This window comes from Sorex araneus, chromosome 3 (genome assembly GCF_027595985.1).
Source record: "Sorex araneus isolate mSorAra2 chromosome 3, mSorAra2.pri, whole genome shotgun sequence".
NCBI classification, from domain to species: domain Eukaryota; kingdom Metazoa; phylum Chordata; class Mammalia; order Eulipotyphla; family Soricidae; genus Sorex; species Sorex araneus.
Window position 1 is genome coordinate 106,850,176 of NC_073304.1, and position 144,179 is coordinate 106,994,354.

At 38.1% G+C, this 144,179-nt stretch overlaps 1 pseudogene; it reads right to left on the minus strand.

Moving 5' to 3' along the window:
• Nucleotides 1-10,660: 10,660 nt before the first annotated feature.
• LOC129403479 (uncharacterized) lies at nt 10,661-114,034 on the minus strand (annotated as a pseudogene).
• Between the last annotated feature and the right edge of the window lie 30,145 nt (nt 114,035-144,179).

Sequence of the window (144,179 nt, forward strand, 5' to 3'; positions counted from 1 at the left end):
TTCCTTCCTTCCTTCCTTCCTCCCTCCCTTCTTCCCTCTCTTCCTTCCTTCCTTCCTTCCTTCCTTCCTTCCTTCCTTCCTTCCTTCCTTCCTTCTTTCTTCCCTCCCTTCCTTCCTTCCTTCCTTCCTTCCTTCCTTCCTTCCTTCCTTCCTTCCTTCCTTCCTTCCTTCCTTCTGTCCTTCCTTCCTTCCTTTCTTCCTTCCTCCCTCCTTCCCTCCTTCCCTCCCTCTCTTCCTTCCTTCCTTCCTTCCTCCCTCCTTTCCTCCCTCTCTTCCTTCCTTCCTTCCTTCCTTCCTTCCTTCCTTCCTTCTTTCCTCCCTTCCTCCCTCCCTTCCTTCCTTCCTTCCTTCCTTCCTTCCTTCCCTCCCTCCCTCCCTCCCTCCTTCCTTCTCTTTCTCCCTCCCTTCTTCCCTCCCTTCCTCCCTTCCTTCCTTCCTTCCTTTCTTCCTCCCTTCCTCCCTTCCTTCCTTCCTTCCTCCCTTCCTTCCTTCCTCCCTCCCTTCCTTCCTCCCTCCCTCCCTCCCTCCCTCCCTTCCTTCCTTCCTTCCTTCCTTCCTCCCTTCCTTCCTTCCTCCCTCCCTTCCTTCCTCCCTCCCTCCCTCCCTTCCTTCCTTCCTTCCTTCCTTCCTTCCTTCCTTCCTTCCTTCCTTCCTTCCTTCCTTCCTTCCTTCCTTCCTTCTTTCTTCCCTTCCTTCCTTCCTTCCTTCCTTCCTTCCTTCCTTCCTTCCTTCCCTTCCTTCCTTCCTTCCTTCCTTCCTTCCTTCCTTCCTTCCTTCCTTCCTTCCTTCCTTCCTTCCTTCCTTCCCTCCCTCCCTCTCTCCCTCCCTCCCTCCCTCCCTCCCTCCCTCCCTCCCTCCCTTCCTTCCTTCCTTCCTTCCTTCCTTCCTTCCTTCCTTCCTTCCTTCCTTCCTTCCTTCCTTCCTTCCTTCCTTCTTTCCTCCCTTCTTTCCTTCCTGCTTCACTCTCTCTCTCCCTTCTTCTTTCTCTCTCACCTCTCTCTCTTTATTTCATTTTTTAAGTGAAGGGAAAATGCCATAATAAAAAATAGTATTTTTACCTAAAGCACATAGAATTGTCTTATGTTCTGAAACATCAATCACAGATAATAGAAAATACTTGAGAAATGTAAATGTGATGCAAGTTGCATCTATGTGATGCACAGTTTGTTCTGATGAAGATTCCAGTTACATCACTGATTTGGGGAAGATGCTAGAGCACATTAAAAGCTATCATGAGTTTTCTGCAAGGGAGTGAATTATCACTTGTAATGAGGATTATTTTTATAATGCATTTTTTCCACTGTTTCTAAAATTTTCACTTACTGATCAGGTTTCATAATATTGGTTAAAATAATGTTTATTTCTCTGGGCACGGCTTTAAATGACCTCTAGTCTGACACTATGAGAATTTCAATGGAGTCAACACCATTAGTCGAAGGTTATTTCTTGCTAGCTGAGTTCTAGCATCACTATACTTTGTGATTCTTATAGCTGAGAACACATTGTAGGATGATACAGCAGCATTGCTGATGCTCTAGCCAGAGCTCTAATTACATAGAAGGGAAAAAACCTTTGACTATTGTCACATGTGCACTCTCCATGTTCTTTCTTCCAATCGGAATTTCAAAATGAACGTTTATTTTTCCAATTAGGAAAACTGTTGAATGTTTATGTGTTCATGCCCTGTATTAATTTTTCAATAATTCATTTAAATTACTTATCATTTCAAATTGAAGTATTGAAATCATATTTGCCAATAACAAATTATTGATGATACAATATTCTCCCTAGAATATTATTTTTAAATGTCTTAATAGAATCTATATAGAAATATCAGTTCACAAAATTGCAACCAAAGTAATTCACAAACTATAATCAGATTTTAATATATGAATTACATAGTATATTTCCTAGTATGCTGTGCTATACTTATAGTTAATATTTTATGTGAATATAAGATTATTCAAAATATTAATTGCTACAGAATTTAATTACAAAAGAAATTTGACTGCAAAAATTCTGCCATCATCAGTAGGAATGTTCCCTTTCAATTCATTAGTGATGTTGCCATGTGTGTCATAATAAAATCATACTGCTTTATGTTTCTGTTGCATATTTTTCTATGAATATCAAAAAGCCATTATTCTATACAAATAAGAAGTAGTATGTGAATAAAATCAACTTGGTTTTAAAATATTACGTTCATCAGCTACTTCTTTAGCAAACTATGAATTTATTTAAATCATTGTAAGTCAAAAATGGCACTTAATATCTTTAAGAGCAAATAAAATCACTTAGAACTTTTAGATGCTGACAGCTGATTTTGTAGTGACAAACTAATATATTTATTTCATTTGTTATCTTGATGTCAAAACTTTGTTAAATTGTTGGGTGAAAATATTATTTAAGCGAAAGCATTAATATTTGTCCCAGAAAGCTGAGAGCTGAATGTTAACTATTTTGATCAAGTATTTGAAATCAGTGTGGAGTTGTTTTTGTTTTTGCAAAAACTATCTGGAACAATTTATTTGCATACTTTGAATAGAAATCAGTGTTTATTTAATCAGTGTTATTATTATATATCTGTTACTAAAAAAATAATAGTACACAAAGTTAAGGAAAGAATTTATTTTAAGTTAGTATACATGAACATTTCAGATTTATTTATAATAATTCTTGAAGCAACATCTAATTAGACAATAGATGTCAAATTGTATAAAGATAGTAATGATAATGATTATCGCTGGAGCGATAGCACAGCGGGTAGGGCATCTGCCTTGCACGAGGCAGACCTGGGTTCGATTCCTGTATCCCTCTCGGAGAGCCCAGCAAGCTACTGAGAGTATCCAACCCAAACAGCAGAGCCTGGCAAGCTACCTGGCATACTTGTTATACCAAAAATAGTAACAAGTCTCACAATGGTGAAGTTACTGGGGCCTACTCGAGCAAATTCATGAACGACAGTGCTACAGATGATAATTTTATTACTTATTTTAGGTTTGGGGCCAGACCCGGCAGGGATAAGAGCTTACTTCTGACTCTGTGCTCGAGGATCACTCCTGGGAGTTCTCAGGAGACCATATGAGGTGCCATTTAAAAGCGAAAACAATTAGTTTTATGTGGAAATAAATTGATGCTTTATAGTAAGATAAATAGTGAAGATGAGAAAAATCAGTGAAACATCTAGGCTTCAATCATTTATCAATCTCAAAAACACATTGCTATATGTTAATATTTGTTAAAATATGTTAAAATTTGTTAATATGGAAAATGCATCAATCTTTCAATTTATTAGTGGTCTCTCTTTTTTGTAATAACACATAGTTGAGTTTCTTGTTTTTTCATTTCTACTTTTATTGATATTTTCGGAATTTGGGGGTTTTTGCTTGTTTGTCCTTCTCCTTCAGACTTATTTATTTTTATTTTATTTTATTTTAAATTTTATTGAATCACCGTGAGATAATTAAAAGTTTTCATGTTTGGGTTACAATCACAAAATGATCAAACACCCATCCCTCCACTAGTGCTCATTCCCCACCACTAATATCCCCGGTATACCCTCTCTTTCCCACCCTCCCCCTGCCTCCATGGCAGACAATATTCCCCATACTCTCTCTCTACTTTTGGGCATTATGGCTTGCAACACAGACACTGAGAGGTCATCATGTTTGGTCCGTTATCTACTTTTGGCACACATCTCCCATCCCAATTGGTTCCTCCAGCCATCATTTTCGTAGTGATCCCAAAAGCAAACAAACAGCATGAATCTATAATATACATAGAGGAAAATACTGTTTGTTTATTTTTGGCTTACATTTGACAATGCTTAGGGGTTATTCCTGGCTCTACACTCAGCAGTTACTCCTGGTGGTGCTCAGGGAACCGTATGGAAGCACAATCAAGGTAAGCTCCTTATCCACTATGCTATATCTCTGGTTCTTGTTTATTAATTATTCCCTCACTGTTGTAATTTATTTACTTTTACTTTTAACAATGGAATCAATATTGTTTTATATGTGCAGTGTTGCTACACTGTACCCAACAACCTCGCTCCTGCATTTGTTTAACCATTATTTTAGACTCCTTCCTCATCATAAACCCCACCTTCTCTCTGTGTTCAAACATAAGGTAAGGATATTCACTCTCTCTGATACTGTCCCATATAGTATAGGAGGTCCTAGCAGCAGCAATTAGACAAGAAAAAAAAAACAACAACAAAGGGATCTGAATCAGAAAAATCAAATTGTCACTATTTGCAGATGATCTGATTTGCAGATGATGATCTTCTGTAGAAGACCCTTACAATTTCACTAAACAACTTTTAGGAACAATAAACAAATCCAGAGGGCTAGAAAATATGTGCAAAATACATTGTATGTTGATAAGCAAGTAGTGAACAAGAACTAAAAGATATAGAAAATTACTACATTCAAAATTGTGTTAAAAACATAAAATACCTATAATAAATTTTAAAGAAAATAGGTGAAAATTTTTTACCTGGGGACAACTACAAGTCTCTGAAAAAAAATCAAGATATTTGGAAATGAAATATATTCCATTTTCATGCATTGGTCAGCATTTCAAGTCACCTTTCTACCTAAATTATCGTAAAACTTCAATGTAATTCCCATAAAAACTCCAGCAATTCTTCAAGTATTTGGTACATTCATTGATAAAATAGGTATGAAATTATAAAATGCCCCAAATAGCAAAAGTCAGTCTTAGAAAAAAGAAATTCCCTGACTTGAAGCTATACTCTCATGTTATCATAGTCAGTATGGTGTGATACTGGTGTAAGGACAGACTGCTGGGCCAAACGTTAGAATAATGGACCTGATCCCCAGAAAATAATTTACAACAAAGTATCTGGGTCCAAGAAGTGGAATTTAGATGACCTCTTCAGTAAATGGTGCTGAGAAAACTGGGTATCTCCATGAAACAGCAGCAGTAACAAGAAACTGGATAAATATCTCAAACCTTACAGGAAAAATGACTTCAAGTGGATCAAAACTTTTGAGATTATATCTGATTCCATGAAATACACTGAGTAAAGTATAGATGAAATCTCTAGTATTTGGACCTCAAGGATATTTTCAACAATGTGATAACGCTGACAAAGGCAACAGAAGCAAAATTGTACAGACACTACACTTAATTAAAAAGTTTCTGCATAATGAAAGAATCCACAGCTAAAATCAAAATACCCTACAAAAGGAAAGAAAAAACATACTGTATGTCCGATTAAGGGTTAATATTAAAAAAATACATATAGGGCAGAGACTCGAACACATCTGGAACACATCTGTGGTGCAGAGGTGTGGTACATTTATGTATCTGAACTGAAAGCATGGGTTATAAATAACAAAAATCAAATTAAAAAATGTAAAAATGTTCCGGGCAAAGAAGCAGGCTGGGGAGTTAGGGGGAAAACTGAGCACATTGTGAAGTTAAGTTGGTACTGGAGATGGGATTGGTTTTGGAAAATTGTATGCCCAAAACTAAACTGTGATTAAATTCATAAATGACTTCACTTCAATAAATTTTTGTTCTTAATACAAGATATATAAAAGCACTTAGAAAGACTCAGCATTAATAAATCCAATAGCAACATTGTAACCTGAGGGGAGATGGAGAGATGTAGATAGTAGGTAGGGCATGTGCCTTACACACAGCTGACCTGATCCTATCCCCAGCACCCCAACCACCTCCAGACTGACAGAGCCAGTAGTAAGCCCTGAGCATAGCTAGGTGTTACTCAAAATTTAATAAAGTAAAACAAGTAAAAGTAAGTCTCCCAAGTAAGTCATTTTTGCTGTTGTTGCCACATTAACCTTCATGTATCAATCATCAGTTTAGTTTAAATGTAGTAATATTGTGAAATTTAATACTTAAGAACACAGAAATACATACATTACAGTAAGTCAGATGTTTATTATTCAAAAGTACTCATTTTATAATTTGTATCCTGCTAAGAATTTTTAAATTTAAGGCTCTAAATCAGAGTTCCTAAAAATTACAAGCAACTACAAAGATTAAACTTAATAAGGCAAAATGGAATCAAAACCTATTAAAACAACTCTGATTTTGTGGATATAAGCACATCACTAATCAGAATATTCAATACCGTCACAGAAGTAAAAAGTCATAAGATAAAACAAACATATTTATTAATAAAGTTAAAATAGCATTTATATAAAAATATTAATATGACATAATTATGATGGGAAATGAAACAGAATATGTAAAGAATTCTTAAAACTTACCAAGATCATCATCATTATCATCATCATCATCCTGTTGATCGTCAAATTTCTCGAGTGGTTTCAGTAATGAGACCTAGCCCTGAGATTCATCCTAGCCCTGAGATTTTAGAAGCCTCTCTCTACTCATCCTTCCCACATTGGAGGCTCTTTCAGGGTCAGGGGAGTGAGATCCATCAAGATAACAACCTATTTTTTTAACAGTCAGCAGTGTGAATAAACACTTTACCGAAGAACATGAAAATAAGCATCTTAAAATTAAATGTGGTAATATTGTGAAAATTATTTCACAATAATTTATTTATTTAGGGTTGTTTTAAGAGGTTTTGATTCTTGCAAACAACTGAACCCAGTTCGATCCCTGGCACCATATCTGGTCTGTTGAATCCTGCCAGGAGTAATCCCTGAGCACAGAGCCAGAAAGCACAGAGCCAGGAATAAGTGTTGCTCAGGGTGTGGCCCAAAGGGGAAAAAAAGACAGACAAGAGTTTATGTTTTCTCATAACTGTGCAATTCTTATAACTACACACATGCATGCACGCACATATGCACACATACACTCACACATACATATACAATCTCAGTCATTCTTTATTCACTTATCTCTTCTTGAATGCTTTGGATTTTCCTTATCTTCACTACTGAACTAGTGCTAAAATGAATATGTTTATATATCTTATCAAATTTGTGTTTTTGTGTTCCTTGGATAAATGCCTAATAGTGAAATTTCTGGATCATATAGTAAACATTTTTTTAAAAATATCTTTTGCAATGTGCATGCTATTTTTTCATAGAGGCTCAGTCAGTTTACATTCCCAACAATAATAAATGATGATTACTTTGTTTGCAACATTCTCACCAGGATTTTTTACTGTCCTTCATTATATAGGCCACTCATACTCGCATCTAATCATCATTTTTATTAGCCTTTTCTTAATAATCATGGATAATAAATTTTTTTAGTTGCCTCTTAACCATCTTTATGCTTTTTTTTTCTGAAAACTAGTCATCTTGTCTCTTCACATTTTATGGGGTTGTTCTTTCTTATGTCAAATTTATGTCTAGAATTTTAAAATTCTTTTTATGTCTTGGATATTAGCACTTCATAAAATATTTGATTTGAAATTATTTCACCTATGCATTAGGAAATATTTTTCTTTTACTGATAGCTTCCTTTGCAGTGCAGGGGTTAGATGTACTCCAATTTAATAATTTTAACAATGCAGTTGAATCACAAAGTACACCACGGAATCCAGGAACATGAAATGTTTTACCTGTTTTCCTCAATTAAGTTTATGAACTTGGATCTATTATCTAAATATTTTATTAATTCTGAATTAATTGTCTGTGGTGTGAAATATTTTTTTGTTTTTATCTGGTTACTCAGTTTTCCCAACAATATTTGCTATAGATAATTTTCTTTCTTTAGTGTTTTGGCTACTTTGTTATAAATTAGCTTCAATTGATGTATCATAATTTATTCCTTGGTTTTCAGTTCTATTCTGCTACTCTGAGTGAATTTTATTCTAATAACACACTTTCATTGCAGTATTATAATATAACTTAAATTTTAGGAACAGGATTTCCCCTATCTTCTTTTTCCCTCAGGATTTTTTTGGCTTTTCAGGTGGTTTGAGGTTTTATACATATCTCAGTTAATGTGTTTCTTTTACCTGAAGCATTTCATTGAAATTTTGGTAGAAATCGCACTAAATATATACAGTGATTCGGGTAGAGTATCTTTTTTTAATAATATTAATTCTTTCAGTTCTTAAGCATGAATTCATATTTTAATTTCTGATATAAAAATTGCTGTCAATGAATATTGAAACTTCCCTTGTTAAGTTGATACTTAATTATTTTTAAGCAATTTAATGTGGTTTTATTTTAGATTTATTTCTCTTCTAGTTTACAGATATTTATATATTGATTTTACAGTCTGACACTCCTGTTGAGTTCTTTTTTCATAAGCAGCTGTTAAATCTTGTCAAATTCTTTCTCCGTTCTATTTATATAGTCATATAAATTTTACCTTCACTTTTATTGATACGGTTTATTATAGTAATTAATTTGAATGTGTTGAAGCAAACTTTCAAATAAATTAATATAGTGTATTATATCAACAAAAAGGAACATAGATATTACATAATCATTTCAATAGTTGTAGGGAAGACATTAAATAAGATTCAACATCCATTTATGGATTTCTTGGCATAGTCTTTTTATTTAAAAACAAATAATGGTACCATGTTGTTATTCCAATGATGAGCAGGTACAAACTAAGAAAAATCAGGACAGGGAAGTAGCAAAAATGCTGTTGTAAATGTTAAGAAAATTCTTTAGTTAACCACTTAATCTTGCGTTAAGTATACTGAGGCAAGCTCACATACATGCAGATACTGTTCTTGCTTTTCTACAGACCCAATGCTCTCACAACTACTATGTCCCAAAGTCTGCAATTATTCAGAGTTCTTATTGCTGTCATTTCTGTGGCATTGTTTTAATGTTAAACTTCCTCTACCATGCACACTGTCTAGGTGACATGTCACCATAAACAGAGCCAAAAACTGCAACAGAAAAAAGAGGTACAAATATGTTTAATTAAACGAAGTTTCAGTTTCCAACATTCTGGATTGAAATTAGAGGTAACGTATTATAGGTAAAGAAGAAATGGCCTTAAGCTAATTTTTAAATCTAAAGTAGACTTTTAATCCCCATAAACAAATGCAAATTATAAGCTTAAAAAGTTTTTGGCAATAATATGCCAAGATAATATATATGGGTTTTTCATGACCAGCATTACATGACCAGCCCATCTGATTTTTGATGCCTTGGCAAACGAGACAGCATCCCTGATTTTTGACCGTCGATGGAGGTCAGAACTCCGGATTCCTTCTCTCACTTGAGTGAGACGTGATACTCCTAGCATAGCTCTTTCGATTCCTCTTTGGGATACCCTAATAGCATTCTCATCCTGTTCGCATAAGGCCTAGGTCTCTGAGGCATATGTTAGTGCAGGAAGAATGGTGGAATCAAAAAGATGTGCCCAGAGTCGGAGATTCTTCGTTCTCTTAACCACTTCTCCAACGCTCTTAAAGGCATTCCACACTGCTCTCTTCCTCCTGCGCAGTTCTGGCACTAAGTTGTTCCTCATGCTGACTTCTCGACCCAGGCACACATAGCTGCTGCATTTGGAGATGTTCATTCCATTGAAAGCAAATGGAGCTTCAGGGACTAGTTCGTTTTTCGTGAACATCCTCTTGTTGAGATTCCAGCTGCAATCTGACCTTTCCACACTTGTAGTCAAAGTCGGCCAGCATTTATGCCACTTCGCTAATGTTTGGTGTTATGAGAACGATGTCATCAGCAAAGTGGAGGTGGTGTAATTGCTGACCGTCTATCTTCACTCCCATTCCTTCCCATTCCAGTCATGGCATGATGTTCTTGAGGGCAGCACTGAAGAGTTTCAGTGAAATGGTATCACCCTGCTGCACCCCTCTCTTTACATCAATGATCACTTCCTTGTAGAATGGTGAAATTCTGGTGGTGAAACCACAATATAGCTTGTAGAGGATTTTGATATACTGAATTTGGACGCCCTCTTTGGCCAGGGCTTCGATGACTGCCTCAGTCTCAACAGAATTGAAGGCCTTCTTTAAGTCGATTAACGTTAGACAGAGAGGCATCGAAGTCATTGAAGTCTCAAGAAACTTCAATGAGTTTGGTCACTGTGTGGATATGGTCTATTGTGCTGAATTCCCTTTGGAAGCTGGCTTGCTTACATGGTTGTCCTTCGTCTAGTGTTTTGCCTATTCTATTCAGGATGACACGAGTAAACAACTTATAGTAACAGACAGCAGGCAAATTGGGCGATAGTTGCCGATGTCGTGGATGTCTCCCTTCTTGTACAACAGAACGGTCCTACTGGTTTTCCACTGAGATGGAACCTTGCATTCAGACAGGTAGCATGTATAGAGTTGAGCCAGTGTATTGATGAGTACTGATGGCAGAATCTTCAGGTGTTCGTGTCTAACCTTGTCCGAACCAGGTGCTGTTCGCATCTTTACCAACAAAATATCGTGTTTGATTTCAGAAGGGTGAACATTAGGAACGACATATTCATCCTGCAGAATTTGGTATGTGGGCAGATGGACATGGCTTTCAAAGATATCTGAGTAGAAGTCATGAATAGTCCTCTCCATTGCCTTTCTGGAAGATGTGAAGGTCGTAGGGCAGTCATCTTGTTCTTGTAGTTATCGAAGGACAGGTGAGCGTTGTGAATACTTTTCCAGGCTTCTGCTGCACTGGCCAACACTGCTGTTCTTCTCTATTTGAGGGGAATGATGCTTTCTTTTTTTCTGTAAAATGATTAACAAATGACATTTTAACTTTTATGTCTCTTAGAACACATTTACAAAAGGATACCGCATTTCCAGATACCATTTTGCAGTTGATGATGGTTTATTTAAGTCTATTAAACTAAGAATCATCTCAGTAAACTGTTTTTCCCCAAATTGCACCATGAAGATCTGAGTAACAATTCATAAAGCACAATTTTTACATAGAAACAATTCAACCCATAATTTGAGATACAATTGAAGAAAGACAATTATTGTTTTAAGTTCTGCTTCACAACATGAAATGTTACTTTGGGGAAAATGTGCACACTTTAAAAATAAAAATAAATGTTTATAAAAGCTATTAGCATGAAGCCTAGAGAAATTTTGATGGTTTACTGAAGATGTGATTAATTAAAATGTTATAACACCTGTGAAGTACAAAAATATTGCCACTATGTTTGTCATACATGGTCTTTTATTGTCAATTTTATTAACACTAGTTTTTTTAAGTACTGAGGTAGTATAAAAGTAAAGTGAATCATTATACAGTAAAAGACAATATTCCCATTGTGGAATTACAATAATACTAATTCATCCTGATAAACTTTTTATACTAAAACAGATATCTGGTTTTATCTCCAAATTTAAAAAGCTAAGAGGATGCCACCCCTATACTTTTAAATACAACAACAACAAAATCAACAATTTTCTTTCCTATCATGAAGCTGACATTGAGAAAAAATCAACACTCAAAAATCAGGAGGTAGAGTAAATTCAGAGTTTCACTGTTGAGGCACATTCATTTCCAGAAACACAAAAATAATAATTTTTGAAGAATTTCCAATGACTATATATGAACTAGTGTGAGTGAGAAAGTAATTATGGTCAAATGTTGAATAGAGACCACTTCAAAGAAGACATACAGATCACCAAAAGGTATGTGTAAAAAATGCTCTATATCACATATCATCAGGAAAATGAGATATCATATCATTTCTGAACAATAAGATATCTCACTCTAGTAAACCTGGCACATGTCAAAAAGAACAAATACAAACAATGTTGCTGAAGTTGTGGAGAAATGGAAGCCCCATCTGCAGCTGGGAATGTTGACTGGTCCAATCCGTTTGGAGGACACAGACACATCTCTATAAACTAGTGGCTATAGTGATGGTACAGCAGGTACGGTGGCTACCTCACATGTGGCTGACCCAGATCCCATCCTCTGTGTTTCATATGATTCCCAGCACTGCCAGAAGTAATTCTTGGGTGCAGAGCAAGGAGTAACACCTTCAAACCAGTGGCGGTAAAACAAAACTGAAATATCAAACTTGTAAAAGTTGTATTGTGTTTTGATTGCTCTTCAACTCAGATTCCACTGATAGCTTCTTGCTTGATTACTATGGCAAAAACTACTAAGACTATATTTAACAAAGTGGTGAACATGGATGTCTTTGCACTGGGCCTGGTCTAAGAGGAAGAGTTTCAGGGCTTTATCACAAAGTATGATGTTAACTTTGGGTTTTTTGCAAAACACCATTACTTGCTTGAGGAAAGTTTCTGTTATTCCTATTTTGCTGAGGATTTTAATCATGAATGCGCGTTCAATTTTATCAAATAGTTTCTCTGCTTTGATGTATATGATAATGTGATTTCCATCTTATTATTATGGTGCATATATTACACTAAATAATTTGAATATGCCAAATCATCCTATATCCCCAAAATGACCCTTCTTGATTATGATGCATACATAACCCTTTTGTTACGTTTTTGGATTTGGGGTTTTTTTGGTTTTGGTTTTTTGGTTTTTGGGTCACACCTGGCATTGCACAGGGGTTACTCATGGCTCATGCACTCAGGAATTATTCCTGGAGGTGCTTGGGGGACCATATCGGATGCTGGGAATCTAACCTGGTGGGTGCGTGCAAGGCAAACCCACTGTGCTATCACTCCAGCCCCTGGGTTTTTTGTTTGTTTGATTTGTTTTGGGGGGGTCACTCTTGGTTGTACTTAGGGCTTATTCCTGCTTCTTCACTTAGGGATCATACCTAAGTGGACCCTAAGGACCATATGAGGTGCCATAGACTATGTGAAAGGAAAGTGCCATACCTGGTGTACTATTGCTCCAGGCCCTATTATTTCATTTGATTTTCTAGGATTTGGGTTGAGGATATTTGCATTGGTGTTCATCAAGGTGTTTGTCTATATTTTTAGTAACATTTAACTGAGTGAATTAACTACATTTATTCATAAAAATAATCTGTATGCAGGTTGGTATTAAAATTTGACATCAACCCAATTTTCACTTAACCAAACAATGATGGAATTGTACTGCATAAATATGATTGAATAGTATAGAGTGGAATTTATAGAACAATAAAAAGTAACAAAATATAGATACACATAAGAAAACTGGATGAATTCCAATCAGAAGTAAAATAAGTCAGATTAAGAAAGTAACAAATATATCCAGTCATACTGGATGTTAAAGCAAAATTTTATTCTACATTTTTAAAACTTAGAACATGGGAGGTTTTAGAGTGTGATAAATTTACAACCTTAAAAAAATAGAAGTCATGCCCAATAATCTGCAGGTGCTACTTCAAGCACCGTTGCAGTTGTGGGGACCACAGTAGGCAGTGTCCAGTGCTCAGAGAACCTTGTTGTACTGGGCAAAGTATGAACTGGAAAAGTTAAGCTATCTCCCTGGCTCCATAAATCTATTCTATATCTTAATTATAATACTAGTTATATTACTATGAGTTTGTTAAATCTTGGGGAAGTTATTAAGTTCGTGGATAAAGCTGAATGATGAGGACCTGCCTTGCATATGAGAAGCTCTGTTTTTGTTTTTTTTTTTTTTGCTTTCTGGGTCACACCCGGCGATGCACAGGGGTTACTCCTGGCTCTTCACTCAGGAATTACCCCTGGCAGTGCTCAGGGGACCATATGGGATGCTGGGATTAGAACCCGGGTCGGCCGCGTGCAAGGCAAATGCCCCACCTGCTGTGCTATCACTCCAGCCCCAAGAGAAGCTCTGGGTTTAACCCCTAATTTTCAAAACAAATACAACCAATAATAAAATGAAGTAATCAACACCCATAAGATGTCTCTCAGTCTAGCTATATGCCGACTTACCTACTGGCCTCTCTAATATCACTATATATAAAAAAATGAATAAAGTCAACTTTGGGGAAATCTAGTAAAATAAGGAACATCTTGCTTTTCTTTCACCTTTTATAAAAACAACTCGAAGTTTTAAGTTAGATAGGTTCCTTCATAACATTTTGGATGCTTCCATATTCTGGCTATTGTTTCAAGAACTACAATGGACATAGGTGTGGAGGAAGGGTGTGGAAACAGGCCATACAAATAGATGTAAACATAGGTCTTATGGGAGCTCAATTCTAAAATTTTTGATAAATATTAATATTGTTTTTAATAGAGGCTAGACCAGAGGACAATTCTACAAAAAGTGCATAAAGGTTTATTTTGTCATATCCTCATTAACACTTGTTTTTTTCAGCTTTTTAAAAAATTATTTGTAATTTTTATTGTATTTGTAATTTGTATTGGCCCATCAGTACATCTTTGTGGAAGTGTATATTTATCTTTTTTACCAATTTTGATGAGATTATTATTTTGCTCATTACTGGTTTTTGCAAATGTTGTATAAATTTTGAATATCTGTCTTTTATCTTATGTATTATAAGAGAGTATCTTTGTCCAGTTGGTAGGGTTCCTTTTAATTTTTGTATAAGTTAAGTTTATCCTGGAAGCGATATGTTATAGCCTAATTCTCCCTCTAGGAGAACTGGCAAGCTACCGAAAATTTTCCTGCCCACAAAGGAGAACCTGCCAAGCTCCCTGTAGTGTATTCATGTGCCAAATACAGTAACAATGATGGGTCTCATTCTCCTGACCCTGACAGAGCCTCTAATACGGCACCTTTGGGAAGGACTAGTAAAGGGAGGCTGCTAAAATCTCAGGGCTATGATGAATGGAGATGTCACTGGGCTTGCTCCAGCAAATTGAGGATCAACAGGATGATAGTGATGGTTAACTTTATATAATCCCGCTTATTTAATTTGGTCTTTATTTTCTTTGCTTATGGAATCTGGTAATCAAAGAAACAAAGCCATCCTGGAAAAAGAAGATGCTATGAGGTATTGAATTTCCTGACTTTAAACTATAAAGTTAAAGAAAGAAAGCTATCACTATCACTATCATCGCATTGTTCATCGATTACTCGAGCGGGCACCAGTAACATCTTCGTTTGTCCGTGTTGCATGCCAGTGCAGCCCAATGGCATTTGCTCGCTCCAGGGATATGAAAAGAATATTGTTAATTCTGTTACTGTTTTTGGCATGTCAAATATGTCACAGTTAGCTTGCCAGGCTCTGCTGTGTGGGTGGAATACCCTCAGTACCCTGCCGAGCTCTCCAAGAGGGACAGAGGCTCTTGGGGCAGCCTCCAATCACCCTTACAGGTGCTCCCAGTTTTTGTTCTACTGACATATTTTAACAATCTGCATATTAACAAAGAAAATTATACTGTAACTAAAATAAGGATAGGCTATTAGACCAATGGATTGACATCTTATTGGCATCTAATTGATTAAGCCCTCAGAGTTATGTGAAGAGTTCATCTAAAGTAAATGATTTTTGAGCATTGTATAACTGAGATTTAAACCTGAAAACTTTGTAACTTTGTAACTTTCCACAATAAAAAATTAAAAATAAATAAATAAATAAAGTAAATGATTTGTATGCATGAAGTGGAGCAAGGAAAGCCTCATCAACAAATAGTGTTTGAGAAAATGGATAACCACTTATTTGAAAAAAATGGATCCATATCTCACACTATACACACAAATTAATTTAAAGTAGATCAATGTTTGGAAATTGGACAGGAAATCATAAAATTATAAAAGAAAAAACATAGAAAGTCTCAGAGATTTGGATCACTTTTTGGATCACATTGGGTTATTGGGTTACTCTCATCACAGTGCTCCCAGTCCTCTGTGTTTACCTGTAACTTCTTTCTTTGTGCTCTGCTTCCCCAATTGGTAAATCACCTTTATCTCCTAATCAAACTCTGTTAACTTGCAAATATTGCTTTTCTCTTCTCCTTAAATTCCTTTACATAGTTATTTCAGAGCAATGTCCTTTTTGTATAGACACAATGTTCTTTTTGTATTGCCTTTTTTGATGAATCTGATTTCTGTTTTTATTCATTTTGATTCAGAATAATAGTAGATATTTTCCCAATCTTCACTAATTTATCAGCACTGCTCAGCATTGTACCAACAGGCAGTCTGCCCCTGGGAATGTCTCGTGTGCATTAGGAAAACAATGTAGTAGAATTGGGGGTTAAAGTTTCCTGTTAATGTTCATTAAGTTTGTCAAAATCTTTTATTTAAGACTTTTGCCTCTTTGGGGCTTATCTGTTTGATTAATAGTCTTTGGTGGAAATTTGTTCTTAAAGTCTTTTGATACTGTGTTGTTGACAATGTCACTTGTTAATAGTTTATTTAAATATTTTGATGCTCTTTCATTTGACACGTACATGTTAATATCATTTTGATGAACTGATGCTTAATAATTAATGTCTAAATTTTTTTCTGTTACTTTCTATTTGAAACCTACATTTTCTGATATAGATAAGACTCTCATTGCCCTTTATTTAAGAATGAGTTCTGTTATTTCATAACAACTTGGTTTTTTATATTTAAAATTTAAGTGAGTCTCTTACAGATAATCAATATTTGGATTTTGCTTCCTGGACCATCTTACCCCTCTGTACATTTTGAATAAAAGAGCACAGACCACTGATATTTACTAAAATAATTTATATAAAATTATTTATGGCCAATTTTCTACATGTATTATGTCTTGGCATTGTTATGTGTTTGTCTATGTTCTTTTGTTAGTCTTATCTCTTTTTTAAAATTCTATCTTTTTATAGTGACCAGATTACATTTCCAACATTCAAGTATTGTTACTGCCTAATTAATTGCATCATTTATTTTTAGAAATCCATATCTTGTTTGAGGTTACCATGAGTTGAATAGTTAGGTTTCTAAATTTAGAGCATACTTTAAATTAAAACATGCAACTATTTCATTTGTTCTTATAGTCTGCACTGTCATTTTCCTTCTCTGACACATTTTATTTTATTTTATTTACATCATATTACTTTTAAGTTCTTTCATGTTTTCTATCAATATTTTTGAAATAGAAGTTTATTTAGTATTTCTTCAGTCTCAGAATCTAGAAATTATCACTGACAAAGTTTTCTATTCTTTCCTAATGTTGTCAGACACTTTTTCTTGTGGAGATTAATTTTTGAAATTTGAAGTCTATATTTTACTTTTTGTAATTGAAAACAAATTCACTTGTCTCTATTTTACGTTTTATCTCAGAAGTTGGCATTAAATTTAATATTCATGGGCTAGAGTAGAGTCAAGAAACTTAATTCACCACATTTATATGTTATATATAAACATATACATATAGTTATAGATACACAAACCATACACGTATTTGGAACAAAGTTTAAGAAAGTTTTAAACTTATGTTAATATTATGGGTAAGCTAATACAAATGAGATCTTCAAGTTGAAAACCTTAGATATTAATGACTCTTTATTTGTCCATTATCCCTTAATAAAGGTGGAGATAAATTTACCATATAATGTCAAGCATTTAAAATTTCTCCTTCTGATTAAGTTAAAATTTTCCATAATTAAGTAAAACATATAAAAAACACTTTTCAAAGAAAATAAATTCACCATAATGACTTTATACAGTATTAATTGTAATTAATATGCTTTTATATAAACTAAAATCCCCAAGCCATCTTAATTAGAGAAACCATATAATCATTCTAGTTGGCTTTAACAATATTTTAATTTTTCTTAACATATCTCCAAGATATGTTTCTTAACATATCTCTAAGAGAGTCTCTTGCCCGTGCCTGGCTGTCTTCCCTGGGGCCTCTTCAAAGGGGATGGGCTCCATCCAGCTTCCCTCCCTGCCCTGAGCAGAACTCCTGGAAGCCGAAGACCTCCAGAACCTAGCCACAGCCATGCTCAAGGCCCCTCTCCACACATTCGGACAAGCCTCACACATGAAGGAACCAGCAGAGGAACCCAGGTGTGTGGGACCAGGGGCTGAGACCTCCAAGGCTTTTCGGATTGGGACTGGGCCTCCTCTGCCCAGATTTCCCATTTCCCAGTAGCTAGACGGTCACATCCAGGGATCGCCCCAGGCACATGTAATCCTGTCAATGGCCAGCATCCAGAGACTTAAAAGCAAGCTCCCAGAAGTGCTCGGCCACCTCTCCCTCTGGGAGAACCTAGCAAACTATTGGGAGTTTCCTGCCCACATGGGAGAGCCTGGCAAGGTCCCCATGGTGTATTAATATGCCCAAACCAGTAGCAAGCTGGGTTTCATTCCCCTGACCCTGAAAGAGCCTCCAGTACAGCATTGTTGGAAGGACAAGTAGAGAGAGGCTTCTAAAATCTCAGGGTTTGGACGAATGGAGACGTTACTGAGACCTCTCAAGAAGTTCAAAGACCAACGGGATGATGACAATGATCTTTAAATAAATAATCTGTAAACTGGAAAATTTATTAAATTAAATTTTAAAAAATTAAAAAAAAAACTGACCTGGTGGCTGGAGTGATAACACAGTAGGCAGGGTGTTTGTCTTGCATGAAGCCGACCTGGGTTTGATTCCCAGCATCCCATTTGTTCCCCTGAGCACTCCAGGAGTAATTCCTGAGTGTAGAGAAAGAAGTAACCCCTGTGCATCGCTGTGTGTGACCCAAAAAGCAAAAAGCAAAACAAAACAAAACAACTCCTTACTGTTCCAGAGCACATATCTGTTGCTAGCATAACCTGAAAGGCCTCTGTGTGTGGAAAATTCATGATTATGACTAGAATTATGCAAAGTTTCTACCAGTCTACCTGTGTCTACCAATCTAGACACAGTCCACAAATGCTGTGTAAGAATTATCTATAAGTTTATGGAGCATTTGTTAGACATGAATGGACTAACATGATAGTAAATCTGGTAAATACAGTTGTGTGGTGTAGCTTAAGTTTTTTCCATGTTTGATTTAGTTTTGCTCATGTCCACTCTACACCTTGCTGTATTTAGTAGAATTCACCATCCTACAGTCCTGAAAACTTAATCTAGCAGGGGCAAATTATCCACATAGGACTCTTAGCTTCCATTACAAGCTCATTGCTCTAATTTACCTCTCAGAATTTTATAGATCCAAACTTCAATGCTCTCTACCTCCCCTTCTGTATATCACTTGAGTTCTAAAATTTATCATAATTTGTGTTAATGTTTCAGAAAATGGAATTCTTCTTTGATACCTAATGGACAAACTTTAAAAATATCAAATAAAATATGTCATATACAAAATAAAATACAAGCTCCGGTTTTTATTCTTTTATAATTTTTTTTAATTTTTCCTGTGTAAATCATCAGAGCCTCCCTGTCAAAGCTTTTGTCCCCTGGACAGGCATATAACAAATTTATGTCGTATTACCTGGTCTCAAAGAGCTTAAAAGAACAGCAAATAGAATTACCAAAAATAAATTAATAAAAATCAACTTGACATGGTTAATAGCTATATGCTTTAAACCTTTCTTTCTTAACCTGAGGAATGCCCTATACACCACCAATGAATGTCACACTCAATGACACAACAGAAAGATTGTCCTGCCCTTTATTTATCTATTCATTTATATGTAGATAGATTGTCTTTCTTTATTCTTTCTTTTATATTTCTTTCATATTTCTTTCTTTCTTTCTTTCTTTCTTTCTTTCTTTCTTTCTTTCTTTCTTTCTTTCTTTCTTTCTTTCTTTCTTTCTTTCTTTCTTTCTTTGAATCACCTTGTTGAATCACTGTGAGATACACAGTTACAATGCTGTTATGGTTCAGTTTCAGTCATACAATGTTCCAACCCCCATCCCTTCACACCAGTGAATGTTGCAGAATTGAAAATTACATGTAGTGAGATTCAAAAGGCTCACTTGCTCTCAGTGATTATATATCCAATTAGCAAAATTCCAAGAAATTTTACTCAAAATAACAAAATCCAACAATAAAGACAGAATATTGAAAACAGCAAGATCAAAAAAAGGAATTTACAAAGGAAAGCCATATGTATATATATATACATATATATATATATAGTAGGTCTGTCAAATGGGACTATACACCAGAGGAGTATGAAAGGATATAGTATAAAATCCCAATGCACTCTGAGTTACAGGCTTATTCATAATTGGTTTTATCATATACAATATTCCATTACTAACCCCACCACCTGTGGTAACTTCCCTCCACCAGTGCTTCCAGATTCCCTCTCCTGTCCCTTCCCCACCCCCCCCCAAGCTGCCATCTTGACATGCATCTTTTATGCTTGGTTATTAAAATTTGGGTCTTGTGACTTCAGTGATGTTGCTCTGTAGTTTGGATATTTAGCTCTATCATTTTTTAACACCACATTTGGGTTCTACTACCCTGACCTGACTGGTTGATTCTCACTTGTCTCTTCTCCCTATTTTCTTCATTCTTGCTCTCCTTTGCCTCCCTATATTCTGGGGCCAAGGTTGATCTGGGCATCGACCTTTAAACCATTTCCTCATACAGTTACTCTAAATATAACATGTAACTGGTATTCTGTATTTGTCCTTCCTCTGGCTTACTTTATTTAATATAATATCTTTCAGTTCAATCCATGTTGCAACATATTTCATGATTCCATCATTCCTTACAGCAATGTATGCCCATATATATATATATATATATATATATATACATACCCACATCTTTATGATCCACTAGTCTGTTGTTAAACATCTAGGTTGATTTGAAATCTTACTCTTGTACTGAGTGCTGCATTTAATAATGGTGTGAATATGCTCTTTGAAATGAATGGTTTTCTGTCCTGGGATTAGATACTCAAAAGTGTAATTTCTCCGTCATAGAGTAGCTTAACTTTAAGTTTACTGAGAATTGTTCAAACTGTTTTACATGAGGGTTGAACAAGACAACATTCTCACTAGAATTGGATGAGGGTTCATTTATCACAACATCCTCACCAACACAAATTGTTTCTATCATTTTTGATATGTGTTATTCTCACTAGTATGAGATGGTATTTCATTATTATCTTGATTTGGATTTCTCTAGTAAATAGGTGAGGATGAGCACATTTTTTGTGTGCCTGTTGGCCAGTTGTTGGTCTTTCTCAGACAACTTTCTATCCATTTCCTCTCCCAAGTTTTTGATGGGATTTTTGGATCTTTTTGTTGCTTATCTTTGTCAGTACTTTACAAATCCTAGATATCAACACTTCATATGACATGGTGCCTTCAAATATATTCTTCTCATTCAGTGAGCTCTGTTTGAAGGAGTCCCATTTGTTTATTTTTGATTCTGTCACCTTTGTCAATGGCAAAGTCACCTTTGATGTCCAGATCTTAGGGCATTCTGTCTAAATGTTCCTCAATACATTTTATAGATTTAGGTCTGATTCTCAAGGCCTTTGATCCATTTTGAGTTGAAAGTTGTGTAAGGTTGAGATATGGATGCAGTTTTAATTTTCTTACATGTGGTTATCCAATTTTTTCAAGTATCATTTAATGAAGAGGCTGTCTTTACTCAATTTCATACTCTCAGCATCTTTATCAAATATTAACTGACACCATGTGGGTGTTTGTTCTTGTATATTCTATTCTGAGAGTTCAGAGAGAATACCATGATTCCAACACATGTCTTTTGGATCACTACTGCTTTATTGTATAACTTCAAGTTAGGCAATGATATACAACTCAATTTCTTATTTTTCAGTATGATTTTCGCTATTTAGGGTATTTTATGATTCTGCAAACATTTTATTTTGAACTGTTCGAAGTCCTTGAGAATGCTATCTGAGTTTGGATAGGAATTACACTGAATATATGCAGTTGCTTAGGTAAGATGGTCATTTTGACAATGTTGATTCTTCCAATCCAAGTACATGGACTAGTTATCTATTTTCTAAGATTTTTTTTTAATCTGTCTTCTTTGGTTTTCCCCTTTCATTCAGCTGTTATTTGATAGAGTGTTACAGTTTCTCCACATCTTATTTTTATAATTATTTTCTATCTCTGTGGCACTATGGTCTTATAGAATAATTGGTCTGATTTTTGTCTGGGGAGTTATGTGCATTTATCTTATGAGCAAATAAGTAACCATGTAACCAGCCCTGTTAATTTCTTTGCCCCATTATTTGATGGGGTTGGATGTTTTCTTAATGTAGAGTTCAACCAGTGCTTTATATACCATTGATATCAACCCCTTGTCTGATGGGTATTGTGCAAATATCCTTTCCCATTCTGTAGATATTCTTTGTATTTTGGTCACTGTATCTTTTGCGGTGCAGAAGCTTTTTAGTTTAATGTAGTCCCATTTGTTGATCTCTGTTTCTACTAGATTGCTTAGTTCCGTGTCATCTTTGAAGATATCTTCAATATCATAGAGGGTTTTGCCAAACTTGTCTTCAATGTATCTGATGGTTTGTGGTCTGATGTTGATGTCTTTAATCCATTTTGATCTGACTTTTGTACATGGTGTCAGGTCGAGGTCTAAGCCCATTCTTTTGCACGTGGTTGTCCAGTTGTGCCAGCACCATTTGTTAAAGAGGCTTTCCTTGCTCCACTTCACATCTCTTGGTCGCTTATCAAAGATTAGATGATCGTACATTTGAGGTTGTGTGTAGAGATATTCTACCCTGTTCCATTGGTCTTCAGCTCTGCCTTTGTTCCAGTACCATGCTGTTTTAATTTTTACCGCTTTTTAGTAGAATTTAAGGTTGGGGAGGGTGATGCCTCCCATAATCTTTTTCCCAAGAATTGTTTTAGCTATCCGTGGGCGTTTATTATTCCATATAAAATTCAGGATTGCTTGATCCGTTTCTTTGAAGAATGACATGGGTATCCTTACAGTGATCGCGTTAAACCTGTATAATGCTTTGGGGTGTATTGCCATTTTGACAATGTTTATTCTCCCTATTCATGATCAGGGGATATGTTTCCATTTCCTCATGTCCTCTTTTATTTCATGGAGTAGCGTTTTATAGTTTTCTTTGTAGAGTTCCTTTACTTCTTTAGTTAAGCTGATTCCAAGGTATTTGATTTTCTGGGGCACGATTGTGAACGGGATTGCTTTTTTCATGTCCCTTTCCTCTGTCTCATTGTTTGCATATAGGAAGGCCAAGGATTTTTGGGTATTGATTTTATAGCCTGCGACTTTACTGCACAGGTCAATTGTTTCTAAGAGTTTCTTACTAGAGCTTTTAGGCTTCTCTAGGTATAGTATCATATCGTCTGCGAATAGTGAGAGCTTGATTTCTTCCTTTCCAATCTTAATCCCCTTAATATCTTTTTCTTGCCTGATGGCTATTGCTAATATTTCCAATAATATATTACAGAGAAGTGGTGAGAGTGGGCATCTTTGTCTTGCCCCTGATCTTAGAGGAAAGGCCCTTAGTTTTTATCCATTGATGATAATGCTTGCCATAGGTTCGTGGTAGATGGCTTTGACTATCTTGAGAAAAGTTCCTCCAAAACCCATTTCGGTGAGAGTTTTTATCATGAATGAGTGTTGGATCTTGTCAAATGCTTTCTCTGCATCTATTGATATGATCATATGGTATTTATCTTTACTTTTGTTGATATGATGGATTATGTTGATTGATTTCCGAATATTAAACCATCCTTGCATCCCCGGTATGAATCCCACTTGGTCATAGTGTATTATCTTTTTGATGAGTTGTTGGATTCTATTTGCTAGTATTTTGTTGAGGATCTTCGCATTGGTGTTCATCAAGGATATTGGTCTATAGTTTTATTTGTTAGTGGTGTCTTTGTTTGCTTTTGAAATTAGGAAGATATGTACCTCGTAGAAACTGTTCGGAAGGGTCCCTGTCTTTTCAAATACCTGGAAAAGTTTGAGGAGAACTGGCAACAAGTCTTCTTTAAATGTTTGGAAGAATTCGCCAGTGAATCCATCTGGACCTGGACTTTTGTTTTTGGGGAGACTTTTGATTACACTTTCGATTTCCTTCATATTTTTGGGCCTATTCAGGTATTTCACGTCTTCTTGGTTCAGTCTTGGGAGACTGTAGGAGTCAAGGAATTCGTCCATTTCTTTAGGTTCTCTTGTTTCGTGGCATACAAACTTTCAAAATAGTCTCTGATGATCCTTTGAATCTCCTTGGTTTCTGTTGTAATGTCCCCCTTTTCATTTCTGATTCGGTTTATTAGGGTTTTCTCTCTTTCTTTGTGAGTCTTGCTAGCGGTTTATCAATCTTATTTATTTTCTCGAAGAACCAGCTCTTTGTTTCATTGATCTTTCGATTGTTTTTCGGGTTTCCATATCGTTAATTTCTGCTCTAAGTTTTATTATTTCTTTCCTTTGATCTGGTTTGGGTTCCTTTTGCTGGTCCTCTTCTAAGATCTTGAGCTGCGAAGTCAAGCTATTTATATAGGCCCTTTCTTCCTTTTTGAGGAAGGCTTGCAGAGCTATAAATTTTCCCCTTAACAAGCTTTAGCTGCATCCCATTGGTTCTGGTAGCTTGTGTCTTCATTCTCATTTGTTTCGAGGTATCTCTTGATTTCTTCCTTGATTTTCTTCATGACCCACTCATTGTTCAATAGTGAGTTGTTTAATTTCCAAGTGTTTGATTTAGTTCTCTGCGTCTGTGTATGATTAACTTCTATCTTCAGTGCATCATGGTCTGAAAAGATAGTTGATACAATTTCTGTCTTCACGATACTATGAAGGTATAATTTGTAGCCCAAAACATGGTCTATTTTGGAAAACGTTTCGTGTGCGCTGGAAAAGAATGTGTATTCTTTCTTTTTGGGATGTATAGCCCTGTATAGGTCTATTAGCCCTGTCTCCTCCATTTCTTCCTTCAGAGCCATCGTTTCCTTGCTGAGTGTTGTTCTTGTCGATCTATCCAGAGGTGATAAGGCAGTGTTGAAATCTCCAACTTCTATCGTGGTGCTAGTTATGTCCTCCTTAAATTATGTTAGGAGTTCTTTTAAGTATTTAGCTGGTCGTTCATTAGGTGCGTATATGTTTACGAGTGTGATTTCTTCCTGTTGTACATATCCCTTGATGATTATAAAATGACCTTTGCTGTCCCTTCTGATCTTTTTCAGCCTGAAATCTATTCTATCGGATACTAGTATGGCCACCCTCGCTTTTTTTTTTTTGAGGGGGCGGTTTGCTTGCAGGATTGTTTTCCATTCTTTGATATTGAATCTGTGTTTGTTCTGACTATTCAGATGTGTTTCTTGTAGGCAACAGAAAGTTGGGTTTAGTTTCCGAATCCATGTTGCCACTCTGTGCTTCTTGTTTGGTGCATTTAGACCGTTAACATTAAGAGAAATTATTATCATGGGATTTTGTGTTATTTTTCTGTAGGGTTTGTTGTTCTTGTAGATTTTTCATTGTCTTATTGTAGCCCTTTGAGTCCTTCTTTTAAATTTGACCTTGAGTCTATGAAGTTCCTGAGCTGTTGCTTGTCTGTGAAATAGTTTATGGTTCCTTCAAGTTTAACTGAGAGTTTAGCCGGGTAGAGTATTCTTGGTGAGGCATTCATTTCATGAAGTTTTTTCACTATATCCCACCATTGTCTTTGGGCTTGGAGGGTTTCTTCTGATAGGTCTGCTGTGAATCTAAGGGGTGCGCCTTTGTATATGATCTCCTTCTTTGATCTTGCTGCTTGCAGTATTGTGTTTCTATCCACGGCATCCATCATTCTGACTATGATATGCCTTGGGGATTTTCTATTTGGGTCCCTTTTAGCTGGTATCCTTCGAACTCCTTGGATCTGGATGTCCGCATTCTCTAGCTCTGGGAATTTTTTAGCAATGATGTCTTTAATTGTGTTTTTTTCATTGGGATTTTTCCGTGTGGTTCTGGCACACCCATGATTCTTATGTTGTTTCTTCTGGAGTCATCCCTTAGGATTCTTATTCGCTCTAGAGCCATTTTGAGGTCTTTTGCCATTATTTGTTGTTCCCTATATGCTTTGTGCAGCTCATCTTCAAGCTCACTGATTCTGTCTTCAGCTGTAGTCATTCTACTATTGAGGGCTCCTACCGAGTTTTTTATTTCATCTACTGATTCTTTTAGTTGTGTGACTTCTGTTCATAGCTTTGAAATTCCTGCTCTCATTTCTTCCTGGATTATCTTGGTGGATCGTTCCAATGCTGCATCCATATCCTCCCTTAATTTATTAGAAGTTCGTTCCATAGTTGCTTTGAGTTCGTCAACCATCCTCACATTTTCCTCTCTGAATTTTTTATCCGAGAGGAGGTTATATTTCTGGGAAGTCGCTGCTGTGGTTAGTGAGATATTTTCTTGGATCTCTCCTGGTGGTGGGGATTTTTGCTGTTTCTTCATGTTGTTATGTGCTTTACTATCCGGTGCTCTCCTTAACTTGGGAGGGGCCTCAACTGAAAGAAGTGGGGCTATGCTCTTTTTACAAAGGACTTTTATGTGCAACTTGATGTGTTCACAGACAGTTTTCGTGAAGTTAGGATAGGCTAGGTTAGTGGACTATTAACATATAGTGACTAAGATGACCAGGGAATTCTTCAGAGGAGTGGGTTCTATCAATTGTAGCCAAAGGACAATTCATGGAATGGTAAAAAAACAACTGCGGCAGCTCTGGAAAGAGGCCATGCCCACTTTTGAGGCCATGCCCCCTAAGGTGAGGACACGCCCCTAACCAGCAGAGTGGGGAGTGGTCAGGACCCAATGGTGCGGTGGCCCAAAGGTGCCAGGCGGGAGTGGGGGAGTCAGGGCAAGACCCAAACCGCGGGCAGGGTGTGGGGAGAGGGCTTCTCTGCGCTGGGCAGGGTCTCCAAGGGATTTCCTATTTATCTGCAGAGTGGGGAGTGGTCAGGAACCGGCGGTGTGGCGGCCGAAAGGTGCCTGGCGGGGATGGGAGCATCAGGGCGAGCCCCTAACCACGGGCAGGTCTCACACTTTCTTGTGCTATGCTGACTACCATAACCATAGTTTCTTTCAACTCATTGAACATCCTCATCATAGTGTCACTAAAAACACTGCCTGAGAATTTACTAATGTTGTTTATGTCTTCAGTGATAGTTTTTTCTCATTAAATTTGGTGGCTTTCTGCATATTTTACTCATTGGTTTTCTAGGATGCTTGTTGTGCTGGGTGTGAGTCTTTGTCGTCAACTTCCCTAGAGGTGCTGAGGGATTAAGCTAGAGGTTACTCTGTCTGTCCACCCCTCTTCACAGAAGAATAACCAAGGAGAAGTAACTGAGCAGCATGTAATGTACTGAGCGGGTCTGTCACACAACCACTTATGCAGCAGTGGACATTAGGAGCTCTGTGTGGGCCCCCAATATGGTGCAAGTTGGGTGTGGAGGCTGCAGGGCCCTACCTGCGATTGAGGGTCTTCTTCCCATTCCAAAGAGGGCCAGTGATCTCAGCCAGATGAGGCCTTACCAGGAACAGTACACCAGCAAGCAGAAGGTTCTTCTTTCTAAATTATGTATCATTTATTTCCTGTTTTAATTATCTTCTTGCTACACAGTAACGTATAAATTTTTTTCTGAGATTTGTCAAAAGTCTGTCCCTCATTGGCCATTTCAGTCTGTGTTTGGAGCACCCCACTCACCGCACTCTTCGAGAGACCTTTTCAGTTTGCTGTGTATTTTGTCCTTGTTTTTGCTTCTGGTTGGGGTAGGGTCTACTTCTGGCAGCACTCAAGGATTTACTTTTGGTTTATTTGGTGCCAGGGATTGAGCCCAAGTCAGCTGCAAGCAAGCCAAAAGACTGACCTGTTGCTCTATAGCTTTAGCCCCCATGAGAGCTAGTTAGAGCAAAATCCAGAAGTCAATAAGTAATATACTTGACAAATGCACATTCTCTGCTTAAATCAGTGCCAGATCAGCGTCTGTATCCTTTATGGGGGATCAAGAGCCTTTGATGCTTTTTGGTTTATATTTTTATGTTTTATAAGTTGTATACTTTTTACTTAGTATGCTCTGTATAATTTTATAGGTTTACTAATTTTAATCACCAAAGACCTTTGATGCTATGCATCCTTGATTACTAAATCTATCTACTAATTTATGTTTTACTCAAAATTTTATTAATCTGTTGTTGACTCCATGTTACTCACTAATGAAGATACTAAATTAGTTCTAAATGGATCTATTCCTGTGAGAAGTTCTGTGTAGAACAGGACATAATGATTTGATAATAGCGTTTAATGTGTTCCCCCATTAAAATGTGCATATATATAGCAATTTAGTGTCAAAATATTCTATTAATATCTTAAGAATTAATGCACTAAATTTTATTTTAAATGCCTAAATATTACATTAATTGCTGTTGGAATATGTATTAATTTTATAATACCACTAGCAAATATCAACTTTCAAATATACAATGTCTCCTTCAGAATGGATAATTAGCATAATGACCAAGTTGTTCCTATTGGTTTTCAATACAATGTACATTCCAGACATTCTACTCAGTATAGTACAAGGCCTTATTGAAGGGCTAACAAGTAATTTTGTTTTTCTTTATCTTTGGGCCATTCCCAGCAATGCTCAGGGGCTACTCCTGGCTCTGTACTCAGGATCATACTCCTGGCATTTCCAGAGGAACCATATGGCATGCTTGTACAGAACCCAAGTGGCTGTATGCAAGGCTTGCGCCCTACCCACTGACCTACCATTTGGCTTTAAGAAGTAAATTTTTTTAAAATTAGTCGCTGTAAAATTTCAAAGTTATTTATGATTGGGTTTCAGGCATGCAATGTTTCAACAGTGATCTCTTCTCCAGTGTTCACTTCTTCACCAATGTCCCTCTCAGCCCTAATGCACTCCCTACCCACCAGTCTGCTTCTATGAGCAGCTCTGTTTAAAAAATATGGTTTTGGGCTTTGCACTCAAATCCAGTTACTTCTATACTCTAAACTTTTAAATCCAGTTCCCTTTATACAAATAAATGTTATGATACATGTTTTCTATGATTGTTTATATTATTATATTATATAAACAACATATAAAATATTGATTATATTATTATATAAAAATGAGAAGCCAAAAATCTGCAGGGTCAGTCAGAAATCTGAAGACTCAGGAAGGCCCAGGTTTCAGGTCAAGTTTGAAAGATAGTATTTATTTAAGCAGGATTTATTTATTTAAACAGGATTTATCTGTTAGTTTATTGATTATTTTTTTGCCCAGTTAGCCTGTCCAAACTATGGAGCATTCTTCTTTATACAAAATCCACAAACTTAAATGTTACTCTCCCCAGAAACAACCTTACAGAAATGTACAGGACAACAATCAAGTATTTATCTGGGTGACATGTGACAAGATGTTGATACAAAAAACTACCGTCACATCAACTATGCTGTTACTGAGAACCTTTAAATTTTTCTAACAATTTCTTGACTGTTAGTTGTGTTTTCTTCAGTCTCCTATTGTAACAAAATTCACTTAATGACATCAAAACCATCTTTAGGCAAGAAAGCAAGATGTATCTGATGTCAAGTGGACCACAACTAAGCAATCACCTAAAATTGGGACCCAGAGAACACTTTTATGAGTTTTTCTGGCAATTATATCATTGGTGAAACAAAGAGAAGATGGGCATACAAATGGAGATTTTTCATTGGTTACTTCACATATGGGCTGGAAGATAGCACAGTGGGTAGGGCCATTGCCTTGCATGCAGCCAACCTGGGTTTGATTCCTCCATCCTCTCGGAGAGCCCGACAAGCTACCAAGAATATCTTGCACACACAGCAGAGCCTGTCAAGCTACCTGTGGCATATTCAATATGCCAGAAACAGTAACAACAAGTCTAACAAGGGAGACGTTACTGGTGCCCTCTTGAGCAAATCAATGAGCAATGGGATGACAGTGATACAGTAATACAATGATTCTTCACATACACTGAGGTACATTGAAGCACGAGGGACACAACGCAGGACGTTGGGGAAGACTCTTGTTGCTAGAAACCTTTGTAGTGATTATTTTCTGTTTTAAGCCCTATAGAGACATTTATCAATTTACTAATTATTTTGGTGTCTTGCTTCCCATCCTGCCTAGGAAATAGGTAAGCATGGGTACTTCTGTTCTGAATCCTAACAGAATTTTTTGACCTATTTATCTCTGCCTGATTCCCAGAGTGACTGCTGAGAGCTCTTGCCTCTGGCTACTTCCCCGGTCACCTAGGCTTGGTCACCTGCTATGTTTCTAACTTTCACATCACTATCACATTACATCAATGTAAGGTATTTCTTAATTCCAAGGGTACAGGCAGAACAAAGTAGAAGCTGCAAATTTAATCTTTATATATCACATTATTAGCATTGTACCTAGAGCTTTTATTCCAAATTTCTTTTATTAGGTGTAAGTAAAATGTACTTTTACTGTCCTTGTTGAATGAGAAAGTCACATCAATCAACATTTGAAGAGTTTAATTGTGCTTGCTCACAGTATACTGTGCCACAGCTTTGGTTTTTTCTCTCTTTTTTTTTTTTGGAGTGGGGGAAACTTGGTACACATGTTTCATTTTGTTTGCAATATTTGTCCCTCTATTTTTATGCGTATAAATATTAATGGCAGTTTTAAACTAGCTTAAGTGTCACTTCTTTGTGAAAACTCTCTAAACCACTTAGGTCGGATTTTGCCCCAAGTGTTTTCACAGCATCTTGATTATTCTCTTAAGCCATCAATTATCTTTCCATACAATTTATGATTTCCATTTCCTGTTCTCCTATGGTTATTAAGATTCAGGCAGGCAGCTTGTTCTCTAATGTGTTGTAACCATTGATTATTACTGAGCTGGGGCAGCAATTTGAACTACTTTGTAAGATTTATTTTCATAGACTGGAGTGGGTCTAAAATAAGTCAGAGGCTTGCCCTGTATACAGCCCACCAGGGTTTGATCCCCGGCACCTCATTTGTGTACTAAGCTGTACCAGGAGTGATTCCTGATTCCTGAGCGCAGAGCCAGGAGTAAGTTCTGAAGCACTGCAGAGTGTATACCTATACCCACAATTATTTTACTATAAGTGAATGTATTATGGGTGAATGACCCCTAATGATGAATAGTGAAATTAGGTCTTAACTGACACACACCTAATTTTAAGATCAGCGATGTTTATAAATGGAACTTTTTTATCTGTATAGAAAAAAGGAAACAGCAGCGGCATAATACATTTTTGAGAGGAAATATTATTTTGGCGAGCGCATGTTCAAATGGATAAACCTATGTGAAATAATTAATTACACCTGTCAGAAGAAGCCTCTGTTACATTATTTAAAAGAAAATAAGTATCAAAAATAATCATTAAAACATTGATATGAAAATGATTAACTATTTTTCTATTGTTATATTGTACTATCTTTAATCCTAGTCCATGTCATACATGAAATAAGATCTTACTTCTGTTTCCCTCACCCAGTGATTTCATATTTCAGCTCATGTCATTAATCAATTTACTCCCCATGTCCTTTCTGCACTCACACACGCAATTAGCCATGTATGTATTTAGTGTGGTAAAAAAATTAAGTCTCTCATTTTAGGCAATTGTCAGCTCTGCTGGCCCATGACACTCAACTCATTCTACCTGGTGTTGGCCAGTAGCCTATGTGTCCACTTTAGCCACTAAGATGTTTTCAGGGTTATGGTTGTCTCTGTCCAGATCATGATTCATTCACCTATGCTCTCCGTATTTTTTTCCATTACCACTGGTTCCTTATGGTCCATGAGCTTTCAATTAATTCTAAAATATGTCTAACTCTATACAAAAAGTAAGGATCTTAATATTTTGTGAGATCAGGTAAACCATGCACAAAATTTAATTATACTAAAACTTAGTGTTTGTCTTCATGAATATTTTTTTCTTGATTGTTAGTGTGCAATGATGACATGTGACAGAAGCTATAAGATTGCAAATTGATATATTTCTTTTGACTAATCTAAGAAACATAACTAACTCCTGAATTATACAGATTTAATAATTCTCCAGAACCTGAAAAACATTGTGAAAATTTAAATGCACAGGGAAATAGTGACATATTTGAAATTGATCACTGTATTACTGTATCACTGTCATCCCATTGTTCATCGATTTACTCGAGTGGGCACTGGTAACGTCTCTATTACACTCAGCCCTGAGATTTTAGCAGCCTCTCCCTACTCGTCTTTCTGAATGATTGGAGGCTCTTTCAGGATCAGGGGAATGAGATTTGTTGTTACTGTTTTTGGCATATCGAATATGCCACGGGTAGCTCACCATAAAAGTATAGATTTAAATATAAATTTGAAATACATAAATAAATAAATTTAAAATAAATAAATAAATTTGAAATTTATATTTTTATAAATTATCACACAAGAGGTGATAAAATGCAATTATTTTTGGAAACAATCACATGTAACTTTTACTCATATGTGTTTGATAATAACAAAGAAATTGTACATATCAGGGAGAAGAAAAGTAAACAGGAGTGAGAAAAAGTTAATAACAGTTATACATATTATATTATTAAATATATGATATATTTATAACATTATAAATATATATTTTATTATTAGATATAGAGGTAAAATGAACTTATATTTTACTTACAAAACTGTAATAAGTTATTTCATTTTATTTATTTATTTATTTATTTATTAATGAATCACCGTGGATACAGTTGCAAACTTATGAACTTTCATGTTTCCATTTGGTTTACATCCCTCCAACCAGTGCCCATACTCCCCCACCAATGTTTCCAGTATCCCTCCCACCACCCCCACCCCAACCCCCACCACCTTACCCTGCCTCTGACTCAGGGCATTCCCTTTTGTTCTCTCTCCTGTTGGGTGTTGTAGTTTGCAACAGAGGTATTGAGTGGCCATCATGTTCGGTCTATAGTCTACTTTTGTCATGCAGCTTTCAACCTGAGTGGCTCCTCCCAAAATTTTCTTCTAGGTGTTCCCTTCTCTATCTCTGCTGCCTCTTCCCCAATCATGTGAGGCCAATTTCCAAGCTGTGAGGCAGACCTCCTGGTTCTTATCTCTACTATTCCTGGGTGTTAGTGTCCCATTCTTCTACTTTATACCCACAGATGAGTGCGATATCCATATGTCTGTCTCTTTCTTTCTGACTCATTTCACTCATCATAAAACTTTCCATGCTGATCCACTTACATGCAGATTTCATGACTTCATCTTTTCTAGCAGCTGCATAGTATTCCATTGAGTAGATCTACCAGAGTTTCTTTAACCAGTCATCTGTTTTGGGGCACTCCAGGTTTTTCAGGATTTTGACTATTGTAAACAGTGCTAAAATGAACATACAAATTCAGATGTCATTTCTACTGTACCTTTTTGCCTCTCCGGGATATATTCCCAGGAGTGGTATTGCTGGGTCAAATGGGAGCTCAATTTCTAATATTTTGAGAATCATCCATATTGTTTTCCAAAATGGCTGAACCAGTCGGCATTCCCACCAGCAGTGAAGAAGAGTCTTTTTATCCCCACATCAGCACCAACACAGGTCACTCTTGTATTTTTGGATGTGGACCAGTCTCTGTGGTATGAGATGGTATCTCATTGTTGTTTTGATCTGCATCTCTGATGATTAATGATGTAGAGCATTTTCTCATGTGCCTCTCACCCTTCGAATTTCTTCTTTGGGGAAGAAATTTCTGTTCATTTCATCACCCCATTTTTTGATCAGGTAGGCAGTTTTCTTCTTGTGGAGTTCAACCAGTGTCTTGTATATCCTTGATATCAATCCTGTATTGGGTAAATATCCTTTCCCATTCTGTAGACTGTCTTTATACTTTGGTCACTGTATTTTTTGAGGTGCAGAAGCGTCTTAGTTTAAGGTAAGTCCCATTTATTTATTCGTTTTCATTTGCTTGGCCAATGAAATGTCATCTTTGAAGATACTGTTGGATACAATGTCATTGAGGGTTTTGCAGACCTTGTCTTTAATGTACTTTGGGATTCTGGTGTGATGTTGAGGTCTTTAACCCATTTTGATCTGACTTTTGTACATGATGATAGGTGGAGATCTGAGTCCATTTTTTGCATATAGCTGTCCAGTTTGGCGAGCACAATTTGTTAAACATGCTTTTCTTGTTCCACTTCACATTTCTTCCTCCCTTATCAAATATTAGATGATAATATATTGGGAGGGAAGAGGTGTCGGAATATTCAACCCTGTTCCATTGGTCTGAGGCTCTGCCTTTGTTCAAGTACCATGCTGTTTTAATTACTACTGCCTTGTAGTAGAGTTTGAAGTTGGGGTGGTTGATTCCTCCCATTTTTTCCCCAATAATTGATTTAGCTATTCGTGGGTGCTTAATTTTCCATATGAATTTCAGGAGTGCTTGCTCCATTTCTTTGAAGACTGTCAAGATATCCTTATAGGGATCGCATTGCATTTGTACAATGCTTTAGGGAGTATTGCCATTTTGACAATATTAATTCTTCTGATCCATGAGCAGGGGATATGTTTCCATTTCCTCATGTCCTCTTTTATTTCCTGAGGTAGCGTATTGTAGTTTTCTTTATATAAATCCTTTATCTCATTAGTTAAGCTGATTCCGTGGTACTTGATCTTTTGAGGCACAATTGTGAATGGGATTGCTTTTATAATGTCACTTTCTTCTCTCTCTTTATTTGTGTATAGGAAAGCCATGGACTTTTGGGTATCTATTTTATAGCCTGCAACTTTACTATACAAGTATATTGTTTCTAAGAGTTTCTTGGTAGAGGTTTTAGGGTTCTCTAAGTATAGTATCATATTGTCTGCAAATAGTGAGAGCTTGATTTCTTCCTTTCCTACCGGAATGCCCTTAATACCTTTTTCTTCTGTAACCGCTATTGCAGGTACTTCCAGTATTATATTAAACAGAAATGGAGAGAGTGAGCATCCTTGCCTCGTCCCTGATCTTAGAGGGAAGGCTCTTAGTTTTTCCCAATTGAAGATGATGCTTGTTGCAGGCTTGTAGTAGATGGCTTTGACTATATTGAGGAACGTCCCTTCTATAACCATTTTGGCGAGATTTTTCATCATAAATGGGTGTTGGATCTTGTCAAATGTTTCTCTGCATCTATTGATTTGATCATATGGTTCTTGTCTTTTCTTTTGTTGATATGATAGATTATATTGATTGATTTCTGAATGTTAAACCATACTTGCATCCCCGGGATAAATCCCACTTGGTTGTGGTGAGAGATCTTTGTGATGAGTTGTTGAATTCTGTTTGCTAATATTTTGTTGATGTAGGATAACATAGCTCTAGGTAGTTTAGGTTTATTGGTTACTCCCGTTAAAGTGCTCCTATTCCTCTTTGTTTATTTGTAGCTTCTTTTATAGTGTTCCGTTGACTTGCAAATAATGTTTTTCTCTTCTCCTTGAGTCCTTTGCATAGTTTATTCAGAGCAAGTCCTTTTTGTATGAACACAGGAAGACTTAACAAATGCTATGCTTTTGTAACCTGGGAGTCATTTGACTCTACATGATATTTTCCTCCAGGACATCTGTTCTCTTGACCTAAGCCTCAGCTGCCCTTTCTTCCTAGCACCCCCAAAGCACAGTCCTGACATGGGACAAGAAGGACCCAGGGCAAGCGGTGAGTTGTGTGCTACCTTGGCATCGAAATGGGCCTGGCCAAAGTGCCTAATGCTTAACTATAAGTTAAGAGCGTGATCATGGACAAATGCTGTCATGATCCAAACAGTGATAACTAGATTTGGACCCTGCTAGGGTGAGGAATGATTAATCTGACCTGAGTGCTGTGGTCTGAGCCTGTGGCAACTTGTTGCCAGGAGAGCTGCCTTGCAAGCCTCAATGTATCCCTTGCTATGTCCATACAAAAATAACTAGTATTAAGATGTTAATAAGTTCCTGGACTAAGGAAAAGAAAAAAAACCTTAAGAGTGAGAAAGGGTTTTGGAATGCCCTGCCCTCAGGAAGGGCTTTCTTATGTTGATTTTGCTACCTGGCTGGGTGTAGCCTAGAGGGCAAGGTGGGAGAGACAAGTAGGAGGAGAGACTAGAGAAGGAGAGAGGCTGGAGTTGATCCAGAGAGAGGCCGGATCTGGGAGTGCGGGAGATGAGAAAGGTGGAAGATTGAATAAACGATAACTAATCAGCAACCAGCTTGGTCCTCGTTCTTCCTTCGCCTGTCCTTGACCACCGGCCATCCCAATCCAGTCCACACACTGCAGTTCCAGGGCACAGAACGCGGGCGGTGAGACAGAGCCGCCTGGAGAGCCCGCGAGTACTCTCGCCCCTCGGCGAGCTTTAGTTTTTTACAGTTGAGAATCTTTTCATCTGTATCAGGGATATTGTCCTGCCTGTAGTTTTTTTGTGTGTGTGTGTTGTCTTTGTTTGCTTTCGGTATTAGGGAGATATGAACCTCATAGAAACTGTTTGGGAGGGTTTCTCTTTTTTCAATTTCCTGGAAAATTTTGAGAACTGGGAACTAGTCCTCTTTAAATGTTTGGAAGAATTCGCTAGTGAATCCATCTGGACCTGGGCTTTTGTTTTGGGGAAGACTTTTGAGTACAGTTTCAATTTCCTTGATATTAATTGGACTGTTCAGGTATTCCAGGTCTTCTTGGTTCAGCCTTGGGAGATTGTAGGAATCCATGAATTTATCCATTTCTCTAGGTTCTCTTGTTGCATGGCATACAACTTTTCAAAGTATTCTCTGATAATGTTTTGAATTTCTTTGGTTTCTGTTGTGATGTCCCCCTTTTCATTTCTCATTCTATTTATAAGGGTTCTCTCTCTCTCTTTCTTTGTGAGTCTTGCTAATGGTTTATCAATCTTGTTTAATTTCTCGTAGAACCAGCTCTTGGTTTCATTGATCTTTCAGATTGTCTTTTGGTTTTCCATGTCGTTGATTTCTGCTCTAAGTTTTATTATCTCTTTCCTTTGGCCTGGTTTGGGCTCCTTTTGTTGGTACTTTCCTAAATCCTATGCTGTGAAGTCAAGTTATTTATGTGGGCCCTTTCTTTCTTCCTGAGGAATGCTTGCAGAGCTATAAATTTTCCCCTTAACACAGCTTTAGCTGTGTCTCACAGGTTCTGGTAGCTTGTGTCTTCATTCTCAATTGTTTTCATGTACCTTTTGATTTCTTCCTTGATTTCCTTCATAACCCACTCATTGTTCAACATCGAATTGTTTAATTTCCAGGTGTTTGATTTGGTTTTCTGCATCTGTGTGTAATTAACTTCTATCTTCAGTGCATAATGGTCTGAAAAGATAGCTGATACAATGTCTATCTTCCTGATTCTGCTAAGGTATGTTGTGTGGCCCAGCACATGGTCTATTCTGGAAAATGCTCCATGTGCACTGGAAAAGAATGTCTATTCCCTTTTGGGGGGATATAAAGCCCTATATAGATCTATTAGCTCTCTCTCTTCTATTTCTTCCTTCAAAGTCAGTATTTCTTTGGTGTGTTTTAATCTTCTTTTTCTATTCATGGGTGATAGGGAGGTGTTGAAGTCTCCAATTACTATTGTGTTGCTCCAGGTGTCCTTCTTGAGGTCTGTTAGCATTTGTTATAGGTAGTTAGCTGGTCTCTCATTGGGTGCAATAATTTATTTTAAATATGTTATGAAAGCAAGGAGTTTCACAAAAGTTATATGTAAGGTAGATTATAAATGTGATAATGTGTGCTAATTATGAAAATAGGTATACAATTCACGTGTACATTTTTTGAACAAAGTTCATAAGAAAAGAAAAATTTTTGAGCCAAAGACTTTGTACAGTGCCTAGACTCTTGTCTGGCAAGGAGCCGATTTGGCTTTGATCCCCAGAAGCATCTACAGCTCCCAGGCCCCTCCAGGAGTCGGGTGTAAATCCCGAGTGCAATGCCAAGAGTATCCCCGAGATAAAGATTGTGACTCAAAATCAAAACCAAAACCAGAACTAATGAAATCAAACTAGCTTCAAGCAGGAATTATTTCTGAGCACAGGGGTAAAACCCAAACACAATATGACTAGGTGTAACTCCAATATAACCAAAATTATGCAATACTTCAAAATAGTGTTGGGATAAAATATTTTATTTCATAAGATAAAAATAAATAATACAAGCAAATGCTTTAATTGAATGTAGACATACCAGCAAAAACAATGTATAAGTAGATCAATGGACCAGAATAAATTTCAGATATAGAATCAAATTGAGTAAATTAATCTTTGACAAAGGGAAAATGGCAACACAACAGAGAAATGTTTTTTTTTTCCCAAAAATGCAACATGAATAGCTAAATGTCTCCATTGTTAGGCTTGTTTTTACTGTTTTTGGCATATTGAATATGCCACAGATAGCTTGCCAGCCTCTGCTGCATAGGCAGGATACTCTTGATAACTTGCCAGAGTCTCTAGGGGGAAAGAGGAAACAAACCCGGGTTGATCGCATGCAAGGCAAATGTCCTTCCCTGTGCTATGGCTCCAGTCCATCACAATCAGTTAATAATAAAAATAAATTATCACAAGGACATAAACATATATATCAGGTTTTTCTACTTTTTAAGAAGGTTAATAATTTTATATACAAATTACAGGAAGTCTGACAAATTATTAATTGTGGGGGGATTTAAAAATAAACACATACCTAATTCAAAGTACAAAAGAGCAGGAACATTAGAATTTGTTTGTCTGTTTGATTTGGCGGCCATCCCCAGTGGAGCGCAGGCTTACTCCTCTCTGCTCAGGAATCATTCCTGGAGCGTCTCTGGCAACTCTAGGTGGTGTTGGGTATAAAACATGCAATGCAAGAGCCCGCCCCTGTATTATCACTCTGGCCTCAGAAAAACATAGAATTCATGATGTACTTAATATTGGGAACATAAGACCTACTGGAATATGAAAGCTGTTATTACATTAAAATGATACTTTGGTAGTTATTAATATCCCAGGAATAACTAGCCTATTATTTCTTGATGTTCTTTTAAAACTTTAAATGGTATCATTTAAATTTTGGGGATATAAATGATTTTCAATAATGCCTACTCTCAGAGAAATGATAATTTACTTAATATACTAGGTAGCAAAATCATGTAAAATAAAATTGTGTGCCCACGTTTGGTGATAGTCAAGCCTGACTGTGTTTCTGGGGTTGTTCTGGTGGTGCTCTGGGAAACATACGACAGTGGCCCAACATTTCCACCAAAAATAAAAAAATCTAATTTGTGACATATTTTTGAAACAAAAGAAGTAATTTTGAGTTTGATTTTTGAATGTGAGAAGCAAGTTTATTCATTTCCTAGTATATGGAACATACTTATTTGTAGATTTTTCTTAAAATGTAATATTAGCTTTAATTTATTCCAAAATATAATAAAGATTTTTATTGAAATACATTAAGGAAACTTGGATCCAGAGAGACAGCACTTGGCTTAAAGCCCATGAATGTAGGCAGGTCCCAGTTTAATCCTCAGCACCACAAGCCCACTGATTATCAATGGAAGAGGCCCCAAGTACCATCAGGAACTCCAAGCAACTTGCTTGAAGTCTTCATTGCACTATCAGTCTGGGCGCTGAGGGTGGATACCCTGAGCCCATCTCCCAGGAAAAAGAAAATCCATGTATTTAGGCACAATAATTCAAATGATTTTAGATCATATTTATAATTTCATCACTTTTATTTTGGTTCTAAAATAAGACACCTTAACTACATATGTTCCAAAATTTGTGAGAGGCATTTCTCATTACCCTAAAAATTAATGGAAGATAAACATGTTGGTTCTTTTTGTTGAGACCCTTTAGAAATGTTGACTTACAATTGTGATTCAGATGGTTGATTTGCAGATCACACTACTTAAGTGACTCACACAATAGTCAATTTAAAAGAAAAAGTGACCATAAAAATTTGCATGTCAAATGAAATAATTTTCCAGATATATGGAATTAATCAACTTCCTAGAAAAAAATTACTATGAATGTTGAATAAATTATTTTCAGAAAATAGCACAGTGTTCAGAATTTTGGCATCAAGATAACTTTAGTAAAAATACTTAAAACAGATAGCCAGTCTGTACACACTTAGTTATTAATTTTCTATATTTATATCATGTTAGCCACACTTTAGTGTAACTTTATTCTTCCCCTTAATTTTCCAGGAGATAAAAAATGTTACCTGCCGAGTTGCTGAATCTTCACTTTTTTTTACTTCTTATAATCTGTTCAATTCCTTTGTTATTTCAGTAGATATTACTTGTACAATAAAATTATTAAATATTTTCAAGCCAGAGCCCTTCTTAATTCCTCACTAGGATTGTCTTATTTAATTTCTTTAATTTATTTTATATCAAATGAGTCATTCATAAGGATGTCTTTTAGAAACACCGTCAATAAGAGTTATGTGTGCTTGATGATCATACTTTTCAACTAACAATTTTTTTTATTTATCGTACATGCCTGAGAGTGGTCAGGACTCACTCCTGGTTCTGTGCTCAGGGATCCTTCCTAGCTGTGCTTGGGGGACCACTTGTGGTGCTGGAAATTGAAGTCAGGTCTACAGATTGCAAGGCAAGCACCTAATCTGCTGTAGTATCTATCCGGCCTCATTGTTACATTAACCTTAATATATCTCAGAATGACTTTAAAATTACATTTGAACCCAAGACTATATAAAATAATCCTCATAAAATAATATTTAGCTGCCAGAGAGCATGCACTACAAAGCCTATACCTGTGGTGCTCATCTTTCTTAAAAGCTGCAAAAATATGTTCCCTACTGTGACATCCAATACACCGAAGAGCCTTCTCTGAAAATCACCCCTTCATTATGTCTTTGTAATTACTGTTTTCTGTCTGATGAATCTTCAGCAAGCTGTGAGACTTTGAATTATGGATCTCAGAGAGTTACTTGAATATAACTAGCTGCAGTTCACCACTGTGTGTTGTCAATCCCTGCTTCCTAGGCAGTACCTGTCATATATATCTGCTTCTGTCATCAAGTCTAATATTCAGTGACTTGATAACAATTTTAAGTTTTAAGACCTTGGAGTGAATTTCTCATTTAACAAGTGCTGAGCATTCATGCAGGCTGGATATTGTATATAGCAGTACTCCTGAAAACTTTTTTTTCTTTGCTTTTTGCGATGCTCAGGGGTTACTCCTGGCTCTGCACTCAGGAATTACCCCTGGCGTTCCTCAGGGGACCATACAGGATGCTGGGAATTGATCCTGGGTCTGCCTCGAGCAAGGCAAACACCCTACCCACAGTGCTCTTGCTCCAGCCCATATAGCAGTACTACTGAGACCTAACCTTTACCCTCAAAACTTTCAAAAATTTTAAAGAAATATCTTAGCATTAAATATCACCCCTGATTCCCTTTCAGAACATGGGTATTTTTATTATAGATTTATATGCATATATATGCAAAATATTATCTATACATATGTACACAAATATTCAAATACATATAGATATAGATATCTGTGTGGAACTTTATCAAATACACACTTTGTTCTTTATGTATTGAATAGATAACTGAATGCATGATAAAAGCTCAAGGGAGAATGGCTGCAATAGCATGGAGTTATATTCTAAAATTTTCTCAAAGCATCAATTTCCAAGTAGGAATATATGCTCAGAAAGTAAAACTTGAACCCTGGGGTAAAGGAGGCATGGTGGACCACAGCCAGTGATCTCAAGACTTACTTTTGGCTTTAAGCTCAAATGTACTCCAGGGGCCATATGAACTGTTATGAATAAACAGGGACCTGTTTTGTGCAAGGAAATCAACTTAATCCTTATACATTTTTTTCTCTGACTCATAATTTAAACTTTAAAACTGGAGAAAATATTATTTCATTAACCAGTTATGAAGTGTCACTATTCCAGTGGGTACTGGCTTTAGGATCTATAAGGCCACATTGTTTTCCACTTAGCTATGTGATCATTGAGGGAGCAGACATGAGTCATTTTATTCACACTGTTAGTCATTTTAAAATTAAATGTAATTCTCTAACAGAGTAAAATTTTACAGGTAAACATTGTGCAGGGTAGAAGCAAGCACAGCTAAACAGGTCAATAAACCAATGCAGGTCAATCCCCGGGCAGGCATATGTGAAACTGGAGATGTGTCAACCTAATCCAGCAGCTCTCAACCAGATGCCACAAGTGGATTTACTGGGGTAACTTTCCTGACACTCAGTAAACATTTATAAAATCCTATCTGTATCACTGTAGCACTATCGTCGCATTGTTCATCAATTTGCTTGAGCAGGCACCAGTAATGTCTCCATTGTGAGACTTATTGTTACTGCTTTTTGCATATCAAATACAACATGGGTGGCTTGCCAGGCTCCGCCCTGCAGGCAGGATACTCTCAGTATCTCATCTCTGAGAGGGATGGAGGAATTGAATCCCGGTCTCCCATGTGCAAGGCAAATGCTTTACTGCTGTGCTATCACTCCAATCCAAAATGTGAATTAACCAAAATAAATCTTCTAGCTTAGAAATAAGCAAATGTAATGTTTATGAAAATCACTTTGAAATAATCAATCAACATATTGATTTTCCAATGAAAGTGTATTTAGAATTATTTATTAAAATAAAATCTAATCTTGAGGCCAGGAGATAATACAGTAGGTAAGGTGCTTGCCTGCATGCATTAACCTGGGTTCCATCTCAGGCACCTCATATACTCCCCTAAGCCCACCAGGCTGATCCCTGAGAGCAAAGTCACAATTGAGTCCTGAACACCAACCAAAAGGCAAAACAACAAAAAAGAAACACTAATCTTATAAACTAAATACTTTTCCTTAAAGAGACATATCAATGAATTGTTTTTCTTTTATGATATCTTAAAAAAAAATTAAAAAAAACTTATGTTTACACTATTTGTAATTTCTATAAACATTACATTTCTGTCCTATAAATGTCAAGTATAAAAAAAGATATATCATTGACAGTATGAATTCACTTATGGTACAGATACTGTGGATTTGATACACCATAAAAAGTTACACAGAATTACTATATTATCCAGCCGGTGTACTTTCAACTGTATAATCGAGAAACAAAAACATTTGTGTACAGTCGTATGTGCCAGCACACTGCAGCAGGTAGAATGCTTGTCTCACATGTGGCTGCCCATGTGAGAAAAACCCCGCACCATATATGCTCCCGAGGCACTTGTCAGGGCTCATCCCTGAGCACAAAGACAGGAGAAAACCTTGAAGACACCCTTGTGTGGCCCCCCAACTAAAATAAATAAATAATCATATAAGAATGTTTATAGAAATATTATTCATTTTTGCTTGAAAGTGTTCAGATTTCAACCAACTGCAAAAGGTACACAAATATCCTCTGTCCCCACAATGGAATGCTATTGATCCATACAGAAGGAACAGAGTGCTGACGCGTTTATCACAAGGCTTGGTTAGAGAACACACACTTTACGTGGATGCGTGGGTGTAGGGTGAGACGTGAACGATGCTGCAGAACACAAGTGTTGAGGGACGAAGAGGGAAAGGCGAGGAAAGAGTGGGGCGGGGCTGGACAGGAGAAGGGAGAGCCTAGACCTCTCTTCCCAGACAAAGCCAGACCTGGAGCGGCACCGATGCCCGCGGTGCCCACGAGCATCACCTTGCCGCCGTGTGCTCACTCCGGCCGGGGGCGCTGTGCTGGGCAGGCGAGCTCCCGGAGCCTCCAAAGCTGGCAGAGCTGCCCTGAGCGCAGTACCCGGAACCCACCCTCGCTGCCTAGATGCTGCCCCCATGCCCGCCCGATGCGCTAGCATCTGCCTGAGCAGGCTGGCCGCCCCGCGCCAGCACCTGCTTGCTGGGGGTCGCAGGGAAGGGCCTTACCCCCAGCTCCTGGACCGCTCTGCAAGCAGCGCCAGGCAGGCGTCCTTGAGCTGCTGCCCAGTCATAGAGCCGTCTTATATCTGAAAACCCATGACAGCTGAAAGAGGCTTTGCTTGCTTGCTTGCTTTGATTTTATTTTGGAGTTTGTTCTCCAAAGGTATGGCTGAGTTGCTGTTCACAAGACCAACCCCTGCGATCGTTTCTGTGTTTACATTTTTAGGTATTTTATCCTTGTCTTTTATCGATTTTGAGTTGAATGTTGTGCTTAATGGTAAATATTGATCTTGTTTCTTGTGTGTACGTGTGTGTATGTGTGTGCGTTTCTGTCCAGCTTTTTCAATACCATTTACTAAAGAGAACTTTTTTATTTTTTTATTTTTTATTTTTTTTATTAGTGAATCACCTTGAGATACAGTTACAAACTTATGAACTTTCATGTTTGCATTTTGTTTACATCCCTCCACCAGTGCCCATTCTCCTCCACCAATGTCCCCAGTATCCCTCCACCCTCCTACTCCATTCCCCTCATCCCACCCCACCTCTGTGGCAGGGAATTCCCCTTTGTTCTCTCTCTCTCTCCTTTTGGGTGTTGTGGTTTGCAATAGAGGCACTGAGTGGCCCTCTTGTTTGGTCTATAGTCTATTTTCAGTGCGCATCTTGATGCCAGGGTAGCACACATGTCACCGCTTGCCCTGAGTCCGTCCCGTCCCTCGTCGAGACCCTGCTTTGGGGGTGCTAGGAACTGAGGGCAACTAAAGCTTAAGTAGAGAAAGCAGATGCCTGGGAATGAATAATATTCGAAGCCAATTAAATCCCAAGTTACAAAAGGATAATATTGTCTTCTTGTGTCTATGCAAAAAGGGACATTGCTTTAAAGTAAATTATTCAAAAGAAACAAGGAGAGGAGAAAGGCAATATTAACATACAATATAAGTTCAGTGTCCTAGAAAGATTTGACCTTACAAATTAACAGAGTCTGATTAGGGGAAAAAGCTGATTAACTGTTTGGGTAAGAGAGTATAGAGAAGTGGTTACAGATAAACACAGGAATGGGAGTGACGCGGGAGCACCTTGATGGGTGTGACCAGGATAAACCTAAGCTCCTTGTGGCTATGTTATCCTACAGATGATGACCTAGGTTTACTTCCAGAATAATTCCTTTATCTCCCAAATTCCACTTCCCAGTTCAGTTCATGTCTGCTCTGTTTTCATATAATAGATTTTCTTTCATGTTAGAAAAAAAGTTGCAACATTTACTATTATTCCATTCTAAAACTTAATATTCTACAGCTGAAAGAAAAGACTCAGTTTAAAATCTTGGGAATGGGAAGTGGGAGACTTAGAACAGCTGGTTTGGTGCTTGCCTCGCTGCAGCCAGCCCTTGTCAGTGCCTGTATACCCTCCGGTCCCCAGAACCTGCCCGGAAATGATTCATGAGCACAAGTTGATAAGTAAACTCAGAGCAGTCAGGTGTGTCCATAATCAAAAATACTTTGGAATGTATATATGCTTACATAGGGGTATATATATGCATATATAAAAGTGTATAGATATATGTGTGTTGGATATATGTTCTTGACACATATGTATGCTGTTATATACAGATTTTCTCTTTGTTGTTTTGATTTGTTAGTTCAACTGAATATATTTCTTAGAGTCATTGAAAACATCATATATAATATTATAATTGGGCTGGAGCAATAGCACAGCCGGTAGGGCGTTTGCCTTGCATGCGGCCAACCCAGGTTCAATTCCTCCGCCTCTGTCGGAGAGCCCGGCAAGCTACCGAGATTATCTCGCTTGCTCGTAGAGCCTGGCAAGCTACCCGTGATATATTCTATATGCCAGAACCAGTCACAAGAAGTCTCACAATGGAGACTTTACTGGTGCCCGCTAGAGTGAATCGATGAACAACAATGGGAAGACAGTGACAGTCACAGTGACAATATTATAATTAAAGTGCATACATGAATATTTACCCAGGGCTGAGATCTCCAACCCTGCTAAGACTGAGACTGGGCCTCCTCCACCCAAACCCCCTATTTTCCAGTAGCTTGGGAGTCACACCCACAAACTGCCCCTGGAGTCATGTAATCCCCTCAATGGCCAAGGTCCAGAGACTATATAAAACAAAGCTCCTGGAAGAGAGCGACTCAGAGCAAGGCCTTCTTCATTGGAGTCCCTGGAGAGGGGCAGATTGAGTTTCCCTCCCTGCCCCAAGTAGAGCCCCAGCAGCTAAAAACCTCTGGAACCCAGCCACAGCCATGCTCAAGGCCACTCTACACACACTCGGACATGCCCGGCACATGAAGAAACCGGCAGAGGAACCCAGGCATGCAGGAACCAGGGATGAGATCTCCAAGCCTGCTCGGATCAGGACTGGGCCTCCTTCACCCAGACCCCCCCCACCATTTTCTAGTAGCTTGGCAGCCACACACACAAACTGCCCCTGGCGCCATGTAATCCCCTCAATGGCCAAGATCCAGAGACTATATAAAACAAAGCTCCCAGAAACACGCTGCCCCTTATAGTCTAGCCTACTGATGTGCCTAAAGCAGCACACATGTATTTGGTTTTAACATACTGGCTTATGTTCTCTGATATACATTCTCTGTCCCTCTCAGAGAGCCTGGCAAGCTACCAAGAGTATCCCACTCACACGGAAGAGCCTGGCAAGCTCCATGTGGTGTATTCAATATGCCAAATACAATAACAATACAGATCTCATTTCCTTGACCTTGAAAGATCCTCCAATAGTTGGAAAAGAGAGGCTGTTAAAAATCTCAGTTCTGAAAAGCAACCGCTATTGGAGAGGATGTGGTGAGAAAGGGACCCTTCTACACTGCTAGTGGGAATGCCGACTGGTTCAGCCCTTCTGGAAAACAGTATGGACTCTTCTCAAAAAATTAGAAATTGAGCTCCCATTTGACCCAGCAATACCACTACTAGGAATATACCCCAAAGAAGCAAAAATGTATAGTCAAGATGACATCTTCACTTATATGTTCATCGCAGCACTATTTACAATAGCCAGAATCTGGAAAAAGCCCGAGTGCCTGAGAACAGATGACTGGTTAAAGAAACCCTGGTACATCTATACAATGGAATACTATGCAGCTGTTAGAAAAAATGAAGTCATGAACTTTTCATATAAGTGGATCAACATGGAAAGTATCATGCTAAGTAATATGAGTCAGAAAGAGAGAGACAAACATAGAAAGATTGCACTCATCTGTGTAATATAAAATAACAGAATAGGAGACTAACATCCAAGAATAGTAGAAATAAGTACCAGTAGGTTGTCTCCATCGCTTGGAAGCTGGTCTCACTTGCTGGGGAAAAAGGCAGCTCAGATAGAGAAGGGAACACCAAGTAAAATGTGGTTGGAGATCCCGCTCAGGAAGGGAGATGTGTGCTGAAAGTAGATTAGAGACCAAACACAATGGGCACTCAATACCCCTATTGCAAACCACAACACCCAATTGGAAAGTGAGAGAGATCAAAAGGGAATACCCTGCCACAGAGGGAGTGTGGGGTGGTTGGGAGATGGGATTGGGGGGCAGGGATACTGGGTTTATTGGTGGTGGAGAATGGGCACTGGTGGAGGGATGTGTTTGTGAACATTATATGAGGGAAAAACAAGTTCTAAAATGTGTGAATCTGTATCTGTACCCTCATGGTGATTCACTAATTAAAGAATAAAATAAACAAATTAAAAAAAAATCTCAATTCTGGGACAAATGGAGATGTTACTGGTGCCCACTCAAGCAAATTGATGAACAATGGAATGACAGTGACAGTGATACAGTGAAACATGAATATTTTATCGTCATCATCATCATAATTATCCCATTGATGGTCGATTTTCTTGAGCCCTCTCAGTAACATCTCAATTCGTCCTAGCCCTGAGATTTTAGAAGCCTCTCTTTACTCATCCTTCCCAATGTTGCCACATTGGAGCCTCTTTCAGGGTCAGGGGAATGAGACCTATCATTGTTACTTGTTTTGGCATATGAATAGGCCACAAGGAGCTTGCCAGGCTCTACCATGCGGGCAAGAAATGGCAACATTATTCATTTTTGTTTTTAAGTATCCAGATATCAACCAACTGCAAAAGCACAAATATGGTAAATTCACACATGAAATACTATTAGTCCTTTATTAATAAAGGGATGGAATGCTGACACATTTGTCACCATGGCTTGACTTAGAAAACATACTAAGTAGAGGAAATCATGAAGACTCCATATTTTAAAATTCCAATTATATGAAAATCTCTATACAGAGAGAAAAAATATTGCTGTTTTTTGGGCCAGGAGGGGTTGAACGATAGTGTGACAAGATTTTATTTTTAAGATGTGTATGTTCTTAGAAAGACTGTAATAGTGGATGCTTGTATCTGTGACTGGATTGTAAGCCATAGAACATACACTTTATTATTTGTATTTATTTATATTTTGTTCCTTTTTTATTGAATCACTGCGAGATACTGTTACAAAATTGTTCATGAGATTGGTATTACAATATTATATGCTAAGACTATCAATAACTTTATAAGCCACATTTTTGTATTGAATAATTGTGAGATACAGTTGCAAAGCTTTCATGTTTGAGTTTCAATCATACAATGTTCAAACACCCATCCCTCCACCAGTGCACATTCTCCACCACCAATGTCCCCAGTATACTCCTCTTTTCAACCCTCCCCATGCCTCCATGGCAGACAGTTTCTCCCATATTCTCCTCTACTGTTGAAGCCAAGGTTTTTTGATAAAATCAAATTTAAGGAAAAAAAAAACAAGAAGGCAAATTGCTGTGTGTTTTAAATATTATAACTACTGCTTCAGTGGCTGCACTAATTAATAAATGATTACAATTGAAATATATATGGATGTAAATAAATCTCCAATTAAGATATATAATGTTCAATTTAATCTGCCATTGTGAATCTATAAAATTCCATAGCAGGATAGGCGCAAACAAACCTTACTTAATCAAGTAGAGGGCAAATATAAATGCCATGAGTGAATGACATACTCAATGCCAGGAGTTGTGGAGTTTATCTTGCCTTTTAAATAAGTTCCTTTAATGCTTCTTGCAAGACTGCTTTCAAAGCCATAAATTTCTAAGCTGTTTTCTGTCCCTAAAGCTCTTTATTGTTCCTTCAACTTCTATTGTAGCTGGATTGAGTATTACTGGTGAAGTTTGCATTTGTTGAGTTTGTACTATAGTCACCCATTCTCTTCTGACGTGTAACTTCTCACCTGACTGACAAGCTATGAGGCTTATAAGCTTTCTTTTCTAAATAAGTTCATATTTTTATTTTTCTCCTATCAATATTCTGTTTCTAGTTCTGGGTTTTTTATTTTGATTACAACATATTCTAGAGTTTTCCTATTTAAGTCCATTTTTGTTCGGGCCTTTGGGCCTCTTGGATATCAATGCCTTAATTAATCTACTATGAAAAATTCTTATCAATGATTTATCTAATTATTACTTATTTATCAAATTCACATTTATGTTCTTCAGGGACTCTGATAATGATTCTTGTGTTCTTGAACTCATCCCATCATTCTCTAGTATTCTGTTCATTTCTTTTCAGACTTCTTTCAGCAATTCTAGATTTTTTTTACTAATGGTTTCCTCCATCTCATCTTGGAGTCCCTCAATCTTTTCTCAGCTTTTGTTATTCTACTGCACAGAGTTTCTGTTGAGGTTCTTAGTCTCTAAATATGTAAATATATACATTTATTATATTTATACATATATATCTCATTGACCATGCTCTTTATTTCTGCTTAAGATTTATTTCTGGTCTCATAATTTCTTATGTGCTGTTGAGTACCTGTACTGTATATTCAGGTCATCAAACATCCTGATAATGGCATCACTAAAGTCATTATCTCAGGATTTAAAGAGCTCATTGAAACTTTTGTGTTATTGCTTTCTTTCACTGAATATGGTAGGTTTCTATGTATCTTCTCCATTGGGATTGCTGTACTCCTGTTTGTTGAAGGTGAATCTTTGTAGTTAGCACCCACTGGAACATTGAGGAAGAGTTTGGAAATTGCTTTTCTCTTTCCCTGACTATCTTCACACTGTAACAGAAAGTGTAAGTGTGAGCAGTGAGAAATTTGATGGTGTTAGGGTCGGCAGATCTCTGCCCGGGGGAGGCTCGGAGAGACAAAAGAACAAAACCAAGACAACTCTTTCTGCAAATGCATGGGGTTTATTTAAGCCAATATTGGGACCTTCAATTGTGCCTCAATAGCGTGGCATAACTGAAGGCCCCGACCTCCAAAAAGCAAGCTGTATTTATACCCTTTTGGGGGAGAAATGAAAATCTCACATATCAAAGGGAATCACATAGGTCACTTAATTTGCATATCTAAACATTTGTTGACAAATGAAAATCTCACATATCAATGGGAATCACATCTATATATCAAAGGGGATCACACATATTGGGGGAAAATTACATGTATTGAATCAAAGGAGAATCATACATATCAAAGAAAATCACAGGTATTGGATCAATAGGAAAACCATAGGACACCATAGGAAAACCATACAAAAGGGAAAACCACACCTATTTCACTTAATATGCTAATTTCAACATTTGTTGACCATTCCGAGCAAATGTTTGTTTACAGTTCCCTGGGGCAGTTTGTTGGCCCATTTGGTGACAGAGTCCTGCCCAGGGGAAGGTCCTGAAGACATCTTTCAAAGCAGTCAAGTAGTTACAAAGGGCAACTTCAGCGGTTAACCCTTAACCTGCCCTTCAGTTCTTGACTCTTAACTTGCCCTCCTCTTCAATGGGAAGCTGATTTTCAGGAGGTGAGGAGCAGAGGCCACTGAAATAGCAAAGATCAGCTCTGCAGGCTTCTGGAACCCACCTGGAAAGGAAGGGTCTCCTCCACCCAGCCCCAGTTCCAAAAAGACCCACGCAGTTTTCAGAAGGGAAAATGATCTTCCTGGACAGATAATGCATAGAACACAAGTTCAGGAGATGTGGAACTGATTTTGTTAAAATTGTGGCAGTCAGGCAAGGGGGCTGTAAGGACCTAGCTTGAAGAAAGGATAATCTATATGATTTACAGTTCTGACTTTTTTTTCTAAGTTCTAACACAGATTTCTGAGAAAAATTATTAGTGGGAAATTAAATTAGAGCATCCTCTATCGAAAATCATATAGACTTTCCACAGAAAACTAGAAGTAAAAAATATCACCTCCTCAAAACCATTCTAGATTAAAATATTAATTTTCAAAAAGATGCACATGTTTGTTTCTTAGAAGCATTCACTCTTGTAAGAATATTCATTCAGTTGGAGGAGCTGATACAAAGAATGTGAGAGAAATTGTTTTTCATGAGGGCCTGGATTCCCTCAGGTCTTACAAAGATACAGCTTTCTACAAAGGTAGAGCTTTCCTGAGATCTCCTTTTATTACCACCTTACCATTCACACCTCTAAAAGAAACAAAGAAGTTGCAGGAAGAACTTTGAGGCATTGAGGCATACAGTGTTTCAAGCCAGTTAGTTTCAACCCCAGGAGAGAGATGCAAAGTCTAGAGAGTTCAGGGGCCACAAAAAACCTAAGGTTTGCATATCAAAGACAGGCTGGGCCTGGATTTCCCTGAGAAGAGGGAGTCTGACTCTTTGGTTTACTAAGATTTAGGTTATTTAATGAAGGCAGTTTAAAGAAAGAGATGTTCAGCCTAATCCAAACCAGTCTGGGCACAAAAGTAATCCCGCCCATTTTCATGGGTCTCTGTGTTCCTGCCCGTTTGCAGGACAGTCTACATGGGCTCGCCATGACCACCTAGTCCTGCCCCTACAATTCACAATAACCAAGGCATAATAAAGAAGTTAGGTTATGTTTATCAAGATAATACTATGCAGTGATAAATAAACATTGTTGAAAAATTGGGAGGTTATCTCCCCAACTTTGCTTGGAAGTTTGGGAGTAATACGCTGTCCAGTTTTCTTGGTCTAATGGGTGAATGATTAGTCTGGTGAAGTTGAACTACTTGGCTCTTCTGGTGCTAGGGTTGCTGTAGAAATCCAAGTATCAGTTGAATTGGAGGTTTCAGACATACAGACAAGCACTCCACCACTTTGAGCTCTCTCCCTCATCAGAAACAGGAAATCCTTTTCTAACAAAGATGAAATGTGAAGTGGTTATGCTGAGTGAAAAGTCATGATATAAAAGAGAGTTACCTCCCTGACAGTACCACTGGGGTTGCCTAGTGACGCCCAACACTGTGAGCCTGACTGCATCACTGACCTGACTGCCTCACTGACCCGAGCACATTGCTCCCTAAGTAAAACTTCAATCATCCAGTGCTCTCTCTCATGTGGAATATAACAAAAACACATGAACAAATACAACGTTTAGAATCCAAGAAAAATAAGAGGTTTACCAGAGTGATGGATGAAGAGGAGTGGGAGAAAAAAATGGAGCATGTCAGCCTGACAAGTAGCACTACAAGCTTAGTGGAGTGTGTAGTAAGGATGGCAGACTTATAGGGAGGTACCAAGAAATAACTTTTGTGTGCAATGTTTTATATCAATGTTGTTTCAGTTAAAAAGAAAAAAATAAGTAAATGTTTCAGCATTTTTAGCATTTCTTTTAAAAGAGCAAGAAACACAGGCATTGTGTGCTGTAAAAGATGGGTGGAGCAAAGAAACTGTTTCCCAGTGACAGTGGATGAAGGGCACGCAGTATCCATAGGTACAGAAGAGAGCTGCGGGTGGGACCTGACATTGGAAATGAGATTTACTGCTTCTGCTCTGTCAGTGAAGTCCATTGTAAGATTTTCAACACAAAAATAGGAGAAAAAATGTATTTGGACCTGGGTGAAAAGCTTAAAATATGAAATGAAGTTTTCATTATAGGTAAATAGCAGAATAATGAATATAGTAGGTCATGAGAAATATAAAAGTCACAGCTCACAGATGGATTCTTAAGAGCTAAAAGACTAGGCATATAATATAAATTTTTTCTGGGAGTTAATTTTAACTAGTAGAAATAGAGATTATGTTAACAATTCTTTCTAATTATTCTGATGTATAACAAATATGATATTAACTATGATGCCCCAAAATAATTAAATAACGGATGAATTGTTAAGTGAATTGCAGTGAATATTAAGATCTCTCCTGAGCAACAGAACCTTAGTCTGTGTATAGGGAGGTGAAGGGAATTGCACATATGTAATGAAAGATACATATTTACATATATATGTACATCTACACATACATATATGTGTTCATATGCATATATGCATATGGAGATAGAAATAGAGATATATTTGTTATCAAAATTGATATCACTTGCAGAGTTTGAGAAATTGCATATTTATAGTCATGAACGGAGACACAGAAGAATTACAATGAAAATTCTAATCTACATCTGACATCTCAGCTCTATTGCAGCTGGAGACTTAGTTGCTCGTTTTATAAATTTGACTCAGGCCTGCACTATGTTAAGTGGAGGCCACCAATGTGCTGTACTCAATCTATAAATCTGAAAGTCCCATAGAGACATCATCACAGACACACCCAGAAATCACTGTATCACTGTCATCCCATTGATCAATGATTTGCTTGAAAGGGCCCAGTAATGTCTACATTCATCCTAGCCCTGAGATTTTAGCAGCCTCTCTTTACTCATCCTTCCCAATGGTGCTGCATTAGAGGCTCTTCAGGGTCAGGGGAATGAGACCCATCATTGTTACTATATTTGGCATATGAATACACCACGGGGAGCTTGCCAGGCAGTAAACTCTCAGTGACTTGACAGGTTCTCCAAGAGGAAGAACTAGACTATCAGATGTCCAAGCTTCCACAAACCAAGCTTCCGGGAGCTTGGTTTTATAGTCTCTGGATGTTGGCAGTTGATGGGATTACACAGCACCTAGCTACTAGAAAATGGGGAATCTGGGTGGAAGAGGTCCAGTCCCAATCTGAGTGGCCTTGGAGATCTCAGTCTCGGGTCCCGAATACCTGGGTTTCTCTGCCGGTTCCTTCATGCATGAGGCTTGTCTGAAAGTGTGGCCTTGAGCATAGCTGTGGCCTGGTTCCAGAGGTCTTCAGATGTTGGGAATCTGCTCGGGGCGGGGAGGGAAACTCAATCCGCCCCCTCCGAGGTGCCCTGGTGAAGATAGCTAGACACCGGGACAATAGACTCTACCTACCCAGAAATAATATTTTTAAATTATGGTAATTGTGGATAGAAAAACTATGAAAAGAATAAATCATGATGAAATTAAAGATATGTGAGATAAGAAAAACAATTAGGCTAAAAGGACAGAGCAGAAAAGGGAAAGCTTTTGGAGTTGACATTTATAACTGGAAGTTGTGAAATTGTCCATGTCCTAATAGCCTGGTGAGCACAGTCATTAAAGTCATATAAACAGGGACCAGGAGTCAAGGCAGAAGGTAAGAATATGATTAAAAAGGTCAGGAGAAAGTAATTCAGATTGCCGGTAAGTGAAGTAATTAAAATAAAAATGAGTCAGCACATGGTTCCCGATATCTACAAGTTTAAAGGTAATGTTTTAAAAATAAAAATAAAATAAAATTGAAAAATATACGTTTGGGGACCCTCTGCGCCAAAAGACTTTGATTCCAGAGATGTAACACATTCGGGCATCCAGAGCAGCATCCTGCACAGCACTGGGACTGCGAACTGAGCTGTAACTCTGTGCTGCCGGGGGTGGATTTTTTTCCTCCCCACCCTGTCTTCCTGCACGGAAAGCAGTGGCCTGGTGGCACCCACGTGGCAGGCACCATCTTCAGTGACTCCAAACCCAGAGGTATTCGGTTTTTACTTTTGGGGCTCCCAGGAACTCATGGGAAGGGGGCGTAACCGGCACGCCCTCAGCCCAGATAAACCCGGAGCCGCTGAGCGTGAATCGGACACTCTGCGCCTAAAGACTTTGGATTCAGAGACTTTTTACAGCAATGCACTGGGACTGTGAGCTGGGCTATGTAATTTCTGGCAGAATTTTCCCTGGACTTTATACAGAAATCCAAAACGTCCGCGCGACTTAACATTTATAATTGTCAGCAATGTGCAACGGTTCCTTTTGAACAGGTCTGACTTGGGGGGGAATCTCCAAATAATAACAGTAAGTTTTTGTTGAAATTTTGAAGGTTTTTAATGTAGCAGCCACCTCTCTGGACTGTGAACTAAGCAAAAGCCCCACGCTGGCCGACGCGGCATGGCGTACACCATACTATGAGGTGCGGGAAGGGGAATGAGGGGGAAAAAGAAAAAAAAAAGGGAAAAGGAAAAAGGAAAAAAAGAGAGAGAGAGAGAGTGTTATGTACTTGTAGCAGTGGGGCTACATATCTCTTCATTTCCAGCAATGAAAAACTAATTATCAAATGTAGTAGGTCTGTCTCTCTTGGTTGGAAACTCCAACAACTATAGTGAGTTTTGTGTTGAATTATGGAATGTAATCAAGGTAAAGAAAAAATGAAGTGAAATTCATTAGTTATACAGTAGGGGGTAGGGGGTGGGGGCGGGGGGTATACTGGGGTTTCTGGTGGTGGAATATGGGCACTGGTGAAGGGATGGGTGTTTGAATATCGTATAACTGACATTTAAACCTGAGAACTTTGTAACTTTCCACATGGTGATTTAATAAAAAGTTTAAAAAAATATACATTTGGAAGGAAAAGCATGACGCATAAAAATCATTTTTCTGTCCACGTATGAGGGATCAAGGGTCGCTTAGGGAGAAATAGCTCTGATGTAGGCAGGCAGAGAGACAGGGAAAGGGCCCATGCAGTGAAATTCTAGGTAATGAAGCCACTGGGATATACAATGAAATGTCTGGGAAATGAAGTCCTAAAGTTGACCCATCTTGTGGATACAAAATTCAAGAGCTGATAAGAACTTCTTTAGCAGCAAGAGCGGACCCTGAGGAGACTGGACCCCTCCCACTGGAAAGGGGGCCTGAAGGAAAATCTGCAAAAACCCTCAACCCCCTCCTTTAATCTGATTAACCTTTGCAGTGCAGCCCAAAGAAGGCTCCAGAACATTCCAGACCAAGGTAACCCAAGAAGATATCCATAAAAAGGTCATTCCAAAAGCCTATTCAAGTTTCTCTCCTCCCTTGGAGAAGCCCGCATTCTCTCTTTAGCACATTTCTCTCTCGAGCACATCTCTCTCTCTCTCTCTCTCTCTCTCTCTCTCTCTCTCTCTCTCTCTCTCTCTCTCTCTCTCTCTCTTTCCCTTCCTCATCTCCTTCTAAAAACCTCCAAATAAAATCTGTTTTACTTCATTGCTCTTCTCCTGAAATTCTGTTTTGCCAGGCTAGACAAGAACTGAGTAAGGCCTAGGGCTGACTTTCCTTCCCTACAAAGAACAAATCCTCATCCCAATCTGACTTGTGGCTCCCCAAGAAATCGGGAGGTAGGAAATAACTCCTGTGCCAAGAAGACCAAATGGATATCAGGTGCGACTTGGCGGCCACCTGGTGCAGCTGGCGGGGCTCTGGCCAGCCAAGCAGGAGCTCATCACAGACTTTAGTCTTTCCAGGTGGGTCTTGGGGTGGCAGAAGCAGATCAGGAGAAAGTCACTCATGGGGCTTATTGACATCAGCTCTGCTTTGAGTCGAAGATGTGTTCCCAGGATGAATGAGGGAACAGGTTGAAGGGAAACTTCAATCTCAACGATTTGTAGACAATCCCTTACCATAGTGACTTCAGCCAAGGTCTGGGGAAGACAGCAGAGGAATGATCTGGTACCTAGAGTTTATGAGAGATTTCTTCTAGGTTGTTCCTAGAAGTACCTCAGAATAATGTGCTTCATAAGTCAAGTTTCTGTTTACAGCTGCTGTGAGCAGGCACATTTTTGACTGCTCCATCCTACATTTTTGATTTCTTATGAATTCCTGGCTCTTTCTGGTAAGCAGGAAGTTATAAATTGTTGGACATTAAGTTCTTCCCCAGAGCTTAGGTTCACAGGGTGGCTAACGTAGTGGGAAATACCTAAAGCCAGATGTCTCTGTTTGATTTTTTCATCATCTATAACAATTTTGTCAATTGCTAAGAAATGCAAAGAGCTCCATTTTTCAGTTTATAAAACCACTTTCCTGTAACTTCCCTGCATTCTCTGTAACACAAAGACCCAATTTTCCTACAAAAACTCCACAAAACCAGCAAACTTAACTCGGTCCTATACTAAGTTCCTCCCCACACAGGGAGTTACTTTTCCTCTCTCCTGCTTTCCAATAAAGTTTCAGCTTTTTAATTATAAGTCTGAACGTTTTTATTGGATTCTTAAAACTATTAAAGAACCTGGAAACACGAACCAACACCGAGACCCGCTGTCACTGTTTCTGCACCACCTCTAAGATAGGATATTTAGTGGAATTTATAGAAAATATATAAAAATTACCTGCTATTGAAAGAAGAAGCCTCAGTTTACCTTGACAGCTGCTGTGAGAAGTCCTGCTTTTGGCTGGCCCATCCTACATTATTGACCTCCTGCGAATTCCTTGTTTTTTCTAGTAAACAGGGAGTTAGCAATTGTTCAGCACAAAACCCTGTCCCAAAGCTTAGTCACTGGGAGACTAAGATAGATAATAGACAACACCTGAAGAAGATGTCCAGAAAGACTCAACCCAGCCTGACCATCCTGTAGGTTCCGGTATCTCAGGAATATATGTCCATTGATAAGAAATGCAAAGGGCCTTTTAAAAGGCCTCCACAAACCCTTACAAACCCAAACTTAGTCCTATACTGAGTTCCCCCCACCTGGGGAGCTCCTTTCCTTTCCTTTCCTTTTCTACTTTCCAAGGAATCTTTTCCTTTTTCAACTCTGAGTCTGAGTATCTTTATTATTCAATATTTTTATTGTTGAAAATATTGAAGAACCTGGGAATCACAAATTAGAAACCCACTACAGCCACTTGTGCCTCACCTGCATCACTATTTTATATTTATATCCTCTAAAAGTATACCAAAAATATAGAAGAATATAAAATAACCAAAAATATAAAAATATTTTATATTTATATCTTTTAAATTGATGCCAAGAATATAAAAGAATATAAAATCACCAATTATATAAAAACATATAACACCCATAATGCAAGAACTCTGTTTGTGAAATAATGTGAAGAAACATAGGGCAGAAATATTGACATATATCTAATTTAACATAAGATAGTAACACTAAAATCTGTTTGAAGACTAAATACCGAATAAATTGAATTGAAGCTGTTAATGCAAAACTAATTCAAGGAGGTCCTAAAGTTAGATGAGGCCCCCAAATATCAGCTCACCCTTAGCCTCCAGGAAAATAAGGAACTATTCAAGTGATTTACTGCTCAGAATAGAATGCGACTATCAGAGTCACATGGTAATGGTGAGACCACATTAAGTCCATTTATCACTTGTCCTGGGAATTAATTCCTTTGGGTCCAAAAAAAGATGGGAATATTTTCCCCTACCTTTTCAAGTCAGATTTTTGGCATCCTAAAAAACAACAAACAACAATAACAACAACAAAAACTTGATTTGAGGTTTATTTTAAAATGTAAATTTTCTGAGGGACCAAACAAATTATCTGGAGAAGGGAGTTAGGGCATGGTATCTCCTCATTTAATTCATATATCTTTGTCAAGAAAGAACAAGATGAAAGTGTAGATGGTATTATTTATTTAAGCGATCGTACGTACTGGAGATGGGGCTCTGGGGCTGCTTACGGGAGAGTCACACACCATATTTTGGGGTAAGAATATTTTATAGAGTAATAATAGAAGGAGAAGAATGTGAATAATAGGCTGGGCATTTGTTACATGATTGGGATGGTGCTAAAGTGGAGTGTGTGTTTAAGGACTACAGAACTGCTCACAAAACTCATGACTCATTAACATCTAATTTTGCAATTTGAGAATGTATGCTGATGTGCATTTGGAGCTAAATGAGGAGAAAAGTAAAATGAGTCCAGGGCTCTTTCATTGAGTATGCTCAAACAGCTGCCTGCAACTGATTTTTCACAGTCCGCTATCCAGAAGTCAGTAGCCACAAGGTTGCATAGGTTGAAGTCTCAAGACCTCATGCCTTTTCTTTAGACGCTGATATAATCCTTTTTGCTTAGCAATTTCCCACACTATTTTCCCTGAAGCCAAACTATCAGAACTCAATTTGGAAGTAGAGTGCAGTTCTCTGTCTCTCTCTTTGTCTCTGTCTCTGTCTCTGTCTCTCTCTCCCCTCTCCCTCTCTCTCTCATATTCACTCCCTTTCCATCTGTCTGCTCTCTGTCTGTGTGTGTGTCTCTCTCTGAGAGTTGAGTAGGGCAGTTACACTTGGTGGTACTCAGGGCTTACTCCTGGCTCTGAGCTCTGGTATCACTCCTCTTATGGCTGGAAGACCATATCGGGTGCCAGGAATTGAACTCTGTGTGACCGTGTGCAAAAGCCTTACCTCACTACAGCTCCAACTCTCTGTCTCTTATTAAAAAACACAGGTATAAACATCAAACCATAAAGTTAGTTAAAACTTTGTAGCGAATACTCCCGTTTTATGGGACTATTCTAAAGATTAAATATAGACATACTCAATGCATTTTGAAAATTTTTGTCTTTGTACACAAAGTTAAAAACCTTCCATTAACCTCTCCCTTTGGTGTTCTTAATAAATCTGAAGAACACCTCCTGCCATTGATGAAAATTTTATAATAAAGAATATTTATTTAAAAATCTAGTTTAAAATAAAATGAAATTGAATTCTTAAAGGCAAATGACAAGACATAAGGTTATGTTTTTAACCCACTTATCACATAAGAAACCATATAAGATCAGCAAATAGCAATATTTTCAATGAGAAAACTTAAAGTTGTGAACAATAAAATATGTAGTCACATAATTTACATAAGAAAAATCAATTATTAACACACATTTACCTATCCCCCTACTTCTTTAGAGAAATGTCCTCATCTCAAATAGGGAATCAGGCAGGTATCCACTTAGCACTAAGTTTCAAGAAGTCATCAATCAATATATACTGTGAAAAATAGTTACATTGTTTTGCATCAAGCCAGGAAATTCAGACAAACCTAAAGTTGGAAACTCCTCAGAGAGTAACTCATGTGGGTAAAATATAAGTAAGATCACCAGAATTCCAAGTTTGGAAAAAAAAACACTTTAGTATTGATTAACCATACCAAGAACCCCAGCCCAAGGTAACTTGTACAACCCTACGCAATAAGCATTTTAAAAAGTTCATTTCACTACAGTTCCGGAGGCATTCACCCCAGCAGAGGGGGCACTTCTAGCCTTTCCACATTTGAGAACTCTAATTGGGAGTCACCTATGCGTGAGAGCACCCCATTCTTGGATTTCCCATATCACAGACAGACTATATAAAATTATTTATTGATACATTCTCCTTTTAACTACTCTTATAATTTCTAAATATAACTATATCATTTCACTATTCTGCTTCTCCTGGAATTCTTTTCTAAAAGAAAAAGAGCCTAGAAAATCCGGGTGAATGTTGGAATTGACTTTTTCTTGTGAAGAGCATTAGCCTGGAAACCCTGGGTCTTTGCATCTCTTGGTTGTGTGGACGACCTCTGATGCTGTGCATATCAAGTGGGGCTCAGGTGCTACCAGGCTTCAGTTTATAGAAGCTCTCAGAACTGTACCACCCGATTTGCAAGAGCTAATGCAGATTTTTAACTGCCTGACTTCACCAGTCATTTCCCCTATTGGCAAAATCATGGAAGAAAGACTAGGGACAATACAGAAATCTTTCTGTTTTAATTTCATATTTGCATTATATGACTCCCTCATATGCTTACCTCACATTTATCTATTCACCTACATTACCCATTTACTATGTCTTTACAAATCACCCCCCTCTAACTACATGCTAATATCCATTCTTGGGAAGATTTTAGGAAAAATAACCTCAGATCTATATGATAAATTATTCAGAATATTGATGTAACCATTTCTCTAGTTCATAATTTTTAATATTATAGTTCATATTTATGTAATTTTAATTGTAGATTAAGTACACAGTAATGATATAAAGCATGAAATAGCTCATTATCACTTTGAAAGATTAACAAAAATAAGTGAGGATAATAAGATAATATTTAATTTAAATATTAGCATAAAAATGTCTGCCAAGATATAGAAATGGTTTTACCTGGTAGGTCATAATACTTTTGAAATAGAAGGAGTAGTAAGTTGGGTTATGCCTGGCTGTTCATAGGATTTACTCCTCATTCAAGAATCCCTCCTGGCAGTATATGGGGGTGACATCTATGGTGCTTGGGATTGAATTTGAGGTCACTTACATGCAGTGCAAGTGCCTTAACGTTTGCACTGTTTCATTGGCTGATATAGATTATAATTTTCTTTTAAGTTTCATTAAGAAAACTTCACAGAAAGCAAAAAATTTCTTTCTCTTCATCATTAATTACCAGTTCCCCTACACATTTGTTTCAAAATGTTTCCTTCAATTATGGTAAATTTTGCATTTTTTAATGATTTGGACAAGGGAGAGGGGGAGAAAAATGAACAGAGGGAAAAGGTTGAGGTGGGAGAGGAAGCCTCACTTCAAGGGCTGTTCATTCATGTCCTAAATTCATTTGCCCAGTTCAATTTATGTCTGCTCTGGTTTCATGTACTGTAGGCTTTGCTTATCAATTAGAGAGACAGAGAGAATTATCACACATTCTTTTATTCTGTTATAAAATTTAACTAAGATCTTGGAATGTGGAGCTGGAACAATAGACCAGGTGCTTGCCCCGCGTACAGTCCAACCTGCTTCAGTTCTTGACATCCTATATGCTCCCCTGAACCACACTGAAAGTATTCGTTAACACACTAGAAGTATGTCCTGAGCACAGGCAAGTGTGTCCCCAAACAAAAAAATATTTCGAATGTATATGTGTTCATATATGAATATATGTATACATATATATGTATGTGTGTTGTATGTATGCTATTAACACACATGTATGTTGCCATAAACAGATTTTTTTATTTGTTGTTATGTTTTGGTTATTTCAACTGAAAATTTTTCTTAAAAAGATTTATCAAAAATAATTTTATATATACACATATATTTATATTTATATATAAAAGCATTTAAAAAAATTCTTCCAAGTTTTTCCTGCTGATTGATGTTTTTCAAAAATTATATGCATTAAATAATGTTTAATTTATTTTTTTATTTATTTTAAATGATGGCAGATTTCAAATATTTGCAAAACAATATGAGTGACACAGAGTAAAGATGATCTGGAGGCTTTATCTCTTGTTTTACAGATAACTGAACATGCTAATTTATAAAACTTGCTTTGGAAATTTCTTTTTAAGTGTTTAAAAATACTAGCTAAATTAATATATGTGTATTTATTTTGGGGTCATTCATATAGTACAATAGCTCAAGGCACGCATTTGCCTTACACATGGGTAAAAATCCTGTTAGATTCCCAGGACCATAAAGAATTAAATGAGGGTTCATTTTCAGAGAAATCACTGGAAAGTTCTATTTTAGGAGAATGTTTCTGAGTGTGGAAAATGACAGGACAAATGGACATTAGAAAATATGCCATATCACATTTTCCTGCGCATGTCCTTAATTTCTGAACCTTAAAAGAAGGTTGCTAGAATGTTTCTGGTTCAAGCAATTTCCACTTTGTTAGATATGCATGTATCTATTTAGGCAAGTTCCTAAACTTTAGGTCCTCCTGTGTCTTCTGATTTCCACCAGGAGTTTCAGCAAGAACTCTAGTAGGAAGGTATAAGCAGCCTGTCCTAATTTGTATGCTTCATTCCTGTTTCATCTACTCTGAGCAATCTGGGAAGAAGGTAATGGTCGCCTGGTGGAGCCAGAGTGATAGTGGCAGGGGAGGAGAGGGGAAGAAAAGTGTGCATTCTCCTTACAGCTCTATCATTGTAAGTTTAAACAGGGCTTGTTCGCACTGAAATGTGATCTTGGTGATCTCATTTCACATAGTTGATAGGAGTGCTGGGTGTACCATATTGAATCTTATTCTATAGAACCCCAAAGGCAAATTGCTGAGGAAAGCTCTACCTGAAGCAGTCCTGAAGGATGCAACCTCAGGAACAAAACCACATGAATAGCCAGAAAGTGTCACAGACTAAGAAAGTGATATCTATCATTAACCAATGGTGATATGGAAAGTCATCACTAATCACTTTGATGATTGAAAAAGATATTTACTAGGTTTTTATCTCCAGCATATGCATCCTTAGGGTATAAATGACCCCTGCTCAGCCTTCCTTTATTATTATAATAAAATACCCAGCTCTAAAAGGAGTGTAGATGTCAATTTCTGAGCAGAAATTCATGAAGAAGCACAAAGACCAATCATATGGAGACAGACATGACACGTCCTTAGTACTTCGACACCAGCCTTCTCGGGTTTTAAATCCTATTAAAGACTCAGAGAAACTCCAGTTGGAGATTCAGTTTGAATTCTGACACTTTGCTGATTCTCATTTGTTCAAGTCAAAGTCATTTTTAACAAGAAGCCTTGTTTCTGTGTTACATTATCTCCTTTATGCTTTATGCTTTATATCAAAAGATCATGAAGACCCTGGGATTAGTAGCCCTTAATTAACTTTGATCTAAAATGCCCACCCCAGTAAATAGTTGAGACGGGCTTATATTAGAGAAGTGGTGATCGAGTGCTTCTCTAGAAGACAGAGCATGCCCTAGTCAGTCCAGATTTCATATGCACATTGATATATATTACATTAAGTAACTTTTAATGATTGTACTATACATTATTTTTCACTCAACACATATCAAACTGCTAGCTAATTATTCCTTCTGGTAATGTTTTATATTCATTTAAAATGGTTTATAGCCATTGATATAGAAAAGCAATTTCCCTAAAAATATGTAAAGTAAATGTCAATATATATAGACAGGCATAAGCTCCAGGAACTGTTTGTGGTATGGGTAAAAAATGATTATGTATAGGTCAAAACGAAAATGTTTTAAATGTTTTAAGTCAAAAATTTTATTTTGAAAATAATTTTGGCTTTTATGCTTTATAGGACCAAATATTTACAAAATTTGATAATTTGGATATAATTTCACTGAAATCAGCAAAACTATCAAAATTTCTTAGTTATATGATTATCATCTCAATTCAGAATTGGTTACCTTTAAATTTTTCCAGTTCAGGTTATGGGATGGTCTCTTATATGTCCTTTGTGGCTTAATGTCATTATGCCATTCACCATAAATTCATGTTAATAGTGTTGCAAGCAGACACATTTTCATTATTATGCTTTCTTTACAGAAGTTGCTGGATTAAATTTTGGTAGAATTTTTATATATTTAGAACAAAAGAACTTCTACTAAATAGCATTAAAATACTTTTAAAAATGTAAAATGTTTTATATCAAAATGATTCTTTTTCATGTACTAAAAACATGGTGCTCTTAGTTAAATGTATCAGTTACCTGAGACAAATTGCAAAATAAAAATGCATCTAAGCAATTTTCCCTTTCAACATTTCTTGATCGTAAAAAGTCATTAGGATAATAGCACACATAGCAGGTTTATAATATTATGTGCCAATGTGTTAATTTTATTAAACTTTTCCAAAAAAGGAACGTTTATTGTAATGTAATAAATTATTTTATTTATGAATATGAAATTTTATTCAACAGTCCTTGTAACTTTGGTGTTTCCATATTCTCTTTTTCACTTCTTTTATATACTGCACTGAAGTAAATGTTAAGTATGTGCAAATATAGAAATATTCCAAGTAAGATCTTTAGTTTCTGTTAGCTTAATAATTAAAGTTCATTTGTTTTTGAATATTGTCATCTCCTACATTTAGGATTTCTTATTTGTGTCCTAGACAACGAGACACTCATCATACTGTCACATTATACTATAAACAGAATAAAATAAATATTCTCTGTGGGTAAAGGCACAAAGTTGCAACTATAAGTTGATTTCAGAATCTCCCAATTAGATATATGTTTTCCCTAGAGGTTTCCTGACAGAAACAAATATCATCCAAGGAAATAGCTTTGATTGGTTTGTTTTCAGCTAAACATTATATCAGGTCTGAGAATTTATTCTTGATGCTTGTAATTCAGATATTTCATACCAGAATAGTGTGGCTTCCTTTGTTTTGCCTATGCCTAGTAAACCTTACTTTATATGAACTTTTCTTTACAGGGAGAAACTGATACTCATTCACATGCTTTTCTGACCTGTATCTCTAGATATGCCTTTCTTAGTTCAGTGTAAATTGTCTAGTGCTTAGTTCTATATTTCAGCTTTTGGATATTTATAACATTGAAGAATAAATGTTAACCCTAATTTGTCAAACTTTTCCTTCTGAAATAATTTTAGATTTTTGTGATGTCTAATACACAGTTTATCCAACAGAACCTAACACTAGCTTCTTCTATAACATGGCATGCTTATTGTAATTTTAAAAGTAACATCGGAGCTATTGCCACTCTCGAAAATTCTGTGTTCTCTCTCCTCTCTCTCTCTCTCTCTCTCTCTCTCTCTCCTTATCTGTCTCTCTCCCTCTCTATCTCTCTTTGTCTTTCTCTCTCTCTTTTTGGTTTCTTTTTAAGTTCTTTCATTTCTTTATTTTTAATGAATAACTGTGAGATACAGTTACAGACCTAGAAACTTTTGTGCTTATGTTTCAGTCTTCTCTCTTTCTTTCTTGTTCTCACTTTCACTCTTGATCTCTCTCTTCTCACACTACCCTAAATAAATTTTTTTCAGTAAAACTATTTTTCTGGGGGTCAGAGCAGTAGTACAGAGTAGGGTGTTTACCTTGCATGTGATCTTTTCAGTTTGGATTCCCTGCTCCCAGTTTGGAATCCTGAGGCCACTGAGAGTGTTGGCTGACCTTAGAGACAGGACTAAGGCCTCAGCATGGACATAAATGACCCAAACCACCCCCCCCAGAAGAAAAAAAAATCCCCACTATTTTGGTTCACTAATAAATACAAAGTAAACTGATATAACATTATAAATTAAGCTATTGTTTTAATTTGAAATCAATCAGTGTTTTTCTATCAGTGTCTCTTCTCTGTCGGAATCCAATATTATGTATTTTGTTAATTATCAACTCACCTTAGTCACCTCCAATGATAGAGATTCTTGGTCTGTTCTCAGGTTCATGATAGTTTTGTAAAATGTTCCTTTAAGTAGATTATAATTTTTATTTAAAATTAATTTATTTTTGCTGTGCAGAAATTGAACCTAGGGCCTCACAAATGCAGAAGCATATTCTCTACCATTACTTATACCCCATCCCAAGGCAATATTTTAAAAAGTTACAGTGAGTTAAAAATATTCTGAAAAAAAAGTTACAAGAAGGCTGTTGTGGTTTAAAATTTCATGATTAAGGTATGGGTCTGAAATTATTAAATTTGTATGTTTTTATTTTAGATATGAAACACATTTTTAACTTTATTTATGTCTGAATGTCACCTCACTCAGTAACTGATGCTGTTAAATGTGAAGGGAGATGGGAAGAGTCAGAGAATAATGCATTACTGTTGAGAAAACTGTCGGAAAAGCTGGCCTAAGACAGAATTGTGCTAAGACCCTGAACAAATTGAAATTTAATTAGGTTAAAAAGGAGATTAAAGTATCTGGCCAATTGTATCACCCTGAGCACTGTCAGTATTGCATGCATTTTTGTATTCTAACATATCTATTAAGAAATTTTTATTGATCCAAAATTGTTACTGGATGAAAGTGACTAAATGGTAACTGAGAAACCAGGAAATCAAAGACCAATGAAAATAAGCTAAGGGAAGGTTAATTCAATATAGTGTTAGACCTATTGTTGCAAGTATAAGCATTGATTTACATGTGAATATAAAGTATTCTGCTGTTGATGATTTAGAATTGAAGAATCTAAGGAAAATTATAATGTCTAAGATAAGTAGAAGTAAAAATCATCTTGGGTGAAAAGGGTGAACAAAAATTTAACAATTTCGACTGTTGGAAGTTGATGCGGCTGTTGAAATGAAGATGAGCAGTGCTGGGGATCTGGAGAAAAAGTCCAGGGAGCTGAATTCGTCCAGTTTATTACATTGGGTGGTTTGGTGCACTTGACTTGGCTTGTGTCTGACCAATATGTTGCTCTTCTTTCAAATTATCTAGGGCTTAATAAGAAATTATATATGAACAATTAAAATGTATAGAGCATAGGTACATTATACACAATCTATGTAGATACGGTTAAGTAGACATATCGGGATGGAAGAGCAGGACCTGGATAGGTGTTCTTCTCTTCAGTAACTGAGATTAACTTCTTAAGAGGCATTCACATTAAGTACACATTAAATATATATAATTAAATTGATAAATGAGTTGTGATATGTTTAGATTTGCTGATGTGTATGGGCAAAAAGAAAGAAAAAAAGAGAAATTCAGAGTAAGATCAAAGAAATTTCAGAGTTTTAGAATAGCTAAACTACCATATTAAGAAGCAGTTAATTCTATATCTAGCTTCTCACCCATAAATCAAGCCTAATGTTCCTCAGTTCACAGTGTGCTAGAGTTGAAATACAATACCATGTAACTGCCTGTATCCAGAAATCAATAGGTTGTATTAGATATGCATGTAGCTATTGACACATTTATATTAGTCTTGTAATTAATAGCTTTTAATAAATAATTAATAACCTTACATATAACAACATGTTATGTTAATATGATTTATTCTTTTTTATAAAAAAGTAAAAGAATAATTTTGATGCAAGAATATTTATTTGAAAGTTGTATTTTCTCTTAAAATAAGTAAATATTTAAAATGAGAGACATATATTCTTTAGCATACTGTAGTTTGGGGAAGGCTAGTTTGCTGGAAGTCAGAGTGAAAAGAAAAATCTAATAACAAGAAGAGATCCATAAAGTTGTGTTTTTTAATTTGCATTCAAGAGAAATTTCCATTGTCCCTCTGATTATGCTTTATCTGCGTTCCTTGTCTGCAGAGATTTTGAAGAGACAAGTTTTGGGTAATCATAATCCGTTATCATGATAGCTAAGCCTATATGAGAATGCTTGATAAGATTTTAAAAAGAACTACCTAAATTCCCTAAATAAAATAAACTCTGGTCAGAGGTGGCATATGGATTTTCTTCTCTGAGATAAGCCAAGATGAAGCAGATGTTTGAAGACAAAATAAATCCATAGCTCCCTAAAGCTGTAGAGACATATAGGATACAAAAAGAATGAACCAGTTAACAGAATGTGAAGGAAATCAAAAAAGGATAGTAACTACACAGGATAATCTAAAGATTACATAATATATTTTGATTTGCATTGGTTATGAAATATCTGTGCTTAGCAACTGAGTTGTTCTTTGAAGTACTACAATACAAAGAATACGGAAAAATTAGGTCATATATGTCTTTGCAAGCAGTGATGAAAATTAAATAAGCATTAAATTTTAGGAAATACAATTAATTCCCCCCAAAAAATTGGGGGTGTGAAATATTATGTTCTTTAAAACAATAATTTATAGGTTTAATGCCAATTTGGATGTGTTCTCAAAGTTCACAACTAATAAGTATAGCTGTCATTCATGAAAGTATTGGAGTTTATGGAATGTAGATGTTTGTTTTTAATAATATTCATTGGCAGTTTGGGGCCACATTTAGTGCTCAGGGTTTAATTCTGACTCTGCCCAAGGATTATTCCTGGTGGTGATCAGGGCTACATATACAGTACCAGGGATAAAATAGGAGTTGGTTGCATGAGAGGCAAGCTACCTTGAACCTTGGACTATCTCTCTGGACCAATACAACTTTTTATAACTGCATTCTAATATACTGTGTAATGATCCTACATTGGTTTAGTTGCAATTCCTTTTAATTATGTTTTCAAATTTTAGATCACTGTATCACTGTCATGGTTCATTGATTTGTTCGAGCAGGTGTCAGTAATGTCTCCATTCATCGTAGCCCTGAGATTTTAGCAGCCTCTTTTTACTTGTCCTTCCCAACAGTGCCTCATTGGAGGCTCTTTCAGGGTCAGGGGGATGAGACCCATCATTCTTACTGTTTTTGGCATATCGAATATGCCATGGGGCGCTTGCCAGGCACAGCAGGATTGGACAGGATACTCTTAGTAGCTTTCCAGATTGTCTGAGATGGAGAACTAGACAATAAGAGGTTGCACGGCCACAAATGCAGCTGTGTGCTTCCGGGTGCTCTGCTTTATAGTCTCTGAATCTTGGTGCTTGATAGGATAACACGGCACCCTGGACAGTTTGTGGGTGTGACTTCTTAGCTACTGGAGAAAGGGGAATCTAGGTGGAAGAGGGCCAGTCCCAATCCAGGCAGGCTTGGAGACCTCAGCTCCTGGTCCTGCACATCTGGGTTCGTCTGCTGGTTCCTTCATGTGTGAAGCTTGTCTGAGAATGTGGAGAATGGCCTTGAGAATGGCTGTGACTGGGTTCCAGAGATCTTTGACTGCTGGGGCTCTGCTCAGGGTGAGGAGGGAAACTCATCCCATCCTCCTCCAAGGGACCCTAGTGAAGACAGTGAGGAGAGGGGGGGAGGAGACTCTGCTTAGCTCTTTTCCAGGAGATTTGTTTTATAGTCTCTGAATCGTGGCTCTTGATGGGATTACACGGCACCCGGGGCAGTTTGTGGGTGTGACTGCCTAGTTACTGGAAAAAAGGAGATCTGGGTGGAGGAGGCCCAGTCCCGAACTGAGCAGGCTTGGAGATCTCAGCTCCAGGTCCCACATACCTGGGTTCCTCTGTCGGTTCCTTCCTGTGTGAGGCTGGTCCTAGCATGTGGATTGTGGCTTTGAGCATGGCTGTGGTTGGGTACTGGAGGTCTTTGGCTGCCGGGGCTCTGCTCTGGGCAGGGAGGGAAACTAAACCCTCCCCACTCTGAGCGGCCCTGGTGAAGACAAATTTGAGATAAAAATTAAAAACAGCCATATTTTCACTGTTTAGGGGGAAGATAAACACTTCTTTGTCCTCCAGTCCATTTATTTATTTACTTATTTGATTTTTTTGTCATGTACAGCAGTGCTCAGTTATTGCTACTGACTCTGTGCTCAGGGATCACTCCTGGTGAGTATACAGGTGGTGCTAGGGATAGAATTTGAGTCAGTTGTAGTAAGGTGAGTCTCCTGTCTACTGTGTTATCTCTCCCACCCTGCCAACCAGCACTTCTCTAAAGTACACATTTACATACATAAACATATAACTATAAAATATTTTAAAAACAAAGGACTCATGATTACAGAACCAAATTAAAATCACATTGAGATAGCCCTTCACATTCCAGTAAACGGCTGTGAATATAGAAGTAGTAGAAAATAAGAATTGGCAAAGCTGTGAAGAAACTTCATTACTGCTGATGGAATGAAGTATTAAAATCACTCTGGGAAATAATTTCACTGGCTTTTAAGTCTTAAACATTAATTTCATATATGATGAAGTAGCTATATCACTAGAATTTCAATTCAAAGTAAAAGCACATCATTTGTTCTTATATTTGTAGGAAAAAGGTTATAGTAGATATTCATAAGTCAAAATGAAGAAATAACCCACTCATCTGAGAACTGATAAATTGACCCAAAAAAGTACAATAGCTGCACAACACAAAAATATTCTAAACTATAGCCAATTGTTTTTAATAATTTAATCAAACTAAGAGAGACTGCTGGATATTAGCTTTCATAATTTTTCTGGGTACCCATTAATCTTTTTGCATCCTTAGAGTTTTGACCCGTGTTCAATTCCTCCACCCCTCTCAGAGAGCCCGGCAAGCTACCGAGAGTATTGCGCCCACAAGGCAGAGCCTGGCAAGCTACCTGTGGCATATTGGATATGCCAAAAACAGTAACAATAAGCCTCACATTGAGAGATGTTACTTGTGCCCACTCGAATAAATCGATGAACAATGGGATGACAGTGACAGTGACAGAGTTTTGGCATTTCTGCTTATTATTTTATAAAATTAGAAAACAGCACATAATTTGGGTGTCAACCTTCTTTAGCACAGTGTATATGTGATCATCAACATATTGTATATGTCATTACACGTTGTTTCTTTGTTCTTTAATTCTATAATGACAGAATTAATATACTTAAAATAAGAGAAAGGTATCTTAAACAGATTGTATGCAATTTAACATGCTATGGTTTGAAAAAGAATGAACTATTTTGTTTTCCTAAGATTTATTTTGTTAATTTAGCTAGATGCATCTGTTTCCTTTAGAAAAGATTGCAATTTTTGTTATGGGAATTCAAGTATAAGGAGTTAATATTTAGCTTCTAGAAATCACCATGATAAAAACAAGAAAACATTAAAATGAGATTGGTGATATGGAGATTTTTCTAAAATCTCTTACATTCTTTCCACAAACTAATCATTTAAAACTATGCAGTGTAGGGATTTGCTTTATTATGCCTTTTAAGGGAACAGATCACTGTATCACTGTCATCCTGTTGTTCATTGATTTACTCGAGCGGGCACCAGTAACAGCTCTATTACACTCAGCCCTGTGATTTTAGCAGTCTCTCCTTATTCGTCTTTCCCAATGATTGGAGGCCCTTTCAGGGTCAGGGGAATGAGAACTATCATTACTGTTTTTGGCATATCAAATACGCCACGGGTAGCATGCCCGGCTCTCTGAGAGGTATGTATATATATTTTACTGTATTTGAGATATGAATACGCCATGGGGAGCTTGCAAGGCTCTTCCATGGGGGCAATAGACTCTCGGTAATTTGTCAGGTTCTCCAAGAGGGAGAACAAGGCTATTAGATGTCACATGGCAGCTTTGCAGCTGCACGCTTCCAGGAGTTTGATCTTATAGTCTCTGGATGTTGGCTGTTGGTGGGATTACACAGAGCTGGGGGCAGTTTATGGGTGTGGCTGCCAAGCTACTGGAAAATGGGGAGTCTGGGTGGAGAAGGCACAGTCCAAATCTAAGCAGGCTTGGAGATCTCAGCCCTGGGTCCCACACACCTGGGTTGCTCTGCCTGTCCCTTCCTGCGTGAGGCTCATCTGAACATGTGGAGAAGGGCCTTGAGCATGGCTGTGGCTGGGTTCTGGAGGTCTTCTACTCTCAAGACTCTGCTTAGGGCAGGGAGGAAACGGCAACCCGTCCCTTCTGAGGGGCCTGGTGAGGACAGCTAGGCACGAGGGGCAAGAGACTCTGTGTTGCTCTCTTCCGGGAACTCGGTTTTATAGCCTCTGGATATTGGCCGTTTGTGGGATTACATGGCGCTGGGGGCAGTTTGTGGGTGTGGCTAAGGGAACATATATGGTTGAAACATATAAGGGAACATCAGGGAACAGATATAGTTGAAACATATTAAGATGCAGTAGCATGCATACATTACACATTGTTTCTTTACTCTTTAATTATATAATGTCAGAATTGAGTAGCTGTGGAAAGAAACATAGTCTACATTAGTCTCTGTGAAACCTTACAGAACAAGTTGCTCATTGCTGAAAAGACCATCCCAAGTTCCTAAAGATACAACTGTGGGAGAAAAAGGAAAACCTATCTTCTTTGAGAACAAATGATTGGTTGTTTAAGAAAATAGAGCACACAAGGGCACGGTAGTCAGAAAATATATTTTTTAATCTTGTGACCCATTTTAATCTTGTGGGCCACTTTAATCTCCAGTGGCCCACACCCTTCTGTGATGAAAATAACAGAGGGAAATTTAGCTTTAAATTTTTCATTTTAGTTTATTTTGACAGAGAAACAAAAGCACATAGTTTAACATTCTGAAAATAAAAATTATTATTCTGCTACTATTATTTCTTTTTCCGCACTATATCTAAGTAATTTCCAGTGGCAACCAAAGTTCTATGCTACTTTTGTACTTTATCAGTTCTTATTAATATGTTTTTAGAAAAATAATTTTCCATTGTTTTAGTATATAGTTTATCAAAATTTGTGCATCAGATATTCATATCTATGTCATAATTTACCCATATTTTATGTATAATACATTTTTGGGTGTTAAATTGGTGAAACAAGGGACATATACTTTCTAGTAGTCAAAAGATAATAAATAACTGAAAAAAGTTTTTATTAATTAAACTGAAACCAAAAATGTTGAAAAATGAAAATAACTTCCACATTTACCAATATAGTCTCATCAAGATTATTCATCAATTCAAATGTGAAATTTAAGAGTTGTTAAAAGTTTAAGAATAAGACAAAAATCTTTCTCATAAAAAAATAAAATATCACTGTATCCCTATATCACCCTTGTCCTGTTGCTCATCAATTTGCTCTAGTGGGTGCCAGTAATGTTACATTCATCCCTGTCACATTCAGGGTCAGGAGAATGAGGCCCATTATTTTTTAATTTTTTTTTTTTAGATTTTATTTAATCAGCATGAGATAGTTACAAGCTTTCATGTTTGGGTTGCAGTCTCATAATGATCAAATACCCATCCCTCCACCAGTGCACATTCCCCACCACCAATATCCCGGGTAAACCCCCCTTTCCCACCCTCCCCTTGGCAGACAATATTCCCCATACTCTCTCTCTACTTTGGGGAATTATGGCTTGCAACACAGACACTGAGAGGTCATCATGTTTGTTCCATTATCTACTTTCGGCATGCATCTCCCATCCCAACTGGCTGTTCCAGCCATCATTTTCTTAGTGATCCCTTCTCTATTCCATCTGATGAGGCCCATTATTGTTACTGTTTTTGGCTGCTTCCCCAGTCTCCAGTGGCCCAGGTGTCACGCCCATAAGTCACCTCCTGCCAGTGCCAGATAATCTACTCATCAGCCACTCTCCAGAACTCATGGCTGCTTCTCCGGGAAGGGAGCATAAAATGAGGACCCCATAACCATGCCACTGGACTAGACAACCGAAGTGCCACCACACTAAAGGCCACTTTCCACATGCTCAGGCCAACCTTCACATATGAGTGAACATATTCCTGGACAGCATAAGACACTCCATAATTGCCACACCATATTTGATGGGGTGGACTAAAGCGACAGCACAGCAGGTAGGGCATTTGCCTTGCATGCATCCGACCTGGAGACCCTCTCAGAGAGCCTGGCAAGCTACCGAGAGTATGTCGCCCACATGGCAGAGCCTGGCAAACTACCCATGACATATCAGATGCCAAACACAGTAACAACAAATCTCACAATGGAGATGTTACTGGTGCCAGCTCAAACAAGTCAATGAGCAACGGGATGACAGTGACAGTGATGACAGTTTTTGGCGTATCAAATATATGCCATGGGGAGCTTATCAGGCTCTGCCATGAGAGATTCTGCATCACTCACTTCTGGGAGCTTTGTTTTATAGTCTCTGGATCTTAGCCATTGATAAGATTACATGGAATGGGGGAGGGGGTGGTTTGTGTGTGTGGCTGCCAAGCTACTAGAAAATGGGGGCTCTGGGTGGAGTAGGCTCAATCCCAATTCAAGCAGGCTTGGAGATCTCAGTCATGGATCCCGCACACCTGGGCTCCTCTGTCCGTTCCTTCATGAGTGAGGGTCTTCTGAGAGTGTGAAGAGTGGCCTTGAGCATGGCTGTGGCTTGGTTCTGGAGTTATTCTGCTACTCTGCTTGGGGCTGGGAAAAAAACTCAACCTACACCTCCTCTGAGGTGCCCCAGTGAAGACAGCCTGGAGCAGGAGCAGGAGATTCTGAGAAAACAAAATATAAAATACAAAAAACAAAAATGAGTACAAATGAATAAAATTATTATTCAATGGCAATATATAACCCAACTAAACACTTGCAGAAGGCCAAAGAGATAGTTCAGAGGTTAAGGCTCACCCTAAAACCCTGGTTTGGTTCCCGCAGTTTATTGTAGTTTCCCATTCCCTACCAGGGATGATCTCTGAGTAAGTCCTAAACACTGCTAATGCCTGGTGCTACAGGCAGTTTGTGGGCATGGCTTCTAGGCTATCAGGGATATAGAGGTATGTTATCCATTTGACTCAGTGAGACCTGAAGATTTCGGTCACAAGTCCCACAAGCTCATTAACAGCCATGATTCAGAGACTCACAAATAAATCTCCCAGAAGAGAGCAACGTGAGAGTAACATGCTGCAGAGATGCCTCTGAACCTAGTATCTTATTGGGCAACCCTTAGGGGGACTGGTGGGTCCCTGGCTGGATCCCCTCACCCATCCCAAAAGAGCTGTGGCAGCTGAAAACCTCCAGAACTCAATAGCCACCATGCTAACGGCTGACCTCCACTCAAATGAGCCTCATCCATGAATGTACCTGATAAAAAACCTAGTTTATAACTTTGATGTAGATAACTGTTAGAGAAGCAAAGTAATAATTTGCTATGACTCGCATGTATTAACATTATCATGTATTAAAATTTGCTATTTAGAGCCTTAATTAACTCCCCTATTTGAGTCTCACCCAATCCTCAGCAGTTTAATGAAAATTTGCTTAGACTCTACATATAATTACAATTTCTAATTTCTATGACTTTGTCTCTATATTTATTTTCGTTTTTGTTTCTATCTATTTTCTATCTGTATGTCCATTGTATGCACAATGGACATACATATGTGCATTTAGATTTTTTTGTTTTGCTCCTTGTCCCTTGGTGTTCAGGTTCTATGCCCAGCTCTCTGCTCTGTGGGGGAGGGGAGAGTCATCCCTGCGGTGCTCAGGCACAGTGCAGCACTGGCCATCAAACCGGAGCCTTCAACATGCAAACCATGCACAGAGCTTAGCTTCCACTAGTTTTAGAATTCCACCTCTCTAGCCTGCACTTGTTTTTAAATTCTTTTTGAATTGAATATAAACTATGCCTGTTTCCCCACATTTGTAAATTTCTGAACATTTTATTCAATCACTATATCACTGTCATCTCGTTGCTCATCAATTTGCTCAAGCAGGCACCAGTTAAGTCTCATTCGTCCCTGTTGCATTCAGGGTCAGGGAAATGAGGCCCATTATTGTTATTGTTTTTGATATACGGAATATACAAAGGGTAGCTTGCCAGGTTCTGCCATGCGAATATTCTGCATCTCTCTCTTCTGGGAGCTTTGCTTTATAGTCTCTGGATCTTGGCCATTGATGAGTTTACATGGCGTGCACAGGGGGCAGTTTGTGGGTGTGACTGCCAAGCTACTGAAAAATGGAGGATCTGGGTAGAGGCCCAGTCCTGATCCGAGCAGGCTTGAAGATCTCAGCCACAGGTCCCACATACCTGAGTTCCTCTGTTGGTTTCTTCATGCATGAGCCTTGTCCGAGCATGTGGAGAGTGGCCTTGAGCACGGCTATGGCTGGGTTCTGGAGGTTTTCAGATGCTGGGGCTCTGCTGTGCATCCAGACAAATGAAATCATCCAGCCTTGCTCATCAGGTCAGTAAAATCTCAAACTGAAGTAGGTGCCTCCCACGAGTGGGTTATATGAGTCATAGAGGAGAGAGATGGTCACTTTCTCCTGATCTGCCTCTGCCATCCTATGACCAGCTGAGAAGACCAAGAATGATAAAGTCTGTGACTGAGCCCCTGACTGACATGGACCAGAGCCCTGTCTGCCCCACCAGGTGGCCATCATGACACAGCTGACATCCTCTTGGTCTTCCTGGCATGGAAGTTGATTTCCTCCACCAGATTTCTCGGGGAGTCATGGAATAAGGGCAAAGAAGGGAATCGCTCCTTAGAGGAAAGGAAAGTCATTCCCAGGCCTTACCAGGATTTCAGTGTATTTTGTCTTCTGTCTAGCAGAAAAGAATTTCAGGAGTAGATGAGCAGTGAAGTAAAAACAGATTTTACCTGGAGGCCTTCAGGAAGGGAAATGAAGGAGAGAGAGAACTGCGTTCAAGAGAGAACGCTGGCTACTAAAAGATGAAGAGAGCCCCAGCACATACTGAGGGGATATGTGGCCACCACATGTGCTCAGCCATGTGGGGACAGGCATCACATTGGCTCAGCAGCAGAGGTTCCTGCTTCCTCTATTCAAGGTGGCCTCTATAGGGTTTTTCCTGAGGTGCCCCATGGTGCAGTTTCTACCTAGACAAAAGTCTGTTGCTATGGTAGTTGCCGAGGGGCTGGAGTTGAGAGTAGTCTGTGGTCTTCTTTGAAATTCCTCTCCTAGCCTTTGTTCCTGCTGGGACTTCCAGGCTCTCTGGGTCTGTTGGGATCAGGTAAAACCTGATCAGGGCTGAGCTCACAAGGCAGGCTCTTTGCAGCCCTAGGTTTTTGGTTTTATTTCACCCTAGGAATTCCATTGCCATAGGGGCCATTCCCTGTCTACTTGACTACATCAGAACCTGTAGCATGGGATTTGCAAGTTACACTCCTGCATATTCCTCATGGAACATAGCATCTCCTCAAACCAATGTAAGAAATCCCAAACAAGTAATAACAAATCGCAATTGATAGCTTCAATAGAGAATAAAAATAGTGCCTACGAGCTGATCCACCAATGCTTCTGGGTGGTGGAGGAAAACAAGTAGTGAGTTGAAAGATTTACTCCCAATTTGTCACAAGGACAGTGACAAAGCAGCACAGAATTCCACCACACATAGTGAGCAAAGATAGTACTTCAGAAGACTCAGCAGAACTCATTATTTATAAAAACTCTCAGGAAAGGACTACAGAAAGGAAACAATGAGAATATTTTAGGATCTCAAAGAAACAATGAGATAGCCAATAAGACACAGAATCTTAGAGCAAAAATGAGAAGCCTATTAGCAAAAATGACAAAATTAAATAATTTGGTAGGTAAAATGAAATATTCACTGGAAGGACCTAGCAATAGAGCAGCTGAGAACAATATCAGTGAACACCAAAATGAGATACCTGTAGACAAGAGCAGAAAATGGAAAACAAAAGTCCTCAAAACAGTAGGCAAGTGAGTCTGGGATAAATTCAAGAGTAACAGCAAAAGAATCATCAGGGTTCCTGTAGCCCAAGACGGCAAAATAGATGAAGACATAAAAGTCAATATAGTAACAAACCCTTTAATCCAAAAAAAATCATATGATCATATTAATAGATGTAAAGAAAATATTTTACAAGATACAGCACCATTTCATGATAAAAAGTCAATAAAATGGGAATTGAAGGAACTTCCCTCAACATATTTTAAACCATTTACCCCAAGCACAGAGCAAACATTTTATTCAACGGAGAAAACTCAAAGCCTTCCCCCTAAGATGAGTCACAAGACAAGGTTCCCAACTCTCACCACTTCTATTTAATACTGCATTAGACGTATTTGCAATAGCAATTAGGTAAGTAAAAGATATTAATGGGATATAGAAAGAACTGCGAAACGTTAAGATTTTCAGCAATTTTGGATGACATGAAAATAAAACTAGAAAATTCTAGAATAAAAACACCAAGAGCAATGTCTTTGTATAGTATAGTGGCAGGCGACAGAGTGAACACACAAGAGTCCATGGCATTCCTATATGCAAATAATGAAATAGAGGAGAAATATATTTTGAGAAAACAATCCCATTCACTGCTGGATGTCAAAAACCTAGAACCTAAGAATCAGTTTAACTAAAGATCTGAAATATCTATAGAAAGAAAAACAAAAAACAGCACTTCAAGAAATAAAAGAAGTCTTTTTTTTTAATGTTACTGAATCACTGTGAGATAGTTAACAAGCTCTCATGTTTGGGTTACAATCTCACAATGATCAAACATCCATTCTTCCACCAGTGCACATTCTCCACCACCGATGTCCTGGGTATACCCCCCTGTTTCACCCTCCCCCTACCTACACTCCATGGCAGACAATATTCCCCTTAAAAGAGGTCTTGAGAAAATGGAAATGCATCCTTTGCTCATGGACTGGAGGATTAGCACTGTCAAAATGGAAATACTCCCCAAATCATTGTACAGATTCAATGCACTACCTATAAGGATATGCATCATATTTTTCAAAGGCATAGATCAAACACACCTGAAATCCATATAAAACAATAGCCCGCACCCCAAGCCCCAAATAGCCAAAGCAATTCTTTGAAAAAAGAAAATAGAACACATCATTTATCACTTTCCCCAACTTCAAACTATACTATATTATGATAGCAATTAAAGTAGTGTGGTACTAAAATAAGTACAGATGCTCAGAAAAATGATATATAATTGAAAATTATTTGAAGATTAAGTCAGCTAATCTTCAATAAAGGAACAAAATATGTTAAGTGAGCCCAGGAAGGCCTGTTGAACAAGTGGTAGGAAAACTGGTTAGACATATATAAAAAATGAACTTTCACCTCTTTCTCACAACATGCACAAAAGTAAAAAAAAAGTGGATCCTAAATTTCTATATCATACCCAAATCTGTAAAATTCAAAGAGAAAAGCAAACAAAAAATTTAAAAATTATAAAAGAGGAAAACATAGGCAAAACTCTGCATGACATTTAATATGGAGGCATCTTTAAAAATGCTTCTGAAACGCCACTGACCAAGCAAGTGGAAGCAAAGATAACAAATGAAACTACATTAAATGAAAAACATATTCTTGGGGCTAGAGTGATAGCAAAGTGGGTAGGGCATTTGCTTTGCATGCGGCCAACCCAGGTTCAATTCCCAGCATCCCACATGGTCCCCAGAGCACTGCCAGGAGTGATTCCTGAGTTTAGAGCCAGGAGTAACCCCTATTTACTGCTGGGTGTGACCCAAAAAGCAAAAACAAAAAAACACAAAAATACCCCAACTAATTCACCTTTAAAGAAACAAAGATAAGAAAACAAACAGCCCACAAGCCCATAGACTAGGAGAGATTATTTTCATACCACTCATCCGATAAAGAGTTAATATCATATATATGTGAAGTTATATATAATTATATTAATATTCTACATATATGTATATTACTGGTAGGATTATAAAGAAGAAATTAATATGACCAAATGCATATGAAAAATTGCTCTATATCACTGATCATCAGGGAAATGCAAATCAAAACAACAATATGATATCACTTTACACCAGAGAAACTGGCACTCATAAAAAATAAATAAAAATAAAGGACAGTAACAATCTTTGTTGCCTGAGACATAGGGAAAAAAGGGACTGTCATACACTACTAGTAGGGATATTGACTGGTTCAGCGTCTTTGGAAGATAAAATGAGCATTCATTAAAAAAAAGACATAGAAATTGAGTTTACACATGACCTAGTGATTCCACTCCTTGGAATATATTCCACAGGCCTAAAGAACAATGAAAAATATATACCTGCACTTTGATATTTATTGCAGAATTTTTTCAATAGCCACTATTTGGAAATAAACCAAGTCCCCAAGAATCGATTATGGATGAAGAAACTATGGTACATAGACACATACACTCCAATATGTGTACATGTACCATATTATATATATGATTATATATCATCATCATCATCATCCCATTGATTGTCAAATTTCTCGAGCAGTCTCAGTAACTTCTCCATTTGTCCTAGCCCTGAGATTTTAGAAGCCTCTCTTTACTTGTTCTTTCCAATGATGCTGCACTGGAGGCTCTTTTAAGGTCATGGGAATGAGACCCAGCATTGTTACTAGTTTTGGCATATGAATATGCCATGGGCAGTTTTCAAGGCTCTCCCATGTGGGCAGGAAACTCTTGGTAGCCTGCTGGCTATAAGTAGGCTATAAGGTGTTGAGCAGCCGAGAAGCGACCAGGTGGATCCGGGAGCTTGCTTTTAAGTCTCTGGATGTTGGCCATTGATGGGATTACATGGCGCTGGGGGCAGTCCCTGGATGTGACCACCTAGCTACTAGGAAATGGGAAATCTGGGAGGAAGAGGCTCAGTCCCGATCCGAGCAGGCTTGGAGGTCTCAGTCCCAAGTCCCACACACCTGGGTTCCTCTGCCAGTACATTCATGCGTGAGGCTCGTCCGAACCTGTGGAGAGGGGCCTTGAGCATGGCTGTGGCTATGCTCCGGATGTTTTCAGCCATGGAGCTCTGCTCAGAGCAGGGAGGGAAGCTGGAGCCCATCCCCTCCAAGGGGCCCCAGGGAAGACAGCCAGGCCCGAGGGCCAGAGACTCTCTGCATTGCTTTCTTCCGGGAGCTTGCTTTTATGTCTCTGAATGTTGGCTGTTGATGGGATTACAGGGCACCGGGAGGCAATCCCTGGGTGTGACCACCTAGCTACTGGAAAATGGGAAATCTGGGTGGAGGAGGCCCAGTCCCGATCCGAGCAGGCTATGATTGGGCGTTCGCCTTTCACGCGACTGACCCGAGTTTGATTCCTCCGCCCCTCTCGGAGAGCCCAGCAAGCTACCGAGAGTATCGAGCCCAAGCGGCAGAGCCTGGCAAGCTACCCGTGCGTATTGGATATGCCAAAAACAGTAACAATAAGTCTCTCAATGAGAGATGTTACTAGTACCTGACCAAACAAATTGATGAGCAATGGGATGACAGTGACAGTGATATATATATATATATATATATATATATATATGCATATATATTATATATGTATTAGATACACATTCTGGTAAGTGCAGTACTCTTTGGCAGTAAGGATTGAAGGAGTCTTGGCATTTGAGCCTATGTGGATGCATCTGGAGGGTCTGATGCTGAGTGAAGGTAGTGAGTGGGAAAGGTCACATAGGATTCCTCTCATCTGTGGGATATAAAGATGTATAGGAGAATAGCAGATGTCAAAGACAATGGAGACCAAGAACGTCTCAACTGAGAAAACTTCTTCAGTAAGACGTTTGCTACTGGGGTGGGGATAGCGGGTAGGAAGCACTGGGACAATGATTGCACAACAATGTGCTGTTTCTATGCAGGTTATGTGTGTTTGTGAGGGTAGAGAATGTGGAGGAAAACTGGGACACTGTTGGAGGGCAGCGGACACTGCAGAGTTGTCAGTGTTGGAAACCGTATGCCTAGAATGTAATCGTGAATAAACCTGTAGTTCATAATGACTCAATAAAAATATTTTATTTATTACATGGAAATACAGCATATATAACAAATATTTGTACAATACGATGGCAAATACAGTAATATTTTCTAATTTTATAGAAGACTACATGTTTTAAAGGCTGACACATTTTCCATACATATGGTAACACATTATACCTACCACAATATTAGAATTAATCTCTCTAGCATAGTCTCTTGGTCTACCCCTTCACTTACCCCTTTCTCCCTCACATACTGGTAAGTCAATTTTTTAGTTAAGAGTCCAAGTTTTGTTTTTTCTTGGACGTTGTCTTTTTCCTGATTTTGATGTTTATATCAAATATATGAGGAAGATAATTGATATTTGTCTTTTTCTTTTTATTGGTTTTGCTTAACATGATCACTTATAGTTCCATCCATCACTTGTATCATTTGTATCACCTGTCATACTGTTGCTCATCGATTTGATTGAGCAGGTGCCAGTAAAATCTCCATTCATCCCTGTCATGTGCTAGTGTAGCCCAATGGTGTCTGGTCACTCCAGGAACACAAAGAGCCTCAAATTGTTCGTTCAGGGTCTTGATGAAGAAGTCTGACCATCTTGTAGGTGGGTGGCCAGGCGTTTGTTTGACATCCCATAGAATCCAGTCGGTAATGGCTCTAGTCCAGTGGTCATATCCAAATCGCATGATGTGTCCGGCCCATCTGATTTTTGACACCTTGGAAAATAAGACAGTGTCCCTGATTCTTGATTATCAATGGAGGTCAGAACTCCAGATTCCTTCTCTCACTTGAGTGAATTGAAATACTCCAGGCATAGCTCTTTTGATTTCTCTTTGGGAGACCCAAGTAGCATTCTTATCCTGTTTTTATAGGGTTCAAGTCTCTGAGGTGTATGTTAGTTCAGGAAGAATGGTGGAGTCAAAAAGATGTAACTGGAACCTCAGTTTACCCGTCCTCTTAACAACTGCTTCAATGCTCTTGAAGGCGTTCCACTCTGCTCTCTTCCTCCTGTGCAGTTCAGGTGCAAGGTCATTTGTTATGTTGAGTTCTCAACCTAGATAGACAATACTACTACATTCAGAGATATTCATTCTGTTGAGGGCAGGAACTAGTCCGTTTCTCATGAACATTGTCTTCATGAGATTCAGCTGCAGTCTGACCTTTCCATACTTACAAAGTCAGCCAGCACTAGTGCCACTTGGATAATGTTTGGTATTATTAGAATAATGTCATCAGCAAAGCAGAGGTGATGAAGTTGCCAACCATCAATCTTCACTCCCATTCCCTCCCATTCCAGTCATTGCATGATGTTCTCAAGGGTGGCACTGAAGAGTTTCGGTGAAATGGTATTGCCCTGCTGAACCCTTCTCTTTACATTGATGATCACTTTCTTGTAGAATGGTGAGATCCTGGTGGTAAATCCATAATACAGATCATGGAGGATCCTGATGTGTTGAATTTGAATGCCCCGTTTGGCTAGGGCTTTGATGACTGCTTCAGTTTCAACAGAATCAAAAGCCTTCTTTAAATCAAGGAACATTAGACAGAGCGGCATCTTGAACTCTCGTGAAACTTCAAGGAGCTTGGTCAACTTGTGGATATGGTTGATTGTGTTGAATCCTTTTCAGAACCCAACTTGCTCACATGGTTGTCCTTCATCTAGTGTTCTGCCAATCCTATTCAGGATGACTCGAGTAAATAACTTGTAGATGATGGACAACAGGCAGATTGGGATAGTTGCCAATGTCGTGGATGTTTCCCTTCTTGTACAACAGAAGAGTCATGCTGGATTTCCACTGGGATGAAACCTTGGATTCAGACAGGTAATGTGTAAATAGCCAAGCTGGCGTATTGAAGAGTACCGGCAGCAGATTTTTCAGGGGTTTGGGTTTGACCTTGTCTGGACCGGGTGCTGTATGCTTCTTTACCAATGTAATGGTGTATCAGATTTCAGAAAAGAAAACGCTTGGAATGACATATCCATCCTGCGTAAGTTGGTATGTGGGCAATTGGACGTGGCTATAGACGAGATATGAGTAGAAATCATGGATAACCTTTCCATTGTCCTTCTGGAAAAAGTGATAGATCCATTAGGATGTCAGAGGGCAGTCATCTTGGTCTTATATTTGGTGAAGGACAGGCAGGCATTGTGAATACCTTTCCTGGCTTCTGCTGCATTGGCCAACACTGCTGCTTTTCTCTCTTTGAGGTCTTCCTTTATTGCTTCTCTTCTTAGCTTTGCGAACTCGGACATTAGCTTGTTATTGCCTGAGGCTCAAGCCAAACCACGTTGGTGAATGAGCTCGAGAGTTTCCGGAAACAGGTGTCTGTTTGTAGCTTTCTTTCTATCTCTTAACATTCCTCAGACAATTGTGGAGGTGCTGAACCAGTCGATTGTATTGTCAAGAATTGTATCTTCCCATATTGTCACAATAGTTCCAAAGAGCTTCCAGTTGGTGGTCATTCTGGGAGTTCTCTTCTTAAACTTTGCAGCCCTTTGTCCCCACTCTGTGAAGTAGAATTTCACATGAAGGAGATGGTGGTCTGATCCCGTTTGGAATTTTGAGACAATAATGGCATCAGTCAGGCTAAACTGTTGATTAAATATTATGTGGTCAATTTTGTTGTAGATCTGTCCACCAGGAGACTCCCATGTCCAACGTTTAGAATTGGCCTTCTGGAACTGCGAGTTACCATAGATAGTTTTGGTTGACAAGATGAACTCAGTCCCTCACCCTGTTCATTCCATTCTAGGCCTTGGGTCCTGATGTGGAGTACTTCAGGCAATTTTTCTCAGTCCTATCTTGGTGTTAAAATCACCGGCAATGACCTTGTAGAAGATGTGGTCTTCTTTATAGAACTTCTCCAGCTCCATGTAGAACTTCTCAATTTATTTTTCATTGTAGCTGGATGTTGGTGCATAAACGATGAAGATGAGCTGGCAATGAGCCACAACTATTCAAACATAACCGTCCTATTCAGGTTGTTAGGAGTTCAAACAAATCAATACTCATGCCAAAGTTCATGTTAACGATGACACAAACACCATCGACACCTCTAATGTCCCATGTTCCGAGAAACAGTTCTTCTCCAGTGTTGATGCTTCACCACCTCAAAGGGGTGGCAATAGTGCAAACCGACAAAGAGTGAACCAACTGGTGCTGCCCAAAGATGCAGGAAGGTGCAGGACTGGACTCCTTGCATCGACTGTGTCAATCTGGCCAATACTTTCTATATGTGAGCAGCATATCCATGCACAAGGTGTGTGGCGTGTTTGTCAGCGAACAGATTGTTACAACATGCCTCCTGCATGGCAGAACCTGGCAAGCTACCTTTGGCGTATTCAATATACCAAAAACAGTAAGAAAAATGGGCCTCATTCTCCTGACTGTGGAAGAACCCCTGATATGGCAGCCTTGAGAGGGATGAGCAAGGAGAGTGTGTAAACACACAAAAAAGAGGAGAGGGGACACATTGCACTGGGCACAGAGCAGCGGCGCTCAATCTCTCCCGCCGCCTGCGTTTGGTAGTATCCAGCCGCTTCCCCCACCCTGGGGAGGTTGATGGCGATGATGAGGCAGGCAAAGGAAGGAACGAGGGCCAGGCTGGTTGGTCTCAGTTGCAGTTTATTCCATTCCCATCTCCATTCTCCTCTGATTCTCCTCCTGCTTCTTCCTCCCCCATGCTACTTCATTCTCCTTCTCACTTGGATCTGGATCTCGATCTGGCTTCTCCAGATCTGTCATGGTGACTGACCCCCAGCCCACTCTTTCAGCCTAGTTAAATCCCCCAATAAGGGGTTGGGGCTTACACATAGGTGTGGTCACAATCAATAGAAGTAAAGTTCTTTCCCTCAGGGAATGCTGCTTCTAGGACAGATTCTCTTTCACAGGACACCATGGATGTGTTTCTCTTCTCCTTGTCCAACTAACATATAAGTATTCAATAATATTAATCATTTTGTATGGACACAGTAAGAGATACATTAAGCTTATAGAATTGCTCTCCTGGGGTCATCTCGATCTCAGACTACAGTGCTCAGGCCAGATTAGTCTTTCCTATCCCTAGCAGGGTCCTAGTCTCGTCGTTCCTGAAAGGCAATACTAACTTACAATACAAGTTCAGTGTCCTAGAAAGGTCTGACCTTACAAATTCACATTTTGATTAGGGAATAAGCTGATTAACTGGTTGGAGAAGAGAGCATAGAGAAGTGGTTACAGATAGACAAAGGAATGGGAGTGACTCGGGAGCACTTTGATGGGTGTGACCCGATAAACCTAAGCTCCCTGTAGCAAGGAGAACAGGACATACCAATGTTGTCTGAAAATGTTTAGAGATTATTACCAGATATGCCTAAACTCTTTGTGGCAAGAGAGAAAGGACAAACCAATGATATCCTACAGGAGAGGATGCTAAAATCTCAGGGCCAAACTAGGTTGCCAAAACGAAGGACTAAAATAACTGTCTGCACTTTTAACGCACGTACGCTGGCAACAGAAGCATCCATCAACACGATGGTGCAAGCGCAGAAGATCAAGTACGACATCATTGGATTGACGAGATGAGAAGGCATCAATCACTTCAGTATCAATCAATCATATCCATATTCACACAAAATTTTGATGTCATTTTCTCAATATGGTTACATGGTATTTCATTGTTTCTATATAACATAATTTCTTCATTAATTTCTTAGGCAGTTGTGTTAGTTCAGTACTGTTTATTATAAATAATGCTATAATTGACATAGGTATGCATAAATATGCTCAAATTAGTGCTTAGTTTCTTTGTGATGGATGCTTTAGGAGTGGAATTTGGATTATATGATAGATGAATTTTCAATATGTTGAGAAATTTAATGTTTAGCATAAAGGCCGAATTATTTGAGATCAATTTTTTTCTTCACATTACCTCCAGTCCTTTTTGGAATATTTAACATAAACCATTTTTCCAGTCATTCACTTTTTCAATTTATTTTCTTGGTATAAGTGTTAATGGGCATTAATTTCATGTACCAGTTTGGCATCATATTCTCTTCAAATAAGTGTCTGTTTAAGTCTCCTTTCTATTTTTGGATGTGGTTGTTTATTTTATTTATATTTCATTGTCAGTGAATTATTTATACATCTTAAATAAGTATCTAACCTGATGTTTGTGAATATTTTCTTCTATGAAGTAGAATGTCAATTTGTTTTATCATAGAGTTTTTCCTGCTGCATATGTTACAATCTAACATAATTTCATTTATTTGTGGGTTTTTTCTTTGGCCTTCTCACATTGCAATCTTAAGAATTCATGCATAACATGAGATAAATCACGGAAGCATTTTCCTAGTTTTGCATGTAGCTATCAAGTTACTCAACAAAAGAATTTTCTTTTAAACAAATGACTCTTTTAAACTGTTATTGTGAATTAACTGCCCTTTGATGTAAGAATTTATTCCTTTGCTTTCAATTCTAATAAAATGTTTTATATAACTACTTTTACTTCAATACCACATTCATTGGGTTAATAAAACTTTGTAAGAAATCAAAGTGGTTGAAGGAGATGTCTCCAATATTTTTATTTAATAATTGTTGATTTTTTTCAAGGTCTTTTAGGTTCCAGACAAGTTTTAGGATGCTTAGCAATTTGTTTTTTCCCTTTATTATATTTTATCAAAATATGTATTTGAAACTTTGATAGAGCAATAATTTTGTTTGGTGCTATAGTAGAATAGTCATTTTAATAATATTAACAAGCCCATTTAGAGCATGAGATGTCTTTCTAATCTTTCTTATTCTCTTATTTACTTTAATTGAGTTTTATAATTTCAATTTGCAAGTCTATTTTATCCTTAATTCATTCCCTTCATCTATGAAGGGAATTGTAGGATAGCATAGCCTCAGGTAGTTTGGTTTATTGGGTTACTCCCATTACAGTGCTCCCACTCCTCTGTGTTTATTTGTAACTTCTTTCTCAGTGTTCTGTTGACTTGCAAATACTATTTTTCTCTTCTCCTTGAGTCCTTTGCATAGTTTATTCAGAGCAATGTCCTTTTTGTATGGACACAGGGAGACTTAGCAAATGTTATGCTTTTGTAACCTGGGAGTCATTTGACTCTACATGATATTTTCCTCCTGGGCATCTGTTCTCTCAACCTAAGCCTCAGCTGCCCTTACTTCCTAGCACCCCCAAAATCAGGGTCCCAACGAGGGACGAGATGGACCCAGGGCAAGCGGTGAGTTGTGTGCTATCCTCGCATCGAGATGGGCCTGGCCAAAGGGCCTAATGCTTAACTGTAAGTTAAGAGCTTGATCATGGACTAATTTTGTCATGATCCAAACAGTGATAACTAGATTTGGACCCTGCTAGGGTGAGGAATGATTAATCTGGCCTGAGTGCTGTGGTCTGAGTCTGTGGCAAGATGTTGCCAGGAGAGCTGCCTTGCAAACCTCAATGTATCTCTTGCTATGTCCATACAAAAATAACTAGTATTAAGATGTTAATGAGTGTTTGGACTAAGGAAAGGAAAAAAAACCTTAAGAGTCAGGAAGGGCTTTGGAATGCCCTGCCCTCAGGAAGGGCTTTCTTATGTTGATTTTTGCTACCTGGCTGGGTGTAGCCTAGAGGGCAAGGTGGGAGAGACAAGTAGGAGGAGAGAGGAGAGAAGGGAGAGAGGCTGCAGTAGATCCAGAGAGAGGATGGAGCTGGTAGTGCGGGAGATGAGAAAGATGGAAGATTGAATAAACAGTAACTAATCAGCAACCAGCTTGGTCTTCTTCCTTCTGTCGCTTGCCCTTGACCGACAGCACGCACAGAGGTTCCGGAGCACCAAACGTGGGCGGTGAGACAGAGCCGCTCGGAGAGCCCGTGAGTGCACGTGCCCCTCAGTGTGCTTTAGTGTTTTACAGGGAATGTCAAATTTCTCTGTATTGCTTTTCAGCATTCACCTGTTTGAACATTTCTAGGTTAACTTTGGCAATGGCGATCTGCCTTAGCAACATGAAATGTTAGCCATCATGCACAATAACTGGAGTCTGATGCTTGAATTTCTCAAATCAAATACGGGAAGAGGAGATCAGAGTTGGAAAGCTAGTACAAGAGGTAAGCCTTGCATGTAGCCAATCCTGGTTTGAATTCCTGGCACACCTGAACATGGTCATGGATCACTGGAGAACAGAACCAGGAATGACTTTGGAGACCAAACAAATACTGAACACTGACTGTTGGAAGTTAGACAGACAGAAAGTCTTCAATTCTCTGGAGATATAGGTCACCGGATATGTCACCATATGATCAAGACTACAGAAGTCAGAGCTGATCCCTATTCCTTACTCCTCCTGAATTTCTTAAAGGCGGTCTCACTATACCTCAGTTCTTGTCATTTTTGCTTTTCAGAAGTCTAGTTGTCAAACATTTATCAGCATACATATCCACTTGGGAGTTCTGATCATTTAAGATTGAAGATTTGGGGGCCAGGGACATGGTGCAACCTATTAAGGCATTTGCCTTGTCCGCAGCTATGGCCTTAAGAATAGTTCAAATCTATGTGGGAAGCTTACCTTCTTCCCCCCCCTATCCCCTGTCTTCCAAGCCCTGTGAGGTGTGATCCCTGAAAACTGCTGATGTACCCTCTTAACCAAAAAGACTAAAGACATTGATTCATTACCTGTGTCAGAAAAGAATGTATTTGAATGTATAAGAATGAATAGAATTGAAATCCCAAGTGAGCAATAGTGTCAATGGGCCTCTAGCAAGTATTGCTGAGAGTCATTTACCTTTTCTTTCTTTAGCATGTTGGCCTGGTGGCCTTATTTAGTCTCCAAAGCATTAATTAGCAAACTCCATTCAGTGTTACATTCTAGGCTGTCTTTTCCCCATTCAGGCCTGCTCCGAAACTACTCTTTGTGGTAGTCTAGCAAAAACCCCCTAAAAGAATGCCTAGGTTATTAAGTTCCCCTTTCACAGGCTGAGATCATTCTGCTTAAGATGAGCAGTTGTAATCAGAAGGCTGGAGAGGCTCCATCATTGCTCCATTCTGCCCCACAGTTCCTAGAACTGGCCTAGGCACTCCTGCTTTATCAATTTGGCCCAGCAAGATATACATTCTAAGCTTTTTCCACTGAAATTCCTAGAACTGACCACACTACTTCCTTCCTTGGATAGGCTAGAATAATTTTATTGGCTGGAGCAATAGCACAGCAGTAGGGCATTTGTCTTTCACGTGGCCGACCCGGGTTGGATTTCTGTGCCCCTCTTGGAGAGCCCGTCAAGCTACCGAGAGTATCTCGCTCGCACGTTAGAGCCTGGCAAGCTTCCCATGGTGTATTGGATATGCCAAAAACAGTAACAAGAAGTCTCACAATGGAGACATCCCTGGTGTCCGCTCGAGCAAATCGATGAGCAACAGGATGACAGTGACAGTGATACAGTGATTTCATCCTTAATTATGTTTTTCACTAGGTAATTATTTTTATGCAATGAAGAATTGTTTTCTTGATTTCTTTACTTTCTAGGTTGATGTTTTCATATAAAATTCAACTGATCTTTTAAAAAGTGGACCAAAGACCTTAAGATAAGACTGGTCCCTATAAAGTAAATTGAGGAAAATATTGGCAGAACTCTCCACTTGGAATTCCAATGTGTCTTTAATGATATGAAACCATTGGTAAAGGATAAAGAATTAAACAAATGAGACTACATAAAATTAAAATGTTTCTAGATGGAAAAAAATAAAAAATAAAACAGGCTAAAACTAAAAGTCAGCTAACTGAATGGGAGAAGATATTTGCAATTAACGAATAAGATAAAAGGTTAAAGGGTTGATATGCTGAGTATACAAAGATCTCTCAAAGATAAATAAAACAAATCCAAAAACCCTATCAAAAACTGGGACTAGAAAATGAACAGAGAATTCTCTCAAATGACCAACTAAAGGCTAACCCGAAAAAATGCTCATTATCACTTATTCTGAAAATCTAAATCAAGACAATGAAATGTTATCTAACACAAGTGATACTGGCACACATTAAAAATACTGGGAACAATCTATGTTGGCTAGGGTGTGGTTAAAATGAAACTATTATCTAGTGATTATTATCCACTGATTATCCACTGGAAATATTTCTTCACCATTCTCTCTTCTTCAATTGCTATAAAAATGAATTTTTTAAATTAATGTTGACTTCAGTAAATTTCATTTTTTAAACTCTTCTTCTAGTCTCTTTTGATATTTCTGTATCTTATTCTTTAAAAAAACACTGCAATTTAGATAGCACAGATGTTCGTGTCAATAAGGTTGTTTTTGATGTACAAAGTCACTGCTCACTCAGTAGTACCATCATGGCAAAGCCTTTGCTCTATTGCCCTTGAGTCACTTCTTCAATTTACAATTCAGCATCAAGGTTCTGTCATTCTGATCCTGAGCACCTGTGTTGTAATTTTTGTTTAGCTAAAGTATTCTTAGATTCAATAATTCATATTTGAGTTTCTTATATTATTTTGTATTTATACTATTTTTAGGTAAATTCTTTTCTTTTAGTAAACGTCATTAGAATTGATGCTTGGTGTCTTTTATGGAAGTCTGCATAGCTCTGTTGTACTTGGAGTTTTTCTAGTGTTCTTTTTTTTTTTTTTATCCAGTAGTGCATATTAGGTCCTCTGTTTCCTAATCTGATGCTACACAAAATTCTAAGTTGATGATTTGTCTTCAATCAAATGTCTTCTAGGATGACATAAGGTTTTCAGAGTCATGAAATGTCAAGCAGTATTTGTGACTCCTAAGGTCTTATTGGTTTGTATGACTTCTAGAACCCTATGTTCACAAATGCATTAATGCGATTACTGATAAATAATTACATTAGTTGTCAGTAGCTATGGCATCAAAGTCAGTGGCCATTGGCGTTAGTCACCTACAGTTCGCAATCATAAATGCCCCAAAGGGCTGTGGCACCTTGTACTCCTACAGAAATCAAAGGCATTTGTGATCATAGGCACCAGATAACAAATTTAGAGTCAAGTTCAAGTTGATCTGGCCGTATTTGAGAATACATCGGTACTTGGCAAGTCCAGAGGGCCGAGACTCACTCAAAGATTCAAAATTACAAGTACCCAGAGGAAAATTTGAGTGGGTTTGGAGAGAGAACATGAATGTGCAGACATAAATGCTGTCACTAATGTAAATAAAATAAATACATGCATAAGCAGCAAACAAGGTTATTGCAATTGCAAGTACACAGAGAGATATGTACATCAACTTTGAGTAGGCCTTGGTTAGAATCACGGGTCTGAGGTCTCCTTTTTCCTGCAGTCGCTAAAACAGGCACATCACCATCATGAGCTATGTTGACTAACCTGGGTCATCAGGTAGAGTTTAATAAGCTGGGGTCTCACTTACTCTGACTCTCATCTACTCTAGACTAGCAGCAGAGCAAGACTGGTAGGAGAGCCAGGGAATATAACAGATCCTTGTTAACTGATTATGATTAGAAGGGATTTTTTGTTTATTTTTGGGTCATCCCTGACATTCCTCAGGGTTTAGTCTTGTCTCTGCACTCAGGGATCACACCTAGTGCTAGGGAGACCTTGCGTGGTACTGGGGATTGAATCTGGGTGGGTCTTGTGCAAGGAAATCACCTTACCTGCTGTACTGTCTCTCCAGCCCTACTCTGGAGATCTAAGGGTATTTTATACCAGTAGAACTAAGGCTGGCTTGCAAATACAAGTGAAATAGGAGGGAGGGAGACAAAGCAATCATTATTAATGTCTCATAAACCTGAGGTAGTTCAGTTATGTTCAAGTGGTAACAAGGGGTCCACTCAAATATTTGTCCAGTGTCTGTTATTGTGAAGAATGAGAGCAAATATGGCACCTATGAGTAATGCCAGCAAGCTTACAAGAGGTTACAAGATTGCACCTGCTAATGACCTCACTCCCTAATTGTAATACATGGAATCTTGCCTCCATCCCAGTGCTATATAAAGCAGAAAACTAGGTGTCTAATAATGTCTGACTCAGTACCTCCCTGCTGCCCAGGATAAGTTTTGCATCTTAGAAATATTTTTGCTTCTTATAAATAAATATCTTTCTAATTTCCATTTATTCTCCCAGATTGTTTATTGTTTAAACTTCTTTCATTCTTGTTCTGCTTATGGGCCACATCCACCAGTGCTCAGTCTTACTGCTGACTCAGTAATCACACCTGGTAGTGCTTGGAGGCCACATTAGGTAAGAGATTTTTCACCAGGGTTGTATATGGGCAAGGAAAGTGCCCCGCCACTGTAGCATCTCCCCATCACCCCCAGATTTGGTTTCTTTTGGGCTTGATGGTTCTTACTAGGATTTCAGATTGGTTTCTGCATATATTAGTCCAAGGGTTGGCATATACATTTCAGAATTACAGGCAAGTGTTAGCACATATCCTTCCATTCAAACTATTTTTGCCCTTGCTTTTACCCATTATATGATTTTTATCTTTAAGATTTTATTATTCAGTTATAAATGCTTATATTTTGGAAACTTTGGAAACAATATTTCAGTCTAATCTTATTTGGGTAAATTAATTGTTAACTATATATGTATATTTAAGGTAAAATGATTAAAATAACCAAACAAGAATTGTCTGGGCTTATTTTTTTGTTTAAGGCATCCTGAAATGTGAATTTTAGTTACATTTTTAATGAGTAACAATTCTTTTAATTAGCTAGATTTTCCTTACAAAATGATCGAAAGATTCCCTATTCTCTTTATTACTATAGTTAGACTTCTAACATAACCATTTGCTGGTTACTTACAAAGCAGAAAACTGAATACAGGGATGATAGTATTTGAAGATTTTCAAAACAAAATAATGGATGATAGTACAGATAGTTACAAAGAATAAGCATTTATAAGCAGAAATATATATAAGTCAGAGTGATCTGGAAAACCCTCAGTTAAAAGAGTAGATGAGGATGCAGTCATGCAGACTAGCGATCCCTAGTAAGAGTAAGGTAAGACGATAGGTTTCATACAGAACACCAGGGTCACATTTACCCCATTACTCCCTTCTTCCACGGTCAAGTTCCTCACCCCAGCTCACCCTGCATCTCTTAGACAACTGAGAAATGGCATGCCTATATTAACGTAGGTAATGCAGCCTTCTGAACAACTCTTTTTTTTTTTTACTTATCTCAGATAAAGTAAAAACTCAGGCTTATTCAAAGCCTTTTATCCTATTATGCAAATGTGCTAAAATGTGCTAAAATGTGTTAAAATCCTATTATGCAAATGTGTTAAAATAACTCATGCCTATTTATCATTAATAAATTGATATTTTTGGAACTGAACTTTGAGACTATGTTTTCATTTATCCTTGCAATCACAGACTCATGAGTCAACACTTAGAACATTTAAATCTAGAAACAACCTAGCTATTTTCCATGTCTCTCTGAATAAAAAAATAAGGATACTTTTGAGATTACATCTATTTTTTATTTCTTGTTTACACATTAGTTGGAAACAGTTGGAAATGCCCCTGTGAATTTCTGGTTGCCCTTTTTTTAAACTTCTCTGTTTACCCATAAATAACTTCTCAGATATTTCTCTTTTACAACACACTAAATACATTAAAAATGTAAATAATACTCCTCATACACCTAAGTTTTTGGTATGGCCTCATATGTATAACATTTAGCACTCATCCTATCACCAGGGTTCATTTCCCTTAATCCCCCTCTTAGATTAAACTCAAGAGAGAGAATACTTTAAACTGCACTTAGTTTCTGTTGTCCTTGTGTGTTTGTTATTCTCTTAATATATTTCTTTTCTGATTGGCATTTTCTGTTTGATTTTGTATCATACTTCATGATGCCCAGGGGTTACTCCTGGCTTTGTACTCAGGAATCACGTCTGGTGGTGCTAAGGGGACCACAGGGTATGCCAGGATAGAACCATGGTCAGCTGTATGCAAAGCAAGTGCCTTACCCACTGTCCCTTTATATACTGTCCCTTTCCAGTCCCTTTATATTCCATCCCTCTCCTTCTAACTTCATTCAGCATGATATTCTCCCAATTTATCTACTTAGTGGCAAATTGCATGACTTCACCTTTTCTTAAATCCAATTGTATTCCAATTTCATATGTACCATAGTTTATCCAGTGAACATGTGGGTTATTTTCAAACTTTGGCTATTATGAGTACAAATGAATTGATATAGAAATGTAGATTACTTGGAGTAGATGTTGAGTAGAACTGCTTGGTCATATAGAAGTTCAATTTTTAGATTTTGGGGACATGTCTATGCTATTTTCCAAAAAGATTAGACTCATATTCATATTCATATTCATATTCCCAACAGTAGTGAATAAATGTTCCTTTTTCCCAACACATAGAACATTGGTTGTTTTTTGCTTTTTTTTGTTTGTGATGTGTACTACTCTCACTGGTATGATATGATAGCACATTGTTGTTTTAATTTGCAATTCCCTGGCTATAAGTGAAGTAGAGCATTTTTATATATCTTTTTATGATATATATAAGTACATGTATATAGGTGTGTGTATATATATGTGTATATATATATATAGTTCATCACTTCCCCCCAGTTTTTGTTGGTGATGGTTTTATTTTTTCTTATAAAGTTCTACTAGTGCTTTACATATTTTCAATATCAACATTTATCAAGTGAGTGGTGGACAGATATTATTTGCAAGTTCATGGAGTATCTTGAAACTTAAGTTTTAATGGGTTTGGGGGCAAGAGTAATAGAACAGTGGGTAGGATGTTTGCCTTGCACACAGCCAACCTGGGTTCAATCCCAGGCATTACATATGGTCTCCCAAGCACCACCAGGTGTGATTCCTGAGTGCAGAGTCAGGAGTAAGCCCTTAGCAGCACTAGGCATGCCCCTCACAAAAATCAAATGACCAAAAAACTTCAAAAATTTTAATGGGTTAAAAGCACTGTAGCATTATCCTCCTGTTGTTCATCTATTTGCTCGAGTGGGCACTAGAAACGTTTCCATTGTGAGACTTGTTACTGTTTTGGCATAGCGAGTGCACCATAGGTAGTTTGCCAGGCTCTGCCCTGTGGGTGGGATACTCTCAGTAGCTTGCCGGGCTCTCCGAAAGGGACAGAGGAATCGAACTCAGGTCGGCCATGTGTAAAACAAATGTCCTACCCGCTATGCTATCACTCCAGCCCACACACAATGATATTGTCCCATTTTAAAAAGGAGCATGCCCAACAGTGCACGGGGCTACTCAGTGTCAGGGACTGCTGTTGAAGGTGCTCAGGGGACCTTGCAGTGCCAGGGACCAAGCCCAGGCATCCCAAATATTAAGCATGTGCTTCAGCCCTTTGAGCCACTCCCTGATGCTTTTCATCTGAAGAGCTGAAGAAATTGAGGTTCTAGTTAGAAATTTTCCGACAACTGGGGTTGGAGAGACAGGACAGCAGGGAGAGTGCTTGTCATGCACACAGATGACTCAGCTTTGATCTCCAGCACCCCAGGGGGCCCCTGAACACCATAGGGCTGATCCCTGAGAACAGAGCCAGGAGTAAGCCCTGAGCATGACCAGGTGTGACTCTAACACAAAATAAAACAGAACAAAATCTCCAGTCTGCCTTTTGTTCCCAAAGTCCACGTCCTCTCACCTTCTGTGTGAGCCTGTGTTTTCTGTTCAGGACATAGAGAGCCTTGTCCATCGCCAACAGCCCAACTGTGGCCCCTGCACTGCCTGTGACCTTCAGTTCAACTTTATAAACTCAGCATAAAATCTTCATTCTTCCATCTAGTCTTCAGCTGATCAAGAAAAGATGCCCAGCCCACCCCAAGCTCATTTTCAATTTCATCCTCTGCACAGAGCCTCAGGGAACTCCAGCAGCCCAGTTCCAGCAACACACACTTGTGTGCAACCTTCACCAGTCTCCTGGCTGAGTTCTTCCCTTCTCTTTTTCTTGTGTTTTTAAGCCACACCTGGCTGTGGTCAGGGTTTACTCCTGGCTCTGGGTTTAGAGATTACTCCTGCTGGGGCTCCGGGAACCCTCTGGGGTGCCGGAGAATGAACTCAGGTTGGCTGTGTGCAAGGCAGGTGCTATATCCACTGTACTATTGCTCTGGGCTGAGCTCTTATGTATTTATTTATTTATTTATTTTAGCTTTTTGGACCAGCGATGCACAGGATTATTCCTGCTCTGCACTCAGGTATTACTCCTGGCAATGCTCCGGGGATCATATGGGATGCTGGGGATCCAACTTGGGTCAGCCATGTGCAAGGCAAATGCCCTACCCGCTGTACTATAGCTTCAGCCCCCTGGGCAGAGCTCTTACAGGCAACACTGCCACATTTTCCCGCCTCCATCCTTACTAGGGCAGGCCCCCTGACTCAGGGAAGGTGCCATATAACTTCAGGGAGTGTGACTCACCATTCCCATACACCTGTCATTCACGTCGATCCATAATGAACCAGACACCAGTTTAGGGTCCCCTCCTGTCTTCCCTGGGGTCAGTAGGTAGAAGGCCACGATGGGAAAGGAAGGCAGCATGCTGGGGTCACATCAGTGACGACTGTCGTGTAGACTCTTCCAGGATTCCTTGGCTAGTGTCTGGCGCACACAATCTGACCCTTACTCAGGATCTTGAAAGTAAAGAGGTCCCGGATGAGAAGGGTAGAAATAGCACATCGAAGTGAAGGCGCTGGGCATAGAGGTTGGCCACATCCTCCAGATGAGCCTCAACGAGGCATCTGGACTCACACACCAAGGAGCAGATCGCGCACTTCAGCATTCTGCTGAGAAAGGGCCTGGTGGGAGGACTGAGAAGAGATCCCGCCTTCAGGGGAATCTGATAGGAGGTACTGGAAGAAACCCCACCCCAAGGGAGTCTGATAGGAGGGACTGAAAGGAGACCTCACCACCAGCAGGATCTGATAGGAGGGACTGAAAGGAGACCCCACCCCGAGGAAGGTCTGGTAGGAGGGACTGGAAGGAAGTCATGCCTTAGAGGGTTTGGCGGAAGGAACTGAGAGCAGGAGGGACAAAAAAGAGGCCCCACCCCAAGGAGGATCTGATAGGAGGCACAGAAAGTACAGAAAGGGTTAAAAGAATAAAGAATAATATTATAGGGCAGGTAGATATTGCAAGGATGAAGAGTAATGATTTACATGCAATTAACCCTTAGATGGATCCCTGGCATGCATGGTCTCCTGAGAGTTGCCCAGGATCCTGCCTCAGAGGCCTCCAGCCATCTTCATGTGGGCCCTTGAGCCTCCACGCAACTCCTTGAGTGACTAGTTATTACCACAGGGCCTGGACACATATCATCGAGAACTCGCATTGATTGACTATGTATTTGGCTGGAAATCTTCAGAATTTACCCCAGGCCCTGCTTAAGAGGACCCTGTACCTACAAAATTGAAGAGAAAGAAAAAATAAATTTAACTCTTTATCATAAATTTAAAGTGAAATTAAAATACATTTTTAAAAATTCAAATGGCATTGAAAATGGGAGGATCATATGGTTAAATTTTTATATTATATAACATTCTTGAGATATTAACCAATTTTTATTGATTAGAATCATGCAAAGACATGAGAAGAATAACAATGAAAATCAGTTTATTGCCATAGCATTTGATAAATCATTTGATAAATATTTTCTGAGAATAAGGATGTTGGATCTGGATAAAAAGTATATTCCAATGCAAGCTTATTATTACTGTTATTTAAATTTTGTGCTGCAGTGCATTTTCAAGGATATATGACTATGTATATATACAGATACACATACACAGATATAAATAATGATATCTGCCTAAAAATTATATACATCTAGATACATATACACATTTTATAACTAGATGCATACATAATGTGTATATATATAAAATGTGTATATATAAATAGATGTATATAATTTTCAGGCAATATCAGTTCATGATTTTTAAATGCCAACATAATGTATCAATTTACATTTTAGGCAACACTCTCTTTTTTCATGCAACACTTTCAATCTATCAATAACACAGTTGCTAACAGTTAATAAATTCCTTTCTGAAAGAAATTTTTAGCTGTCAATTTAAGGAATTTGGGAGTCTCCTAATCCCTCTTCCCATAGATTTGTCTGTCTTTCACTTAGTGAATTATGTACTAAGTAGTGGGAAAGACATCATAACTGTGCAGGTGACAGACACAGAGCCTGCCTCTTTTTCCTGCATTTCATCCCTAAGCATCAAGAAATGCCAATAGAAAATAAAACCTATGTTCTCGGAAGAATTCTATTTGTGATACATATAGCCATCTGTAAAATTTTGCAAATTATTTACATCAGTACTGTTCTTTGCATCTGGCTTAGATAAACATCTTGATCTTTATTTAATTATTACTAACTAAAACAAAAGAACAATGAATTATAGTTGCTTTCAAATTTTATTGATGGAAACATTGATAGGAAACAAATAAATCCATGCCATTTATATGTTGGCTAAGAAAACACAAATCTGAATTTTTCCTGATTCCCAATGAAATATGTTTTCTAAAGACAAAATCCTATAAAATTTTGGTTTATCTCTCCAATACAAAAGATATACTTTTGTATATATGCTGAGATATTATTTGTACAAATTTCACACTTTAAGTCAACATAAAAGTAATGTATAGAAGTACTGAATTCGGGTAAGTCAGATGTGATTAAACATATTAAGAAATATAAAAATTTGCTATGAAGGAATCAGGCATATGGAGACTATATCTTTTGTTATAAAATTCCACTCGCATTTTTATTCAGTGGATGTTCGTTTGCCATGTTATATTCAGATACTAAATTAAGTGTTGTGGATAATGAAGTTGTTATGATAGGCGAAACCTTCCTTAACCCCATGTGCAGTGTGAAGTGGAAGAGAACTAAGTAAGCACTTTAAATGACCAATTAGTGTAATAATTGGAAGATGTGGAAGATGAAGTCTGTTTTGCAAGTCCATAACAAGAACTGTCAACTAACACAGTGGAGGAAAGTTCTCAATGCACCCTCTGTAGAAGTGTTTTCTAACTTCAGAACTAGAGGAATAATGAAGAATGCATTCAAGTACTTTGAAAAATTAGTAAGTCAATGACTTTTGGAAATATCTGGAAGAACTGGAGAACAAGCATGGCACTTGCGAGGCCCTGGCTCCAATCTCCACCGTAGCATGCCCTCCTCCTCCCTGGCTTCTCCCAGAGTCTCTGCATGAGCGCTTCTGCATCACTGAGGCCTTGCAGAATCTTCACTCCTGCACTGGGTATTGCCAAGAGGGGATCCCAAGCATAAAGCCTCTCTTATAAAGGCCCTTCCTAAAAATAATACAGCCCTAGTGACAAAAACGCACATGCTTTTGCAAGCAAAAGAACAGAATCCAATCTCTGTTCTATCTGCCTACACTCAGAATGATCGCTCAGACCTCTACCTGCAGGTACTCAGTTCCATAATAGTGTGCAGTTTTGTGTGTAACTCAGTTGAAGAGTTCAAAAGTCAGTAAGCAGCTACATGATATATGTGCATCATGGCCAGGAGGGGCTGCTCTGGCAAACACTGAACACCGCAACTACAATATAAAATCCATTTGAACACTACAGCCAAGTAAACAAACACACCAACCATGTGTTGGTGCAACTTTTAATCAGTGCAACAATAACAAAAGAATGAAAGGGAAGAATTTTTTTTTATCATTTACGCTACATTTTTAATATGATTTTTAGTAATAAGTTTTTTTTTAAAATAATTTATTTATTTTTAATTAGAGAATCACCGTGAGGGTACAGTTACAGATTTATACACTTTTGTGCTTATACTTCCCTCATACAAAGTTCGGGAACCCATTCCTTCACCAGTGCCCATTCTCCACCACCCCTAAACCCAGCGTCCCTCCCACCCTCCCCAATCCCATCTCCCCCCCAACCCACCCTGCCACTGTGGCAGGGCATTCCCTTCTGTTCTCTCTCTCTAATTAGCTCTTGTGGTTTGCAATAAAGGTGTTGAGTGGCCGCTGTGCTCAGTCTCTAGCCCTCATTCAGCCCGAAACTCCCTTCTCCCACATGGCCTTCGACTACAATGTAGTTGGTGATCGCTTCTCTGGGTTGCCCTTTCCCCGGAACGTGAGACCAGCCTTGAAGCCATGGGGTCAACCTCCTGGTACTTATTTCTACAGTTCTTGGGTATTAGTCTCCCACTCTGATATTCTATATACCATAGATGAGTGCAGTCTTTCTATGTCTGTCTCTCTCTTTCTGACTCATTTCACTCAGCATGAAACTTTTCATGCCCACCCACTTAACTACAAAATTCTTGACTTCCTTTTTTCTAACAGCTGCATAGTATTCCATTGTATAGATGTACCAAAGTTTCCTCAACCAGTCATCCGTTTTGGGGCATTCGGGTTTTTTCCAGATTCTGGCTATTGTAAACAGTGCTGCAATGAAAATACATGTGCAGATGTTGTTTCGATTGTACTTTTTTGCCTCTCTGGGATATATTCCCAGCAGTGGTATTGCTGGGTCAAATGGGAATTCAATATCTAATTTTTTGAGAATCGTCCAAATTGTTTTCCAGAAGGGCTGAACCAGTCGGCATTCCCACCAGCAGTGAAGAAGGGTCCTAAAGGGAAGAATTTTTTAAGTAGAACTGACAGCTAAGTAGTAGTTACTATAATATACAATTGAATTATATCATGGCGATTAAATTTGTAAGGCCAACCAAAGGATATAAGATCGTTGGAATTTTCCTGAAGGTAGTAGAATTTTTTTCAGGTACTTGTGGTTATATAATGATATTTAGAGGCAAGAAAAACAAGAACAAACTGCAAAAAAAAAATGAACTGAAAAACTATAGTTGGAAATGAACTAAGAACATGAAAGGATAATGTGAGGATATTCTGAATAGTCTTAGGGAAAGTATTTATTTCAAGTGGCAGTGTAGACAAGAATGACAGAAGTTCTGAGGGAAGATCTAGCAAAAAATAAAGATAGCATATACTTATTAGATTAATTGTCTGCAAATTATTGGTGATTCCAGGAAGACAAAGCCAAAAAAATAGTTTATATTTACTGTAAAATCAAAGGAAAGGTGTTAGAAAAGAAAGAAGTAGAATTATAAAAATGAATTGGGAAAAGAAGGAACATGGGAAGTAATGAAAATCCAGAGTCACAGAAAGTTGTGATATGGGTTGAAATATAATACAAGTGCTAAGAGAGATTAATACCAAAGAGGGAATATTTGTAATTTTTCTTTTTATGTATAAATTTGACTGGACTAATTGAGGTGTTAGAATTTTCATATGTGTCCATGAGAATAGCTTTGAAGATATTAATATTTCATTCTATAGCTTGAATAAAAGACATAATCCCCATCAGTGTAGGTATGCAGTGATCAATCAATGGTGGGATGAAATAAAAAGGGAGAGGAAAAGCACACATGCTCTCTATAGGAGTTTATTAATCTGTTTTGTTTGCTTTTTCCCTCAGATATTATTTTCTCAGTTTCAAGTTTTGATTCAATATGTCGACTGATGACTTGGTCTTCTCATTTGATTAGTGAGACTTTTAGGTCTTTCTAACAATTTCTATAATCATTTCTATAATCTTCTAACTAAATTTATATGGGAATACTTGAATTATATCTGGTCTGTTTCCCTGGAGAACTAAAACTAAAACAAATATCTATTTGTGATTATTTTCAAAGCAGTAATATTTTTATTACTTCTGGTATGAAATGAATAGAATTCCAAGCAGATAACTTCTCTAGCCTGATTTTCAATTATTAGAAAATATTCCTGACTTTCCTAATTATGTTAATGTTAGGTGGAATGACAAATACAGAGAAATTAACTAAAATATTCTTGTGGAGAAAGTGAAGACAATCAAAATGAAGTTGCTGCATTAGCTAAGAAATATTGTTAGCTAAATATCATAAGAATATGAATTAAAATGACATATAGAAACCATATTCAGTAGTATGAAAAATTAATAATGCCTCTTCTAATTTTCACATATCCACAACTAGCTATTTTCATTTTTTGTATCCATTGTTAAAAAGAGTCACTTTAAGTAGGGGTTCAGGGGCTGGAGCATAGCACAGCGGGTAGGGCATTTGCCTTGCACGAGGCCGACCCAGGTTCGAATCTTAGCATCCCATATGGTCCCCTGAGCACAGCCATGGGTAATTCCTGAGTACAGAGCCAGACGTGACCCCTGACCATCACTGAGTGTGACCCAAAAAGGAAAAAAATTGTAGGGGTTCAGTGGGAAGGGCATTTGCCTTACACAATACCTAACAGAGTTAAGACCTCAGCATACCGGGGCTGGAGCGATAGCACAGCGGGTAGGGCGTTTGCCTCGTACGCGGCTGACCCAGGTTCGATTCCCAGCATCCCATATGGTCTCCTGAGCACCGCCAAGGGTGATTCCTGAGTGTAAAGCCAGGAGTAACCCCTGTGGATAGCCGGGTGTGACGCAAAAAAGCAAAAAAAAAAAAAAAAAGACCTCAGCATACCATATAGGCCTCGAGTCTGACAAAAATGATACCTGAGCACAGAGTCATGAGTTAGCTATGAGCACTGTTGGGTGTGGTCAAAAAAAGATCAAAAGACATATAAATACAAAATTTTACAAAAATCAAGTTTTTGAAACATTTCTAAATATTATTCTTACCATAGCATGTTATATAAATTTTCTGTAGACTGCAATTGGCTAGAAGTAAAATAATATTTAAAGGTAGAATGATTTGGTTTTCTTGTCTTTCAGATATTCAGGTTTTCTTTTCTTTTCATTTTTTCTTGTCCTGTGAGGGGAGGCTCTTAATTTCAGAGATATACTCACACACAAAGAGGACAAATAATTTCTGTATGCCACCTAGAATTATAATTATTCTAAGAGAAGATATTAAATAGTAAATATAGTTTCTGAAACTGAACTGCAATAAAATGGTGAAACTGTGTGTGGAGTCTTCCAGTGAAAATTGCCATAATTATAAAGTATTGTTTAGTTTTATCTAGTAATTCACACAAAGATCTCACTCACAAACTTAGAATTGACAAATCTATGGAATCTTTGGAATCATCTTTCTCTATGGTACTAAGCATGGTAGGTCTAACAGAGACTGACTACTGGTAACTAAAGATAATATCAATTATGCAGACAAGGTTGTGAGTTTAGACTGGGATGCATAAAAATATTATTTCAGGTGCCAAGAAAGAAAAATGCAGTGGAAAGTTCATACTGTGACCACATGGAAGTAAAGAAATTAAGTAATTAAAAACAATTAAATAATACAAGAAAACTGTATACACAAATATTTGAAAATATTTAGTGGGTTCTGAACATATGTCTTAGTCATTTAATATAATTAACAGTTTAGATCAAGTCTATGCTATATTTGGTACTTTGTGTAATAGCCAAGAAGCTAATAGATGGCAATGAAGAGAAACACTGAGTCAGAAAATAAGTCCAATCACCAAGTGTTTATTTACATATTTGATAGTTTAAGTAAATACTCATATAGGCATAGTCTGGAATTGATAACAATATGAGGGAATACATTATAGAACTTTATTGATTGAGCCAATCCCTAAAATTACATTTCTACACATGTAATCCATGTGTAGAAAGATAACAGAGTAGAAGATAAATTAATTAATTAATTAATTAATAACCTAATTGACCATAAGGCTGGGGTCTGGGAAGCTCCACAGTGAAGAGAAGAGAGAAATTGGTTGAGGAACAATAAAGCTTGAGGAGGGGCTGAAAATACGGTATATTAGGTAGGACAATTGTCTTGCATGCAGCAAACCTGGATTCAATCTCTGGCACCCTGATTCCTCCATGGGTGGTTGCAGAGTGCTGAGCCAGGAGAAAGTCCCTAGCAATGCCAAGTGTGCCTAGCACTGCCCCTTCCCTCTAGGAAAAGAAAATAAAACCTGAGGATCAGAGGCTGGAAAGGAAGTAGATTGTTTGCATTTCATAAGCCAGAAGTGTTTTTTAGGTGCAGTGGTTTTACATTTTCCATTAAAATTTCTCTCCACAATTACAAAGCATTTAGGCAGATATAAGAAACCAATGTTCATGGTCCTTAGTATGGCAAATTTCATCTCTTGAAAGATCATAGCCTACGGAAATAACAGAATTCAAGGGAAAGAAGTTGGCAATAGACTTTTCCACTTCAGGGATCTTGGCATGGCAGTAAAGGTTGATGTCATTCGGTTAAACAATGTTTGGCCAGTTTGTGGTATCTTCTCCTGCGGTCTGGTGGTTTCATGATTTACTCTCAGTAAAAGTACATTGATTCCAATTTATTTATTTAGTCTCTATTATATTTGATAATTAAATAATATAAAGTCATAATTGAGCTGAACATATACAGCAATTATGTTTCTGAGGTCTGGAGCTCACATTATCTCTAAATGGAATTCAAAAATAAGCTTTTGATAATCTATGACAATAGTACTGGGAGTTAGAATATCAGATAGAATAAAATGATATTTTATATTTGCCTTTTTCTGTGTGCATGTCATCTTTACGTGTATCTGTGGGGAAAATATGGCAGCAAAGAGCAGTGTGTAGGTGACTCTGTAGTATCAGAATTTAAACCTGAGACTATCATATGAATAGCATGCAATTCAGTACCCTATTAATCATTATTGTTTGCAAGGGTCTTACTGATATTAAACTACAGTTTATTTTTACTATTTTTTGAACAAATGAACTAGCTCACATACATACTGAGTCTACTTTATTGAAAATTCCCCCTTTTTTTCTTCATTCCTTCCTTCCTTCCTCCCTCCCTTTCTTCCTTCCTCCCTTTCTTTTTTCCTTCCTCCCTTTCTTCCTTCCTTTCTTCCTTCCTCCCTCCCTTCCTTCCTTCCTCCCTCACTTACTTCCTTTCTCCCTTCCTTCCTTCCTTCCTTCCTTCCTTCCTTCCTTCCTTCCTTCCTTCCTTCCTTCCTTCCTTCCTTTCTTCCTTCCTCCTCCTCCCCTTCCTTCCTCCTTCCCTTCCTTCCTCCCTTCCTCCCTTCCTTCTTTCCTTCCTCCCTTCCTTCTTTCCTTCCTTCCTTCCTTCCTTCCTTCCTTCCTTCCTTCCTTCCTTCCTTCCTTCCTTCCTTCCTTCCTTCCTTCCTCCCTTACTTCCTTCCTCCCTTTGTTCCTTCCTTCCTCCCTTTGTTCCTCCCTTCCTTCGTTCCTTCCTTCCTTCCTTCCTTTCTTCCTTCCTCCCTTCCTTCCTTCCTCCCTCCCTTACTTCCTTTCTCCCTTCCTTCCTTCCTTCCTTCCTTCCTTCCTTCCTTCCTTCCTTCCTTCCTTCCTTCCTTCCTTCCTTCCTTCCCCTTTTTGTTCCTTCCTTCTTCCCTTCCTAACTTCCTTCCTTCCTTCCTTCCTCCCTCCCTTCCTCCCTTCCTTCCTCCCTTCCTTTCTCCCTTTCTTCCTTCCTCCCTTCCTTTTTTACTCCCTTCCCTCCTTCCTCCCTTCCTTCCTTCCTCTCTTTTTTCCTTCCTCCCTCCCTTCCTTCCTCCCTTCCTTCCTCCCCTCCTTCCTCCCTCCCTCCCTTCCTTCCTCCCTTCCTTCCTCCCTTCCTCCCTTCCTTCCTCCCTCCCTTCCTTCCTTCCTTCCTTCCTCCCTCCCTTCATCCATTACTTCCTTCCTCCCTTTGTTCCTTACTTCCTCCCTTTCTTCCTTCCTTCGTTCGTTCCTTCCTTCCTCTCTTCCTTCCTTCCTACCTTCCTCCCTTCCTTCCTCTCTTCCTCCCTTCCTTCCTTCCTCCCTTCTTTCCTTCCTCCCTTCCCTCCTTCCTCCCTTCCTTCCTTCCTCTCTTTTTTCCTTCCTCCCTTCCTTCCTCTCTTCCTCCCTTCCTTCCTCCCTCCCTCCCTCCCTTCCTTCCTCCCTCCCTCCCTCCCTTCCTTCCTTCCTTCCTTCCTTCCTTCCTTCCTTCCTTCCTTCCTTCCTTCCTTCCTCCCTTCCTTCCTCCCTTCCTTCCTCCCTTCCTTTCTCCCTTTCTTCCTTCCTCCCTTCCTTTTTTCCTCCCTTCCCTCCTTCCTCCCTTCCTTCCTTCCTCTATTTTTTCCTTCCTCCCTCCCTTCCTTCCTCCCTCCCTCCCTCCCTTCCTTCCTTCCTTCCTTCCTTCCTTCCTTCCTTCCTTCCTTCCTTCCTTCCTTCCTTCCTTCCTTCCTTCCTTCCTTCCTCCCTTCCTTCCTTCCACCCTCCCTTCCTTTCTTTCCTCTTTATTTATTTCTTTCCTCTTTCTTTTTTCTTTCTTTCCTTTTCCCTTCTTTCTTTCTTTTTATTTTGGGAAAAGGGTACACCAGGATATGCTTAGGTGTTACTTCTGCCTCTGCACTCAGGAACTACTTCTCTTGATGCTCAAGACACCATTTGGAATACTGGGGATCAAATCTAGTCAGCCTCATGCATAGCAAATATCTTACTCACTGTACCTGTAATTCTCCTTTTGTATAGAAGATATGAGTTACTGTGCTGGCAAAGGTGTAGTTCCTTTTTTCTATTGATTCCCTGATAGGAAAAGAGTTTTAGGGCTGGAACAATAGTATAGCAGGTATGATATCCTTGCACATATCTGAGTCAGGCTATATCCCCAGCACCACATATGGTCTCCTGAATTTTGCCAGGAGTGATACCCAAGTGCGGAGTCAGAAATAAGCCTTGAGTATTGTTGGGTGTGCCCTCCCACAAACAAAATAACAAAAAGCATGCAAACAATAGGGAAACAACAATAATAATGCATACTAAATAAATAATTGATAGAAAAAAATAATTGATAGGTCACATGTCACTAATGAATGACATCACTCTTATACAAATATCTTGATTATATTAAGGAGGACAATGAAAGTTTAATAGGTGAATATATGCTTGGATTTCAATCCCTTGTTTGTTAAATCAAAAACTTTTTGTTGAATAATATAATAAACTTCTAATAGTTTTTCCCCACTTTTAAAAACTATCTTCACAATATAATGACCACAATGTTACCATAATTTTGTTTAACTTAAATTATTTTGTTTCACATTTTCATACACATGATCAGTGATACAGTTCACTGATAGATGATTCATGAAGATTCTATTATGAATCCAGCCTTAGCCCCTTCTACAAACAAAATTAACCTCTATTTTCAAAGTCTTCTCTAGATCAGCCAATTTACATAGACCCCTGGGAGATATGATGGAGCCCTACCTTCACCCAATAGTACAGGAATAGTGAATATAAACCTGAAGAAAACTTTTATTCTTCCAACATCATACTGCAAAAATTAGTACCACTGGTTGAAACCCACAGTCCTGGGGTACCTCCTCTCAGTGCAGTTAGTGTCTGATTTACTCAGAATATCTTGAACAGGAGTGAACTACAAAGACTCATAAAGAAAACAGCAGAAGAAAGAATGGGGGACCAGGTGAAAGCCTACCAAACAGATGAATGTGTATAAGAGCCCACAGCCCCACCAATAACAACCAGCCCCAAAACTTCTCATTTACCTTCAGGTACACCATGATGTAGACATTTAATTAGTTCAAATAAACAGTGGCTACGTTAGTCAATAATGCCTCATAAAGTATCAGGTAATAATTGAGAAAACAACATACAGAAATGATTTATCTGAAGAGTATGGTAGATAGAATTAAAAACTCTCTGGAAGGCCTCAATAGAAGAGAAACATTAACTCTGTTGATGTTAAAATTTGGGGAAAAAAATTGTTGAGCTCCAAGATGTAGTCAAGAAAATCTCTATAAATCAAAAGATATTGGAAAGAGATCTGAAAGGAAATGAAAAACACATCAAAGAGCTATGTGATAACCTCAAAGGGAACAATATAATAATCAGCCAAGTTGCCGAGAAATTGGAAGGTAAATTTGATAAGAACTAGCAATCAGAGAAATCACAGGTGAGAGCCACCACACCTGACTTTGCCGTTCTAAGGGGCCTCCTGAATCTTTGCTCCCTCCCCTCCCTTCTAGGGGAGACTAGGATTCCAGCTGATGTGTCCAGTCCTGCTCAGAATGGGAGGCAGATCTTCCTACTAAGTCCCAGAAGCTTTCAAACAGACTCTACCTTAGGCGGCTCAGCCCATGTCTGGTATCTGTTTTTTCCATGCTTCTCTCACTCTGTCTCAGGTGTCAGCTACTTTGTTGTTGGGGACCAGACAGATGAAGGAGATGACCTTTCAGTCCAGAAAGCTGCTCTGGCTGGGGTCCTCTATCTGCTCTGACTCTGCTTCGGCTCCTGGAAGAATTTCCCCTTGAGAAAGTCCCATACACAGATGTTAATCCTGATAAACTAATACCCTTGGATGTGTTAAAGTCTAATCCAGATCAATCAAGAAATTTAGACACCTCACCTAAGAATGCTGCTCTACTTGTAATGATTACTGGTTTTGAACCATAGCAGTGTACATGGAGGTCAGTTCAGGAGTCAGTTAGACCATGGTCCCATGCTTTTTCCTCTTATTTCTGTCTCTTTGCTTAATCTTCATAGCATTCCTGCTTCCAGGCTGTTCATCTGGGCCTGAGCTCTAGCGTTTCATCATAGACTAAATCTGAGGATTTATCTCTGTGATCTCAACTCTGATTCATTGGCTGCAAAGCATATCGTTATTCAAATACCACACAATTTTTATTGCTATAACTTTATTTTATTATTCAGTATCTCCATACTCTTTCTTCTCAGAAATGCTTTAGGTATTTCACTGTCACTGTCATCCCGTTGCTCATCAATTTTCTCGAGTGGGCACCAGTAACTTCCCCATCATGAGACTTGTTACTACTGTTTCTGGCATATCAAATACACCATGGATAGCTTGCCAGGCTCTGCCGTGTGGACAAGATACTCTCAGTAGCTTGCTGGGCTCTCCGAGAGTGGCGGAAGAATAGAACCCAGGTTGGCTGCTTTAGGTATTTAGGGAGTTTAATGATTCCATACAAATTTTAGTTGAGGTTGTTTGATTCCCTTGAAAACGTCCTTGGAATTTTAATCAGGATTGAATTATATTTGTACAATTCTTTGGATAGGATGGTCATCTTGAAAATGTCAATTCTTCCTGTCCATGAACATGGATTTTTTTCTATTTCTGGTGCCATTTTCTACATCTTTCAATAGTGATATAATTTTTATTGTTTAAGTCTTCACATCTCTTGTTTATTTGATTCCTAAGTGTTTTACTTTTTACACACTATTTTAAATGGGATTATCTGTTACTTTTTTCTCTTCCAATTCACTATTTGCATATAGAAATGCACCCAATTTTCTTCATTGTTCTTTTTATTTTTCAGTTTACAATAATATTAGTGGTTCCTCTGTTAAGTCAGAATTTCAGATCCCCAGTCATGGACAGACCAAGTCTACACATGATAATGCAAAAGCAAAGGAACTTCATTGCTAGCTCGAGCTAGGGTCCAAGTCTTATCCAATAAAGTGGAGTCTTGACAAGTCTTGACAAGTCTTGATTCCAAATCACAAGTGATTTATATAGGGTTCAAAGTTAAGCAAGGCAATGACAACAGTGATCAGGCAACAGTGGTCAGCAGTTAGACAATAGTTCCCAGTAACAGTAGCAGTTTGTGGTTACATAAGCTACTCATTCTTTACAGTTAACAAAAGACAATTTCTGGCACATGGTGATTGATTGAGCCCAATTGCTGGATCCAGGAACTTTCCAGGTGGGGTCAGGCTGGCTAGTTACACAATGTTTCATTGCTGGGAAACCAAAACTGTTTCAGTTACAGGAACGGAACCTGAGGCCTAGTTGATTTTGCTAATTTCTGCAGTCTGTCAAGGCATCCGATTCACCCTTATACCTCATGGATAAAATTTCAACATATTCATCATCATCGTACCCTGATTTTTACTGCTGATTTTGTTACCTGCTAACTTATTATATCAGTTTTTTAATGAGCCTTTTAGTGGACTCCTCATTAGAGTTTTCTCTGTATATTATCATATACTCTGAAAATGGTGAAAGTTTAGCTTATTTTTTCCATTTGGATTAATTTTTTTTCCTTCTTGTCTGATTACTGGATAGGCAAATGCTGAAGATAACTCCTTTCTTCCCTATTGGGATCCCTTTGGCCCTAATTCCGGATTGCCACTTGCTGTGGCGAGGAATGCTAAAACTATACTTAGAAAGGGAAAGAGTGGTCATCCTTGTCTTATGTCTAATCTCAGCATGAACCTTGACTGTTTTCCATTTGGACACGACCTTGACTGTGGGTGTCTTAGGCATGGCCGCCGCCATCCTGAGTGCTGCTACCCAGTGGGGGTGAGAAGGGAAGGGGTGGTGCCCAGGCTGAGTGTAATGTAATCTATGTAATGCCTGGGGCGTTAGCCTGAGCATGATGGATAACACGCTCCCTGGGCTGTGGCTCTTTCCTGAGCTGTGCTCTGGGAGACTTTAGGGTAGTGGTGTCGTTCCTGCAGGGCTTAGGTGCTGGGGGACTTTGCTCCTGTGCTGCTGCTTCTCTCCTGAAGCATCACAGGGCAGGGCTGGGCGCATGTTTCCAGGGCAGTGACTGCTTCCTGGGCAGTTGTTAGCTCAGCAGGGTCGGGCTCCAGCCGAGACTAGAGAATGCCGCCCAGGCAGCCCCCAACCTACTGCCGCTGCTTTGCTCAGTAGAGTCATTTTGATTAGAAGAAAATACTGAATTCCTTGGTGTCTAAGTAAAACGACAAAACAGTAAGATTATATTTACTTCATTTACATGGAATGATCAGCAGTAGTAATATACCTAAGTGCTCGAAACTGAGTCACATCCCTAGCCCCAGATTGTTCCCGTTCTTTGTTTTGTTTAGGGATGTGGGGAAGGAAAGACACACTCTGCCATGTTCAAGGGATATTGTTGGCTCAGGGATCACCTCTGGCTTGGGGGACCATACCTGGTGCTGGGAATTGAACTATGTGCAAGATAAGCACTTCCCATGCTGTGCTATCTCTCTACCCACCCATACCCCATTTTGAGAATACTTTCCCAACCCCCACTTATCCTCACAGAAATCCAGTATGGTGTCACAGACTGCAGTTCAAATCCTGGCTCTGCTGCTTCCTGAATTGCACCAGTGACCAAGTTGGTCCTCTGCCCCACCCTCCTCCCCTGTGCAGCCAGTATAACCATGCGGCCCCCAAAATACTGTGTGACAGGGCCCTGTGCCAAAACTCCACACAGGAGCTACCCCCCGGGACATTGCCAGAACTGCAGGCATCAGAACTGGGGCATGCACCCTTGAAGATTGGCCAAGTTTCAGCATTGGCCATCTGCTGCCCTGTCTTTAGTCTCCAGCCTCACTCAGTGATCTCTTACATGACGTTCTGTGAATCTCAGTTTCCTTAGCCACAGAATCAAGATAGTAAGCATTTTATATATATGTATGTATATATATATATATTGCATGCATATATGACATATATATTCATTCAGCAGATTGAATCCAGGGGCTGGACAGATAGCACAGCGGGTAGAGTGGAGTGCTTCCTTTGCACACAGCTGACTGGGATTTGATCCCAACATCCCATATGGTCCCCCGAGCATCATCAGGAGTAATTCCAGAGTGCAGAGCCAGGATCACCAACTGTGACCCCAAAATGGAAAAGAAAAAAAAAAGCAGATTGGCTCTGGCCTGGCCCATGTTGAACCCCAGGAACACAGGAACAAAGATAAAGAAGACAGAGTCCTCCCTCAAGGACCTCCCAGCTGGGGCAGGCTGTGGAATGGAGGAGGGGACAGAGATCAGACAGGACTCACTTCTGAAGAACAGGACAAACATAAAGCCGGGTGCTACCAGCTTAGCTCAGAGGGAACCTCTACCTGCCCTGATGAGTGAATAGGAGTTTTCCTGGCAGCCTCAGAGAACAGTTTCTGTGTCAGGCAAGTGTGCTTTATGACTAGGCTCCCTCCCACCTGTGCAAGCCCGTTCTGGCCACGGAAAACAAAGAAATGCCCTGAAAAACTCTCCCCAGCCAAGAATTCTGTTGCCAGAGATTCCTCTCTCACTTGTGCCTGGTTTACATCACCCTGGTGGAGCGGGAAGCATCCTTTCATTTCTTCCTTTTTTAATTTTTTTTTAATTTTTCTCTTGAGCGATAGTACAGCAGGTAGGCGTTTCCAGGTTTGATTCCTCCGCCCCTCCCGGAGAGCCTGGCAAGCTACCAGCCCACACAGCAGAGAGTATCCCGCCCACACAGCAGAGCCTGGCAAGCTACCCATGGCACATTCGATATGCCAAAAACAGTAATAACAAGTCTCACAATGGAGATGCTACTGGTGCCCGCTTGTGTAAATCGATGAACAATGAGAGACAGTGCTACAGTGCTACAGTAATAGGCCTGAAATTAATTTTCTCAAATTTAACTTTTCTCTAGGAATATTACTGAAGAATTATCAAAATTTGAGTCAAGTAGAGTTGCATAGTATTTGCTGACCACACTAATAAAGTTGCATAATAGAGTTGGGAACATTGCAAGATATTCTCAGACCCCTCAACTTTTATCAATTGTATCACTTGTAGTCCCATTGATCTTCGATTTGCTCGAGTGGGCACCAGGAACGTCTCCATTTGTCCCTGTCGCGAGCTAGTGCAGCCCAATAATATCTGCTCACTCCAGAAACAGGAAGAGCCTCAAATCATTCATTAAGGGATTTGATGAAGAAATCTGACCATCTATTTGGTGGTCGGCCACGAGGTCTTCTGACATCCCATGGAATTCAGTCGGTAACAGCTCTTGTCCAGCAGTCGTCTCTGAATCACATTACATGACTGGCCCATCTGATTTTTGATGCCTTGGCAAACGAGACAGCATCCCTGATTTTTGACCATTGAACGGAGGTCAGAACTCCGGATTCCTTCTCTCACTTGAGTGAGACATGATATTCCCAGCATAGTTCTTTCGAGTTCTCTTTGGATACCCTAATAGCATTCTCATCCTGTTTGCATAGGGCCCAAGTCTCTGAGGCATATGTTAGTGCAGGAAGAAGGGTGGAATCAAAAAGATGTGCCCAGAATCGGAGGTTCTTCATTCTGTTAATCACCTTTTCGATGCTTTTGAATGCATTCCACGCTGCTCTCTTCCTCCTGTGCAGTTCTGGCGCCAGGTCGTTCCTCATGGATTTCTCGACTCAGATACACATAGCTGCTGCATTTGGAGATGTTCATTCCATTGAGAGCAAATGGAGCTTCAGGGACCAGTTCGTTTTTCATGAGCATCCTCTTGTTGAGATTCAGCTGCAATCTGACCTTTCCACACTCGTGGTCGAAGTTGGCCAGCATTTGTGCCGCTTGGCTAATGTTTGGTGTTATGAGAACGATATCATTAGCGAAGCGGAGGTGGTGTAATTGCTGACCATCTATCTTCACTCCCATTCCTTCCCATTCCAGTCGTAGCATGATGTTCTCAAGGGCGGCACTGAAGAGTTTCGGTGAAATGGTATCACCTTGCCCTACCCCTCTCTTTACATCAATGATCACTTCCTTATAGAATGGTGAGATCCTGGTGGTGAATCCACAATACAGCTTGAGGAGGATTTCAATATACTGAGTTTGAATGCCCTGTTTGGCTAGGGCCTCGATGACTGCCTCAGTCTCAACAGAATCGAAGGCCTTCTTTAAGTCGATGAACGTTAGACAGAGAGGCATCTTGAACTCTCTCGAAACTTCAATGAGTTTGGTCACTGTGTGGATATGGTCTATTGTGCTGAATCCCCTTCAGAACCTGGCTTTCTCTCATGGTTGTCCTTCATCTAGTGTTCTGCCTATTCTATTCAGGATGACACAAGTGAACAACTTGTAGATGACAGACAGCAGGCAGATTGGGCGATAGTTGCCAATGTCATGGATGTCTCCCTTCTTGTACAACAGAACAGACCTACTGATTTTCCACTGGGATGGAACTTTGCATTCAGACAGGTAGCATGTGAAGAGTCGGGACAGTGTATTGATGATTTCTGGTGGCAGATTCTTCAGGTGTCTGACCTTGTCTGGACCAGGTGCTGTTCGCATCTTTACCAGTGAAATGGTATGTTGGATTTCAGAAGGGAGAACATTGGGAACGACATCCATCCTGAGTTTTAGAAAATGTTGTCCAAGAAAGGTATAGGGATTCACTGTCACTGTCATCCCATTGCTCATTGATTTGTTCGAGCGGGCACCAGTAATGTTTCTCATTGAGAGATTTATTGTTACTGTTTTTGGCGTATCCAATATGCACATGGGCTGGAGCCATAGCACAGCGGTTGGGCTTTCGCCTTTCATGCAGCCGACCCGAGTTCGATTCCTCCGCCCCTCTCGGAGAGCCCGGCAAGCTACCGAGAGTATGGAGCCCTCGAGGCAGAGCCTGGCAAGCTAGCCGTGCGTATAGGGATTATTCATCTATATTTTCAAATATAGACATCCTTAAGGTCCTTTATATGTGCATTAAGAGGTATAATAAGCTAATTTATTATATTTATTCTTATAAAAAATTTAAGTTTACACTACAAAATGTATGAAATTTCTAGTGCTTCAGTCTGGTAGAAGTTTTTTTTTTTTAATACTTCCCATTTAATGTATGTTCTATTCTTAAACATGGTGTTCAGAAGCCAAATAGTTCAACTAGATTAATATCAATAACGATTAATATCATCAATATTATTTCTAGGATACAACATATTTTATTATGACATATGTTCATTATACAATTAGTTAAATTGTTTCCTACTAAAATACTGTAAATAGAAAGTGCACTGTGGCCATTTCTCTTATCGGAAGCTGCTGTTGATGCTAACGGAATGAACAAGCACAATTGCATTATTGAATATTCATAACTATAACTAATTTGGCTTTCTGATTCCTAGGATTAGACTTATTGTGTATAAAACCAGTATAAATTGAACATCTATCAGAATCATAGATTTGCTTTGAAGATTTAAACTCTATACATAAAACAATTAATGGAAATAATTTAAAGGAAAATGATTCAAGTATTTTTTATGTTTTTTCTTTGTTTCTAGTGTCCTTAAACATGCAGAAAGAAAAATATGAGGAAAGGGCAGGTTGATTTATTCTGATTTGCTTTTAATATTTTTTTATTTGCAACTTAAATCATCTGGAAAATTCCTAAAACATTTGTATTTAAAAGACATTCAAATAGTTTTCAATCAGGGTTCTAAAATCTTAAGTCATTAAAGGATAATTTCAAATATTTTTGTGATAATTACTAACTCTTAAATATGAATATCCCAAATAATTACTACAGTCATTCACAATTATAGATTTCTGTGTATTAGCCAGGCAAAGTTAGTTTAATGAGTCTTAAATTTGTTTATTCAAAAAGCTTGTTAAATCTTCTACCCCAATACTTAAATTCCACTTTTAATCAAAAATATTTGTGATAACTTGAAAACTAAATTGAATTAAAATTTATTAAATTAATTAATTTAAATAATCAAATTAAAATTAATCATATGTACTCTAATTTAGGCAACCACTTTGACAGGTATGTGTTATTCTCAAATATCCATATTTAAAGGAATCATGCCTTTTATTTAGAACAATTATTATTTTCAGTTTAACAGAACTCCTTAGAAACAAAGAAAGCAGAAAGGGAGAAAACCTATTTATAAAATATCTAGTCATAACAACCTGTTAACAGATCTTTATTCCTCCAGTGTGAAGCAGTCACTGAAATTTTAGATGAGTTCAGATCCTGAGTTAACTTATGCTATTTCTAAGTACATTTTCTTATTTCTACTGAATGTAAATGGCTAACATCATTCACTTAGCAAGATGTACATAGTTTTCACTTCTCTCTTATTGAAAAGTGCTCTCTGTGTTCTTATGCATAACAACATAATCACCTAGGTAGGTTTTTCAACACACAAATAATAAACAGTAGCTGACATCCACAAGCACATTTTTCTATCTCTCATAAGGCTGCAAATGCAAAAATTAATAATAACAAAACATTGGACATATAAAAAGGATAAATAGTAAGAATGAAATTGTTACTTTTGAGGAATGGGTTTCAATACAAAGCCGTTTCCTGTAATACTTGATTAGAGTAGGCATCTGCATGAGTTCATTTGCCAGACCACAGGAAAAAGATATAGAAAAAAAGGTGAAAATGTATCTTACATCTTTAATAGAAACTCAAATACTCAACCGAGAAGTTAAATAAGTATCATTGTGTTCTAGTAAGAAAGATAGGTAGTTCCTGTTCATATTAGCATATGAATCATCCATTTAGTAGATTTCAAGACTGAATTTATAGTAGTTAGCAATATTTCCTTGTTTTTTCTGTTTTGCTTTATATTCTAAGAAATATATTTTTATTAGCTGACCCTTTTATGGTTTTAAAAAAATTTAAAATAAAGCTAGCCCTTAGAAAATGTTATGAGTATAAACAAAAGATAGTTTTTAGCATATATATTTTTTATATAATAAATTTTCACCGTAACTTATTACTACATATAATGCAATATTTATAACTATGATATCTGCAATTTTTCAAAGAAGTGTTTATGATTACATTTCAATAACAATGTACAAGAAACTTAAATTACTTTCATCATTTAAAATGTTGTTATTAAGTTTAAACATGCAATATTCCAAACCAAGCACCATTGCCATTGTCCCCGAATAAATGACCCCAAACTGTGATTTATATTTTAATTCTAATTTAATTGAATAAACAGTTATTGGTTCCATCTTCTCAACACTTGAAAACTATTATTTGTAATTACACATTTTTCCCTGGTACTTCATTACTAATTATCTGACATTTGTTCTTGGAGTTGACTTCCTATGTATTGATGAAATGTTAACCATTAATAATTTACAAACTCAAAAGCAAGCTGTGAGGGCAAGGCACAAATATATTATAATTAGCCCAGCAATTACAAGTAAGTTGCTATTTTATAGCAATTCTTATTCAGTAAATTATGAAATTAATGAGATTCTTTCTGAATATAAACTACTCCTGATGTTATAATTAGACAAAAAAATCATAAAGAGCAACATTATTAATGAATTTTTTCTTGAAAGTTATAATTATTAGAATTTTAAAAAATACTTTGGAGTCAAGAAAGAAAGGATTTTTTTTATTTATTCTTTTATTGAATCACCATGTGGAAAGTTACAAAGCTTTCAGGTTTAAGTCTCAGTTAAACAATGCTCGAACACCTGTCCCTTCACCAGTGCACATATTCCACCACCAAGAATCACAGTATATCTCCCCCCTCCCCCCAACCTCCCCAGCCCCCCACCCCGCATGTGTAACTGGTAAATTTTACTTTACTTTCACTTTACTTTGATTACATTCAATATTTCAACAAAAAACTCACTATTATTGATGTGGAGTTTCTCCCAACTAAAGTCAACCCACTGAAAAGAAAGCATTTGATAATTTGTTTTCCATTGCTGAGAATGAAGAGATAGGAGGTCGAGAGGCCACACTAGCATCCTCATGGGTTTGGATTTCTGTATTTTAGTATTTTAGTAACTAAGTCCAGAGAAGTATCTGCCAGAAATTGCAACATTGTAAGCTTGTACCTCACAGCCACTTTATATTCCACATATGAGTGCAATCTTTCTATGTCTGTATCTTTCTTTCTGACTCATTTCACTCAGCATGATACTTTCCATGTTGATCCATTTATATGCGAATTTTATGACTTCATGTTTTCTGACAGCTACATAGTATTCCATTGTATAGATATACCAGAGTTTCTTTAACCAGTCATCTGTTTTTGGGCACTCTGTGGTTTTTTCCATATTGTAGCAATTGTAAACAGTGCAGCAATGAACATAGAAATGCAGATGTCATCTCTACTATACCTTTTTGCCTCTCCGGGATATATTCCCAGGAGTGGTATTGCTGGGTCAAATGGAAGCTCAATTTCTAACTTTTTGAGAATCGTCCATATTGTTTTCCAAAAGAGCTGAACGAGTCGGCATTCCCACCAGCAGTGAAGGAGAGTCCCTTAAGAAAGAAAGGATTTTTATGAGATTGCTAAATTTTTTATTTTATGTTATATAGCTTGCTAACACTATGCTACACTGTACTAAATTAGGTGTTTCAATTAAATATCTTTGGATAAAACATAATAAAATGTATATTTATAATTGATGGTACTAAGCAGAATGTTTTGCTTATACTGCAGGAATTTATCTTCTGGCCCAAATACTAAAAGTCAGGTATATAATGAATATTTTAAAATAGCAAAATCATAGCTTTGTCAAATTATAGTGAGATATGAATTCTTTATAATTCATGAAATATTTTTTAGGAATATGTGAGATTTGCTGCAGTCATATTATATATAATATTGAGCAGTGGTATGATTAAATCTTGGGTAGACTACTCAGCACTTGTCTTTTTTTATATCTGTATTTTTTTACCCCTACTAAATCAGCAACTGCAGTGGGTGAATGAGGATATTAGATTCTAAGACCTCCAACCTATAAATGTTGTCTTACAAGGAAATAGTGTCTTTGCAGATGGAATAAAATCTCATGATTAAGTATTGCAAGTTATGAATGTCCTCTTTGATTATCTGGGCGTATTTCAAATTTAATAGTAAAACTTATTTTAAGGGAAGCATAAAAGGGATTTGACAGCTGAAGGTAGCTATCTCATGTCTTAGATTTCTGGCAGTCAACAGATGTTGGAATAAGCAAGACACGGGCTTTTTGAAGCTCTAGAGTCAGATGGGCCTTGCTGAGATGATGATACATACCCAGAGAAAATGAATCTGGACTCTGCACTCAGAACTATAAGAAACTAAGCTTATGCACTTTTAAGCCACCGTGAGCTAATGTCACAGCATCCACATAAAATTCATGCTATTGCCATCTAGTAATCAACTGTTAAAGAACCAAATTGTGAAGAAAAGAATCATTACAGAATTATTTTATTACCCTCTTAATTAAGTTAAGCCATACCTTGAAAGAACTTTGAAAACAACTGTAATAATGAGTTAATCAGAATTTTATAGTAATTGCAGTTAAGAATTTTTTTACTTTATTTATTTTTAATTTATACTTTTTTTTAATCCCTAGTGATACTTAGGGTTTATACCTAGCTGTGAATTTAGGAATCATTTCTGGCATCCCCATGGGACCATATAGGGTACTGAGAAAAGAACCAAGGTCAGCTGCATGCAAAGTGCAATACCTGCAGTGCAATATCTTGGGCCCAAATATCAAGTACCAGGGATTGAACCCAGGTCAGCTGTATCAAAGGCAACTATTTGAAGCTCTGTGCTGCCTCTCTTGCCCATATGAAATATTTACATAAATGTTAACTATATATGCATTTGAGATTATAGATTACCTAAAATATCAGCTACTTTCAATGATGAATTAAAGAGAAAACTGTGTTACTAAGAAATAATATCATTAATAAAAGGTTCCCGTCTGTATTCAAATCTATATTGCAACAAACCATTGTCTCTCACAGACACAGCCGCTCCTGATATGTGTGAATGTGTGCATTCCACATTAATAAGTACACACATACATGTGCCATTCAGACTATTTTTAAAAATAATGACATATCTACTCTGAATTTGAATATATTCTAAGAAGGTTTCTCTATGATAATCATTTCTATGTCTTTTCTCTGAGCCCTTACTTCCCAATTAAAGTGCTTATTGTCACGGTCACTGTCACTGTCATCCCGTTGCTCACCGATTTGCTCAAGCGGTCACTGGTCTAGTAATCTTACCACTCTTTTCAGGTAACACTAGGTCTTCCCAGGGGAAAACTAAAACAGAAAATAAATGAGAAATCCATTTTTCATTTTTTTCTTCTGTTTGTCCTAAGATGGCATCTGTTTAGAGGGGAGAAAAGATTGTGTTTTCATTGACTTCATTTATTTATTTAATTAATTATGTACTTATTTATTTTAAGTTTTCTTTTTGGGTCACACCCAGTGATGCACAGGGGTTACTCCTGGCTCTGGACTCGGGAATTACTCCTGGTGGTGCTTAGGGAACCATATGGGACGCTGGGAATTGAACCCAGGTCGACCATGTGCAAGGCAAACACCCAACACCCTATGCTATCGCTCCAGTACCATTGACTTTAAGGAAATAACTGCTGCAGGAGCTGTACAGCAGGTCTCTGTGAACAAAACATGGTTCCCAGATTCTTCAATATTTTAAACATTTAAAATATTAAGAAAAAAATGATACTCCTGGCTCCGAGTTAGACAATAAAAAAGTTTATTGGAAAGTAAAAGATAGAAACTCCCCAACTTGGGAGGAAGACTAAGCATACTAAATATACCTATTTTGTGTGTTTTATTTTATAGGAAAACTGGGTTTTTGTGTGACTTGTCAAGTGACAAGATATTGCAGAGAATGTGAGGATTTTACAGACCATTTAGGTAGTTAAGTTTCTTTTAGTCTATCAATTTGCCCAATTACATAGATATTGCCCATTATCTCCAGGTTTCCAGCAGGCCTAAAGTCTGGGACAGTCTACAGTCCTGGGAAATAATTTTAACTTCTCATTCTCAGAGAAAGTCCATGAATTTGCAGAAATGTTAAAATATAGAATGGGGAGAGCTAAAATGGAGCTACTTGCAGCAGCTGCCAAGAGAAGACCAAGGCTTTGGTCTCTCATGTCCATCTGATTATTCCCTGTCCTGTTGGAACTCAAAGAAGGAAAGAAAAAAAAACAACAAAAAGCAAAACAGCAGCAACAAACCTGGCCTGACATCAGTGGAAACTAGCGTTCTTCAACCTTTCTACATCTGCAGGGGGCTCAGGGCCCTGACTGGTGACGGTGTACACTAACATTCAGAACAACAGCCCTGACAGAAGTGATCTTCAGAGAGCAAAGATGACAGAGCACTCTATCGTGAATGGGACAGGGGACCCTCACCAGAGGGAACATTGCTTTCCTAAGTCAGCTTCCAGGAAGTGTGAAAGAGACAGGCAGTCCGCATAAGGAATTCCACCTCTGGGATCCCTCTCTGCTCAGTCATGTGGGGAAGAGACTGACCCAGTGTAGGGGTGATGAGTCAGCAATGAACACCCACATGGTACAGACCTTAAGTTCTATTTGTCCCGGGATTCATTCAAATTACCTAAGTGCCACATTTGGTGCCATTTGTGGACGAACATCCCTGCCACTACATACCTCTGTTTCCCTAGAAACTCTTTGCAGCAAGAGAATCCTTTGCAGGAAAGGAGATTCACTCCTAATCCTCCCAGGCTCCTTGGGCCCTTTCCCTCACAGAAAGAATTTTTGGAGCATATGAAGAGTGAAGTGAAAGTTTATTAGGGAAATTTGCTTCAGAAATGTGATATGGGATATGCATTCAAGAGAGAACTCGGCACTCTCCAGAGTGGAAATGTCCAGAATGGATCCATGGGAGAATATCCTACATGGATATTCCCCATAACTCTCTTGGTCTCAAATTCTTTACACAAGTAGAAATTAACTGTGCATTTTCAGGGGTTGGGGGAGCATTGAATTTCTCGAGGTGTATTTCTGATTCAGTGCATCCTGGTGACCTTTCACTCATTCAAGCCTCCCTGGGACTCTACATCAGAAGAGCTTCCAGTGTTCCTGAGATCGGTTTTTGTCTTAAAGGCCTTCTTACCTTCCAGCTGGTTTCAGTACCAAATAATGTTTTTCCTAATATAAATTGCCTGTCCCCTGCCCATATCTCCCTGCAACAATTCTTTCAATTTATCTATTTTTGATGATTGTTGCTACTTTACCAGCAACAATGGTAAATCCTTACCTTAATCCTCACATCTTCTGTATAAAAATTACTAATGTACTCAATAATAAAATCTTACAATCTCTTAAGAGTATAACATCTACACTAACTTCACTTTCCTAGCCCCACCTTTTATCATATAAACCAAACCTAACCCATGGCAAAAAAACAAACAAGCAAACAAACAACCAAAAAACCCTCTAAACTCCCCTGAAACTCCCCAAAATCTCACTTGCTTTAGCTCTTTAGAACAAACAACTTTGTTTCCTTTCTAGTGTTCTCAGGGTTTGGGTTTGGGCAAATTTGTTACATGAGGAGCTAGCAAAATGTTAATTTTGTATTGCAGAGTATTGTTTCTCTCTGGCTCCCCTTGCTTCATCGCACATATTGCTGTTCAGCTTCTTTTCTTTATTGGATAGTTCTTATAGGCAGGAATTATCCTGCAATAAGTAGCTGATTCATCTTTAACTACTCAGAAGAATTCTGAAACTGGTCTCTAGAACACAAGGGAAGCTGAAGACAAGTTCTGTGCTTGGCTTTATACTGTTTCAGTTAATGTTCCAAATTTTTCTTTAAAAAATTTAGGCTTGTTTGTTTTTGAGCTGGACTGGAGCTATAGGACTGGAGCGATAGCACAGCGGGTGGTGCATTTGCTTTGCACACGGCCGACCCCGGTCAATTCCTTCATCCCTCTAGGAGAGCCCAGCAAGCTACTGAGAGTATTCCGCCTGCACGGGAGAGCTGTCAAGCTCCCCGTGTTGAACTTGATCTGCCAAAAATAGTAACAACAAATCTCACAATAGAGATGTTACTGGTGCCTGCTGGAGCAAATCGATGAACAATGGGATGACAGCGCTACAGTGTTTTGGGGTCACGAATGGCTGTGCCCAGGGCTTACTCCTGACTCTGAAGTCAGGGATCATTCCTAAGGGTGCAGTGGACCATATCAAATATCAGAGATCAAAATTGGGTGGCCCACATACAAGGGATGTACCCTACTCACTGCACTATCATTCCAGCCTCTTTCTTCAGCTTTTGACTGCCTTCTCCCAGTCCTACCAACACACACATGCTGTTTGCATGGCAGTGTCGTAGGATGCTCCACAAGAGACAGAGTCACAAAGCTTTCTCAGAATATACCCGTGGTGTATTCAATATGCCAAAAACAGTAACAACAAGTCTCACAATGCAGATGTTACTGGTGCCCGTTCGAGCAAATCAATGAGCAACAGGATGACAATGACAGTGACAGTGGCAAATATATCTTCCAAAACAATACTATATATATAAATATGTAATCCCTATCATTCATGAGTATAGTCAGAAACTAAATACTTCACCTTCTTTCAACATGCAATCTTTGAATTTCTGTATATACATACCCATACATTTTTAATAGATTTTTTAAAATTTGTTTTATGGGCAAGGCCTAGAGCTACTCAGGGTTACTCCTAGCTCTGTACTCTGGAGTCACTCTTGGCAGTGAGCAGAGAACCATGTGGAGTGCCACGAATCTAACTCAGGTGGGCCACATTCAAGGCAAGCACATGACTGGCTGTTCCTATCACTCCAACCCCCTTAAGATTCACTTTTAAACAAGAAGCAAAGCACAATTACCAATATGAAATATAACAATTACATATATGAAATATAGCTAAAGCAAACAAACTGGAAATAATTAATAAAAATTAAGCCTTGAATCAATCAATAAAAACTATGGTGTTTACCAAAGTAAAAGTGAAATTGAAATGGGATGAATAAATAGAGGGACCTAATTGGTTGTGGAATTGTATTGAACCTTTGGTTATATGCGTGGTAAATTTTATGCATATATAGAGTTATGGACCTAAACTTCTAAAATTCAATAGCACTGTAGCATTGTCATCCTGTTGTTCATCTATTTGCTCGAGTGGGCACCAGTAACGTCTCCAGTGTGAGACTTATTGTTACTGTTTTGGGCATATTGAATATGCCACAGATAGCTTTTCAGGCTCTGCGGTGCAGGTGGGATACTCTCCATAGCTTTCCGGGCTCTCCAAGACAAACGGAGGAATCAAACCCGGGTCAGCCACATGCAAGGCAAACACCCTATTCACTATGCTATCCTCTAGTTCTAAAATTCAATAACAGTACTAATCAATAAGTAAATTAAAATAAAATTTAATTTAATGGGACAATTATGATTTATTAATAGCATTTGTGTGTACACAATGCTATATTGGACAGATACAAAATGATTTATTGCATATTGGGGCTATAAAGAAATATTCAAACTTAATAACAAATTGCCAGCTGCAAGAAAATCTGAAAACTGGTTGAAAGAACTGAGCTCTCTAGAAGAGGAGGTGAGCAAGGGAGCAGACACAGAGATAATGCTGGAAGGATGCAAACACTCTGGTGGAGGGCATGGTGTTAGAAAGTGTGCACAAAGCTCTATAACACACAGTACTGGGGGCTGGGGGTGATAGATTTAAAAATCAATCAATTTGCCCTTCAGATTAGCAGATTAAAGACTTTGACAACATAATGATCATATGAGTTTGTCATTAGTTATTTATGACATTAATTCAATACTGGTGCATGTTTAATACTGTTAGCAATCTAGAAGGTTATTTTTCTCACTTTGATAAATGAGATCTAGAATAATATGCAGTTAATGCTATGCTTAGAGTGAGATAATTGATGTTTTCCCACTGAAATCAAGGAAAAAGTTGGTTACTAGCTTCATAGTTACTGGAAATAACAGTGGAAGTAATAGCCAAGCTGATTTAGAAAAGGAAGTAAATTGAATACAAATTAAAGAAGAGAGAAACAAACTATCCTTATTAACAGATAGCATATTTTATATATCTAAAGTACCAAGAAATCTTTTTAAACAAAGGGAAAAAATGGAATTGTAAGTAAATTCGAAGTGGTTACATATCAACAAAACAGTATTACTTCTATTTATTTCTGCAATATACAGTTTTTATTACTAGGATAATGTGGTTATCATTTAATACTAGTAAGAGATGTTTGGAAATTAAAATGAATTACAATATAATTTAAAATAACTACATAATGAAATCTGTAACTGGCTGTGATTAATTAATTGTAAACACCACTAGCACAGTGGTTGGGCGTTCGCCTTTCACGTGGCTGACCCAAGTTCGATTCCTCTGCCCCTCTCGGAGAGCCCGGCAAGCTACCGAGAGTATTGAGCCTGCGCAGTAGAGCCTGGCAAGCTACCCATGTGTATTGGATATGTCAAAAACAGTAACAATAAGTCTCTCAATGAGATTTATTGTTCGGTGTCCGCTCGAACAAATCGATGAGCAACAAGATGGAAGTGACAGTGACATATTGATATATATACACATATATACACACACATATATATACACACAGTAAGTAATTCTAATTGATTTTTTATGTAAATATGTATTCAATTTGTTAGAGTAAGTCAAGCCCTCACTGTAAATTATGGTAGAGCGTTTAGTGTGTAAAGTCCTACCAAGAAAATATTAGCAGCAAACTAAGGTTCGCATCTTGTATTTAGTGTAACTCAATAAGGATCATGATTTCAATGTAAGAATCTATACACATGTAGAAAGAATAAAATTCCACAAGGGGTTAAATTTAGATCTCAATATGACATTAAGAACATAGTCATTATAAATAAGCTCATCCTCTGGACTGGAATATGGCTCAAAGTTAGAGCACTTGTCTTCTGAGCATCAGGCTTTGACTTCAGTGACCTGCGTATGGCAGCCTGCTTGGGATCCTGGGAGAAACACTATTCAAACCTGTAAGTCTTTAGTTTGGAATACCAGGTGCTAGAAGGAAATATTTGTCACAACATAGTTGTGTGTGAGCAACAAACATTACTAAAAAATGTGCAAGGACTGTGACCAGGGGTGTATGTAACCTTATAAGCAGAGTGCAGGAAAGCATGATATCTAAATTAGTGTGACTCACTGGGAGCACAGATGAGTGTATGGTTAAATGAGTACAACCCGGGGACTGGAGCGATAGTACAGAGGGTAGGGCATTTGCCTTGCCATGCGGCCTACCTGGGTTCGATTCCCAGCATCACATACGGTCTTCTGAGCACTGCCAGGAGTAATTTCTGAGTGCAAAGCAGGCATAACCCCTGTGCATCGCTGGATATGACCCAAAGAGCAGATAGATAAATAAATAAATAAATAAATAAATAAATAAATATGACCCTCAGCAAACACTATCACTCAGAGGACAAATACCTACATATAATCTCCAGTGAGAACCACAATTCAACATGTGTACACCCTCCATGCATGCAGGTACACTCTCCTTCATACATCTTCCAGAGAGAGATAAGAGAGGCATAAAACTGAAAAAATAAATAACAGCAATCAAAGAGTAAATAATTTAGAAATTGCATTACTAAACTTTAAGTAAAACAAATCTGAGAATAAGAGACAGCCAACAAGATAAAGAAGTTAAGCTATAGAGTGGAAGAAAGTATTTGCAAACTTCTGATCTATCTAAACATACACCTTAGACTACATAGAAAGAAAACTTCACAGTTTAAAAAAAGAAAGAGAAAAATCAAATGACCCAGTTGATTCATGAATACTCATCGAGGGCCACATCTAGCGGGGCTTAAGTCTCAGTCCGAGCTCTTTGCTCAGGGATCACACCCATCTATGTTCTATATGTTCTACTAACTTGGGTATAAGAGCAGAAACTTAAATTTAATTTTTGAGTTTGTTATTCTAAACTAAAATGTTAAAACACACACATACACACACAAAGTTTGGCATTATGGCGGTAGAGGTACATACATACTCCCGTGATTTAACTTCTTGATATTCAAATTCTTTACTGGTTTGGGAGAGCAGTCTTGCTGGCGTTTAGGGGTCTAGGTCCATGATTGGAGCTCCCACATGTATTTCAGTGATTTCAGTTATGTCTCCAATTCTTACTGAAAGAAATACTTTGACTTTTAGAAGACTAAAGGAAATCAGTTTAATCAAATATATTCAACATGATCAACCAAGTTACTCAGCAATATTTTTTGTTCTCAAAACATGTGTTTCTGTTATATAATAAAGAATCGGAACTTTTAGGAGGACTAAGGAGATAAATGAACAAGGTTACATACATTTATTCCATTTACTTTTATGAGTTGATATTACTTCTTTTGGATCCATTTCAGTGATTTAAAGCAGCCTTTACACTATCAGTAGGAAGGACAATTGCTGTTCAAAGCAGGTGTTTTATTAAAGAGCCTTTATATGTTTATCTTAAAGAATCTCCAGGTGGTTGGTTCACCATATTTAAAATGCACTTGCAAGGTAAAATGTTGACATTACAAAGAGAGTCATTTTTCTCATTATTCTATTTCATCATATAATCTTTGCAGTTTTACTATATTCAGAAACAACAAAACAGTGAATTTATTTAGCTCATAGTTCATACGTAACATTAGAATTCTAGGCTCATCAAGAAATATGTAAAGCAATTATTAAAAGTTGAACTGAAAGAGATGTCTTAGGTACTGATATTATCTTTTAAAACTACTTTATGCAACGTAAGTTTTGAAACCAAGAAAGAGTAGCAAAAATTAAAATTATTTCTATATAAGTGTTCTTGTCACTGGCAAGCTAATTTTTCAAGGTTTTCATTGCCACCTATATTAACACCAATATAATTGTTATGTTTCTCTAGTGTGAGTTTCCTTACTTTTTATCTTCTGAATTTCTTTTTCTAAAATTCAATAGATTTCATAGTTGCTGTGTGAATATCTCTAGCATTCACATGACGTCTAGACCAGCAGACCAAGCATGCTACTTGACACAGGTTTGTCTACTACCTTGCAAATTTAGGCTTTTCAAACTTACCGTTTTAAAAATCAATTCTGGTATTTGGAACTGTAGTTTTCGAAGACAGCATGGCCTGGTTCAATTAAACTAACAGTTACTTTTATTTGACAGGACTGAATTCAAATTATGTACACAAACCAAAAGCCAGAGAGCATTAAGCCTGACTTTGTTATGGGGCCCTTCGGAGGCTTCAAAGCAGGCTCTTGAGAAAGATTTATTCAAAACTACTAATGCTGACAGAAAGACTTTACTTCAAAAGGACTTTCAGTTAAAGAGACACAGAACAAGATATCCCAAGGGGAAACAACTCTGTTTTGTGGTTGACAGCCTACACTTTTTAAGTGGAATTGACTTTCCAGGCCCTCACACCCAACAGACAGCCTGATTTTGCCCATTTTTCATCTTTTCTGGAATATTCCTGGTGGTATGCCTATCTCTCATTCAGGATGGAGTGTGCTACAGGACCTATCATTAGAAATTTGTCAGGACCTGCTGCTGCTATTTCGTTCATGGTTCTAGTGCCAATGGTTGGTTGCAGGGTCTGCACAAAATATCCTGCCCTGGGATAATTCAGGCGAGATTTTTGCTTGCAGATTAAGGAAACATGGTTTCATACATTGTTCTTGTAACATATCTTTCAGAAGGCATGTATGTAGAGGGTACCTGGTAGTGAGTTTCTGAAAGGAAAAAAAAACCCAAAAACAAACAAAACAAAAGAAAACAAAAAACCCAAGGTATGATTTAGAGAAGTATTACTGTGACTAGCCCACAGTGTGAGTCTGGGGAGCCCGCACCCTCTTCTGAGACGCAGGAATCTAGGTGGGACAGGATGAATGTTGTCAGCTACTTCCAGGGAAGCCTGAACTCCTCAAACAGTAGGCAACTTAAGAAGGACCAAAAGGTTCTAACACTAGCATGAAAGCAAGCAAACAAACACTTAAAGTCCTCCTTTGCACTTCCTGATACACTAGCAGCTGACTCATCTGTCAATGTCACTGCTCATCTATTTGCTCTAGCAGGCACCAGTAACGTCTCCATTGTGAGACTTGTTACTGGTTTTGGCATATCAAATAAGCCATACATAGCTTTCCAGGCTCTGCCAGGTGGGTGGGATATTCTCTGTAGCTTGCCGGGCTCTCCGAAAGGGACAGAAAAATCGAACCCGGGTCGGCTGCATGCAAGAAAATGCCCTACCCGCTGTGCTATCTTTCCAGTCCTACTACTTGTTTAAAAAGGTTAATTATTTCAATTCATATACTGAAATCATTTGTCATAAATTAATTGCCCATTCATTTGAAGATTCATTTATTTGAACATTTGTCACTAGGGTCATGATTCTGATTCATTGACCTACCATTCTATTCAGTTCCATGCTGCTTTAATTATTCAAGCTCTATATTATAGTTTGGACTGGAGTGATAGCACAGTGGTTAGGGCGTTTGCAACTGACTCATAGAAACAGAAAATCTTAAGCAAGAGCAGTTTGGGGAAAACTCAAATTTGCAAAGGCAAATGGTGTATGTTTCATTTTGAAATCACTCACGTTGCATCTCAAGGGGCAAAATTCCTTTCTTTTAGTTTCTCTCAATTTGTGTCCATTTCCTCTATAGTTCTACATTTTCTCTCACTGTTTTCTCTCTCTTCTATACCCTAAATAAAATTGTTTCACTTTACTATTTTTTTTCTGCCTGACTGAAATGACTTCCTTCAAGAATGCTCCAAGAACCAAAGAACTCTCTGAGAGGTCAGGGCTAGAGTACTTTATCTGAGAAGCAATCTCTTGCTCCTGCCTGAGTCCATCCAAAACACAGGTGATAAACACCAGTTCCAGCATCATGGAGACCAAGCGACCTCAGGTGCAGTTTGATGCTGCATGATAGTGGGGCTGGTGAAATCCTAGTGCTCACACTGTGCAGTGTTTCTGGCATATGTTAGCAATTCCAAGCCCCGACTTCACCCCAGCCACTTGCCCAGAGAGACCAGGAGCAGCACATAGGCACGACCATTGCTCACTCGAGCAGTGTCCCTCTCGAATTTCCCACACTTCGCATCAATATCAGTTTCCTACCCTGTAACACAGAAAACAATGTTTTATTAATGCCTTTGCAGACTTTCCTCAATACTGAAATGAGAAAACAATATGGAAATTGTGTCCAAATGAAATGTCCATTAAAAAAAAAAAACATTTGTAGTAATCAGTATATTGGGAATCCAGGTTTTCACTTCAGTTCATTCTCTCCTAATATGGATTTGTCTAGAAATATAGAGAGTCGGTGACGTCCTACAGATTCACAGCAGTATTTTCTATGAAATTACTGGTAAAATATTTTCCAGAGGGAAGATAGGTTAAAGACATATATAAAGTCATGGGGGAAGTGGTTCAGAAAAACGGGTGGTTTAAAACCCAGGACTGGATCTGTAAAATAGATTGCTTTGTGTTGTAACCTCGTGTCCCTTAAGTCTAAGAGTGAGCAAGATGAAAATTCAGTGAGCATAACCAGAAAACACTTCCATGAAACTTTCCTGGATCTTAAGAAAAAAATAAAAAACTTGCATATCAAAAGCTATGAAATCTTAATTGGGAAGTTTTTAAACAACTATGGACCGATTCGACATTTCAAAATTCTTAAAGAACCATCAAGGATCAATGTCATAAACTAAAGCAACAATCTCAAATTCACAAAATGCAGGTGTGTTGGGGACTGCTCAGGACCCTGAACAAAAGAGGACCCCGAAACCTTTACCCTGGACAAACCGGAAAATTCCATTACCAGCTTTGCTTGACCTAAGGCAAAGGTGCCCTTGTGACAAAGGAAATAGCCAAACTCAAGAGGTAAATGTAGCCCAGGGCAGTTAACTAAGAGACGCCATAAAGCCCTAAAGTAGAATACCTTCCTCTACACTAAATACTTTGTGCATTCCTCCTGCCAGATGCTCCTGCCAGATATACCCTTGCCTTCCCCTCCCCACTATTTCTCAATCTACTCTTGAAGAATGTTGTAAGCCCACCTAATACACCCCAAACCTTTCCCTATTTGGTCTGAGAAGACACTTCCCTGATGATTGACAATTTATGTACCAACACCCTGCTAAGAAAAGTATAAAACCAGCGTGGCAGTTAATAAAGTTGCCCTTGATCGGCATGTGTCATCTTGGGCCCCCTGTTTACTAACCTCACTAGTCTTATTTCAGGTCGGGACCCTCACAGAATCCACCCAATTAGGAGCGCTTTCCACTGTTGTCTCTCCGCGGGCCGGAGAACGCGCACAGGTGTATACCTGTTCTTTAGAAACGTGTGATAGAGGTATAAAATGTGCAAAATATAAGGGCACCTTGCTCAGGGAGCCCCAAAGGACTCTTCTTTTTACTTGCACAGAGATCAGAATAGAGATAAAAGTACCGATAAAGACTGGAGAAAAAAGTCAGGAGCAGAATAGAGTCAAGAACAGAATCAGAGAGAGGAGAAAGTGTTTATACTGTCCCCCAGGAAGGAAATCTAGGGAGAGGTTGGGGAGGAAGATTGCAGATGGAGATGCTAAGTAGAGATGCAACTTTGCACATGAGGTGAGTAGAGCAATTATAGCGATGACTGAATCCCTGCTTGCAAGATCTTGCATACCACAACCAACTGACTTGGCACACCAGAGCAGCAGTCTATTAGTTTTTTAATTAGTTACAGGAGTCTAAAGGTCATATCTAGGATTACTGATAGGAAGTATGCTTCTAAAAATAATTTTTAAAGGGAGACTCAGAATTCACTCAGGTGAGATGTGATTTCTGGGGCAAGACTCTGACAACTTCCGTGTTTATGATATGTTGCAACAAATCTGAATAGCTTCAGTCTTATGGCAGTAATAATGGCATGCCAACCACCAGATATCATCCATTGACATCTCTGTTTTCAATGTATCAATCACAAGAAAGCATAAGTATATATTGGACTGACTCTTTAAAAGAATTAGAAGTAGCAAGAGTCCTAGCGCTAGTAGTGTTTCCTTTTACTCAGTGACCTGATTTTATTTCATCACTACACCCTTTACAGTTGGACACTTCTTTGTCTCATCAGTTATGGCTTATGTAAATGAGAGATTGTGGAAGAGGCAAATCATACTGTGTATGCATTTACAAATGAAGGACCCAGATCTGAGTGTGCATATATAAGTTAGGCAATCTTAAATACCTGGCCACTCCCATCTCTTGTAAGTCACTTACTACAAGAAAGTTGTGTTCTTCAGGTACACAGATTTGTGATTCTTTCTGAAAATAACATCTTAAAATTTTAATCTTTTGCAATGTTCTTCTGAAATTAATTTATAAAGAATTATATGAAATTATTTGTAAAATAATTTGTAAAGAATCAAATCTTCACTGTTCTCTATTTGCTCATTTTAAAGTAAATTTCAAAATAGGCATCCTTTATTTTCCTTGGCACAGACATTATACATTTTCATCAAACATGCATTTTTATTTTTAGTAATTTTAATATTTTTAATAAAAACCCCTTTATTTAATACTTAATAGTTAAAAATTACATTTAACCAGGTGTCACCCATTTGTGTGGCTTATAGGCTTTATGTATTTTCAAACTTTATGCTCACTGTATCACTGTCATTTGTTGCTTATTAATTTGCTCTAACAGGCACCAGTAACATCTTCATTTGTTGTCGTGTGGTAGTGTAGCCCAATGGTATCTGCTTGCTCCAGGAACACAAAGAGCACGTTATTGTTGCTGTTTTTTGTTACTGTTTTTGGCATATCAAATATGTTACAGGTAGCTTGCCAGGCTCTGCCATGCGGGGGAGAAAAAGAATAGAAAATAAAATAATAAATGAAGAGGTCTGCTTTTGTGATGTAGTGAGGTTTCACATGTTTGGTTGTAGTGCTTAATTTTTATGTATGATCATGAATCACAAATCATGAAATCCCATTCATCATCTCATTTCTCGAGCAGTCTCAGTAACCTCTCCATTCATCCTATCCCTGAGATTTTAGAAGCCTCTCTCTACTTGACCTTCCCAATGATGACGCATTGGAGGCTCTTTCAGGGTCAGGGGAAAGAGATCCAGCTTGTTACTTGCTTTGGCATATGGATACACCATGGGGTATACTCCCATGTGGGCAGGAAACTCTCAGTAGCTTCCTAGTTTCTCCTAGAGCGAGAAGTGGTTATAAGGTTGCTTTGAGGCCTTGCGCTTCTGGGAGCTTGCTTTTAAGTCTCTGGATGTTGGCCATTGTTGGGATTTCACACACTTGGGTTCCTCTGCCAGTACCTTCATGCGTGAGGCTTGTCCGAACATGTGGAGAAGGGCCTTGAGCATGGCTGTGGCTACGTTCTAGTGGTTTTCGGCTGCCAGGAGCTCTGCTCAGGGCAGGGACGGAAGCTGGAGCCCATCTCCTCTGATGGGCCCCGGGGAAGATAGTCAGGCATGTGGGCAAGAGACTCTCTGCCTTTATGTATGAAGATCACCATTATTATAATCATTTTATATCAATTTTATAATTCTTTTCTCTAAGTTGGAACTCAGGTGAATTAAAATATTTACTTTTGCTGATCATCCTAATGTTTGGACAAAGGATGCAAGAACACCACATGACATGGGCTTCACTTAACTCTCATGCAAATAGGATAAAATATGTCATTTATGATGACTGCTATACTGATTTTATAGTCACATCTGTCCTGCTCATCTTTGGAATCACCCAGGCTCACAAAAGCCTAATTTATAGCAGAGCAGGAAATAATAGTGGAACCCTGATATTTTATTTCAGATAATAAAGTACTGCAAATAAAATTTTCACTTTGTGTGTCATTTTACCTAATTCATTTTCTATGTATTATGGCATACATGTACATATGGCACATGTATTGATATATTTATAGCTCTTTAAAAACAAGCTAAAAGGACCCAAAGTGATTGTACAGTGGTTATGACATTCATCTTGCATAAAGCTAAAGGGGGTAGTTCCCCTACATCTTATGTCATTCCTTGAGCCTCGCTAGGAGTGATCCCAGAGCACAGAGCCAAGACCAAGCCTGAGCGCTAGCAGGTGTGGTCAGAAAACAAAACAAAGGAAAGCAACAAACAAACAAAAGGACTAGAAACAAACAAAAGCTAAGTTGATTTTTTTCCAGATTTGTCTTTAAAATTTAACAGAAAAATCCTTGCTGTTTTTTTTTTTAAGTATGGTGGTTATTTTCATATTCTAAGTTCATACATACACAAACTTGACAGAAACATTTGAAATATAAACTACATATTGATAAGCTTTTTTTTTTGAATGTTTATTTTTGACATTTCTTTTTTGGAAATATATCCCAATAAACTTGAAAGAAGTGGTGTTGAGTCCCATAAAGCTCTCCTGCCCATTCTTTAGGGAATTGGATTCAATTTAATTATTTTTATTTTGTATGGGGAAGTTGGGCCAGGTCTGTTGGACCTCAACATTTAATCCTGGTTCTTTGCTCAGGGGTTACCTCCTAGTTCATTTAGTTTAATTTGGGGTAGAGGGAGTTTTTACCACACCCTTTGATGCTCATTGGGCCATATGAGATGCTGGGGAGAGAACTGGAGGAAGCCACTTGCAAGGAAAGCATCTCAAACTTGGCACTGTTTTACAAGTCCAATTTATTTACTTAGGAGTGGGGGGGAAATCCCTCCTTTGTAGGATGAATTCAATTATTTGATTTGTTTGAGAGTTAAGAAAACTAAGTAAAAGAAGAAATTCTGTTCTGAACACTACATATAAGAAGTTCTACTGCAAGGAAGTAAAGATGACAAACAAGAACAACTCATTCTTGTCTATTCTAAGAAGACCCATATTCTCTGTTGCAGGTGAAAATCTTAGGATCATTTCCTCAACAAGGAAATGTAGCTAAATTATATAAAGGTTGATATTTAAATGGAATATAGTTCAAATCTGAGCACAGATTTGATAAGCTACATCAACCCATCAATTCACAGAAGCATTGATCATTGCATGCCTTAGTTGTAGTCTTTAAAGGAAGGAGAAATAAAACATTAATGCCGCTCTGTAATTATGCCTTGGGGGCTGAGATGTTTCTCCCTTGGGCAGTTCTCTAACATGATATTTGATTATGATTGTTTGATATGGAAAGCTAAAACATAATTGTCATAAAATTATGAACACAGCTCTGTTCAATAGTAATCACATTTTCATATGAACAGCACCAGAAGGTGTTTTATTGAATTCAGACATCAAAGTCACAGTAACAAGGAACTTGAAAAATGGGGAAAAAATAAACAGAGCTATCTATCTACTTTTCAGAAAGGGGGAATTTACAGCATGCTTTTATAGCTCAATACATGTGTAGTTTCTGATTTTCTCATTAGGGTAGGAAATGACTTCTAAGATATATGAAAAAGAATCACTCTGCCTCTTTATCCTACTTTTTATTTTTTGCAAAGATTGCAGGCAAATATTACACAAATGACTCTAAGAAGACAAGAATTCTTAGTATTCATCACATAGCCTCAGTTTTAAGAAAGTTTATTATAAAATCTATTTCACTTAATTGACTACACTAACATCAAACTTTTCAATCAAAATTTTAAGAGTGTGAAGCATTCCATAGAGAAGTGAACTTTTAGTTTGTATCTTTAATAATCAGAGGTATACATGAAGGAGAGGCAGTAAAATGATAGAGGTGCAATATCTTTATCATGCACTAACTTACCTGGAAGTTCCCTTCAGGAGGTTACTAACTCTGGCCCTATCTAAAATTTTAAAGTAGAAATTTAAGAATATATTTAAATTGACATTTTTATATTTTTCCCAATAAATCACTTATAGCCTACTTCAACACTATTTCAGAATCAAATGGCAACTATGCTTATTGCTACTGTTACCCCATTTTACTTTTGGTCTCCAGTCTATATTTTCCTATTTTTTTTAATATATTGCATTAAATTGTATTTTGTACTTGGATCTTTGGGGGTAATCACCATATTTCTCCTGTCATAATGAAGCACTTTTCTTTTTGCCCCCTTGGTAGGCATATAATACTGCTTGGTCCAAAAAATTTAAAAGAATGTCATATAGAATGATCAGAAAATAAATAAAATCCAATTTGTGATGATTGCTTCCTAAATGTTTTTCTTTATATTTTAATTTAATTTTTTTAATTGAATAAATCTGTGAGATACACAAAGTTGTTCACGATTGGGTTTCAGTCATACAATGTTCCAGCACTGCCCCTTCACATTGTACATTTCCCACCACCACTGTCCCAGTTTCCCCAGGGAAACAATCTGCATTTTCTAACCCATGCTCTACAAAGCTAGTAAAACAAAACAAACAAAAACCTTTTCTAACTGCCTCATATCTGTTAACTTCCTATACTGATAGATATTTCCCATTTTAACTATAAACTTCTCATTCTTAAGTGTTGCACTCTAACTTCTTCAGGTTATCATCACAAATCATATTTAAACTCACTCTTAATAAAGTGTAGACACATAGACTACATTCAAATCCATATTTTAATCTTTAGTTGTATCTTCTTTTGAATCTCAACAAAGCTTAATCCAACTTCACCTGGATAGAGATTTTGTTATCAGGTGCTCCTCCTCCCGTGGAAGCCTTATTTTGTAATCAAATGTAATTAATCACTGTCACTGTCATTGTTTTCCCGTTGATCATTGATTGTTCAAGTGGGCACCAGTAACATTTCCATTGTGAGACTTATTACTGTTTTTGGAATATCGAATACACCACAGGTAGCTTGCCAGGCTCTGCTGTGCAGGCGAGATACTCTCGTTAGCTTGCCGGGTTCTCCAAGAGGGGCAGAAAAATCGAACCCGAGTCAGCTGTGTGCAAAACAAATGCCCTACCCGATATGCTATAGCTCCAGCCCAATGTAATTAATCCCTAAATTTTATGACATGTTATAATTCACTTAAAATATAATACGTATAGTTTGCAGTAAGTTGCAAAGGGTAGTTATTTAGTGAATACCTTTTCCTTCATTTTTTTGCAACATTTCATAATGCTTGAGGATGATATTTGCCTAAGTGAAAATACTCTATGAAAACTGGGACTTTTACTTTGTATGTCATTTGAGACTAAGAAATTCCAGACTAACTATATATCAAATTATATAGTAATATTCTTAATCGAGGTTTCTGAATCCCTGTCTTAGAATTTCCTAAATATGCTGCTACACTTGTATAATATAATTCCCCTGGCCCATATATTTGCTAATTCTATCTGAAAGTAACCCATAAATGCAATATTTAATATGTTCCTTGTTGATTCTCATTCACACAATCTTATGATTTCCAAGTATATTACTGAGTATACTTTTACATAAGTAATTAAAATATATTAGTAGATATAATGAGTCACATAGATTATCACCAGCCAATTTGCAATTCTAATTTGCAATACTTGTACCGAATCTATTTGGCACATGTAAAATGCAGAGATAATATTGAATTATGAGAATGCACTGCAGGTAAGTGGCTTTCAAAGGCATTTTTTTAGACCACTGAGATAAGCATACTAAAATTATAAGGAAAGCCAAAATATCATTATATTAAATTTTGGGATTTAAATATAAGCTTCTTTTTGAAATGTAGATTATATATGTACATATATATAATGAGATTTCAATGTTCTAGACTTTAATAATACCAAAGTTTAAAATCAGGAAATGAAATTGACACTTTCATGACATTAAAATACCCTATGAATATATAATAGTTTGCTTTCACTTTTCTAGTTTTTAATTTGAGCCAGAATGGTATAAACAGAAGATATAATAATTTCATATCCTTGTTACTAGGCCATTCTAATGGATGCAAAGTGTAAGTTATAAGCATCTTTCTTGTTCTGAATTCAACACTTTACTCATGCAGTATCTATGAGAGTAGGGGAGTCTCTAGTCTGATCTGAAGGTCTTTCACAGTGAGATAGCTAATCTAGTTTACCATTCCTCCCTTTTCATTCCTATATACTTGTGGTCTGTTTCCTCAGCCTTCTATGTAACACCTGATAAGACCCCAGTTGATTACATGGGAAAACACAGGTAATATTTGAAAATTCTGCTTCTTAAAAATCCACAATTAACAGTTATCCAGTGAATACGAATACTTTTCTAGCCATTTCAAGTACATATGATTATTCTCTTGCTTGTGTGAGTTTGACTAGGATTATGGTTAAGTATGAGTGATATGTTTCTTAATTTTCACTCTGACATGAACGATATTTTCATACTAATGTCTCTAGTGTTTTTTCGTCTTTCTTCTAAGTTCTTGTTTCTTGTTTCTAGATCTCCACAAACCCCATCACCCAAATTATTATATATATTTAAATTGGTCAACATGACACAATTTCAAGTGAAGACTCTTCAGTTTCAAGTGGGGACTCAGTTTCAAGGTGTGTTGGGAAGGAATTATTTTCTGAAAATATCAGAACTGCACTTAATCAGGAAATTGGAAGAAATTGGAGAGATTATGATCTATTCACGAGGAGCAGAGCAGACATATTTGTATCTAGAGATCTTTTAGTTTAAAAAAAAGATAAGACCAACTATGTGGGTAATGAGAACACTGTCTATATTTCTCAAGATTTTGGATATTAGAAAATCCATTGCAAAAATCAATTTCGATTCATACCTATACTGTTTAAATTGCCAAATCAACATATATGTCATTAATAGCTATGGATATTAATTAAACTTGAGTGACTGATGACAAGTTATAAAGATCACATATTTTACACCTATTTTCTTTATAAAACCCTTTGTTTTAAATGAAATAAAAATAACTTTAGATTTTTTTATTATGAAACAGAAAAATAGCATCATCATTCTAATAAAATAGATGAGTAAAGATACTTTCAAAAATCATATGATTCTGTTAAAAAGCCTAAATATTTTGTTAATATCAGTCATTTTTCTAAATACAGGCATATGTAATTTTATGTAGACCCAGTACATAATAATTTAAAAATAGCCATTTTCTCTTAAATATATTGCTCAATATTTTCTGTAACTATTACTACCAATAGTAATATTTAAATATTTTGTTATATTTCTTTTTTAATTTTTTTATATATATTTTTTCTTTTATTGAATTACCATGTGGAAAGTTACAAAGGTTTCAGGATTAAGTCTCAGTTATACAATGCCTGAACACCCATCCCTTCACCAGTGCACATATTCCACCACCAAGAATCACAATATAGCTCCAAAGCGCCCCCCCACACCCCCAGCCCCCTACCCCACCTAAGTAACTGATAAATTTCACTTTACTTTGATTACATTCAATATTTCAACAAAAAACTCACTATTATTGTTTGGAGTTTATACCCCTAAAGTCGACCTGCTGAAAAGGAAGCATTTGATAATTTGTTTTCCATTGCTGAGAATGAAGCGATATGAGGTGGAGTGGCCGCACTAACAGCCGCACGGTTTTGGATTTCTGTATTTTAGTATTTTAGTAACTAAGTCCAGAGAAATATCTGCTAGAAATTTTATCATTGCAAACTTGTACTTCTCAGCTATATTATATTCAACGTATGAGTGCAATCTTTCTATGTCCACCTCTTTCTTTCTGACTTATTTCACTAAGCATGATACTTTCCATGTTGATCCGCTACATGCAAATTTCATGACTTCATGTTTTCTGACAGGTACATAGTATTCCATTGTGTAGATGTACCAGAGTTTCTTTAGCCAGTCTTCTGTTTTTGGTCACTCTGTTTTTTTCCAGATTGTGGCTATTGTAAACAGTGCTGCAATGAACATAGAAATGCAGATATCATTCTACTATACATTTTTGCCTCTCCGGGATCTATTCCCAGGAGTGGTATTGCTGGGTCAAATGGAAGCTTAATTTCTAATTTTTTGAGAATCATCCATATTGTTTTCCAAAAGGACTGAACGAGTCAGCATTGCCACCAGCAGTGAAGGAGAGTCCCTTTCTCCCCACATCCACGCCAACACCGGTTGCTTTTGTTTTTTGGAATGTGGGCCAGTCTCTGTGGTGTGAGATGATATCTCATTGTTGTTTTAATCTGCATCTCTATGATGATTAGTGATGTTGAACATTTTCTCATGTGCCTCTCAGCCATTCGGATTTCTTCTTTGGGAAAGTTTCTGTTCATTTCATCACCCCATTTTTTGATCAGGTTGGCAGTTTTCTTCTTGGGGAGTTCACCTAGTGAATTGTATATCATTGGTATCAACCCTTTATTGGATGTGTACTGCGTAATTATCCTTTCCCATTCTGTAGATTGTCTTAGTACTTTGGTCACTGTTTCTCTTGAGGTGCAGAAGCTTCTTAGTTTGAGATAGTCCCATTTATTTATCTCTGTTTTTACTTGCTTGACCAGTTGCATGTCATCTTTGAAGATATCATTGGCTTCAATGTCGCAGAGGGTTTTGCCGACCTTGTCTTCAATGTACCTTAGGGATTCTGGTCTGATGTTGAGGTCTTTAATCCATTTTGATCTGACTTTTGTACATGGTGATAGGTGGAGATCTGAGTCCATTTTTTGCATATAGCTGTCCAGTTTTGCCAGCACAATTTGTTAAACATGCTTTCCTTGCTCCACTTCATATTTCTTACTCACTTATCAAAGATTAGATGATCAAAAAAAAAGATTAGATGATCATACATTTGGGGGGATGTGTCAGAGTATTCAACCCTGTTCCATTGGTCTGCAGGTCTACCTTTGTTTCAGTACCATGCTGTTTTAATGACTACCGCTTTATAGTAGAGTTGGAAGTTGGGGAGGTTGATTCCTCCCATTTTCTTTTTCCCAGGAATTGCTTTAGCTATTCGTGGGGGCTTATTGTTCCATATGAATTTCAGGAGCCCTTGCTCCATTTCTTTGAAGAATGACAAGGGTATCCCTATAGGGATTGCATTGAATTTGTACAATGCCTTGGGGAGAATTGCCATTTTGACATTATTAATTCTTCCAATCCATGAGCAGGGGATATCTTTCCATTTCCTCATGTACTATTTTATTTCCTGAAGAAGTGTTTTGTAGTTTTAATTATACTAGTCCTTTACCTCCTTAGTTAAGCTGATTCCGAGGTACTTGATTTTTTGAGGCACAATTGTGAATGGGATTGCTTTTATCATGTTGCTTTCTTCTCTCTCATTATTTGCATATCAGAAAGCCATAGACTTTTGGGTATTGATTTTATAGCCTGCAACTTTACAATATGAGTCTATTGTTTCTAGGAGTTTCTTGGTAGAGGTTTTAGGGTTCTCTAAGTATAGTATCATATCATCTGCGAATAGTGAGAGCTTGACTTCTTCCTTTCCTACCTAATGCCCTTAATATCTTTTTCTTGCCTAATCACTATTGCAAGTACTTCCAGTACTATATTAGCAGAAGTGGAGAGCATAATGGCTATTGCTAGTACTTTCAGTACTATATTGAAGAGAAGTGGTAAGAGTGAGCATCCTTGTCTCGTCCCTGTTCTTAGAGGGAAGGCTCTTAGTTTTTCCCCATTGAGGATGATGCTTGCTGTAGGCTTGTGATAAACAGCTTTGACTATATTGAGGAAGGTTCATTCTATACCCATTTTGGAGAGAGTTTTCATCATAAAGGGTTGCTGGATCTTGTCAAATGTTTTCTCTGCATCTATTGATATGATTATATGATTTTCATTCATTTCTTTTGTTGATATGCTGGATTATGTTGATTGATTTCCAGATGTTAAACCATCCTTGCATCCAAGGAATGAATCACAATTGGTTGTGGTTTATGATCTTTTTGATGAGTTGTTGAATTCTATTTGCTAATATTTTGTTGAGAATTTTTGCATCTGTGTTAATCAGGGATATTGGGCTGTAGTTTTCTTTTTTTGTGGTGTCTTTGTTTGTTTTTGGTATGAGGGAGATATGAGCATCATAGAAATTGTTTGGAAGGGTTTCTGTTTCTTCAATTTCCGGGAAAAGCTTGAGAAGGACTGGTAATAGGTCCTCTTTAAATGTTTGGAAGAACTCGCTGGTGAATCCGTCTGGACCTGGGCTTTTGTTTTTGAGAAGACTTTTGATTACCATTTCAATTTCCTTGATATTAATAGGACTATTCAGATACTCCAGGTCTTCTTGGTTCAGCATTGGGAGATTATAGGAATACAGAAATTTATCCATTTCTTTTAGGTTCTCTTGTTTAGTGGCATACAGATTTTCAAAGTAGTCTCTGATGATCTTTTGAATATCTTTGGTTTCTGTTGTGATGCCCCACTTTTCATTTCTGATTTGGCTTATAAGGGTTCTTTCTCTCTTTTTCTTTGTGAGTCTTACTAGTGGTTAATCTTGTTTATTTTCTCGAAGAACCAGCTCTTGGTTTCATTGATCTTTCAGATTGTGTTTTGGTTTCCATGTCGTTAATTTCTGCTCTAAGTTTTAGTTTCTCTTTCCTTTTGCCTGGTTTGGGGTCTTTTTGTTGGTCCTTTTCTAAGGTCTTGAGCTGTGAAGTCAAGTTATTTATGCGGGCCCTTTCTTCCGTCCTGAGATATGCTTGCAGAGCTATAAATTTTCCCCTTAATTCGGTTTTAGCTACATCCCATAGGTTCTGGTAGTTCCTGTCTTCATTCTCATTTGTTTCCAGGTACCTTTTGATTTCTTCCTTGATTTCCTTCCTGACCCACTCATTGTTCAACATAGAGGTATTTAATTCGCAGGTGTTTGATTTAGTTTTCTTCATGTGTTCATGATTGACTTCTATCTTCATTGCATCATGGTCTGAAAAGATACCTGGTACAATGTCTATTTTGTTGATTCTGTTGAGGTATGTTGTGTGGCCCAGCACATGGTCTATTCTGGAAAATGTTCCATGTGCATTGGGAAAGAATGTGTGTTCTTTTTTTTTTTTTTTTGGACATATGGCCCTGTTATATCTATTAGCCCTCTCTCTTTTTTGTCCTTCAAAGCCAGTATTTCCTTGATGAGTTTCAATCTTCTTGATCTATCCAGAGGTGATAGGGCGGTGTTGAAGTCTCCAACTACTATTGTGTTGCCCACAATGTCCTTCTTATGGTTTGTTAGCAGACGTTGTAGGTATTTTAGCTGGTCCCTCATTGGGTGCGTATACCTTTAGGGGTGTGATTTCTTTCTGCTGTACATATCCCTTGATTAATGAAAGTGGCCTTCAGTATCCCTTCTAATTTTTTTCAAACTGAAGTCGTATGTTGTCTGATACTAGTAAAGCCACCCCAGCTTTTTTGAGGGAGTTGTTTGCTTGCAGGTTTGTTTTCCATCCTTTGACTTTGAGTCTGTGTTTGTTCTGGCTATTCAGATGTGTTTCTTGCTGGCAGCAGAATTTTGGGTTCAGCCTCTGAATTTATTTTGCCAGTCTGTGTCTCTTAATTTGTGAATTAAGACCATTGACATTGAGAGAGATTATTGCCATCGGGTTTTGTGCCATCTTTCTCTAAGTGTTAGTTGTGATTGTAGGGGTTTTTCTTGTCTAATAGTAGCCCCTTTAGACCTTCTTTTATGTTTGGTTTAGAGTCTATGAAGTTCCTGAGTTGTTGTTTTTCCGCAAAATAGTGTGTCATTCCTTCGAGTTTGAATGAGAGTTTGGCTGGATAAAGTATTCTTGGTGAAGTGTTCATTTCATTGAGTTTTTTCACTATATCCTTCCACTGCCTTCAGGCTTGGAGGGTTTCCTCTTATAGGTCTGCTGTGAACCTAAGGGGTGCTCCTTTGTATGTAATTTCCTTCTTCAACATTGTGGCTTGCAGTAGTGTGTCTCTATCTGTTACGTCCATCATCCTAACTATGATAGGTCTTGGAGTTTTTTTGTTAGGGTCTCTTTTAGCTGGCACCCTTCTGGCTCCTTGAATCTGGATGTTTGCATTGTCCAGCTCTGGGAACTTTTCAGCAATTATTTTTTTGACTGTGGCTTTTTCACTGGGGTTGGTTCCCTGTCCTTCTGGTATTCCAATGATTCTAATGTTGTTCCTCTTGAAATCATCCCCTAGGACTCTAATTTTCCCTCGATATATTTTGAGGTCTCTCCCCATTGATTGTTTTTGCCTGTAGGCTGCCTGCAGCTCATCTTCAAGCTCACTGATTCTGTCTTCTGCTGCAGCCATTCTATTATTGAGGGCACCCACTGAGTTTTTTAATTCATCTACTGAATCCTTTATTTGTGACATTTCCTTTTGTAGGATTTTTATTTCTGCTATCATTTCTTCCCATAATGTCTCTGCTGTCTGTTGTATCATTTC